This window comes from Drosophila willistoni, chromosome 3R, assembly GCF_018902025.1.
Source record: "Drosophila willistoni isolate 14030-0811.24 chromosome 3R, UCI_dwil_1.1, whole genome shotgun sequence".
NCBI classification, from domain to species: Eukaryota; Metazoa; Arthropoda; class Insecta; order Diptera; family Drosophilidae; genus Drosophila; species Drosophila willistoni.
In genome coordinates this window covers 2,310,606-2,442,172 of record NC_061086.1, presented here as the reverse complement: position 1 = coordinate 2,442,172, position 131,567 = coordinate 2,310,606, and the positions used below count along the sequence as shown (strand labels likewise).

The following is a 131,567-nucleotide window of genomic DNA, read 5'->3' as shown; positions in this document are numbered from 1 at the left end:
ATTCAGCATGGTAGAAAAATAATAGAAGTAAGCCCAGCAGAAACAGAAATTGAAATCGAAATCAAAATGCAAAATAATATAAATAAAGGAACAGTAGGAATTTTTTCAGAAGTTCCAGACTCAGAATATTATAAGATACAATGTATCTTAATGAACATTTTTTCACACTGTAATAATATAAAATTTTTTAAATGTACTAAGAGAGCTCAGGAAATTTCAAGCGAGGAAGAGTTACACAAACAAATAGCTATTTACCACACCAAAGATTCATTACATAGCGGAATAAATGAAGCTTTTAATTCGTTAAAGAACAAAATATATTTTCCAAAGCTAAGCGACCATATTCAGTTGATAATTTCAAATTGTAAAAAATGTAAGGACATTAAATATGACAGAAAACCAATCAAACCTAAGTTTCAATTCACAGAAACACCGGATCTCAAAAATCAAATTAACATTTGGACATATTTCATATAAAACACAAATCGTTTGTTACAATTATAGACAAGCTCACAAAATTCGCAGTCGCTTATAATATAACAGATAGAAACTGGAAAACTAAAATGGAAATTATGATTGAACACTTTGCCAAATTCAATAAGCCACATAAAATAATAATGGATAATGAATTTAGATCAGAACAGATAAAACAATACTTAAACCAAGAACAAATAGAAATCCATTATACAAAGCCAAATTCACATACAGGAAATGCAGACATAGAAAGACTACATTCTACTCTCATTGAAATAATAGCAGGAATAGATGATGATTTATCAATTTCATCCAAAATGCAATTAGCAATAACAGCTTATAATAACCGTTATCACTCTACAATAAAATGTACACCAAATTATGCAAAAAACATAGAAGATGAGGAAAAACTAAAAAACACTATTATCAAACACAAAGAAAAAATTTTAAGCAAACAAAATAAAACAAGAGAAGATTATGAGGAGGAAAGACAGGAAGGACCAATTAAAAACTATAAACGAGTTAGGCATAAGGATGAACCATATTTTAGAATTACAACATTAAATAATATTCATCCATGTAATATAAAAAGACCGTCAAAGCAGGAAAAAATTAATTTCCAACAAAAGACAGATTGACATCTTTGAAACAAAAATTTTTTTTTTCTCTTATCCTCAGATTTTCATAATTTTTTATGTTATAATGTGTGTTCAAGGCAGATTACAAATTGAACCAATTCAATCAAATGCAGGATATGCACCTATACAAACTTATTCCACGGAAATAGTTAATGAAACAGTAATTATACTACACATTATTAATATCGACCCTTTAAATAATATAATAAATCAAATGGAGACAAACATTAAAAATTTTAACATCACAGGAAAAAAGGAGCTATTAGCCGAAATAAATCTAATTAGAGCTAAAATAAAATCCATAACCCCAAACAACAGAATAAAAAGAGGAATGTTAAATATTGTAGGAACAACATACAAATGGCTTTTTGGAATTATGGACGATGAAGATAGAACAGATATTTTAGACCACCTTAACAATATTGACCAAAACAACCATAATATTATACAAGACATGAACCAACAAATTGTTATAAATACACATTTTAATAAAACAATACACAACTTAGCAGAAACAATTAAACAAGACAGAACAATAATCAAGGACATACTTACAAGCATGGACAATCAAAATCAAGAAATAGAAATGAAAATACTTCATAATGACCAAATGGGAAAATTAAAAAATATAGAATTCAAAATAAATTATATTCAGGAAAACATAGCTCAGCAAAAAATAATATAATCGTACCAGAAATTTTATCAGAAGAGGAAATAAATAAATTTGACATTGATTTTTATAAATTAAAGCTAATCCGTATGGGCATTTTAAAATATAAGAATAATTGCATCATAATCGCAATTAAAATCCCAAAATCATTTATAACCATAGATGTTAAGTTAATTATTCCTATACCAAATATAGATTATATACAAATAGACCAAGAAAATCAGTTAATTGCAGAAATAAATAGTAAAACATTTACATATGAACCCAACAAAATTTTAAAAGAATTAAAATTAAGTAAAAGTTGTACCATTAATAATAATTGCAAATTTATATTCAACAATATAACGAGTATTGAAGAAATTGACGATGATACAATTATAATCAAAAATGCCAAGAATACAAAAATATATCAAAATTGCGATAAAAGAAATATTATACTTAATGGAAGTAACTTAATTCAATTCGGTAACTGTAAAATTCAAATTCTAAATGAAATATTTTTTAACGAAAAAACAGAATTTCACGAAAAATTTTTTTATCCAACAGAACTATTGAATCAAACCTATAAAAACACAATAAACTTTGATCATGTAACAATAGATAATTTTGACAATTTAAAAGAAATCACAGAACTTAAATACGAAAAGAAAATGACAAATGGCATATTTTTAACACTTTTTATTATTATTATTATATGTTTATCCATTTATATACATATATACTGTAAAAAGAAAAATATAAACATTAATGTAAATAGAATTCAGGAGAATTCATACTCTCAGAGGGGAGGAGTTATGCCATTAGCAACACTTCCCATAACAGCCGACCCAAGAGGTCTACACTCCACATTAATGTAAACATAAACAATACCATTCCATTAAACATAGAGTGTCACAAGATAAGTGACAGAGTCCCTAAACATAGAGTGTCACAAGATAAGTGACAGTTTCCCTAAACATAGAGTGTCACAAGAAAAGTGACCAGAAGAAAACATTATAAACACTTAGATGTAAGCCAAACCAGAATATGATTTGATTCAATAAAGCAGTCTTGATTTAACACTCAACCAGAACAGACTCAATCTTAATTCGCGTAACAGGCTTTGTCCTGGTGTCGTAGGGGCCACTTGAACGTACTGTGCATAGTATCGTCAACGTCCGCTAAAGTTTACAAACACCGCGGCTCGTGCTTGTGAAAAAAAAAATATGATTGCAACTAAGTTCATGAATACACGAACAAAACATTATTTCTCTTTTTACTACAATTTTTCCTTCTTCTTCCATCATTCCCTAAGCACCTTCCATCATTCTCTGAACATACAGTTCATGTAGCGTTGTGTCTGTGTGTGTATGCATGCGCTCTGTTGATTTGATGATGACGTAGGCAGCGCTTGAGACGATTTATATTGACTGTAACTTGTGTTCTATTTATCCGATCAGATTTGAGATTTTACATCCAATACTATCATATTGGTAAATTTCATGGGGATACTCCAATTTCTGCAAAAATGGTTCTTCTAGAACTATATAATATAGTAGTCCGATCCTGATTAATACACGATATTACAGGCGATTCATTAAATTGAGTCAGTCGTTAATTTATTTAAGTGGTAATGAAGTAAGGTATTTGATATAGACGACCGATTGTGATCAAAGATATTAATGAATAAGTATAAAAGAGAGATGTTATTGACCAAGTATATACCAACAAATAGTCACTGATATAATCGCCCGGACTTGATGAAATTTGCAACAATTATTAATAAGTAAATTAAACCGACAAATAATAGTTCTTATAAGAATTGCTATGTTGGCATAATCATTTAATCAAATCATCATTTAATCATTTAATTATAGTTTTATAATGCGTAAGTTCCGAACCTCGGAAATTTGATTGGTTTGATTAAATGATTCCTAACTTGTAAGGGTGCAAAAATTTTACAAATTTGTAACTAGATGAATTCATTTGACTGACACTATTTCTACGGTGAATTGATCTCGATCTTTATTGTAACAGAGCTTACACGATCCACTTTCGAAGAAAAGCTCATACAACATAAATCCCAAAAAATTATCCTTGAATAGAGGAGCAGGGTCTAAATTGGCCTAAGCTAGAGTACAGTTGTGCGAATAAGAGGAGGGAGAAAGCGAAAAAAACCCTTGTGCATGTAATGCACGTGGAGTGACGTCATACTCCTGAAACCTCGTGGTCATTACATAAGTCCAAGCCTCTTATCGCAAGTTCCGACTATTATTAGGGAACACCTCTTCTCTTGTGTGGAGGTGCCTTGAGTAAAACTTGCAACTCAAAGAAAAAACCAGAGGGCCGGGGCTAACTTCGACCGCGTCAAAGTTTGTATACCCTTGCAACTTTTTTGGTAACTTTTTTCTTACCTATAGCCATCAAAGTGGAAAAACGGTTACTCTAAAAAGGCTAATGTTTCCGAAAGAACGGCCTACATAGGAAATAACGAAGATATTGATCAAAGTCACTGTTTTCCACCGATTGTTCCTATGGGAGCTATATGATATAGTTACCCGATCCTTATCAAATTTGGCACAGTCATTAACAGATATATTAAACTAACAAATGTTTAATTTGAAAGCAATCGCGGCAAAAGTAACGAAGTTATTGACAAAAGTCGCTGTTTTCGAAAGATCGTTCCTATGGGAGCTATATGAAATAGTCACCCGATCTTGATCAAATTTGCGTAGTCGTTTATATGTGAAATTAACTCACCAATATTAAATTTCACGACAATAGCTCAGAAAATAACGAAGTTATTAAGAAAAGTCACTGTTCGTGACTTTGCCATTTGTATGGGAGCTATATGATATAGTGATCCGATCCGGCTGAATCCGAGATATACAACGCCTGCAGTATATACAAGCTTACATGCAAAATTTCAGCTCTGTAGCTTTAACGGTCTAGGAGGAGTTTGCGTTGATCCAGACGGACGGACGGACGGACGGACGGACATGGCTATTTGAACTCGTCTCGTCGTGCTGATCAAGAATATATATACTTTATATGGTCGGAGATGCTTCCTTCTATGCGTTGCACACTTTTGACCAAAATTAATATACCCTTTTTGCAAGGGTATAAAAAGCAAGAAAAAGGAAAGGAAGGCCGAATTTAAAAGACCCCGAATGCACTGCTTGATTGCAGAAAGAAAGTTCTCCACAGTGCAAACTAGAGTCCCTAAATAGGAAAAATCGATGATCGCTTTTACCAAACATGCAACCCTGTCATTCTGATCAAGCTTGAAAGTCAGGTGATTAGTCAGCTGATGCCTGCGACAAAATTGGCGGGAAATTTTTATTCACTTTGAGCGCTTGACAAATTTACACAAAAGAAAAATAAGATACTGTAAAAAATGGATTTTGGAGGCCAAGGTATGTAGAATGGATAAAACAAAACAATTTGGTGTTCAAATTTATTATATTTTATATATGTGTACTGTTTTGTATTGTTTAAAAAGATAGAAAACTAAACATATGTGTTCGTCTTCTGTGGAGTAAAAACTAACCTTCTGCGTGTTTCTGCCATATGTAATGTATGTGAAAATAAAGTAGAGAGTGTGTATAAAAAGTTAGTAATAATCTTGTTTGCGGCTTTTTGCGGCTCTGCCGGCATTTTGAACTTGTAGATCATGTTGAGTTCTGTCATTCAACGCTGCTGGACTTATGAATGGACAGCGGCCGAAACTCTGCCGTTGTTGCAAACTGGATATTTGGCCAATTGACGGAAATAAATAATAACAATATATATATAAAATTATATTACTATCACTAATACATAAAAAATATTAAAATTGTTGTACTTTATATGTAGTTCTCACACTTTACTTTGTGATCACGTATACGCACTTTTGCCTTATATGGGCTATTGGGGTAGGCGTGGTCAACTGAACTTCAAACTTTGTTTCAATATTTAGAGTGATATTCTTATCAAAGATACCAAGTTTCAGCTCGATTTCTGCGTTATTCGACTTTATGCCACTTATTTGCTAATTCAGCCCAGTGTGCAGTGGTACATTTCTTTTTTTCCCATTATGCCAATAGCTGATAATGTCACTTTGACAATTGACTTTGGGTCTAAACGACGATCAAAGCGAGGCCTAGAGCATAGGCGAACCAACTTGATAAATTCTTTTGAAATCTTTTGAACCGAGCGGAACAGTCCTTTGCAGGAAGTGAATAAATTAATATTTCGTTTTTTCGTTTTTGAAGTAACACAAGTAAATTTAAATCCGAATAAATACAAGCCATCCTTGATGGGCTTGAATCGGCGATGAAAAGAAACTAAGTATAATGGTGTTCTCTATGTCGAGATATAGTTCTTGTGTGAGTGCAAAATTTTCTTTGGTTGATTAAAGTTTGGTAATTTCGCAAATAAAATTTTTGCACATAGATTTTCAAAGTCTCGGTAAGTTCTAACATAATGCCAAAAAGGACACTAAATTGTATTGGTTTGATTGAGCAGAAGGATGATTCAGCTCTCTAGAAAAAAAAGCATTAACGACTTTTTTATTTATCCCATATACATGTATGTGAGATGGGATAAGGTAGTTGCAGCGTGGTGGCAACTCCCTTATGCAGATTGGCAACGCAGCAGCAGTCGTGAGGTATCGTGAGCAGTCAATGTTCAGCAGTCAGCGGTCGAGGATCAGCAGTCAACAGTCGAGGTTCAGCAGTCAGCAGTCAGAGGTATCAGCAGTCAGAAGTATCAGCAGTCAGCAGTAAGGAGCCGATAAATCAGCAGTACACAGAACCCGAGACTTAAGTTGCACATTATAATCATTATTCGCCCGTCCACGATTTATAATACTAATAAACTATAATATAAGACATTTGGGGACTCAATTGAGGACTCCATCTCACATTTGGGGGCTCAACCGATCGCGGACTCTGGAAATACATGATTGGAAAGTTGACAGTGGAAAGAGTGTGACAGCGAAAGTTTTCGGCAGCAGAGGAAACGAGAGAGAAAAAGCGAGAGAGCGAATACATTCAGACGAAAAAACGAATTCCAAGTTCGCAAGAAGACGCGATGCCCTGGCGCCACACGAAATAACCAAAACGAAAAAAGAGACAGCAAGCGGACGCGAAATTTTGGCGGCAAACAACACGAAGAAAGAGACAGCAAGCGGACGCGAAATTCTGGTGGCAAACGAAGCGAAGAAGGAGACAGCAAGCAGACGCGAAATTCTGGCGGCAAACAAAACGAAAAAAGAGACAGCAAGCAGACGCGAAATTCTGGCGGCAAACAAAACGAAAAAAGAGACAGCAAGCAGACGCGAAATTCTGGCGGCAAACGAAACGAAGGCAGCAATCGGAAAAAACGAGACGAATACAGCAAGCGAAAAACGAAGAGGAAAAGTCGCGAGCGAGATTCCAATAAGAGATGGTAAGCGTCCAATAAGAGTGTTACGAAATCGCATCATTATGTCGGACCAAGAGGACCAATTAGCCCCGATGTCGCACCCAGGTGAAATGGTTAATGAATTAGAGGCACTTGATAACAACCATGGAAATGATGAAAATCAGGCCGAATCAGCAATGCTGGTGGAGAACACCGCGACTCTTCAACAGCTGGTCCAACTATTTTCTCTGAAAGTGCATGCCGACGAAATGGACAAAAAGAATGACACCAAGTTGGTGGTGGAGAACTTTTCTAAAATCATCCCAGAATTCTGCGGGGAAGGAATGTCTGTACAACAGTGGTTTCAAAACTTCGAACTCAACGCCGATGCATATGGATTAAACAATAAACAGAAGTACGTTCAAGCCCGCCGAAAATGACTGGTACCGCTGCTCTATTTCTCGAGTCTACGGCTGTCTACGAATATGAACAACTTCGCCAGCAAGTCCTGGAGGAATTTGATTGCGATCAGCCGTGCAGTGCCGAAATTCACAACCAATTATCTCTACGTATGAAGTCCGATGATGAAAGTTTTCATGCGTACATTTTACAAATGAAACGGATCGCTCCCCGTGGGATTATTGATATGGAGTCAGTTATCAAGCACATCGTTAATGGATTGAACCTAAAGAGTGACTACAAATACACGTTGTACGGCTGCAAGTCACTGAAGGAGCTGAAAGACAAATATGACATTTACGAAAAAATCGCCAGTACCAAGGTTAAGCCAGAAGCAGCAAAACGAGCTCCGCAGCAGTTTACGCCGAAATCAAACTTCAATAGGAAAGGAAGCAACATTGCTTCAAATGCGGATCAATGGCGCATCTGCGCAAGGACTGTAAGGAGGAAGTCAAGTGTTTCCGCTGCAACCAAACTGGACACATGGCCAAAAATTGTCCTACTTCCTCTGTAAACATGGTGTATGAAGAAAACCGACTCAAATCATTGCAGATAGGCGAGGTGAAGGTAAAGGGATTGATAGACACCGGAGCTGACGTGTCTCTACTTAGAAAGTCTGTGTTCAGCCGAATGCGAGGAGTCCAGCTGTTAGCAAGTACGTCTTGTCTGAGAGGACTAGGACAGAACACCAAACGTCCTGTAGGTCAGTTCAAGGCAGAGGTGCAGATCGATGGTATTTGCCTCACACACACATTCCTGGTAGTGGATAACTGCACAATAGGAATTGAATTACTGTTGGGATACGATTTCATATCAAAGTTCCAAATGACATTAACTCCCGTTGGATATACGTTCGCACAGCTATTTGAGGAAGAAGCTGCCAACCAAAATCAGATAAGTATTTACAATGTAGTCGAAACAAACACTGACCCTGATGTGCCTTCGCAGTATACTCATGTGGCTCAATCGATAATTGAGGATTTTGGCAAAAGAAAGAAGACAGCTGACTGCCCGATCACGTTGAAGATCGTGCCTGACGACATCATCAAGCCATTTAGGCACGCACCAAGCCGAATAGCCATTACCGAAGCAGATGTGGTCAAGCAGCAGATCGACGAATGGCTGAAGGATGACACAATACGAAGTTCATCATCTAACTTCGCCAGTCGTACAGTTGTCATAAAAAAGAAGGATGGCAATAATCGAGTGGGCATTGACTACTGGCAATTAAAGAAGAACAAGGAGAAGCCTGAGAGATGGTATAAGTTCGCACCGAGAGTTCAAAAAGCGATTAATTCTTCTGTCCATAAGTCCACAAAGCGGTCTCCATTTGAGTTGATGCTCGGCGTGAAAATGAGGAGCGGAACCGAAAGCGATATCTTACAGTTGCTCGAGGAAGAAATGCTTGACACCTTTGACTCAGAAAGGCAGGAGATGCGTGACAAAGCAAAAGAAAATATACAGATGGCTCAGAAATGTTATAAAGAACAGTTTGATAAAAACCGAAAGAACGAGGTCGGATACAATGTTGGAGATCTGGTGGCCATTCGTAGAACCCAATTTGTAGCAGGCAAAAGGTTGGCATCCGAGTTTTTAGGACCGTACGAGATAGTGAAGCTGAAACGTGCAGGACGCTATGATGTTCGAAAAGCAGCAACATACACCGAGGGACCAAAATATACGACCACTAGCAATGACAACATGAAATTGTGGAGTTTTGTAGCAGAGAACGAGGATGCATGGTCATCAGAGGCTGATGACTAATCAGGAAGGCCGAATGTGAGATGGGATAAGGTATTTGCAGCGTGGTGGCAACTCCCTTATGCAGATTGGCAACGCAGCAGCAGTCGTGAGGTATCGTGAGCAGTCAATGTTCAGCAGTCAGCGGTCGAGGATCAGCAGTCAACAATCGAGGTTCAGCAGTCGGTGTTCAGCAGTCAGAGGTATCAGCAGTCAGTAAGGAGCCGATAAATCAGCAGTACACAGAACCCGAGATTTAAGTTGCACATTATAATCATTATTCGCCCGTCCACGATTTATAATACTAATAAACTATAATATGGGGACTTAATTGAGGACTCCATCTTACATGTATGTATGTATGTATGTATGTATATAATTTTTTTGTTGTCAGACAATGTAAAGCCCGAAATTTGGTATCAGTGATTTGCAAAGCCAGAAAACCAAGATATTGATGTTGGATAGTGCAAGCGAAGAAGTTATTAACCAAAGGGGACGAAGCAATTGCATTAGCGACCCACTGATCAGTTAAATTTCGCTACGACACCGGCAAATGCTAGGGCAAGCGGTGAGAAGTACAAGAACAACGAAAAAAACACGCAGCCCAAAGAAAATAAATACGAGTTAAAAACAAGTGATTGAAACAAGAATGAAAAGCAAAAAAAAAAAAAACAAGAAAAAAAATTAAGTCAGATGAAAAATTTTGAGAATAAGTGAAAATAAAAAATTTGTTAACTTCCATGTTTTTATACCCTTGCAGAGGGTATTATAAAATTGGTCCGATGTTTGTAACGCACAGAAGGAGACGTTTCCGACCCAATAAAGTATATATATTCTTGATCAGCATGAGAAGCTGAGTCGATATAGCCATGTCCGTGTGTCCGTCGATGCGTATGCGTTTTACTCAGCCATCTGAAGAGCTACCCGGGTAAGATAAAGTATGAAAATCATCAGGATCGGACTACTATATCATAGAGTTCTAGAAGAAACATTTTTCCAGGAAGTGGAGTATCCCCATGAAATTTACCAATATGATAGTATTGGATATAAAACCTCAGATCCCAAATTAAATCTCTGTAGTACTGGAGGTGGCGATTGACCATAGTTGAAATACCTTCCCCACTAGTCCTTACTTGGTACTTACTTGACTGACCCTATGGTAAGCGAACGTAGAACCACCGAGCAACAAAGTATATGCACGAAACGGCAGAAAACATAAACGAAAAAAAAACGGTAGTATCATCACATATGTACATATATTTTTGGTGTTTTGCGAATAGCGCATAGGTAAAGGAAAAAAACAATCTTTGCTTTCTGTCGTTGTTTCTTTCCTAGCTGAACAAGTTCGTTCGTCACGTGGTAAGTGTGTCACGATATTTTATTTACAATGATGTAATAAATTTATTTATTTCTTTTTCAGACGAGACGAAAGTGGCCCAGGAAAAATTGAATATTCTCATGGAAGAAATTCATTCTTTAAGAGGTATAAGTATTTTTATGAAGTATTACTTGGTAGGTATTATTTAATTCATTGCCGATTTAATTACAAAATTTAATCTTCACATTTTTTCCCTAAATGCAATAAATTTGGTTGATGGCAGTGGATCACCCGAAGAACAACTGCGAAAGGCCATGCAGCTGCAGAAGAAGCGTTTCTTTAAAAACAGTAGCGTTAACAAAAAAAAAAATGAAAATGAAACGGATTCAAAGTCAAAAAATGTATTTTTAAATAAAAAACAAAATTTCATTAAAACTATTTTAACTTTTTTTCATTTCTTTTCACCACCCCTGGATTGAGTACCCATTTCAGCACCCCTGGCATGGGTACCCATGTGATTAGCCCTTTCATGGTGACCCAATTCGATAGTTCGCGGTAAACAATGTGGTGGAAAGAAGCGAAATGATGAAATGCATTGCCTAGGGTCAGCAAAGTAAGTAATGGTGGTACCCTAGTAAGTAGTGATTTCACCAGCTACGAGCTAGTTACCAGTACTAGAGGGATAGAACACAAGTTACAAGTTACAGTCAATATAAATCGTCTCAAGCGCTGCCTACGTCATCATCAAATCAACAGAGCGCATGCATACACACACAGACGCAACACTACATGAACTGTATGTGTATGCGTGCGTTGCTTTGCTTAGGGAATGATGGAGGAACAAGACAAAATGTAGTAAAAAGAGTAATAATTTAAATGTTTTGTTGTGTATTGATGAATTGAGTTGCAGGGAAAGAAACTTCAAAAAGTAATAATATTATTGCCAAGAACTGCAAGGGTATATAAACTTCGGCATAGCCGAAGTTAGCTTCTTTGATATTTTTTTAGCAACCTTCTGATGAATTTCTTGGTTGATCAGTCAAATCTACATATATGCACTCCAAGTTGATATAAATAAAATTCTTTATTCTTTCTTTGGTCATTGTATTAGCCCTCTTTAATAATAATAATTTTAATTGCATTTCGGAAAGAATATTTTCTTTTGTTTGTTTGCAAGAATAAATGAATAACCCCCCTTGAGTACTACGCACATGTCTTCACTTGGTACGGTTCTTACTCTCATTTCGCACAGCGAACGCAAAGCGTAAGCAAAGAAGAGAGCATGGAAAAGATCCGTTAGAATTCGTTCGCATGCATTGCATTTGCTTAGAAACAGAATTTTTGGTACAGGCTTTTTCATTTAATTTGATACTTGGATTGCGAAAAGACGTGGATACTAATATTCACATAAATATATGTATATACATATATATTTGTGAAACACGTGCATATTACATAATTTTTAAAAAGTACAGTGACTGCACAAGGCAGTAATATATAGATATTTGGCTAAAGTGAATAAAAATATTAGTGAATATTCGAAGAATAAGGTGATATAAAATTAAATTTAGTGAAAATATTAGAATTTAAACCCCGATATATTTCAGTTAAAATTTATATTTCGGTCGCGTGGCGTCGACCAAGAAACTTTTGGCTTTCAAGCAGCCTTGGATTTTTCAATTTCGTTGGGACAATTTGGTTGATTGTACCCCAGCCCAATCGCTGATATTTTCTTCGTTGGAACAAAAAAGGAACATCGTTAAATAACCAAGACACCAGCGAGCCTCGGAGTTTCTTTATCAACCCTTCCATTTCATCAATAATCATCGCCATGGGCCAGACTAAATTAGTCTGGTGATGAAATGATGCAGTCCCCGGCTAATATGTATATATTAAATACCAACATTATACACCCAATATGAGCGAGATCTACTACTTTTCGATTTCTTCTTGGTGCATATGCATACTTAGTAGTAGTTCTGCTACCTTTTCTTGTTTCATCTTTACGCAAAGTATGGAGTAGCAGCCCTTTAGTTTGGATCCTACTTTTTCTTGTTGCACCACGGCAACACCTTTTCATACTTCTCTTTTTTATACCCTTGCAAAAAGGGTATATTAATTTTGGTCAGAAGTGTGCAACGCATAGAAGGAAGCATCTCCGACCATATAAAGTATATATATTCTTGATCAGCATGACGAGACGAGTTCATATAGCCATGTCCGTCCGTCCGCTCGTCTGGATCAACGCAAACTCCTCCTAGACCGTTAGAGCTACAGAGTTGAAATTTTGCATGTAGGCTTGTATATACTGCAGGCGTTGTATATCTCGGATTCAGCCGGATCGGATCTCTATATCATATAGCTCTCATACAAATGACAAAGTCACGAACAGTGACTTTGCTTAATAACTTCGTTATTTTCTGAGCTATTGTCGTGAAATTTAATATTGGTGAGTTAATTACACATATAAACGAGTACGGCAAATTTGATCAAGATCGGGTGACTATATCATATAGCTCCCATAGGAACGATCGGTCGAAAACAGTGACTTTTGTCAATAACTTCGTTACTTTTAACGCGATTGCTCTCAAATTAAATATTTGTTAGTTTAATAAATATGTGTATGACTGTGCCGAATTTGATAAAGATCGGGTTACTATATCATATAGCTCCCATAGGAACGATCGGTGGAAAACAGTGACTTTGATCAATATCGTCGTTATTTGCTATGCTAAGATTGTAGGCCGTTCTTTCGGAAACAGCTTTTTTAGATAAAACGTTTTTCCACTTTGATTGGCTATAGGTAAGGAAAAAGTTACCAAAAAAGTTGCAAGGGTATACAAACTTTGACGCGGTCGAAGTTAGCCCCGGCCCTCTGGTTTTCTCCTCTCTTTGATTAATGTAAAATTTTTGCTTAACTAAAAGAAATTTAAATGAATTATTAGTTTAAGTAACGTAACGAAATTTTAAATATTAATAAGATTAAGTCCCTATTTGGTTAAGTAAAATCAGTTTTCCTTAGTAGAAAACCTAATGGGTATGTAATGCGTTGAGATTGGCTTTGTGGCATTTCATTTTTCTAATAACTAAATTATACAGCAAATCCCTGCAGCATCGATGAGCCCAGAGATCGCACCGTTGGATAAATCGTGAGTTAACACACACATGTATATACTATATATTTTGTTTCATTGCCAACTGGCACACGCGGCCACATAACCCAAATCTCTTTTGAATTACTATGAATTTTTTTTTGAATCTATATTTGCTCTAATTATCGTATTTAAATTTATTTTGCTATATCTTTTTGCATATCTTTATATTGTAATTTCTTAGAATATTAAGTCATGAAAACCCTTTTGTTTGGAATTAAACCCGTAACTTGAAATTTCGTCATGTTTGTGTAAACTAATTCTTTGAGGGGTCCGTCACCTGAATCCATGACTATGCTGCCGTTACAAATCGTCTAAGATCATTTAAGAGTCTGTTAAGGGGCAATCAATCAAACCCAATAGGTTGCCAAGGTAGGGTGGGTACAGAAAGGGTTAGCGAACAACACCTTTAGCTAATCTGCAGAGAAGTCGTCCGCACAATTAATAGTATCCCGATCTGGTCCAATATTTTGCTTTTTACATCCTTTTAGTTTCTGATAGTGCACTTATATTTTTTCTGTATGATCCGTGCGTATGCCTAGAGTAGGAAAGAACCCCCCCTCATCCGACGAGCTTAGCAAGAGCAACGCTAGAAGTGCACGACCCCGATCTTTAGCATACACTTGTGTTATCGTTAGCAAGGTAGAAAAATTAGGCAGCTAACAACTACACGTGCACATGTACATCACTACATCATGCAGTAGAGGGTTAAGCAAAAGTATTCAATGCAAAAACAAAAGCGAAAACAATTGTCGTTTCCACTCCACTCCGTTTGCCCCGCCATATGTTTTATATTCTTCTAATGTTGTTTCAAATAAAATCATGCGTAAGGAAAAGAAAATAAGAATAAAAATAAAAAAAAAAAGAAAAGAGGAAAAGAATTGAACACTTGATTTTTATACGCTGCATATGTAGGTGTTACGGTTTGCTTTTGCACAGTGGGTCAAAGTTTGAAAAAAGAAGTTAACGTTCATGAAATTATGCCGAGTGGTTAGAACATTTCTTTTTGATGTTGATTTATTAAACTTTGAATATAAATCGTTATGCGTTAAAGTTTTGAGTTATATTTTTGTATAATAATTACAACTCGATTTTCTTTGTCGGTCATGAGATTGTAAATTAACTTATATATTTTATAGAATGGTTTTGTTTTTTTTTTAATATGTGTTAACTTTGCTCTCTGAGATACCTAGTGGAATAAAATACTACATTTTAAGAAATGAATGATTGTAGAAAAACATTCATTTTAAGTGAATAATAATGATATTTATAATGAGGTAATTTTCTGATTTTTCTTTTTGGGCAATCTAATGTAAATAAGGATGTTTGTTATGGGATTTTCCACTAGCGCTGAAAGAAAATCATGGTACGGTGAGTAGAGAGCGAGGCTGTAAAAACACCTACATATACAGCCAACACTATGACTATTTTCTTCTTTTCTCTCTATTCTATCTCGAGTTTCAGCACAGGGACTTTATTTAAAGTAGCTGACGTGTGAGTGGGTAAAACACATTCATTAAAGAACCACCCCAGCCGATTGTTTTGCTAGCCGCATTAAGAGTCCCGCAGATGAATCGTGATAACATCGAGATAGGCCTCACACAATAACGTATAGTTTGCCGATTGGAATGCACATAGGGGTGCGGAGCCGTTTTTTGAGCACTTAATTTCAGTCTCATTGCATTGCGTGAGGTAACCTCCACGGTTAAAAACCAGTATTTTGAACAGAAAAATTTGCTAAGTATCTCATTCAATGTAATACTTTTCGTACAACCGTTGTGATTTTAATATTTTCTTAAAATTTAGGGCCAAGATTCATAAAAAAATCTAGAAATTGTTCTTAAAGTTGATTAATGGAATTAGAGAAATGCTTTTTTTCTAGGTTTAAAGCGAAAATCAAAGGATCTGAACATCCACTTTTATACGGAAAGTGTTTTTAAAATATGCGATTCTGTTGTTCTTATTGACGTGACGATTCGCCTTATATGTATAGCAACCAGGAACTGTGTTGTACTACTTACCGCTTTAGGTAGCTAACCTTATTTTCTAATTCGTTCTCCTCTTTGTGTGTCCATAAATGAGACATTAAAGTCGCGCAAACAATTTTTGTGTTGTTATTGGAGCTACTCCCTATTATTCAAAAGGTCGTTTGCATCTGCCATCTAAAAAAATAAACTTAAAAACATTCGAATTGGTCCTAAATGTTTTGGTACAAAAAAAAAAAAAACCAGAGGGCCGGGGCTAACTTCGACCGCGTCAAAGTTTGTATACCCTTGCAATTTTTTTGGTAACTCTTTCCTTACCTATAGCCATCAAAGTGGAAAAACGTTTTATCTAAAAAAGCTGTTTCCGAAAGAACGGCCTACAATCTTAGCATAGCAAATAACGAAGATATTGGTCAAAGTCACTGTTTTCCACCGATCGTTCCTATGGGAGCTATATGATATAGATACCCGATCTTTATAAAATTCGGCACAGACATTAATAGATATATAAAACTAACAAATATTTAATTTAAAAGCAATCACTTTAAAAATAACGAAGTTATTGACAAAAGTCACTGTTTTCGAAAGATCGTTCCTATGGGAGCTATATGATATAGTCACCCGATCTTGATCAAATTTGGCATAGTCGTTTATATGTGTAATTAACTCACCAATATTAAATTTCACGATAATAGCTCAGAAAATAACGAAGATATTGAGAAAAGTCACTGTTCGTGACTTTGCCATTTGTATGGGAGCTATATGATATAGTGGTCCGATCCGGCTGAATCCGAGATATACAACGCCTGCAGTATATACAAGCCTTCATGCAACATTTCAACTCTGTAGCTCTAACGGTCTAGGAGGAGTTTGCGTTGATCCAGACGGACGGACAGACGGACGGACGGACGGACGGACGGACGGACGGACGGACGGACATGGCTATATGAACTCGTCTCGTCATGCTGATCAAGAATATATATACTTTATATGGTCGGAGATGCTTCCTTCTATGCGTTGCACACTTCTGACCAAAATTAATATACCCTTTTTGCAAGGGTATAAAAAAAACCAGAGGGCCGGGGCTAACTTTGACCGCGTCAAAGTTTGTATACCCTTGCAAGTTTTTTGTGTAAAAGGTCTAATGTTTGCGAAAGAACGGCTTAGGAAATAACGAACATATTGATCAAAGTCACTGTTCACCACCGATTGTTCCTATGGGAGCTATATGATATAGTCGCCCGATCTTAATCAAATTTGGCACAGTCATTAATAGTTATGCTAAACTGAGAAATATAAATTTTTATGACAATTGCTTCAAAAGTAACGAAGTAATTGACAAAAGTCACTGTTTTCGAAAGATCGTTCCTATGGGAGCTATATGATATAGTCACCCGATCTTGATCAAATTTGGCATAGTCGTTTATATGTGTAATTTACTCATTAATATTAAATTTCACGACAATAGCTCAAAAAATAACGAAGTTATTAAGAAAAGTCACTGTTCGTGACTTTGGCGTTTGTATGGGAGCTATATGATATAGTGATCCGATCCGGCTGAATCCGAGATATACAACGCCTGCAGTATATACAAGCCTACATGCAAAATTTCAGCTCTGTAGCTCTTACGGTCTAGGAGGAGTTTGCGTTGATCCAGACGGACGGACGGACGGACGGACGGACGGACGGACGGACGGACGGACGGACATGGCTATTTGAACTCGTCTCGTCGTGCTGATCAAGAATATATATACTTTATATGGTCGGAGATGCTTCCTTCTATGCGTTGCACACTTCTGACCAAAATTAATATACCCTTTTTGCAAGGGTATAATAACGCCCACGATTCACTTATAATTTCGCATCTAGTACACCTGGAGCACTGTAATTAACTCCATATACTTAATTCCTAATTCGTTGTTTCCTGCTATATTAAAATCTCGTCCATATGCAGGAATATGAGGTTATGCGCTAAAAAGTTAAATTGCAAAAAAACCAGGCCGGGCCTAACTTCGACCGCGTCAAAATTTGTATACCCTTGCAACTTTTTTGGTAAGTTTTTCCTTACATATAGCCATCAAAGTGGAAAAACGTTTAAGCTAAAAGGGCTAATGTGTCCGAAAGAACGGCCTACAATCTTAGCATAGGAAATAACGAAGATATTGATCAAAGTCACTGTTTTCCACCGATCGTTCCTATGGGAGCTATATGATATAGTAACCCGATCCTTATCAAATTTGGCACAGTCATTAACAGATATATTAAACTAACAAATGTTTAATTTGAAAGCAATCGCGTCAAAAGTAACGAAGTTACTGACAAAAGTCACTGTTTTCGAAAGATCGTTCCTATGGGAGCTATATGATATAGTCACCCGATCTTGATCAAATTTGGCATAGTCGTTTATATGTGTAATTAACTCAACAATATTAAATTTCATGATCATAGCTCAGAAAATAACGAAGTTATTAAGAAAAGTCACTGTTCGTGACTTTGCCATTTGTATGGGAGCTATATGATATACTGATCCGATCCGGCTGAATTCGAGATATACAACGCCTGCAGTATATACAAGCCTGCAAAATCAACTCTGTAGCTTCAACGGTCTAGGAGGAGTTTGCGTTGATCCAAACGGACGGACGGACGGACGGACATGGCTATTTGAACTCGTCTCGTCGTGCTGATCAAGAATATATATACTTTATATGGTCGGAGATGCTTCCTTCTATGCGTTGCACACTTTTGACCAAAATTAATATACCCTTTTTGCAAGGGTATAAAAAGTGGTTATTTGTGGATATTAAGACTTTCGTATTTTACAAAGTGAATAGGGATTCCCGGAGAGAAGGAAAATAACCCAATCTTCATTCGTTGAATTCAAAATATGAACTGATTTTATTTAAAGAATTGTGTATATAAATGAATTCTTAGACTCTAGGCAACAATTGTTCTTAAAAATACTTATTCTAATGAGTGTGGATGCATGTTTTGTTTGTTTTTAAGCAATAATTGTCATATGAATCTTTATGACTTATTTTTGTGTTATGTTTTTATTTCGTTTTGTATATTCTGTAAGCACGGCATAGCCGTTGACTTAAAATCTATTGGCGAAATATAACCGCTTGCCGTGACCGCAGAGTTAGTTAGTTTTGTTTTATACTATTTGAAAATGCCATGAATACTTAACGTTAAATTTAGTTGAGATCAAATCTTTTACTTATAAAGTTACTCAAATATTTTTGTACGCTCATTTATGGCCCAATTAGTAAGGAGTTATATACTTACAATTATTGTTAATATTTTTATACCCTTGCAAAAAGGGTATATTAATTTTGGTCAGAAGTGTGCAACGCATAGAAGGAAGCATCTCTGACCATATAAAGTATATATATTCTTGATCAGCACGACGAGACGAGTTCAAATCGCCATGTCCGTTCGTCCGTCCGTCCGTCCGTCTGGATCAACGCAAACTCCTCCTAGACCGTTGAAGCTACAGAGTTGATTTTGCATGTAGGCTTGTATATACTGCAGGCGTTGTATATCTCGAATTCAGCCGGATCGGATCAGTATATCATATAGCTCCCATACAAATGGCAAAGTCACGAACAGTGACTTTTCTTAATAACTTCGTTATTTTCTGAGCTATGATCATGAAATTTAATATTGTTGAGTTAATTACACATATAAACGACTATGCCAAATTTGATCAAGATCGGGTGACTATATCATATAGCTCCCATAGGAACGATCTTTCGAAAACAGTGACTTTTGTCAATAACTTCGTTAATTTGACGCGATTGCTTTCAAATTAAACATTTGTTAGTTTAATATCTCTATTAATGACTGTGCCAAATTTGATAAGGATCGGGTAACTATATCATATAGCTCCCATTGGAACAATCGGTGGAAAACAGTGACTTTGATCAATATCTTCGTTATTTCCTATGCTAAGATTGTAGGCCGTTCTTTCGGACACATTAGCCCTTTTAGCTTAAACGTTTTTCCACTTTGATGGCTATAAAGGTAAGGAAAGAGTTACCAAAAAAATTGCAAGGGTATACAAACTTTGACGCGGTCGAAGTTAGCCCCGGCCCTCTGGTTCTTATATCAGTGGGATGCGAAATCCGAGAAGGCAATGACATTTAGGTTCTTCGACTAACACCTATTACCTCTTCACCGAGATGCCTATTTAGTTGTATTACTCTATTCCTCATCTTTGTCTTTGTTTTACTTATGTAGCGCTTGTTTGTGTTAACCTCTTGTTAGAAAGACAGAGACACCCGCGTGTTCGTTACAAACTGCATAGTCAATCAATGCTGTATTTTGCTGCCCTTTAGATGCCATACAAATGATGCCCCAAGACGGTTAAAATCAATGTGGACGCAAAAACTTATAATAAACAGCATCGATATACATAGTTATGTCCGTCTGTAGGAAGCAACACGAGCTAAATATTGTGATTCTTAAGTGGACTCATTGTTAATAGTTGATTAAATTCAGCCTGGAGGAGATTGGCATATAAACATGTCGATTGCGTGAAGCTTTTCTACTGGTGTTCACTAATTTGAGTGTGCTGGTCCCGAATCAGAAAAAATCAAAGATGAAAGTTTTTATTAATAAAAAATTAAACAAAGTATGTAAAAAAATCAAAATTGAATGGGTTTATCCAATCTGCCAAAATTTGCATTCTTAAAATTCTTCTGATTCCTTAGAGCTTGCAAAGATATTCACAAAGAGTAAGGGTTTCAAATACATTTTCACTTTCGTTGTCATTGCAATTGTTAAACTCAATACATTTGTTTTGAGAGCTATCATAGGTATAATACGGATTATACTTTCTACAGATGCCGTCTTTATTAGTTGGCGAATTGCACACATCTTGACATGAATAGAAAAACTTATTAGGTTAAGAGCTATCTTAATAGGTATAATACGGATAACTTACGGGCATTGACATTCAAACCCAAGAGAGCGCAGATAAGAAAAATAATAGCAAACTTCATGTTTCCTTTTCGACTTAGTAGTAAAAACTAGTTCCTGTAATTTCTAGCCGTTCTTTTTTGAAGAGTTCATCGTGAAATTTTTAATTTTTTGCATATTTCTCACGGTTTCAATCAACTAAAATTGAAACCCTAGTTTCTTTTAATTTTCTCATTTATTATAAGTTTATACTACTTCGCATACATGGCATGTTTATTTTTTAATTGCAAGTGTCAATTGACAACTTTAGACTACAATTGTTCATAGATCACATAAAGATCAGAGCAAAAAAAATTGCAAGGTGTTAGATATTGGCCGTCAAAGTACAACTTTCAGTGGCCCCTACATTCCTAGAACATATGATGGTATATGAGATTGTAAGGCAAATTAACATTGCGATTCCAGTTGAATCCATGAGAAGCATAAAAGGGTAGAGAAGCGTTTTTTGCAAGGGTATAAAAATGCTTAGATCGCCTGCTCTCCAAATGCTTGTGGATCTTTTGAATATAATTCTTATCTAAATTTAAAGTGAAACCAGAGGGCCGGGGCTAACTTCGACCGCGTCAAAGTTGGTATACCCTTGCAACTTTTTTGGTAACTTTTTCCTTACCTATCATCAAAGTGGAAAAACGTTTAAGCTAAAAGGGCTAATGTGTCCGAAAGAACGGCCTACAATCTTAGCATAGGAAATAACGAAGCTGTTGATCAAGTCACTGTTTTCCACCGATCGTTCCTATTGGAGCTATATGATATAGCTAGCTGATCCTTATCAAATTCGGCACAGTCATTAACAGATATATTAAACTAACAAATGTTTAATTTGAAAGCAATCGCGTCAAAAGTAACGAAGTTATTCACAAAAGTCACTGTTTTCGAAAGATCGTTCCTATGGGAGCTATATGATATAGTGTCCGATCCGGCTGAATCCGAGATATACAACATCTGAAGTATATACAAGCCTACATGCAAAATTAGCTCTGTAGCTCTTTCCGTCTAGGAGGAGTTCGCGTTGATCCAGACGGACGGACGGACAGACGGACGGACGGACATGGCGATTTGAACTCGTCTCGTCGTGCTGATCAAGAATATATATACTTTATATGGTCGGAGATGCATCCTTCGATGCGTTGCACACTTTTGACCAAAATTAATATACCCTTTTTGCAAGGGTATCAAAAAGGATGTGAACAGAATTTTTAAAAAATACGTAAATGCATTTGTTATTATAAATTTTAAATATTTGTTTTACTGGTGTATGGTATACCTAAATCGGCGAGACGAATTACTCACTTCATTTTTCATTACTTATCAGCCTTCCCTTCCCATAGCTAAGAGCTTGTTAGTGACTATTTCAGTTTGGTTGTAACTGTCTTTCCGAAAATGGAAAGAAAAATGTTCTTAAATATATTTGGTATTTTTTGCCTATTTATGGCAAACGGACTTTGTGAAAAAGATGTTAAGGAGTACATTCAGAATATCAGACACGATTACTGTATCGATTATTGTGCAAATAAGTGTAAATATGCTAACGTCAGTGAAATCGATAAAAAATGCACCAACTTCAAAAACATAGTAATTACCGACAAGTACACGATCGAACTTTTGGATAAAAATGTAACATTAACTTGGAAAATATACCCTGTGAACTTGAACTATCTGAACAAACTAACAAATAGATCAGATTGTACTGCCAAGAAACTAGAAATTAATGTTGATGTGCCACGGACTGAAACTAATTCTGCACAAGTGTTCAATCATATAATAATTCCATCCATTCGCTATATGGAAGTTCTTAATTTAAAGGAATTGAGTGAATTTCAGAGTGAAAGTATACTTCTAGAAAAGGATATCGATGTTAAAAGCGGAGCATCGGCTGCGCATTTACAATTAGAAACACCTTTGAAAATGAACGTTTCCGCCTTATTAAACAATTACTTTTCGCTGCGGATGGAAAAATTGAGAGAGGTATATATCTCCAATTCTTCACCTGAAGAATGTACGCTATATAGTAACGTATTTGACAATGCTACTCAGCTAGAGAGGATTGAGTTTAACAATATAAATTTGGCTAAATTTAGTAAAGCGACGGTCAAGAATTTGACGAAAATAAAAATTTTAAAATTCATCCATTGCAACCTTACATCACATGAATTTCTTAGGTTGGTATCAGAAGTAATAAAGTATGATATTTGGTTATTATACCCTTGCAAAAAGGGTATATTAAATTTGGTGAGAAGTATGCAATGCATAGAAGAAAGTATCTTCGACTATATAAAGTATACATATTCTTGATCGGCACGACAAGACGAGTTCAAACAGGCACGTCCGTTCGTCTGTCCATCCTTCCGTCCGGTCGTCTAGATCAGCATAAACTCCTCCTAGACCGTAAGAGCTACAGATTTTGCATGTAGGCTTGTCTAGGCTTGTCACGAACTGTGACTTTTCTTAATAGCTTCGTTATTAAATATTAAATATTGTTGAGTTTTTATACCCTTGCAAAAGGTATTATGAATTTGGTCAGATGTTTGTAACGCACAGAAGGAGACGTTGTCGACCCCATAAAGTATATATATTCTTAATCAGCATGAGAAGCTGAGTCGATATAGCCATGTCATTCTGTCCGTCCGTTTGAAACGACTTGATTAAGATCGGTTGACTATACGTAGGACATTCTTTCGCAAACATTATTCTTTCTAGATTAAACGTTTTCCACTTTGACGGCTATAGGTAAGGAAAAATTAACACAATCAACTTGCAAGGGTATACAAAATTCGGCGCGGTCGAAGAAAGCCCCGGCCCTCTGGTTTTTTACTTATAATGTATCAAATTTGAATTCCTAGGTCCAACATTCTTCAAAATAATCTGGAAGTTATAAAGTACGATTCTCTGACGGAAATTGAATACAACTTTTTTAAGAATTACAAAAATCTTCACAAAATTGACGTATCTTTTGGAATGCCGGACTCTTTTTCTAAAGTATCCAGCACCAATATAACAGCTTTTGTTTGTATTAATAGAATTTGTCTTTTCAATTTGGGTACAAATGGCAAGCGATGTCCGAAAAATTGCATATGTCAACTGTCACCACTTTTCAATTCATTTGGCATAAACTGCGATAATCAAGGGATTCGAAAAGTGTCAGACCTTCCTACACCCATCACAGGTATGACAAATTTACATTTCGAAAACAATGCTTTAACAGAATTGCCTAAGCTGCCGTCCCATGGATACGATATTATACGGGAGCTCCATTTGGCTAATAACAAAATAAGCAATTTAAGCATAGAACAAATGCCTCAAAATCTCACTTAACTAGATATAAGTAATAATAATATAACATCTCTCGAATCAAAGGCAGTCGAATTTTTGCAACAACGAAACATTACATTTGTCCAATCTGGAGTGTATTGGAAATGCAATTGCGAGAATGAAAAGCTTGTAAGATATCTTTCCACTCTACAGAAGAGAGTAGAAAAGGTTTCTTATGAAAATTTTCTAATAACCCAATATACTAGTAAGCCATACTATAATATTATTGACAATACTGTGCACCACCACCATCTGAAGGGTCCCTGCCCAGGGAACTGTACTTGTTGTGTGAATGGCTCCCAGTTTTTGGTTAACTGCACAAATAGAGGGTTGACTGAGATCCCACCAATACCTGAAGTCCATAGTGCGATCCTTGATATAAGCAACAACAATATTACTACACTAAGTGACTTTCTGAGTAACAAAATATCTTCATTCAATCTCAGTCTGTTCATATCGGGAAATCCATGGAATTGCACATGTAATGAGATTCATTTTCAAGGACTTTTTCACAACATCAAGGATCTTTCGATAGCAAAATGCAGTGATTCTGAATTACTTACCAACGTGATGGATCAATGTTCTGCTGCAACTTCATCGTTTATCATCATTATTGTGTCACTCACACTGGTGGCAGGTCTTCTTGTTTTACTGTATTGCTATTGGAATCCCATTTGGCAGTGGTTGTGGAATGATAGATTGAAAACAATACAATCGCCCAGAGGTGTCGAAAATGATGATTATCATCCTATTACGGATTCAGAAAATTTAGATTAATAGTAAAATTTACTTAGAATTTGGTTTATATTATTTTAATATCTTCTCAGATATTCACGTAAGTGTTTTGATACAAAAATCACAACTCTTGATCTGTTAATCGTATGAAGATCGTATTGCCACGGCTGCTAAGGGAGTAACCGGATCTCAAACTATCAATAGGAATATTAATGATGTTGCAGTTTATTTTTTTTTTATTAAAAGAATACCAAATTTTGAAGAATTTTGTTTTAATAAATATTTAACAACATTAAAGTTTAGACTTTTCCTAAGTATTTTCAGAGCTTAAAGATATATTCAAAACAATATAGATTTTTACTAGGGATAACTTTACACTGAGGTCTTGTATTAACTTTCCATTTATCCGTGAGAACTTCTCTGAAAAAAGAGAAGTTTGTATTATATTCGAAAAGTCAAAAAACACAATTTTCATTCAAGCACCTTGTGGTAAACGACATTCTTTGTTTTTTGGTCAGGCGCAAGAACAAATAAAGCAGATGGTTTGCCAACACGTGAGCATGCCACGTACAACTGACCATAAAAAAACGTGAATTTTCTAGATTGAGGCCACAATAAGTCAAGGAATGGCTCTGTGATTTGTTGATCGTCATGGCGAAGGCAAGACTAATCGGAAATTGAATTCGTTTAAACTCAAACGGCATATCCGTTGGGATCATCAGAGTCCTTGGAATAAGAGCTTCCTCATCTTTAATTTTTTCTTCAACTATTGACGCGTCAATCACATTGGTTCCACTGCACAGTTTTGGTTGGTTTAAATTTCTAAGCATTATTACCACCGTAACGTGTCATATTAACAGTGTGTTTCATATATTCGTTGTAGTTTGCTGCAAATCTTGAAGAATTGTTTTTTTCGTAGCTGACGCCGATCAAGTTGTTTTCCCATATTGTCCATGAAGTATAAGTATTTGCAAGAACTTATGCTGTGCATCTTCAATAGTAAGGAATACAATGCTTCAATGCTTCAATAAAGCAGGGAATACAATGGCTCTGGTGGTGGGACCAATAATGGCAATTTACCACTAAGGCTGCACAAACCAGGCGTTTTTTCGTCAAGTACTAACGCGGCACTCTACTTGAACAATGTCTCGTTGTTCTTCAGATAATTGACTCCGCTGGGAGAGATTGGATATTCTAGGAAGTGGCATGATGATCAGATTGCTAATTGGTTTGGTTTGATAATATGGGTTACTAAACACTACACAAAACACATTACTCGAATTTCTCCGATAGTTTTCACAAAATAAATGGTATATTACAACGACATTAAAACAACAATTGACTTTATTTAAATTGACTGTTAGAAAACGATTGTATAGGGAAAAGAAATTGGCTGTTTTAAGGGGTTTTCCGGCAATTATTTATTATTTTTAAGATGTATTCTCCTATTCGGGGTGGAGACAAATACAACAAATCAAAAACCATGAAAATTGGTTCAGCAGATCTCGAGTTATAAGTGTTGTAACTAACACGACTTTCTTTTATATATATAGATAAATATAATATATATATATAAATATATATATTAATATATATTATATATACATATGTATATATATATATATAATACATATAAATATATAGATTTGTTTTGTTTTTTAAAATTTTTTTTCAGATTTAGAAAACCAAAAAGTTTTTTAACATAAGTAAGCCGAACTGAATACTTCTTAATCTATATAAATCAATTTTTCTTGTTCATCTTAGACAACTTGAAAAACAATTTTAAATCTTGCAATTTTAAAAGTATAAAATTTCTTGATGTGGATTTGGAACAAGAGTATGGACTATTTGGACCAAATGGAGATCTGGTCGAATACCGCTATTCATTTTATTCAAAATCATTTGGCTAAGATTGAAAAGAATGGCATTATTTCAATATTTCTGGCTTTCTGGCTAATTCTCGTCGTCTGGGCTTTTATAAGACATAGGGACTATTCCAAGCGAAAACGACAAACCCGAGTCGTTAGGAATTTGCAGTTGGAAATCAGACGAAATTTGCAAAAAGCTCATTCCGCGCTGGAGATCCTAAAACCAAAACTGCGGAATGACGTGGAGAATGCAGGAAGTAATGTGCCAGGATTGAATGATATCCGTCAGTTAGTGCTGCTTATTAATAAACAGATATCCAAACTAGATGCGCTGTTAACTGCCTTTGAAGAAGAATCTTTCTAAAGAGGGGGAAGGAAAATTGTAAATGTTTCAAATGCCTAAATATGCCTAACATGCATAAATAAATGAATTTGGCCGTCGATCTATGTACCTTTTAGTTTCTGTTCATACTCTTGAAAAAGGGTATATTAATTTTGGTTAGAAGTGTGCAACGGATAGAAGGAAGCATCTCCGACCTTGTAAAGTATATATATTCTTGATCAGCACGACGAGACGAGCTCAAATAGCCATGTCCGTCAGTCCGTCCGTCTGGATCAGCGCAAAATCCTAGACCGTAAGAGCTAAAATTTTTGCATGCGTGTACATACTGCACATGTTCGGATTCAGCCGGATCGGACCACTATATCATATAGCTCCCACACAACCGGCAAAGTCACGAACAGTGATTTTTCTCAATACCTTTGGTTTTTTAAGGTATTGTCGTGAAATCTAACATTGGTGAGTTTCTTACACCTATAAACGACTGTGCCAAATTTGATTAAGATCGGGTGACTAGCTCGCATAGGAACGATCTGTGGAAAACAGTGACTTCGATCAAAAACTTCGTTATTTCCATTGATAAGACTGTAGGCCGTTCTATCGCAAACATTAGCCTTTTTAGATAAAACTTTTTCCCACTTTTACGCCTATGGGTAAGGAAAGAGTTAAAAAAGAAAAGAAAAAGTTGCAAGTGTATACGAAATTTGACGCGGTCAAAGATAGCCCCTCGCCCTCCGGTTTATATTTATGCAAGCATTGATAGATCTTGGTGTAGGTGTCTATACGTAGTTTTTACTCATTTGTAATATTGATAAATCATAAGAGCTTTTTATACCATACACCCATAGGGTAATATCACTAACCATAGAACACATAGATAGGACAAACTCATGATTTTTTGATTGCAAACGCTGTGCCGATAGAGTGCTCGCTTCGTGATGTGACTTGGGGAATGTCCCTGGTTCGATTCCCCACTCGAAATCATTGGCTTATATAATGTTTTTTTCTATTTTATAATTTTGTTTTTTATTGTGGATTTTTTGTTTCTTTATTTTTTGTTTATTTTTCTTTTTTATTCATTTATTATTTATTTATTTTTTATTTATTAAAAAATAGAAAAAAAAACCATATTGGTCGGTTCCGAAGTGGGAATCGAACCAGCGACATTCAGTTCGCCAAGCGAACACTCTATCGGCACAGCCACCGGGATACATACGAAGAAGATGGCAATATTTCTTGATATTCTTTCCACAGGGGCATTTCTTATTCGCATTGTCGCTGTTTTGTCGAAAATTAAAAATTTTGGTCGAGCGAGCTATTGAAATGCGATGTTGTACAACTTCACGTCACACACACACTACGAAGCCTGAGCATGTACCGACGAGTGTACACATACATAGACAGAACGAAATCACAAGCGACGTAGGCCTGCCTTCGTCGTTCTGTAGTCTGTGCTAGACTGAAATTTTTTCGTAGCTGCTTTGCCCTCTCCCCATTTTACGCTCTCATTGAGAGTGAGAGCGTTCGGGTTTTCCCGAAGTTCTCTGGGGTTCCATGACTAGGCTAGCGTTTGCAATCAAAAAATCATGAGTTTGTCCTATCTATGTGTTCTATGGTTAGTGGTAATATGGTATATTAAAGTCGCCAAAATGTATGTAACAGGCAGAAGGAAGCATCTCCGACCCCACAAAGTATATATATTCTTGATCGGGATCAACAACCGAGTCGATCCAGCCATGTCCGTCTGTCCGTCCGTCCGTCCGTCTGTCCGTATGAGCACCTAGATTTCGGAGACTGTAAAAGCTAGAGCCACCAAATTTGGTATGTAGACTCGTGTAGTATGTAGAGTGATCAAGTTTATTTCAAATTTTTGCCACGCCCCTTTCCGCCCCCGAAATTTAAAAAAAGTGTTTATCTCAAAAACTATTCCAGCTAGAGACACCATATTTGGTATGTATATTCGCTTAGTAAATGCACACATTTTGTATGTATAAAAATTTTGCCACGCCCTTTTCCGCCCCCGTAATTTGAAAAACTTGATTATCTCCCGTATTTTTTTACCTCATGCAATCAAATTTGGCACACTTAAATTTAATACTAATATCTATCAAAATACCAAATTTGATCAAAATCGGATAAAAAACAGTCGAGTTATGCATATAAAGGTTTTTCCATAAGGCCGGAGTTGGCCGTTGGCTGGTGGGGGCGCTAGGGTGCTCGTATGATTGAGTGAGCGAGATACTAAGATATGCTTGTAGAAGCATGTGAAAATGCTTGAAATATTTGCTTTACTGGTGTATGGTATACCAAAGTCGGCGAGATGACTTACTTACTTCATTTACTTTATGCAATCAATCAATTTGGCACACTTAAATTTAATACTAATATCTAGCAAAATACAAAATTTGATCAAAATCGGACAAAAAACAGTCGAGTTATGCATATAAACATTTTTCCATAAGGCCGGAGTTGGCCGTTGGCTGGTGGGGGCGCTAGGGTGCTCGTATGACTGAGTGAGCGAGATACTAAGATATGCTTAATATTTGCTTTACTGGTGTATGGTCTACCTAAGTCGGCGAGACGACTTACTTACTTCATTTAATTAAGGGATACCGACAAACTGAAGAATACATAATCATAATCAAGTGACAGCGAAAATATACCTCTAGATAATCATTTGGAATCGAAAATTAAATATAATGTAAGCCATCAAAATATGAGAAACAGAATCGCGAAAATAGACCGTCAATGCGGCATTAAAGCAACCCAAGATGAAGTTCAAGGGATCCTAAGGCATCCTTAAGGCAACCAATCTCAAGCGAACTTAAGTCAAGCTTAAGGCGTCTTTAAAGCGAACTTAAGTCGCAAAAACCGTGGTGAAAACAGTGTAAAATAAAAAAAGGGTAACAATAACCTTTTTTAAGCCATTTATTTAACTCTAAATATGTATATCTTCCGCCGTGGGATGGTTACTTTTTTCATAGTAACAACCGACCATCAAAACTACGGTGATTAAATTTTGCCTGTGGGCAAAAGCGGTGACAGTGACTGGTGACGTCTACAAAAGTGAAAGGAACCTCAAAGTTTTGTTTGAACCCGAAAATCCAAAACCACACTCCCATCTCTATTTTTTTACGATTTCATTTTTACATGGTTGGCATTTCGGTAAAAATATTTTTATACCATGCACCCATAGGGTGAAATGGTATATTAAAGTCGCCAAAATGTATGTAACAGACAGAAAGAAGCTTCTCCGATCCCATAAAGTATATATATTCTTGATCAGGATCAACAGCCGAGTCGATTTAGCCATGTCCGTCTGGCCGTGTATAGAGTTAATTGGAATTTGGGCCACGCCTCCAAAATTTACATAAAACTGTTTTTCTTAAAAAGTATAACAGCTAGAGGCATCCAATTTGGTTTATATGCTTAGTTATTATTACTAATTGCCCCCGAAAATTAAATAAAAGTGATTTTTTCGAAAACTAACGAAGCTAAAGTCACCAAATTTAGTATGCAGATTTTTTTAGTATGCGCGCAGAATATATATATTTTAGTGTTTTGCAACGCCCACTTCCGCCTTCATAATTTATAAAAAATCGATTGCCAACTGCAATTCAAATTCGGCAGACTAATTAATTTTATCTATTTTATTGAAATCGGACTAGAAACGTGCAAAATATGCGTATAAACGTATTTTACTACGTAATCCATAAGTGGAGAATTGACCGTTGGCTAGGTGCGGCGCTAGAGTGCTCGTGTGTTTGTAGTTTGAGCGAGATAGCATATGGTATAAGGCATGGTATACCCAAGTCGGTAAACTTAGTTCATTGTATATTGTTTTCACAAAAATTGCAATTAACACAGTGTTCCGAAAACCTATTAATCGATTTATACGGTATATAATATTATATAATCTAGCATCAATAACACACTTTTCTTCAATACTTTTTTGAACATTTGTGGAAAGCTGGTGAACATAACATTAAAATATTTTTTTAATTTTTAAATATTTTGGATTAAATTTAAAATGAACAAACAAATGGTCACCCGATTTTGTTTCATCTTTTTCCTACTCGGATTTCTACAAGTAATTTCAAAAGCCCCTCAAATACAGCAAAATGAAAACTTACCTAAAATTATATATCACAGAATCCGGGATATTCAGTTGCCGAAAACAGTCTCTGTTTAGCGACATGCTTCAAGTCCGGGAAGCTTATACACGAATATATATCCGATTTAAAAGAAGAAATCAGAGCGAAAAATGTTGAACTTCGAAAAGCTCAAGACTATGCGAAGGATAATTTAATTGATAGGTTGCGTACAGAAAATGAAGACTTGAGAAGAATTCTCTGGGAATTTTCGCAGCAACGGAATACAATTTCAAGAGTCGAAAGTAATATGATTGATTTTATGATCATGCAGAAGAATGCGATCCAAGAAGGGAAACTTAAGGCTGCCAAGAATCAGAAAGATTTAAAAAAAGAAATGGAAGAATTGCGTAAAATAGCCTTAAATGTTAAATATCAAGTGGATAAGAAACCAACACCTAAAATTAAAATAAAGATTAACAATCAAAATCAAATGGAGAGGAAACCCAGATCTCAATCTGAAATCGAGATGAATTTAAAAAAAGAAATTGAAAATTTGAAAAAGAATTTAGAAAAGGAAAAGGCGAATGGAAATAAAACTTTGAAAACTGTTACATCGAAAAAGAAAGAGTAAATGGAATTTGTGTTATCCAATTAAAAGTGTAACTATGCGTAATTAATAATTAATAATAATTCATTATTGTTATTATCATTTGTATAATTATATTTTTGTACGTTATATTATAAAAGTAAAGTCACTGAAATCAACAATCGAGTCTCTCAAATTTGTCCATATGCTCCATCGACAAAATTCAAAGTGTAACAGTATCTTTACCTGCTTAAAAATCTTGTACACTCTAATTAAGCCAATATTTTACGGAGTATAATACATAACATATATTTCCGACACCATAGCACAGTGAGATGGGCTCCACATGAACATCAATCCCAACAAATATCTTTATTTTTATTTCTTTTTTTTATACCCTTGCAAAAAGAGTATATTAATTTTGGTCAGAAGTGTGCAACGCATAGAAGGAAGCATCTTCGACCATATAAGGTATATATATTCTTGATCAGCATGACGAGACGAGTTCATATAGCCATGTCCGTCCGTCCGTCCGTCTGGATCAACGCAAACTCCTATACCGTAAGAGCTACAGAGAAATTTTGCATATAGGCTTGTATATACTGCAGGGGTTGTATATCTCGGATTCAGCCGGATCGGACCACTATATCATATAGCTCCCATACAAGCCGCAAAGTCACGAACAGTGACTTTTCTTAATAACTTCGTTATTTTCTGAGCTATTGAAATTTAATATTGGTGAGTTCATTGTACATATGACTATGCCAAATTTGATGAAGATCGGGTGACTATATCATATAGCTCCCATAGGAACGATCGGTCGAAAACAGTGACTTTCTTCAATAACTTCGTTACTTTTGACGCGATTGCTTTCAAATAAAATATTTGTTAGTTTAGTATATCTGTTAATGACTGTGCCGAATTTGATAAATATCGGGTTACTATATCATATTGCTCCCATAGGAACGATCGGTGGAAAACAGTGACTTTGATCAATATCTTCGTTTTTTCCTATGCTAAGATTGTTGGCCGTTCTTTCGCAAACATTAGCCTTTTGTAGGTAAAACGTTTTTCCACTTTGAAAAGGAAAGAGTTACCAAAAAAGTTGCAAGGGTATACAAACTTTGACGCGGTCGAAGTTAGCCCCGGCCCTCTGGTTTACTAAACATTTTTATCCCATGCACCCATAACACCCACCCATGCATGCATAACGCAGTTCTTCAACGGTACAGAAGTGCAGGTAATATAATAGCGGTAGAATTTTTGTGTTGGAATTTCATAAAAAACAAACTTGGGTTGGACAATAACATGCTGCGTCTTTTGGCAATTACCCTGGTCTTATGTGCCTCAATGTGTGCGGCACGTGCTACCCCAATGGAGGCCATTGCCTATGTGATTGGACCTGTGCAAGAGGATAATAGTCAAGTCAAGGGCAATGTTACCTTCATTCAGAATGATTGTGGGCAAAATGTTCATGTGCGCATTCTATTGACTCTCCTGAAGGAGGGCAAACATGGTTTCCATATACACGAGAAGGGATATCTGACCAATGGCTGCACCAGCATGGGAGCTCACTACAATCCACAAAAGGTGGATCATGGTGGCCCTGACCATGAAGTGCGTCATGTTGGCGATTTGGGTAATGTGGCAGTGAACTCCACCGGCATCTTGAATGTAACTATTACCGATTCCGTGTTGAGTTTAACTGGCAAACACATCATCATTGGACGCGGTGTGGTTGTCCATGAAGATGAAGATGATTTGGGTCTTGGTAATCATCATATCAAAAGCCAAGCAAATCAACACAACACAAATGAAACTTACCTACATATATTCGACACTCTCTACTTTTAAATAATTTTTTTTGTGCTAAGGAAATGTTTTTTCCATTCTCACCCTCTATCTTTGTGTACTGTTTACCTTATGACAATTAACAAACAAGTTGAATTCTCGAATCCTAAAGCTCCTCTATCTATTTACCCTTCACTATTCTGTGTATGTGTCTGTGCGCGTATGTATGTGTCTCTAATAAAAAGGAAAATAATAATGGAAAAAATAGAGTAGGGGAGTTATGACCTGGGTTTGGAAAACCTCGAAATTTTTTCTTCAGTTCCGGCAAATTAAAAATTAAGAAGTTTAACATTTAAATATTAACCAAACGCAACGTTTTCCAAAGAATGTATGTTTATTTGAGTTACTCAAAAAATTTTGGAACAGATTTAATTTGGATAACTTTTTTTAGGCCGAAGGCCCAGTTATGACTTAAGAAATTCACTGAAAATACGAAAATATGAAAGGAATGTCACACCAATTGTTGTAATTTTATGGTTTATTTATTATGTAGGCCTTCAATGGCAAAAACAATGAAAAAAAAACAAAAGAAAATGGCTTCCAATGGCCATAAATGACAACGATTTTTATTCCTTGTCGTCCATGTCACTTTCGCAGTTTTTGCAAGTAAAATAACTTGCTTGCATATTAGCGCACTTCGAATGAACATTCCCGATCGAGATCATCCAGAATATTCTTGGACAAACTGGTCTCAATATGTAAATTTCCTTTCCTTGTTGTTAAACAACAACAAAAATGTTGGAATTTGACAATTTTACATAATCCGAGTGCAAAAAAAATGGGACATAACTGGGCACCCCAGCTGAGTCATAACCGGGCCTTTTTATAGTTTAAAGTTTATATCTATATTTTTTATAGACACTACATAATCACATAAATTTTTATAGAATCACAAAATATACGGCAAATACAATACTTTGATGCATTGCACTCACCTTTTCACTGTTGATTTCACAAAATTTTGGTACTTTGAAAAAAATGGAAAAAACTTTTTCGCACGATTTTCAACACGATGTTTGGTACGCGTATGTACACAATACGATTATTAACGTTGGGGTCTGTCCAAAAACTGCAGAACGTCTAACAAATATGATTTGCAGGGCTCAAACTGCCATTCAATACCGCATTTCAAAAATATTTGAGAATGTCACAACTAGGCCTTCTCCCCTACATATGTATATTTTTGCTTAGGATCAACAGCCGAGTCGATCTAGCCATGCCCGTCTGTCCGTCCGTATGAACACGCAGATCTCGGAGACTATGAAAGCTACAGCCACCAAATTTGGTATATACATATGTATACTCGTGTAGCATGTAAAGTGATTTAGATTATTTTTAATTTTTGCAACGCCCCTTTCCGCCCCGCAATTTGAAAAATTCGGCATAGCCGAAGTTAACATCTTTGATATATTTATACCATACACCCATAGGGTGAAATGGTATATTAAAGTCGCCAAAATGTATGTAACAGGCAGAAGAAGGCATCTCCGACCCCACAAAGTATATATATTCTTGATCAGGATCAACCACCGAGTCGATCTAGCCATGTCCGTCTGTCCGTCCGTCCATCCGTCTGTCCGTATGAACACCTAAATCTCGGAGACTGTAAGAGCTAAAGCCACCAAATTTGGTATGTAGACTCGTGTAGTATGTCGAGTAATCAAGTTTAAATTTTTGCCACGCCCCTTTCCGCCCCCGCAATTTAAAAAAAGCGTTTGTCTCAAAAACTATTCCAGCTAGAGACACCATATTTGGTATGTATAAGTTAACAAGTAACACTTAACATAGGATATTTTATAAGTTCATAATCTACCCTCGCTATCGCGTGCTCCATAAGTTAAGTAGCAGCCCTCGCAATTGCGACATTGCATAAATTGTATCAGCGCGCTATAGCTGCAATGGTCAGCGACGGTAACCGGACACTTTTGTTTTGTTGCAAGAGTTTCCGTTATCGCCGAAGATTTGCTGAGTCGGCTTGCCGACCATGACATTGTGGCGTGATGCGAATTTTGGGCTTAGCTTAAGTGAAATATTCTATGTATTAAAAAATCAGTTTGAATACAGCGCTCTTCCAGTAAGTCGCTTAAATAAATATTCACTCCGGCACTTAGCCGTAAAATAATTTGTTTTATTGTCTGAGCCCAAGGCCAGCAATAAGAGGCTCAGTTTGCCTCTCAACCTAATCTTCACCCTTAACAGGACTGGAGCCTTGTAATTGGCGCCCAACTAGTGGTCGGACTCCACATCCACTAATAACCAAACAGCAGCACAGGAGCTGCAACAAGCAACAACAAATAAGACAGCAGCGAGGGAGCTGCCAGTGACCAACAAAAAATTAAGACAGCAGCGAGGGAGCTGCGAGTGACCAACATAATAAAGAAATATTTTTTTTGTGTTAGTGGAATCATGTAAGTGGATACTCTAGCCAAAATTTTTTCTTATACAAAAGTCTTAATTTTTTGTAAAAATTAGTTTAGTAGTTGTGAGTGTTTAATATTGCAACAGATCATAATTAATAACAGTAATCTGAACTAGGTTTCTAAAACTTGTGAGAGTGACTGCCTTGAGAATTCTAGGTAAAACAATTTGTCATCCAGTTCGTTAATAAAATTAATTTGTGTTACTTTCTGTGTCTAAAATTGTGCTATATCAATACATACAGTTCTCGTGGTTCAGAGCTACAACGTAATTCGACCCGTTTTGCTTTTCGCGGCCACTGGCCTGCGCATGTTCAGCCAATACAGAACACCTCGCAAGCACTTTAGCGACTCAGATTCCGACTGTGACATTCGCATCGAAGCCTCGGCTACAAATCCTCTCCCTGCAGTTTCTCCCCATTAGGTAAAATGGATCCAGATCAGCTTAGGGAAATAATAAGGTCAGCTGTCAGCGATGCTTTAGCTGAACAGGCCGCTGCAAACGAGCAGAGGGATCGAGCATTGACTCAAAGAATTAATGAGTTGGCTCAACAAATAGCAGCAGCAAACGCTGCCGCCCCACAAATAGCAGCTGCTAACGTTGCCGCCCCACAAGTAGTACCATATGCTACTATAGGAATTAGAAACGACATTCGCTGTGACGAGCCACTAGATGCCGTCAAATGTTTACCTGAGTTTCCACAGGAAAATATTAAGCAGGTACTCTCGGAGTACTACTTTCCAAAGATGGCAAGAATGGCCAATAAAATAGTACAAAATTGCAAAACATGTGCTAGGGCTAAATATGATAGACACCCCAAAAAACAAGAAAAGATCAGAAACGCTCAGACCATGCTCAGAGCTAGGGAGAACGCAAAGCGGCAGAATAGGGTCTTCGACGTTGGTGACAGAGTTTTGGTCAAGTCCAACCGACGGCTCGGAAACAAACTCACCCCCTTATGATGAGAAGGCAGTGGAAGCAGACCTGGGGACCGAGGTCCTCATTAGAGGGAGGGTGGTCCACAAGGACAACCTAAGGTGACTTGTTTTTCTTTTACACCTTTTTTTAAGCCACTAGGCAAACTCGTATAAGTTAGATATAGTTATTCAACTTACCTCTAGCCACTTGGCATAGTTTAGAGCACGCTAGGTTTACTGAAATGCAATTAATAAATGCCAATAATAAACAAGTAGAAATAAATACTAGAGTTCAGGACCAGCTTAATCAGTTAACAATTACTGTCAACAAAATTCTCAAGATAGCCAAAGACTCACAGGTTGACACTGGCCATTTATATGAAACACTTCTGTCTAGAAACAGAATGCTAATGATGGAGTTGCAAAATTTAATGCTTGCTATTACTCTGGCAAAGGCCAACATTGTTAGCCCAAACATTTTGGACCATTCAGATTTGAAATCAATTTGGCTAGAGGAACTCACCAACACTCCCATAGGAGATCTTATGTCCGTTGCGTCCGTAAAAGTTCTTCAATCCATTAACACGATACACTTTATAATTAAATTCCCCAAGATTAAAAGAGCTTGCAGAAAGATCACGATTTATCCTGTTATCCACAAGAACTTCATAGTGCGATTGTTTGACAACGTCATAGCCGAATGCGATGGAGAAACCCACACACTGCAGAGTTGCGCCGCTTCACCTGGAGCCACATTTTGTCGTCTGGCTTTGGAAAGTTCATGTGCCAAAGAGCTCCATGCAGGTGTCACGGCACACTGCGAGATCCAGCCGAGCAACCTGGAAATAATCACCCATGTAGATGACGGAATCATAATCCTCAACGACGGGTTCGCAAGGATTCAGGTGGACAACGGCACTGAGATCCAGGTACAAGGCACGCATCTCATCACATTCGGAGACCGAGTCGCAATTAACGGGACTCTGTTTTACAATCACAACAACGTGCGCAATAGAGTCCCGGGTATTGCCAATTCTCCCTTGCTGAACATCACTGCCACCCAAGATGTCCTCAGCCTCCCTTACCTTCATCGTTTGAATGAACGTAATCTGGAGGTGATACAGCAATTCCAAAAAAACGCCGGAACTGATCAGGCCTATCGTGTGGCATTCATCATCGGAGCCATATGCTGTGCTTTGATCTGCATTGGCCTCACTCTTTGTCGACTCATCGGTGCAAAGAAGTCTGCAATGCAGTTACGAGAAGTCGTCGCCGGGATTGGGTCGGCCGAGGACGGCCTTACACTTGAAGGGGGAGTAGTTAACAAGTAACACTTAACATAGGATATTTTATAAGTTCATAATCTACCCTCGCTATCGCGTGCTCCATAAGTTAAGTAGCAGCCCTCGCAATTGCGACATTGCATAAATTGTATCAGCGCGCTATAGCTGCAATGGTCAGCGACGGTAACCGGACACTTTTGTTTTGTTGCAAGAGTTTCCGTTATCGCCGAAGATTTGCTGAGTCGGCTTGCCGACCATGACATTGTGGCGTGATGCGAATTTTGGGCTTAGCTTAAGTGAAATATTCTATGTATTAAAAAATCAGTTTGAATACAGCGCTCTTCCAGTAAGTCGCTTAAATAAATATTCACTCCGGCACTTAGCCGTAAAATAATTTGTTTTATTGTCTGAGCCCAAGGCCAGCAATAAGAGGCTCAGTTTGCCTCTCAACCTAATCTTCACCCTTAACAGGACTGGAGCTTTGTAATTTATATTCGCTTAGTAAATGCACACATTTCGTATGTATAAAAATTTTGCCAAATTTGATCAAAATCGGACAAAAAACAGTCGAGTTATGCATATAAACATTTTTCCATAAGGCCGGAGTTGGCCGTTGGCTGGTGGGGGCGCTAGGGTGCTCGTATGACTGAGTGAGCGAGATACTAAGATATGCTTGTAAAAAGCATGTGAAAAAGCATTTGTTTAATAAAGTTGAAATATTTGCTTTACTGGTGTATGGTATACCTAAGTCGGCGAGACGACTTACTTACTTCATTATACCATACACCCATAGGGTGAAATGGTATATTAAAGTCGCCAAAATGTATGTAACAGGCAGAAGAAGGCATCTCCGACCCCACAAAGTATATATATTCTTGATCAGGATCGAAAACCGAGTCGATCTAGCCATGTCCGTCTGTCCGTCCGTCCGTCTGTCCGTCTGTCCGTATGAACACCTAGATCTCGGAGACTGTAAGAGCTAGAGCCACCAAATTTGGTATGTAGACTCGTGTAGTATATAAAGTGATCAAGTTTATTTCAAATTTTTGCCACGCCATTTTTCGCCCCCGAAATTTAAAAAAAGCGTTTATCTCAAAAACTATTCCAGCTAGAGACACCATATTTGGTATGTATATTCGCTTAGTAAATGCACACATTTTGTATGTATAAAAATTTTGCCACGCCCTTTTCCGCCCCCGTAATTTGAAAAACTTGATTATCTCCCGTATTTTTTTACCTTATGCAATCAAGTTTTGCACACTTAAATTTAATACTAATATCTAGCAAAACACCAAATTTGATCAAAATCGGACAGAAAACAGTCGAGTTATGCATATAAACGTTTTTCCATAAGGCCGGAGTTGGCCGTTGGCTGGTGGGGGCGCTAGGGTGCTCGTATGATTGAGTGAGCGAGATACTAAGATATGCTTGTAAAAAGCATGTGAAAATGCATTTGTTTAATAAAGTTGAAATATTTGCTTTACTGGTGTATGGTATACCTAAGTCGGCGAGACGACTTACTTACTTAATTTTTTTTTGTGTTTAGAAAATAAATCTTAAAGCTCGCTTTATATGCAGCGTAAACTTGCAATACGTCGCTCCACACAACACTAAAAGCTTGTCATACATACAGTGAGTTCTATATTAAAATAGATGAATTAATGGTCAGAAAAAATTGTTTTTCCATAAAACCAGTGAGATTTTTTAAGAAAAATTATATTGAAATTGCCAAATTCGCTTTTGTCAAATCACTTGAATAAAACGCAAAATCTTAAAAAAAAAACAAAGTTAACGCAAGAACGTCGCCTCGCTGACTTAGGTATACCATACACCAGTAAAGCAAATATTTCAAATTTATTAAACAAATGCATTTTCTCATGCTTTTTAAAAGTATATCTTAGTATCTCACTCACTCAAGCATACGAGCACCCTAGCGCCCCCACCAGCCAACGGCCAACTCCGGCCTTATGGAAAAACGTTTATATGCATAACTTGGCTATTTGTTGTCCGATTTTGATCAAATTTGGTATTTCGCTGGATATTAGTATCAAATTTAAGTGTGCCAAATTGCATGCATAGAGTAGAAAAATACGGGAGATAATCGAATTTTTTCAAATTACGGGGGCGAAAAGAGGCGGGGCAAAATCTGTACACATACATAATGTGCGAATTTACTAGGCAAATATACATACCAAATATCGTGTCTCTATCTGGATTAGTTTTTGAGATAAACGTTTTTTTTAAATTTCGGGGGCGAAAAATGGCGTGGCAAAAATTTGAAATAAACTTGATCACTTTATATACTACACGAGTCTACATACCAAATTTGGTGGCTCTAGCTCTTACAGTCTCCGAGATCTAGGTGTTCATACGGACAGACGGATGGACGGACGGACAGACGGACAAGGCTAGATCGACTCGGCTGTTGATCCTGATAAAGAATATATATACTTTATGGGGTCGGAGAAGCTTCCTTCTGCCTGTTACATACATTTTTGTGACTTTAATATACCATTTCACTCTATATCTAGCAAAATACCAAATTTGATCAAAATCGGACAAAAAACAGTCGAGTTATGCATATAAACGTTTTTCCATAAGGCCGGAGTTGGCAGTTGGCTGGTGGGGGCGCTAGGGTGCTCGTATGATTGAGTGAGTGAGATACTAAGATATGCTTGTAAAAAGCATGTGAAAATGCATTTGTTTAATAAAGTTGAAATATTTACTTTACTGGTGTATGGTATACCTAAGTCGGCGAGACGACTTACTTACTTCATTTTTGATTGTATGCGTGCCTACCCCTGCCATCAGAAAAGATCCTATCAACGATATCAACGGAACAATGTGTAAAGATAACTCGGCGCGTTTGAAAATTTATTTTAAATAAATTTGTAATTTCAATTTTTACGGTTTTCCATCGTGTAAATCAAGAAATGGTTTTATAATTTACCGTAAATAATAATATTTTCGTAGGATTTCTTTTAACACTCTTAAGTGTTTAAGAGTTCTTAAACTGTGCTTCTTTGAAACATTCCCGTAGTTGAACTTGTCAAGTGGACACAAAATACAAAATAACTCATATATTTTAGATATTTTGGAATATTTCCCAGAATGATTCTACAAGTTATCATTCAACTTTGTTTCCTACTTGGATTCCAAAAGGTATTTTCTTCAGACATAGCAAAATGAAAACGGACATAAAACTATTTTTGTTAGAATTGGGGATTTTCAGTTGCGGAAGACAATCTCTCCAAATGCTTCAAGTCCGGGAAACCTATCCTCGAATATATATCCAACTTAAAAGATGAAATCAGAGCAACCAAACAAAAGCGCCTGGAGTTTGAACAGGATAACAATAAACTTAGAGAGAGATTATTGAAAATAAGCTATTTAAAAGCCCAAGACGATGCGAAGAGTGATCAGATTAATAGATTGCGCACAGCGAATGAAGACTTGAGAACAGTACTCTGGCAATTCGCGGAGCAACAGAATAATATTGGACGAATCGAAGGGTACATCATTGACATGTTGAACAAGCAGAAGAACGAGATTGAAGAAGGGAAACATAATGAAGCCAAGGTTCAGGAAGAGTTAAAAAAAGAAATAGAAGAATTACGAAAAGGTGAAACGAAATCTAAATCTCAAACTGAAATAGAGATGAATTTGAAGAGCATCATAGAAAGTTTAAATAGGAGTTTAGCAACCGAAAAGGCGAATCGAATTGAAGCATTTAAAAAGCTTGCATCTAAAAGTAAAGAATTAGGAAACTGTAAGGCTAAAGTAAAGAATTGTAGCAATGAAATAAAAGAATTAAATTCTCAGGTAAATTCTTATAAAAAGAACATAACAACAACTAGACTAGACTTGTGTAAGGAAAGAATACCGAACACCGGTTGTAAGGGCCACGCATCTGGAATTCATATGATCGCAGTTAACAAACTTGATCCTTTTTCTGCCTTCTGCAACGGGGATATAGAAGGTGGTGGATGGATAGTAATTCAGAAACAATTTGATGGTAGCGTAGACTTTAACAGAACTTGGACGGAGTATCGTCAAGGTTTCGGGAACGTTGGGGGAGAATTCTTTATTGGGCTCGAAAAACTGCATAGCATAACGAATTCCGGATCCTCTGAACTGTATATGCAATTAGGTTTTTTTAACGGAAGCTTCAACTTTGCTGCCTATGATAATTTTAGCATTGGTAGTGAAGACGAGAAATATGAATTAAAATCGCTGGGTCGATTTAGAGGAACAGCTCCAAATAATATGAACTATCACTTAAATCAGAAGTTCTCGACCTTTGATCAGGACAATGATCCATGGGTTGAGGGAAATTGTGCTTTCGCGGTTGGTGGCGGTTGGTGGTACAAATACTGTCTTCGTGTGTAAGTATTTAATGAATTATTGTTTTACACAAATGAAAACTAACAATTTTAATATATTTTTGTACGTATTTATTAGCCATTTTAACGGCAGATATTATAAAAGTAAAGTCAACAAAATCAACAGTATAAACTGGGGAGCTGATTTCGAATCTCTTAAATCTGCCCAGATGCTCATCCGATTAAAATAACGTCTAAGGGTATCTTAACATCTACGAAAATCTTCCAAAACTGTCAATGAATGTGTAACTTATCATCAAATAATATTCTTGTTATATGCACTTTATATCTAGTCTTGTCCGTTTGAGTGTCCCATAGTGAGCGATTGTAAAAGAGATTTCATCTTGATGAAATTTGGCACAGTCAATAATTGGTATTTTAAACATTGTGAAATGCCACTGTTGACGACCGATCGTTCCTATGGGGGCTAAATGATTTGATTCGGCTGAAATCTGTATCTTTAATGGAGTACAAAGGATCACATGCGAAATTTCATTGCTTTATTCAATCCTTTTTTTGCACAAAAAAAAATTAATTAATTCAAAGTCGAATTAAAATACGTAAGTTATTTTTACGTAATATTATTAGGTACTTATTCTCGATAAAACCTTTTCATATAATGGATAATACAAAATGAAATAGTAATGTTGGTAAATGTAGGAAAATTCATTAGTTAAACTTCGACCTTTACAGTAAAACATGGAGACGGAAATCAAAATTGACGTCGAGAAACACATATAAGAGGTGCGAACTTTTGGATTAGTTCTGGATGGAAAGAATTACTGATCAATTTGCTGCCTTCTAAGGTGTCTAAAATAAAAATTATTTTTGCCCTTTCGTGAAATATAGCAAAGCCTCATACCCATACGTTTCATTTATATTGGACTCACTCACTCCGTGACTCAGAAACTAACCGACTCATTAAATCAAGGACGCAGTAACTCACTAACTCAAGGAATTTTTCCCTGTGTTTTTCTGAAAATGTTTCACATAAATATAGCATACGTTTCCGAACCGATAAAGTACATATGTACTGCGTCAATATATAGAGTAAAGCTATAATTAAGCTATTTATAACCTCGGTGAGATGAAATATGTAAGTAACTATCATCCGGATTGGACCACTATATCATTTATTGATATGTATACGAAAAATAAGCGAAGGTGAAGTACTAATGTTCGAATAAAACAACATATCCCCCCAATTTTAAAAATATCGGATATATACATACATAGAAGAAGTTACAGTTACAGTAAATATAAATGGTCTCTGCTGAAACGCTGCCAGCATACTAATGCGTCATTGCCATCAGAACAAGAAATGAAGTAAGTAAGTCGTCTCGCCGACTTAGGTATACCATACACCAGTAAACCAAATATTTGACATTTATTAAACAAATGCATTTTCACATACTTTTTACAAGCATATCTTAGTATCTCGCTCACTCAAGCATACGAGCACCCCACCAGCCAACAGACAACAGACTGGAAAAACGTTTATATGCATAACTTGGATATTTTTAATCCGATTTTGATCAAATTTGGTATTCTGCTGGATATTTGTATCAAATTTATTTTTGATTGGACAAGGAAATTACGGGAGATAATCGAGTTTTTTCAAATTACGTGGGGGGGAAAAAGGCGTGGCGAAATCTTTACACAAACAAAATGTGCAAACAAAATCAGCAAATATACCTACCAAATTTGGTGTGTCTAGTTAGTATAGTATTTGAGAAAATCGGTTTTACTTAATTTCCGGGGGCGGTAGGTAAAAAATTTGAAACAGCCTCGATAACTGTACATACTACACGAGACTACATACCAAATTTGGTGGCTCTAGCTCTTATAGTCTCCGAGATCTACTGGTTCATACTGACGGTTAGATGTTTGTAACGCAGAGAAGGAGACGTTTCCGACCCCATACAGTATATATATTCTTGATCAGCATGAGAAGCTGAGTTGATGTAGCCATGTCCGTCCGTCTGTGCGAATGCGTTTTAGTCAACCGTCTTAATAGCTATCGGGCTGAAATTATTTTTCGGGGTTTTTTATTACCCTGGAAAAATAAAGTATGAAAACCATCAGGATCGGACCACTATATCATATAGCTCTAGAAGAAACATTTTCATAAAAATTGGAGTATCGCTATAAAATTTACATATGTGATAATATTGGATATAAAACCCCAGATCCCAAAATTTGAATGTGATCAGAAAAATATAACACAAGTTACAGTCAATATAATAATAATCCCAGCTCTGCCGGCAGCGCTGCTTGCTGTCTACTACGTCTTTCGTCATCAACAGAGTACATGCATACACATACAGACGCAACGCTACATAAACTGTATGTGTATGCGTGCGTTGCTTTGCTTTGGGAATGAGGGAAAAAGAAGAACAAATTGTAAAATAGAGAGTAAAATTGTTTTGTTTGTATATTGATGAATTGAGTTGCAGAAAACAAACATGTAAAATTATTATTACCAAGGACTGCAAGGGTATATAAACTTCGGCATAGCCGATGTTAGCTTCATTGATATTTTTATACCATACACCCATAGGGTGAAATGGTATATTAAAGTCGCCAAAATGTATGTAACAGGCAGAAGGAAGCATCTCCGACCCCACAAAGTATATATATTCTTGATCAGGATCAAAAACTGAGTCGATCTAGCCATGTCCGTCTGTCCGTCCGTCCGTCCGTCCGACCGTCCGTCCGTCCGTCCGTCCGTCCGTCCGTATGAACACCTAGATCTCGGAGACTATAAGAGCTAGAGCCACCAAATTTGGTATGCAGTCTCGTGTAGTATGTACGCTTATCGAGTTTGTTTCAAATTTTTGCCACGCCCCCTTCCGCCCCCAGAATTTACGTAAAACTGTTTTTCTTAAAAAGTATAGCAGATAGAAACATGAAATTTGGTTTATATACTCGTTTAGTTAGCGCGCAGAAAATAATTGTTCCAACTTTTTGCCACGCCCCCTTCCGCCCCCGGAATTTACATAACTCTGATTTTCTTAAAAACTATGAAAGCTACCGACATTAAATTTGGTATGTAAGCTAGCTTAATAGACGCGCAGATATTGACTACTTAAAAATTTTGCCACGCCCATTTCCGCCCCCGAAAATTAAACAAAACTGATTTTCTCGAAAACTAACAAAGCTAAAGTCACCAAATTTAGTATGTATATTGGCTTAGTATGCGCGCAAAATACATATATTTTAATATGTTACCACGCCCACTTCCGCCTCCATAATTTAGAAAAAACCGATTGGCTCTTGCAATTTTTTGACCATCGCGATCAAATTTGGCAGACTAATAAATCTTATATATTTCTATCAGACTACCAAATTTGATTAAAATCGGACTAGAAACATACAAAATATACGTATGAACGTATTTTGCTACGCGATCCATAAGGGCAGAATTGGCCGTAGGCTAGTGGCGGCGCTAGAGTGCTCGTGTGTTTGTAGAGTGAGCGAGATAGCATATGGTATGAGGCATGTTAAAACAATTTAATAGACATACATTTGGTTTTCAAAATTTTAAATATTTGTTTCACCTGGTGTATGGTATACCCAAGTCGGCGAGACGACTTACTTACTTCATTTTTTACTAGAACCTTAAACGTGTCACGTTGTCACTATCACAAGGTGATTGATAGAGACCCTTCGACGGTTTCCCTATGACGATTGGCCATCCTTCAGTGCAACAAGAGCTAAATCCATGGATCACTTTCGAAGGACTGTCAGGGACAATGTTGCGCAATTATGAACTGGCCGACTTCTCAATGGCAGCCGAAATCGCCATCGTCGGCAGCGACATCACCCCTAAAATATTTGTAAACGGCTTTCCGACGTCCCTTTTCAGTGAACTCATGGCCCAATGCACGATCAGTATGGTAAATCCCTATCGCTGCTCTTATCGAATACAATCAGTTAATTCGCAATCGGCAAGTATCAACGAAAAACTCCCTTCGTTCGTTAAATTCATTCTTAGATGCTGCTGAAAAAATCAACCAGCTGTGAAAACTTTAAAAAACATCTCCGACGCGTGGCAGGACATCAAATCTTCACTTTCGAAGAATTCTCCACCCTCCTCTCTAAAATTGAAACAGTCCTTAACTCACGTCGACTATACGCTCAAGAGACTGGATCCCACTTAACTAAACACTACACCACTTTTCGAAGGGCACCCCTAACCGCTTTCTACGAGAATCGATCTCAGAAAACTAAAGTAGTGCAACGAGAACTGAGGAGACGATGGAGGGAGGAATATGTTCGATTCTGCGACAAGCAGGCCCGGGCAACCGGGCAAATGCCCGGTGGGCCCTCAAGGTAGGGTAGCAGTTTTTAGTCACTAGGGCCCTTCGTACGGGGTACCCACTAAGAATCATTTTTGTAGCATAACAAATCGATGGGCGCTGGGGCCCCTGTCGTTCACAGGCTCTGTAAGACATTCGATTTTCAGGCATTGTTTTCCAAAGCGAAGAAGTATTATGTAGCAGAGGACTTAATTTATTTTTACTATGTTTTAATACACAAGGTTCCTAGTAAAATACGCCGCACAAAAAGAAAAGGTTACCGGGTGAGAAAAACCATGAAAAACAGATTTAGAAGCTGTTTGACGCAAAAGCATTTAGAAACTTTCTTGCTTATGACAGTTGAAAAAAAAAACTTGAATCAAATTAAAGATGAAAAAATTATAAACGCCTTATCCTTACGGAGCAATTTACTTGAAAAGCTTTTGACTGTTTGATGAGTGTTAAAATCTAGTAAAATTACGCCTTACGTAGAAGCGCATTGTTGAAAAAAAAATAGCCAAAGAATCGTAGTGAATTTAAAAACTCTTTAAGCTTCCTACTGATAAGTTCAGTGAAATAATTACAAAAAGAACCAAACAGTTTCTCATCGTTTGCATACAAAAAGGTGAAGGTTAAATAGAAAGAACATTGTGTTATCCGCGCCTGGCGTCCAATATCTACCCTGAGTTTTATCTACATCCAAATGGGTTTAACCAGAGGCTGTAGCAGCAGTTGCTGCAAAAAAATTGTTGGATGCAATAAAAAGCCAAGCCGATATAGGATATTATCAACAAATCGTCTATGAGCTGTGATGCGACAGACACGAATACAAAAACTAAGATACCAGAAACTTTTCTTAGAAGTCGACCAAAAAAATGGCTTTACACTAATGTCGGATACGCCGTAGTCGAGTACAAAGGCGGTTTGCTTCGTAACTATTTATACCTTAGTTTTTTAGAGGCAATTAAAATCCTAAATGGTGAAAACACCATAATCGCAGAAATTTAAAACGAAAGAAAAGTTTCCACAAAGGAAAAAGAGAATCAAAAACACAGACCAATCCGAACTGGTCCTATTTCCCACATCGATAATAAAACACATAATCTGGCAATGCCACGCTGCCCAGCCTACTTCGAACGATCATTTTTTGGGGACTAAATAATTCGACCTCTTTAAAATCTGTGTCTTGAACTGTCAGGACTGTATACTCAGCATTTGCTTTGAGCCTCGTGCAAATACCGAAAAAGCGAAAGGGATAATTTTGGTAAAAACCATGGACCATATAATAAATGAAGTAAGTAAGTCGTCTCGCCGACTTGGGTATACCATACACCAGGTGAAAGAAATATTTAGAATTTCGAAAACCAAATGTATGTCTACTAAATTGTTTTAACATGCCTCATACCATTTGCTATCTCGCTCACTCTACAAACACACAAGCACTCTAGCGCCGCCACTAGCCAACGGCCAATTCTGCCCTTATGGATCGCGTAGCAAAATACGTTCATACGTATATTTTGTATGTTTCTAGTCCGATTTCAATCAATTTGGTAGTTTGATAGAAATAGATAAGATTTATTTTTCTGCCAAATTTGATCGCGATGGTCAAAAAATTGCAAGAGTTAATCGGTTTTTTCTAAATTATGGAGGCGGAAGTGGGCGTGGCAACATATTAAAATATATGTATTTTGCGCACATACTAAGCCAATATACATACTAAATTTGGTGACTTCAGCTTTGTTAGTTTTCGAGAAAATCAGTTTTGTTTAATTTTCGGGGGCGGAAATGGGCGTGGCAAAATTTTTAAATAGTCAATATCTGCGCGTCTATTAGGCTAACTTACATACCAAATTTAATGTCGGTAGCTTTCATAGTTTTTAAGAAAAACAGTTTTATGTAAATTCCGGGGGCCCCCTTCCGCCTCGATAAGCGTACATACTACACGAGACTGCATACCAAATTTGGTGGCTCTAGCTCTTATAGTCTCCGAGATCTAGGTGTTCATACGGACGGACGGACAGACGGACATGGCTAGATCGACTCGGTTTTTGATCCTGATCAAGAATATATATACTTTGTGGGGTCGGAGATGCTTCCTTCTGCCTGTTACATACATTTTGGCGACTTTAATATACCATTTCACCCTATGGGTGTATGGTATAAAAATGTCAAGTGATGTCTCTTTTGACTCACTCGCTTGCTCACTCATTGACTGACTGACTGCAGACTCACTCAACGCAAACTTTGCACGCAGAATTTGATATCCCGTAGGCATCGGACACCTCGGATTCAGACTCACCCAAAAAAAAAAAAAATGTAACCCACAAGATTTTAATTTACACGGTTTTATCGGGTTTGCTCCATGTACATAGAGTAATGGTTGTATAACTTTTTATAATTTAGCGTTAATTTAACTTACATTTGGTCGGATGTTTGCTGAATGTCTTTATTGACATTCTCGTTATAGACATTGTGAGGTGAACAACTTAAGATTTAAATAATTCATAAATCTTGAATATTTTGGGATAATTTCCAAAATGAATATACGATTTATTTGCGTGCTGTTTATTCTACGTGGATTCCAAAACGTAATTTCAAAAGCAGTGAATGAAATAGCGAAATAAAAATTGTTCTAAAGTCATAAAATCTGTTTATAGAATCGTGGGATCTCAGTTGCTCGAGAAAATTCCTCTTCACCCCATTGCTTGGAGTCCGGGGCACCTATTCTCGAATACATAACCGTGTTAAAAAAAGAAATCAATGCAGCCGAGCAGAAACATTCAGAGGTTGAAAATGAAAATGCTGAACTTAAAAAAAAAATATTAGAAATAAGCTATTTAAAAGCTGAAAACAAGGCAAAGATTGATAACATTGAAAGGTTGCGTTCAGCAAATGAAAACTTGAGAAAACTTCTCAGTAAATTTGCCCAGCAACAAAGTAATATTGGACGAATCGAGGGGTTTATAATAGATTTAATGCAGAGGCAAAAGAGAGAGATTGAAGAAGCGAAACTTAACGAAGCCAAGGTTCGGGAAGACTTAAAAGATGAAATAAAAAAATTACGATATCCTATGGAGACAAAACCCTCTGAAATTGAGATGAGTTTGAAGAAAGACCTTAAATCAAAAATAAGAGAATTAGAAACCTATAAGGCTAAAGGAAACACTTGTAGCAATCAAATGAAAGAATTAAATTCCCAGGTAGTTTCTTATAAAAAGGATTTAACAACAACCCATACTAAATTAACTGCGAAAACTTGTTTACTCGAAAGCAATTCTAAACAACTGAACCGAACTAAGCAAAGACTAGACTTGTGTAAGGAAAGAATACCGAAGACCGGTTGTAAGGGCCTCGCATCTGGAATTTATATGATCGCAGTTAATAAACTTGATCCTTTTTCTGCCTTCTGCAACGGGGATATAGAAGGTGGTGGATGGATAGTAATTCAGAAACAATTTGATGGTAGCGTAGACTTTAACAGAACTTGGACGGAGTATCGTGAAGGTTTCGGGAACGTTGGGGGAGAATTCTTTATTGGGCTCGAAAAACTGCATAGCATAACCAATTCCGGATCCTTTGAACTGTATATGCAATTAGGTTTCTTTAACAGAAGCTTCAACTTTGCTGCCTATGATAATTTTAGCATTGGTAGTGAAGACGAGAAATATGAATTAAAATCGCTGGGTCGATTTAGAGGAACAGCTCCAAATAATATGAACTATCACTTAAATCAGAAGTTCTCGACCTTTGATCAGGACAATGATCCATGGGTTGAGGGAAATTGTGCGATCACGGTCGGTGGCGGTTGGTGGTATCAAACATGTAGTCTCGTGTAAGTAAAGAATAATAATTATATAGAAATTGATAATTGAGATATCGTTTTTCCACACTTATTAGCCACTTCAACGGGAAATACCATAATACTGAAGTGTATAAAAAAGAGAGTATAAACTGGGGCGCTGCTTTCAAATCTCTCAAATCTGCCCAGATGCTGATTCGACCAAAATCTAAAGTGTGCTAGTATTTTAACTTCTAAAAAAAAACTGTAAAGCAATATTTAAAATTTGTATACTATGTGCACATTAAATGAAATAAGTTAAAGTTTTTCCATTTGTATCGATTATAGTAATGGCACTATGTCATGTAGGTGTTTTCAAACCTTAATTCTGATTTCATGCCATTTTAAAATAGTGGTATGACCCAGTTTTAATAAAATGTAAGATGTTGCAATTCAACTGTAACCGTCTGAATTTGATGGTGCATTTAATTGCACAGCCGTCAATTCAGTATCGACACTGTATGTATTTGGGGTACAACATTGAAAATTCCAACAATTAGTAATATTCAACACGATCCTGAGTCTTACATCTCTTTTCTATCCTACAGAATTACCTTCCCTTACAGAATTCATTTTTTAAACATATGTACCTCCTGAATTTGCAATTACTAACCGTGATCGGAAGTTGCGTCAATGTCTCGTTTGTTCATTTTAGGTTGCAAAAATCCTAACTTTTACTCTACAAAAGATATGGGCTTTATTGTGTAGTAGGCTACATATAAATTCCCTTGTCTAAATAACCCTATTGTATAAGCGATAACCGGTATTACATAGCGATTAAGTGATATTGATATCAACACTGTGATATTGATGACTTCTAAAAAGATACAACTCTGATACGTTCTTCCATCTGAAAAGCTCGCAGCTAACGGATGTGTAATAAAAGCGAAAGATAATTAAGCCTTCCATTGTTATTTGAGAGTAAAACCAATAAAATAATAAACTATTGTACCTATTGAGTTTACAATTGTTTTTTGTAATATTTATACAGGTCGTAAGTATATTTTCTAGTTTATTAAATTACAGAAAACGAAAAAACTTACGTTTCACTATTATCGACCCCAAACATTGTTTAAATTTATCTGTTTGAGGATTAAAACCGATTTATTTCTCAATGAAGAAGGCATTTCGATCGAAGGTTTCTATGGCAGATAAATATTATATTGGTTCGATTCGACGAATTAATTAGACAATAAAGAATACTCAAAAGGTTTCAAAGATCTTTCTTCGGATTATAAAGAATTATAATTTTGACAGTTTCATATTTAATCACATTTAGATAAAAAAATATACAGGGTTATCGCTTAAACATAAAGAGATATTATAGGTATTAATAATAACATATTTTTGGTTGATTATAATTAGTTTTATACATTTTGAAATTACGTATCTCGATTCGGATTTTCGTGTGGGATTAAGTATGTCTACTATACAGCAGTGGTTGAATTTTGGTAAGAAAGTTCTAGTTGGATGTTAGCCCTCGTCGATTTATTTTAGTTGTAGTAATATTAAACTTGCATAACTAACTAAAACTACAGTAACATACACAGACACACACACGCACCTACACACTTACACACACACACACCTGAATTAAATTTATGATCTGGACACAATCCAGATGACTGGCATAGAAGTAATAATCGTTAGGGCATAGTTTTGATAGCTTTGTGTCCTGTGGCTTGCTCCTCCAGTGGCTGCACGATACTCATCCTCCGGCAAATATTCCCGTATGTGTCGCGTCTTGTTCATCATCCAGTAGAAGGCTTTCATGTTACCCAACCGCTTCAGTTCGTCGCCGACCTCATTTCTAATCTTAGCATTATAGTCGTTCAGCAGACGCTTCTCTACAGCACTTAGAAGTGTGCTGTCTATCAGTTTAGGCTCATATGGCACTAACGTGACATCTTGGAATGCTAGAAAGTGAGCCCCACTGGGATGTGTGTGCCCCGTATCGATCGCCTCAAGAACGTTCTTCAAGCGCACGCCAAAGTCATCGCGTTTGTAATAGCCGGACTCTAGACGTAAAAGATAATGTATAATAAATTCGATAAATGTGAAAAATAATTTACCACTCGAGAAGAAGTAACCGCGCTTAAAGTGGAAACTGCTGTTCTTTCCGTAAGCCACCGAGATGGGAGCTACATTGATGTAAAAATAAACTATGTTATTGGAGAATCGATTGTCATGAGTAAAGTGCACTTACGTTCCTCCACCGAGCCATAGGCGCCAATGCCATGTCCTGTGGCCTGTGGATAATCTGTCATATCCTTCCACACCATGCTGCGGACGAGAGCATCCACCTCGGAGGGTTTTAAGTCGGCTGGAAACTTCAGTTGAGCCAAATGCAAAATGCCCGCCAGTACATTTGTGTAGGCTTTCTTCATCTCGTTAGTGGGTTGGCCGAAGATAAACGTGCGTGACACATCCGTCGTGCCCTCCAGATACTGGCCACCCGATTCAATGACCAACAAACTCTGGTCCGACACCTCAATATTGGTCACATTGCTGGATATATAATAGGGCAGAGCCGAGTGCTCGCCATAAGCGACCACAGTGCGTAGCGATAGTCCTTTGGCATGCTTTTGAGAAAGTCGCCACAGCTCGATTTCGTATTTGATTTTCTCCTCGGTCCACTGTTCCGTGTTGAATCTGGTCTCCAGGTTACTCATGGCCTCGCAAATGGCTGCCCCATCCTTAACGTGTGCCCTCCTCATGCCAGCCTGCTCATCGGAGTTCTTTTGGGCGCGCATAAATATGATAGGAGAGATGTGCTCCACAATTGTATCTCCCACAGCAACGTGAATGGCTTCGGTGGCTCCCAGCTCTTGGACACAAGGAGCTGGTACGAGCACACGTTTCCATTTTTGAACATAAGTGCGAATATCGCTCCAGATTTGATGGTACTCCTTTATCCTATAAAAAAAGAAAAAACGTTAGTTAAGGGGAACGCCTTCATCTCAACAAAATCTCACTTGACGCAATCCTCATTGAAGCAATCCGTGCGTAAATGTAAGTCAATGCCCAGGCTAATCTTGTCATGATCCACATAAAAGAAAATATCATTCGGAGTCACGATGGCATACGACTGGAAAGAAAGAGCCCATTAAATATCCAATTGTTAGGTAATAATTGTCGTTGCACTGCACCTTCACCACGGGCGTATAGGGTATGTCTGTACCGCGTATGTTTAAGAGATATGAAATCTCCGTTAGAGATGTGACCACCATGGCATCGCAGCCCAGATGCGCCAGCCGTCTACGCAGCTCCTTCACCTTATCTTGCCAATGCTCACCAGCAAAGTCTTGCACTTGCACCTGGATTACATGATTCTTGGGTGGCGCGGGGCGATCCACACCCCATATCAGATCCACCAAATTGTTGTTGACTTTAACGAGCTTTAAGAATCTATCCTCGAGCTCGCGTTCCCAGGTCACCCACAAATGGTGCGCAACAAGCTGCGGATCAGCACCAACCCGCTTGTCCAGGTGCAGCTGACTGCCGAGCCAGTCGGCTATGCTGACCGTGCTATTTGCCAAATATATCTCCCAGTCGCAATCGAGTTCGCCATCTGCCTGCTGGGCATAACGGTTCTCCAACCAAATAGCTGCCCCCCGATGAGTGATCGCCGCAAAAGCTCGCACTCCCGTATATCCACTGAGATACCGCAAACGCTGATCGCGGGCAGCCACCTCCTGGTTGAGATGGTCATCCGTCGAGGGCAATATGTAGCCATAGATTTCGGGACCCACAAGTGAGGCTCGAATTTGCATTTGTTCGCGCAGTGCCAGTAAGCGGCTTCGATACGCGCTGTTTGGCTGAATCTACATTGTGGAACCAATTTTAGATTAACTTTTATTTAGTAGGGGGAGGCAACTACTCACCAGTTTTCCTTTGCGGGATTCACAAACTTGTCGATAATACCCGCTGGGCTTCTCGGCGTGGACCCCGCATAATGCTGCAAATGAGAATGCGATAAATATCAATAAAAACAATTCGTAAAAGTTGTTGATAAATAGAATTCAAAACTGTTGCCATTAGTTTTACTCTATGCATATTTATTAATGGCCCATACTAAATGTCTGAAAATAGCAGCAAGTGCGTCACGGTGACAAAAACGAAGCAAGTTCCCACGCTCGTTAAATGGCCATGCGACTTGCCTTGCGGATCGTCAGTGGTTTGGTTTATTTTTGGTTCAAGCGATTATTTGAATTTCACTTTCAACGGAACTTGCCCTCAATTTATCGCCTGGGACACCTGCTCCAGGGTATCTACAGTAGCCGCCAACAGCTTGAGTCACACTCTGCGTATGCGTAACAAGAGTCTCAATGGGTGGCAACTGGACCACAGCTGAGAGTTGGCCGGTTGATTGAGTTGTCAAAATACTAGGAAAGGAAATCGACTGACAAGTGACAAGTGAGAGGTAGCCAAAATTCATTGCCAAAAATTTTGCCATCTGTGCGATAGGCGGCGATTTGTCAAAAAAAAAAGGCAATGGAAGCATACGAGTATATAGAATTGATTTATTTTTATGATTCGTGGACACTTGGGACGGCAGATACCAATTCATATACTCTTCCAGAGAAAATTAAATACTTACTTAATGAAAAATCTAAAGCAATAGACGCTACTCAAATTGTTTTTAAGATGATTCAATTTTTTTAAACTGGAAATTGATCTTCTTTACTTTTCTTTTTAATTATATAGAGCAGACGAAACTCTCAAAAAAAGAAACGTGTTTAATAAAGTTATGCTATGATAATCCGTTTTGCTACGATTTGGTTAACAAGAAGTTTAAAAATATTGAAATTAAGAGTATTCCAGTTTCGTTATGGCAAATGTTATTGAATTCATGTCTCTTTTGTGTTTAAATGAAAATGTTTTTTGAATTAATTTGTTTGTTAATAGGCTCATATAATCATCTGTTCTGAATTAGTTTATATGATTTAAAAAGAATTTACGATAAGAAAAAAGACCATTAAGAAAATTTAAACAAAAACTAGAAAAAGAGGAAAATACAGCTGTGTTTGTATTTCCAAAAATAAGACTCATGTCATCACTTGGCCGCATAATTCTATGACGCACTGTCTCTGCCAAATTTTCAAAAGGCAATATTCTTCATAATCGAAGGCCGTGCAATTATTTCAAGTATTTCAAATTGAAACAAGCATTGGTTGCTAAAAATATCGTAAATCGATCAAAAGTTAATAAATATAAACTTGGCCGAAATCGCTGCCTTTGGCATATCTGATTCATCCTTACTATGTACAACTAGCTTAGTATGTGTACGTACCCAACAAGATGATGTTTAGCGCCAAGCGCCAAATCCATTTGGCTGTCGTCATTGTTTGTATATGCACTTAAAATTCCAACACTACAGTATCCACTCCTCTCTTTGGGCCCGATAGAATCGGATGGAATTGTTTATTTTTCTGTTCTTGCACTCTTCAGCACTCTAAAACATAAAACAAAATTCTCTTTTATTGGTGTAAACAAATCAAACATTTTTGCAATTAATGAACTAGGCAATGGAAATAGAAGGAAGCCATCGTCTTCGCCGTCTTCGTCTCCGAAACCATCAACGCCCGAGTATCTGTATCTAGTCGTTTTGCACTTTTGCGGTTAATGACCGTACCGGAACGTGAACGTAAAACCAAACGATTCTGCCTGTTGCTTACTTTTTCGCTTTCGTTTCGTTTCGGTTCGTCTTAGCACATGGCACATGTTGCACCCAGGTGAATTTAAATGTGGGCGTGTCCACCTAAAGACTAGGGTGTTGGCGCTTTCTACTAATTGATATTCTGCTCGGTAACTTCTATTCCCCAATTGCAATGTATGACATCTAGTCGAGACATTGAGAACTATATAGAAATAACTATGATATCAGCCCATTTAGAAATTTATAACTTCCGTTCCTTCTGCCTTTTGTGTGGTTGATTTGCTCATGCTACCAATTTGGCAACTATTTAAATAGTTCATCGGTTTGCTTTTTGTCCATTGTTGTTTTCTTTGGACTCTTTCAAATTATTTAATTGCTGCCTTAATTAATCATGCGTAAAGCCAAGCGACAAACTATGAAACATGCCAACCATCATGCTGGAAATGAGCCAAGCTCAGCTCCAAGTTTACCAAACATGCAAGATATGTACATATCAATATATGGCGTGTGGGTGGCTGACATTAAGATTTGCTTTTATTTTGAATTCGCCTTAAATGGCAAAACAAAAGGGAAGCGCCTACCAAATTAATTGATAGTGATTGTGGACCTTCAGTTTCTGAAGTGCTCCGTTTCTACAGCATATTTTTTCTGTCAGAATTTGATTGAAAAATTGTTTTAATTGCTAAACAGTATAACTAATTCATTTGGATGTCATTATCCAATAACTAAACCAAATTAAGCTATTCAATGTTTTTAAAGTATTAAATTATTTGCCAGCTGGGGCTTTATATATGTATCTATAATAGTAGCTATTTGTTGTCATTCTCCCATTATTGTCTTATACAATTGGCGTCAGAAATGGCAACTCGCACGCCTCACATGCTTACAACGACAACACAAAGCCACCGCAGCCCACAAAATTGTATTGAAATGCCATTGAAGGCATTGGAAAACTGCTATTAAACATGAATAAAAAGCAAAAACAACATCACAGATGAATTGTGGGCGCTTGTCATAGTCACAGTCATAGTCATGGTTGTAGAAAGTCACCCAACAAGCGCGTCCCTGTGGTTCGCCTCTGGCTCGTCGTCCTCCACTGGCGCCCACGCCTCTGGCTGACTTTGGCAAAGAAATCAAGATGATGCTCTAGTTATTGTTGGTATTGGGATTTACATATGCAACTTTTTACATAGTTATACCAGTTGCAAGTGCCAAGTGAAATAAACAAACAACAATTCATTCTTTGATAAATAACCCTGGTAATTGTGTCTCAGCGTGCCAAATGTGGTTCTCTTAGTTCTGTACTCTTGCCAGCTCCCCTCCCAGCATGCCGCCCCAATGAGCATCATCATCAAAGTCTCTGTCATAATGATCGTGTGGATTGCAACACCTGGCAGAGGCCACTAAAGTTGGGCATTTTGTTTATATTTTTTATTTAATCCAAAGAAGGATGGTAGAGGGGGAACGGGCTGAATTTGCTTATTTGTTTTCCTTCTTTTCATGTTGTTTATCAAATGCATTTTTCTTTCAATTCGTTACCGAATTCACTGCCGTGACCGCGACCGCGACGGGGCAGGTGTGATTCACGTACACACGTACAAACACAAACACACACACGCATGCAGAGATCAAAATAGAATTGATTTAATTTCGAGTTTTCTATTTTTCAATCCTTAAAATTCACAAATTTCATGCTAGAGCGGCAACTGCAAAAATCAGCAAAATACGAAATCCTTCATGTTTCTTTCGGCAGCAATTGCAATAATCTTGATGACGTTACGTATACGACACGTTTATCATCAGGTTTGCACAGCTGTCGAAAATAGACGCTGAATTTCAAAATTTTTGTATTCTACCTTTGGCACGACGATGAGTGAGTGAAAACAGAACCGAACTGGAACATTCAAAGCGAACCGCACGCGTCTACAGCAACAAGCAAACTGAGAAACATTTTCATGTTGCTAGTTTGTTTTCAAAAAAATGTTGGAAGATGGAAAACAAAAAACAGCTATCTAGCCGCGCGCTCACTCACTCACAGCACACGCACAGTGGGACTGTGGGACTGTGGGAGTGAGAGATGGCATGCATGGCATAGACTATTTAATTCATTTCAAAAACTATTTCAAACAGAGAATAAGTAACACACTGCTGAGAGGGAGCGGCAGAGGGTACGCACGTACGTATATAAATGGGAGCGAGTGCTCTGGCAAGCCTTTCAGCAATAGAAAATGGGTTTGGAAGACAATGAAAAAAAGAGACTGCAGTGCAATTTAATCTTTGGCATTATTGCAAACTTTTCATCTTTAACCACGCTATCATATAATTTTTAAAAGCGGTTTCCATTTCACATAAATGTGCGTTTATATATATTTTCATGGGATTAGCGTCTTCTTCAGTATTTGTTTCCAATTGAAATAGAAATTTGACAATTGATTTTTTGGAAAAACTTTGCTTTCAATTGATATTTTATTGCTTTTAAATTGATTTGGGACGCAGAAGAGAAGATGGGGAAACATACAATTCGCAACCACTGTGCGGGCGATTACATAACCTCACAAGTAAACAAAAAAAACAGCTCTTAATCTCGAAAATTGACATTCAGTCTTCATCGAAGAACTGATGATGTGCGATCGCCTTTTCATTATGCCCATTCAACTCATTTGGAACGAATGTTTTTAATGGGGAGGAACGCAGGAAGGCAACTCAATTTAGGCATCATTCGAAGTTATATGGCGCTCTTTATGATCTAAAATTATGGTGTCTCGATGGGTGGAGAGGTTGGGGGCCGCAAAGGTTAAATATGTATTGAATATGTTGCAAGCTCTCTTGCTGCATTCCCTGCTCCTCATTTCCCTCTCATTCTCCCGCTACTCTTAATCATTGAGAACTAATTAATGAAAAAAACATCCTTTGATTCACGCCCCTTTCAATTTTAAGAGTTTCATGCAATTAGTGAGAAACCCTTAATCTATGAGTGACCTGTGAGTGTGTTTTGTTCTGAAAACACTTACATGTCGCAGTTAATTTTTTCTCGGAAATCGGAAAAAAAAACTTTGTATGAATGGCAAGAAAGGTTTGAGTTTGGCGCTTTGACTTTAGTGTTGCAAAATTCTCACTGTCCGCGGTTATCGGCGATATATTATCGATATGTTATATTCTATCGTTGATAGTTGTTGGCGGTAGAGTTTAACAATTTCAAATATTTCTGAATTTTTCGGTGAATTGAATATGTTTATTCTGATTTCTTATCAGAGACTCAATAATTATAAGTGCTAAATGCTTAAATATAAATATAAGTATATATATTAAATTACGTTTACTTGCTTGTGAAAAAACTAAAAGTAGATGTAGTTAAAAATTAACGAATATGGCAAATGTTTGCTTCGATTTCGCATTCGATTTGATAACCATTCTGAAAACCAGAAATGTAACAACCAATTGGAGGAGCTAATTGAAGCTCAAGTCTTCTCAACTTTTGTTTTAAAGAATATCTCAAAATTTTTAAGGTTTAGGTATATTTACAATGCACTATGCTGCAGTTCAGTCCATTCTGTTCGATTCAGTTTCGATTTTTAAAGACATTCATCGGTTTCTTCATTCCCCATGGAGACCAGGATCGCAGGCGCCGACAGATCCACGTCGAGCAGCTTCAATTGAGCATCTTCCTCGTCCAACGAATCCTTGCCAAGTCGTTGCTCCTGCATTTCAATATCCAGTGTGCCATGCTGTCGTTGAAACGATACCACAAATATAACCAACGAGATAATGATGAATATGACAGCTGTGCCAGAGCACAGAGCGATGATCAGGGTGGACCGACTGGTGGAGGATAGCGAGAGATGGGCAGTGCGCTCATCCGCCAAATTGCTATCAAAAGTCTGATCGGCGTCGTGAGGAGGATACGACACCAGTGGAGTGGCGGTGCCTGTGCTGTCGTCTGCGCGATCAATACTCTCAACCTTAATTGGCTCCTCTTCCGCTTCCACCAACTTTGTAGTAGTTTCGTTATCAAAAACGACATCTGTGCTTGCTTCGGCAACATAATTCAGCTCCGTGGTAGTTTTTACGGGTCTATCGACAGAAATGGTTGTTTCTTCAGCCCCTTCGACGTCTTCATCTGCGTGAACAACTCTTTTATTATCACTTTCAACTGCATTTTCCGGCACCTTGTCTTTTCCTTCTGATGTTGCCTCCGTCTCCGCCGTCTCCTGCTCCACCTTTGGCTCTGCATCGGCCTCTTCTGCTTCCACCGTAACCAAAGGCTTGGGAGAGCTAGAAGTTTCTTGTTGTGGATTCGGATCCTTGACATTTATATTCTCCTCTATATCCGGCAAGTGAGTGACTGCGATTGGCTCCAATAATGCATTTGTCTCCGGCTTTAGTTTCCGGTCTTCCCGGATAAAATCGTCTTCGGCCTCTGGTACAACCGGCGGCTCAATTGGCAGGAGATCTTCAACTCCCTGCTTCTTAGTCACCTGATGCTTTGGCGGATCATAGACATAAGGAGCGGGCGTGGTATCCCTTAATTCTAAGTCCTTGTGCTGGTGCTCTAAGGCCAATAAGTTTATTTTAGTGATGGGCTGCTCAGTTATAGCGCGATCCTCATTGAAAATCACCGATACCAGGTCGCTGGTTATATTAGGCAACGGCCTGTGGCGACTCTCCGCAGTCTGACTATCCGAGGGAGTTTCTAATTTCGACTCTGATTCGGCTTCCGCTGCTGGTTCGGGACTCTCAGTCGATTCCTCCTTGGCTACAGCAACGCTTTCCAATGTTTTGGCTTCACGTGAATTTGCAACTGCTGAATATAAAATGTGATTAATTTTGGCCTGAATTTTGTTTTGCAAACCTTACCCTCATTCCCGTCATCCGTGTCATCTCTATGGGTAACAATAACGCGATCGGGAGTCATGGAATGCTCATCACGCCTTGCCAGTACAAAATCAAAGGCGCCTGCTTCGATTTCCGATTCCACTTCACTCTTTACAGCATCCCGTATGTCCTGCTCTAGTCCGCCTTCACTCAATGATCCGAAATTATCGTCCTCGAGGTCATCAGCAGCAGTTTTGAACTGGAAATTCGTTATATCCTGTTTTATAACCTCGGTGTAGGGACCTTCTAGCTCCGCAGTGATAGTTGTGGACTCGTCTAGAAGAAAGAAATTCACAGGTAATTAGGTAATTGCAATATGACACAAATGACAGAAATAGTCATGCTAATGGCCTAATGATTTCATTAATAAATTTGCCATTTAACCAAAAATTTAACTAATTTTACGACTACTGTTTGTCCACGTTGCTAGCCATTAGACTTTTTTCAACACTTTTTCTTTATGGCTAGAGTTAGACGAGGCGGAAATATGTATCGTGTCGTGGTTCATTCATAGCCACTAGCATTCGCTTTGGCTATCATCACTGTCATCACTTTGGGTACATTTTCTCACACATTCATTTACTAGCCAAGCCGTTTGGCTCCATGTCCCAGGTCCATAGACTGAGCAACCCAAATTCTCGCCCGCGCCTCATAATTCAAAATGCGTCCGAGTGGCCAGTGATTAAAATTCCAAACACACAATATGACAAAAACAACAACAACAACGAATCGAGGAAACCCAAATTAGTAAACACAATAAACAAACCAACGAGACCAGGCAACCCGCCCAGAAAAGTAGCTCCCAGTCCCGCACACGCAGCAAGATGCAACTGCATTCGTAGAAAAATATTAGAATTAGATGCTCTGCGTGAGATACATGTGTATCTTTCAGATATTAATGGGCGTCTGCCCCTGGCTCTGCCTCTTCCCGTCCCTTTCCATCCCATGTCAATCCCTTGGGAACAATGGCAAGAAGCGTCCAAGTGTCTAAAGGTCTTAAAATGGGACAAAGCATGCCGCACAAATGAAAACAAAGGCACACAGCCACAGACGAATGAAAATGGCATTTAAAGAAAATAAAAGATCCATTTTCCCTTCATTTTATATACATACATACATATGTACATATGTATGTATGTTGTGTGCGTATAGCTGCTGCATTTCCAATTCCCTCCATCTCCCAAATCCAGAGCAGTGTCATCTGTCAGTCCCTTTAAAATGTGTGTGTGTATGCGTATTTTCGGTTGTGCGTGTGTAGAATTTATATTTTGTTTTTTAATCTATGTGGACTGATGATATGAAACAAATCCCACTTTTCGTCAACAGTGTGCCAGCCCGGACACCCTGTATTCCCCAAAAGGGTGCTTCGAAAATGTCATGTCATTTTATGCAATAACTTCTCGGCAACCAAAAGACAATAGTGCAACAGCTGACAGTTTTGGGTCGAGTCCTTAAAAGTCTTTATGTTAACTAGGAATTCATTCATGTATTTAAGTTAGTAATTTAACAAAGTTACACTTTGTTTTATAATTTGAAGACCTTTGTGAATGACTTTCGCTCTCGAAAAAATTTAAACGGGTGTTTTGCAGTTTGGATACTTCCATTTGAGATGATCATAATAACAACATATAAGTCATGCAACAATTTATAATCAATTAGGTCGCTAGAGATATGCGTAATGGCTATTATAAATTATGGAAAGATAAACACATTAGACAAATGATCAATTTAAAAAAAAAATAATAATAAAAACAAAACTTCAAAAACAAATATTTCCCCTGTAAGACAAGTTTCTGTTAATTGCTGTTGCAAAGGATCATAAAAATCTTTAAAGCTGATTTCTATAATTCCATGTTTAGTCTATTTTATCTTACTTAATGACAATTCTCCAATTTTCCGCCATAATTATCAATTGGACTACAATGACTAATGAAATTAAAGTATGCGGTTTTCAATTAAATTACAAAATATATCAACCTTATATGACTTTATCAGCGGGTCAATCACCCTTATGTAGTGGCCAAATGGATGCGCTCCTGCTATCTGACTCTTATCGCACAACTTGAACCCAGAGACCCATCCCAAGCCCGACTCCAACCCTGGCGACCGCATCAATTGCCATGTTACTAAACATTATTGAACTTTCGCACGCTTCTTGCTGCGAGTTGAGTAGCAGTTAGGGGAGCGGTTAAGAGGGCATTAATGTGACACCAAAATGCCCCACAAAAATATATCTATCTGTGGTTATTGCCCATGTCTTTTCCTCATTGTGGCAGTGGCATAATTACGCCTGTTTTGAATTATGCCAACAAAAAGGCATGCAAGCAAAGAGAAGAAGCACCAGCAACGGGGCCGATAAATAAGTCAAAGGCCTGATGCGACCGCAACAACAGACTCTGCAAGTGATTACGACGACCACAACGAAGAAAACGACAATCATGATGATGGAGATGGAGATGCTGTTGCTGGTGCAGTTGCAGTTGCAATTGATGAAGTAGAGTTGTCGTGTCTGATACTTACAAGGCTCAGCTAAGCCAGTTGCCAGCATGAAGATTACAGCCAACAACACGAAAAGCATTGACGACGACGACGGCAAAGCCAACACTTTGTTGTTCCTGTTCCTGCTGCTGCTGCTGCTGCTTGGGTTGGTGTTGCAGCTGCCCAACGACGATGAACAAGGCTGGCTCTTAGAAATGGCCATGACTGAATGACTGATCGATTGGGTTGCCTCTTTTTGTTTGACGATAAAAAAATAAGCAACAATCTAGAAAACTGGCCGGAAGGCACAAATACACACACAGAGAAGAAGAGCGGCTGCTGTTGCCACTGACACCGACACTGCCCCTGGTTGTTCTTCGTCTTTCACATCAACTTCCACTTGCACTTTGGTGCAACAAAATGTAAACCGAACCGAACGCGTTGGCCACTCGCAAAGAACTAAAGTTGAGAACGCGTGCGCTCTGGAATTTTGTTGTCAGCCGGCTTTGGTTTCTGTCTCTGTCACTCTCTCACACGCAGTCTCTATCTCCCTCTTATTCTCATTCTCTGTCCCTATCCCTGTCCCTGTTGCTGCCTGGTAGATCCATCAAACGCCTGCATTTTATTTGCTTTTGGGTAATAATAGGGCATGGGCAGGCAGGCATACGGCTTCTGCGTCTCCTTCTTCGGCTGCCGCCGTGGGGTTTATTTTCTAGATATAGAAATACAACTATAGACATAAACACAAATATAGATATGTGTGTATGTGTGTCTTTGTCTGATAAGTGTAATAGACTAGCGCCAACTCTGATTCCAATATTTTTGCTTGGCTGTATGACGGGGAACTTCAGTTCCCATCCACATCCACATCATCATCATCATCATCATCGTCAAGCTTCTCATTGTAGGTAGCTACTTCGCTTGCAGGCAAAACTTCTCTCGACCGGCTACTTCTACCTCTGCACTCGTAATTCTTGTATTGTTTATTAAGTACAATACAAAACAGCAAAGAAAATAATAATAATGAAGTAAGTAAGTCGTCTCGCCGACTTAGGTATACCATACACCAGTAAAGCAAACATTTCAACTTTATTAAACAAAAGCATTTTCACATGCTTTTTACAAGCATATCTTAGTATCTCGCTCACTCAATCATACGAGCACCCTAGCGCCCCCACCAGCCAACGGCCAACTCCGGCCTTATGGAAAAACGTTTATATGCATAACTCGACTGTTTTTTGTCCGATTTTGATCAAATTTGGTATTTTGCTAGATATTAGTATTAAATTTAAGTGTGCCAAATTGCAAAAGGTAAAAAAATACGGTAGATAATCAAGTTTTTCAAATTACGGGGGCGGAAGAGGGCGTGGCAAAATTTTTATACATACAAAATGTGTGCATTTACTAAGCGAATATACATACCAAATATGGTGTCTCTAGCTGGAATAGTTTTTGAGATAAACGCTTTTTTTAAATTGCGGGGGCGGAAAGGGGCGTGGCAAAAATTTGAAATAAACTTGATCACTCTACATGCTACACGAGTCTACATTACAAATTTGGTGGCTCTAGCTCTTACAGTCTCCGAGATCTAGGTGTTCATACGGACAGACGGACAGACGGACGGACGGACGGACAGACGGACATGGCTAGATCGACTCGGTTGTTGATCCTAATCAAGAATATATATACTTTGTGCGGTCGGAGATGCTTCCTTCTGCCTGTTACATACATTTTGGCGACCTTAATATACCATTTCACCCTATGGGTGTATGGTATAAAAAGCTCCTCCAATACAAAGGAGAGCAGAAACAATGAGATCAAACGAGTTGGACGAGCGTCATATGACAAATCATGAACAGGTCTATGAAATAAAAAATGATATACCTTTAGATAGCTATACATGGGTGGTAGTCAACTAGCAGATCGTTGATTATTATTATTAGAAGTTTCTAAATTATCAACATGTCAATGATATGCCTAGTCATTGTGCCTGATCCAGTCAGAAGGTTCAAAATGTCGCATACTTGGGACTCGTTCGTAATCAGACTCTGCATCTGTCTACGGGGGTCGCTCGGTCTTGCGATCGGTCTGACAGAATGGCCAAGTAAAATTGTTTTCGACGACAACAATCCATCCATCCATTGACTTCGTCTACTTGTACCTTACATATACATATACATATATATATATTTTTTTTTTATGTATGTATGTATATACATATGTACATACGTACTCTTAGTTGTTATTGTTGTATTGATGCGGCTGCTGTAGGTATTCCCCTGCAGCATTTTCCATTACGTGAGTATGGCAAGTTGTCGGTCCACTGTGTTTATCTTTTATTGATTATGCCAGCAGGTACACATTGTTTCAGATTCAGCGTCAGCTCCAGCCCCATACACCAGCTCCAGCCGAATCCACATCCTAAATCGTGGCTAGCAAATTTGACTAATGTAAGCGCGCCTTTAAATTCAATTTAGTTGTTAAATATTTAGATTTTGCTTGCTGCAACAGGAAGGAATCAATTGGTTTCCCTTTGAGTAATAACGCTTAGTCATGACGAACGACTACAACGACGTTGGCCACTTCCTCTTCAGGGCGTCGCGACGGCACACAACGTTCCTTTTGTTGTCAACGTCTAGGTGGGTGTGCGGATGTGTGTGTGTGTTTTCGCTTTTTGCTTTTCAGCACCGTGAATTGGCATGCTTAGAGCAATCTAAGTCGTGGCCTATGACTCAGGCAGTCATAGGCGGGCAATACCTGGACCCTATCTCAATTGGTGTAATTAAAGCCACACCAGACAGGTAGACGGGTCTCTGGTCATGTCTGGCTAAGCTGACTTAGCTTGAGTTATAAACACATCAAGAAACAATTAGCGGCTGATTACTCTAACCCATCAGCCCAGCTGCAATCTGGTTGACAATCTGGGTGTGTGTGTGTTTTTCTTCTGTATCGGATTTTTCTATTTTCCCAGAGCTGCGTCAATCACTTTCGTTTTATGACCCCCCAACTGACTGGGAGAGCTGATAAGCAACTTCGATAAACAAGACGACGACGAGGCCGCCTGACCGGAAATCATATGCAAAGAGCCGCAGTGCTTCCAAAAAAAATATTCATACACTTTATCAAACAAAGAGAGCCCTTAAAGTGAAAAGTAAAATGTCAACTCATTGTTGAGGAGGATAAGTTTGAACGGCCTTTGATTTGTGGCCGACATATCGACCTAAAAATCTTGTATTCACATTATAAGCCACTGCATTATGCAGAATCCGCTGCAGGCGACTTCAAGTTCAAGCGAACTTCATCCACAATAAGGGAGAGCATGTCGAAAGAGTCTATTGATTTACCCAAAAACATCGAAAGTCATTCAAACTATGATCCAAATACAGAAGTTCTTTTTGTGTTTAAAATGATTTTTTACCTTTTGTAATTAAATCTAACAATAAGTAACTGTTGACTTAGCATCAAACAGGAAGAGAGAGAGGTATAATAAAAATTCATCATACAAATATGTACGATGGATTGCATTAGTCAATATACATATATGTAGAGTATTAAATGAACCTTAAATTTCACTTTAATTTCAAGTTGTAATAGCTTTGTGATCGATAAGTACACATTTTTTATACCAAACACCCATAGGGTGTTTTTTTTACAATGGTATATTAAAGTTGCCAAAATGTATGTAACAGGTAGAAGAAAGTTTTTCCGATCACATAAAGTATATATATTATTCATCAGGATCAAAAGCCGAGTCGATCTAGCCTTGTCCGTCAGTCCGTCCGTCCGCCTGTCCGTATGAACACCTAGATTTCGGAGACTGTAAAAGCTAGAGCCACCAAATTTGGTATGTAGACTCGTGTAGTATGTAAAGTGATCAAGTTTATTTCAAATTTTTTAAAAAAAGCGTTTATCTCAAAAACTATTCTAGCTAGAGACACCATATTAGGTATTTATATTTGCTTAGTAAATGCGCACATTATATTTGGGTTAAGATTTTACAACGCCCCTTTTCGCCCCCGTAATTTGAAATCGATTATCTCTTGTATTTTTCTACCTTATGCAATCAAATTTGGCGCACATAAATTTGATACTAATATCCAACGAAATTGATCAAAATCGGACAAAATCGAGTTATGCATATAAACGTTTTTCCATAAGGCCGGAGTTGGCCGTTGGCTGGTGGGGGCGCTAGGGTGGTCGTATGCTTAAGTGAGCGAGATACTAAGATATGCTTGTAAAAAGCATGTGAAAGTGCATTTGTTTGTTTTTACTGGTGTATCGTATACCTAAGTCGGCGAGACGACTAGAATCAGAACAGAATCAGAATATATTAATTTGAATCGCTCTTATTGTTAGTGTTTTGAAACCAAAAGTGATTAGTTTGAATTCGTTTGAGCTTGATAGAGCATTTGGAAGTACGTCGAAGAAACTTACATAACAAGACCTTAACATATGTGTATATACACATCGGTGGATATTGTTAAACAGAAAGACCAAAACAAACAAAACAAAAAAATAATTTGGCAATAGAGTGCGAGCTGAACTGTGGTTTATGAAGTGCTTGGGCCCATATTACATAGAATCCATTAGCCGAAAAGAAAAGAAAGTTAAGCCGAGCGATCGGCCTCCCCACCTCAGTCAAGTCGAGCCAATTGGGTCGGGGGGTGCACAAAACTATTTTGGGCAACAAGGCAAACAAGCCGCGAAAGATGCCCGTGGCCCCAATCCCGTTTAATTACTAGCTCTCGTCTGTTTAATTGTCAAGGCTTGTAATCTGTTTACCCGACACTTTGTCGCACACGTCAAACACTTTGCGGATCTTTCACAATTAGCGTAAACTGATTTAACGCTAAAATTGCATATGTGGATATAGAAATTTATACCTGGCAAACCCGGCAAATGGTACCGACTCACTTATTATGCGTAATGTATATATGTATGTACATACATATGTCTGGGCATTTACAACCCTTCTTGCGCCAGTTGGAGTTATTAAAATGCCATATAAAGAAATACACCGACTGCTCGACAGGTCGACAGACCGTCGGAGTGTCGGACTACGTCAGCTTTGAAAGCTCAGCTAACTGTATTTGAGACTAGCCGCTTCACTGAATGAATTGCCAGCTGGTGGACTTGGAACGGTGAGGAGTGGGCGGGCAGCTGTACTTAGGCAGCGGGGGACGGTGTCGATTGTCTTTCAAGTACGTAAACATAAACACTAATAAACCTACAGGCACGAGTGTGTGCCATAGCATGGTGTGTGTTGTCTGTTGTGTGTGTGGCGCATGGAGCACTTCGGCAGCGGTTTTTGGGCCAGGCCATATCCTAAATAAGCAGCGTGCTGCCAACAGCGAGCGTCGCGACGTTTACGTTTACATTAGGCAACGACTACGGCAGCGGCGACGGCAACAGGTTATTGCAATTCAGCGAAAAGGTAGACAACTACGACGACAATGCGACGAAAACGAACGCCGACGCCGAAGCACTATGGTCAACATTGCCAATTAAAAACAACAATTAAAAACAAATAAATTTAATGATACCCATGAGAATAGGAAAAGGAAATATCTTAAGGAACCCCAATTTCGACTTTCTATAGTTGTAGTTCGCAACTTGTTTTACCAAAGTCTGTTCTAAACACACCAAACCTCAAATCTCTTAAATTAAAAGGATTGAAACCCAATTCAGATTAAATTGATTCGTCAAAAAATTTGAGGAAGTCTCTAAACTTGTATTTCAAGTAAAAATTATACTGAATCAAATTATTAAATGTTTTTCAACATTGCCAAAATTGTATTTTAAGAAATCTTTAAGAAACAGAGAATTTAATGGGAATTGATAATAATTGCCACTGCTGTCTTTTTTGTTCATCAGATTGACAAAATCAACCACTGTGCGACGCCGACGCCAAAAATGTGTAAGCTACTCCCCAAAATACAAAAAAAAAAATAATAATAAAAAAAAACAATACAAAAATTACCTATGTACATCTTTATATAGAAACTGTATAGTATACACTGTCCAAAAAAAAAATAAATTGTACAATTTTAATCGAAAGTGTTCTTGTTCGTTTCTTCTTTCTCTCTCTCTCTCTCTCTTTGTCTCTAGAGAACTGTGTACACTGTTCCGATTTTATTGTTAATCTTACCAGATAAAACTATAAATATTTTTAAACTTTTAAATATAAGTTAGAATCAGTGTTCAGTTAACATTTCTTGTGATAATTGTAAAAGGTTTGGAAAAGAGAATGTTGCAAGAGCAAGAAATGGATTTAGCCCACAACTATTTCGAATTCTCTCCTTTGGGTTCTAAATTATGATTAATATTTGTCATTTGTCAGATAAGTTGATCAACGGTTATTCACAAATTTTCCACTCTACGAGTATAGTGTGCGATAATTTGCTTTAATTGACGACAACAATTTTGTTGCTCACTGTACACACGGGTAAAATGACAATTTTCGGGGTTTGTGTGTGCGTTTTAATTGTTGAAATCGGCATGGCATGATGCCAACTCATACACATTGGCAGATGGGGCTATCATTCAATTTCAATTGTGTTATTATATTATGCCCAGTGTACGATTTGACGCTTTCTTAAAGCCAGCTCGCTGGATGCGCCATGGCAACGGCATGCAGGTGGCAGCAGCAGCAGCAGCCCAAGCAGCAACAACAGCAGCAGCAGCTTGAGCGGCTGGAGCGTTTCTGGGATGGGGCATTGGGGCCGAGTTGAGCCGAGCCGGTTGAAGCGTGAGTAACAGCAGAAAGCCCTGCACAGTCGATAAAACACATTCGAAACGAACAGCAGCGGTAGCGGTATAATAATCAACGTAACGCTTACGATACGATACGCCGGCAATTGCAATGCCAATTTCATTCCATTCATATTCATTCATGCGACTGTGAGACGGTGAAAAACGGTGTGCTGGGCCTCGGCGGCCGATTTGTTTAGTCTGTGCCTGTGTCTGTTGTCTGCCTTTTGGCTTTCGGAAAGCTCTGCTGTCTGGCAGCACTTTCTTTTCGTGCTCACCCGATCCTTTCTTCTGACTTCACTTGGCACTGGTGGCTTTCATTTTCGATCGGTACCCCGACTCCCGACCCTGCATCGACCGGTTCAGCTTCTTCGATTGTCTGAGGCATTACTTAATCCATTCCAACACTGATGTAATCGTAGTCCTGGTTAGCATGAGATTTCTGGGCCTGGATTTCGTCATGTTGACATCGCTGCTGCTGCTGCAGGTGATGGCCATTCGACAGTCGCGCGAAATCATCATTACAGATGCGGTAGGTGGTTGCGGTGGTTTGTGATACTGGGGGATAGTGATGGGAGAGGCCCAAACTCGAGGTGGGGTGTCTGATGAATTCCTAATGACTTGAATGTCACAACGCACGCGTCGCATGGCCTCCAAATGTCAAGCGATAAATGTGCCAACATTGTTTGGCGTGCGTCTGATGTGGTTTTTGTAGTTGTCTTATTTCTTGTTTGTTTAATGTTTGCCAACACGAACTTCCTGCAGGTGCGACGTATTCAGCACGACGGCTACAATGTGGAGGAACACAGGGTGGCTACAAAGGATGGCTACGTGTTGACTCTGCATCGTATACCGCAGGTGGATCCGATCCACGGTCAGGTGCTTCGACGACCCGTTGTCTTTCTGCTCTCCGGCCTGTATGCCTCTTCGGATGTGTACGTAGTATTAATCAGAGATACTTCCGCTTGCTGATTACATTCATCTCTTTCTCTCTCTTTGTCGCTTTCTTTCTCTCTATCTTCGCAGTTGGTTGTTAAATGGACGAGAAGATTCGCTAGCTTATCTATTATGGCGCGCCGGCTATGACGTTTGGCTGGGAAACAACAGGGGCAATATTTACTGCCGTCACAATCTCTGGATGAACACCACGGAGCGTGAGTTCTGGAATTTCAGTTGGCACGAAATGAGTGTCTACGACATGCCTGCCCAGATAGATTACATTCTGCGATCGAGCAGTGTGCCGAAAATGCATTTTGTGGGCATCTCACAGGGTGGCACCGTGTTCCTGGTGCTAAACTCTATACTGCCGCAGTACAACGCAGTTTTCAAGACTGCCACACTCTTGGCCCCGGTGGCCTATGTGAGTAACACAAAGAGCGGATTGGCCAAGGTCATAGGGCCGATTCTGGGTACTCGCAATTATGTATCCAAAATGCTCGAGGGCGTCGAGATGTTCTCGACCAATAAGTTCTTTAAGAAATTTCTCTCCATGACCTGTCTGGAGAACGAGAAGCCCTTGGTGTGCATCACTCGGCTTTGGCCAGCCGTAGGCTACGACACCCGTTTCCTCAACAAGACTCTGCTGCCTGATCTAATGGCCAATTTTCCGGCGGGGGGCTCGGTAAAGCAATTGATGCACTACTTCCAGGGTTATGTGTCGACCAAGTTTCGACAGTATGACTATGGGCCGGAGCGTAACTGGCTGCACTATCAGCAGCTGGAGCCCCCCGAATATGCTCTGGAGAATGTGACCACGCCCATTACGATATTCTTCTCGGAGAATGATTATATTGTTGCCCCGGCTGACATTTGGCGGTTGGTGTCACGTCTGCCAAACGTGGAGGCCGTATACAAAGTTCCCTGGAAGCGGTGGAATCACTTTGACTTCATCTGTGGACTGGGAGTGCGAGAATATATTTTCGACAACATCGTTATCTCCATGAATCGCTATGAGCGACGCCGTCGCTGACCGTCTCTTAGCAGGAGCACAACTAGAACGACTTACCAAGAGTGCCAAAAACAGAACAATTTGAGAAACTGAATCTGCAGTTGTACCGACTGATTAAGTAATATAGACTATAGTCCCTTTTTTTATTACAACTTAGATCTAAGGCTCCAAAAACGATTCATTAAAAAAAAAGTTATTATTTCAATTGGTTGAGTAGACGTTTAAAATAATTAAAATAATTTATCCAATTCCGTTTTTTGTGCCCATCTTCCCAGTGTAAGTAGCTCGTTTTTCGATGCCTGCTGTAGTCCACTGCTGTTACTGGTTTTAAGTGCTGACGAAAAATTGGAGAATAAATTCTGAAATATTTTAATTGTGCGCATTAGAACACTCAACAATCAACACAAATTGAGGCTCATATTAAATAATATGGGGATAGGACTAAATGACAAAGATTATTAAGACTTCTATTTCGGCATCCTCGGTCCTAAGTATCCAGTCCCCGAGTTTGCCATTTGGCTAAATACTTCATACATTGAAGAATTCGGAACCCATTAAAGCATTCAATTTTTCTCACCCAATAAACCAATCTTCTCAACTTTACTGTCATTACTTCCATAAAATGGTTTTTGAATAGCTTCATATTTTATATCTCAGTTGCAGAATGGAAACCAAAACCAGATCTGCAAACCAATGGGTTTCTTCTTGATATAACGTTTCTCGTCCAATAGGCTTTATCATTAATTTCAATTAATCGTAAATATTTATTTTTATTAAACCTTCCTAGTCCACGAATGCCTTCAATTCAATGATTTCAATTTGCAATTATTTATTTTAATCACTTGCTTTTGTCTAACATTAATTTGTTTAAGTTGATCCAGAAAACATATGCTAAAAAGTTAGTTGTCAATAAGAAAGCATCTTTGTTATTTATTTTAGTATAAGGTCGATTTATTGCGCTGTTTCCAACTTTGATGATACATTTGTTTGTAATGTTTTGACCAGAGGATGATTTCTGGACTCGTACCTCATCCTTTAATTGGGTTTTATCGAGGAAGCTAATAAGCTTCCATCACCATCGAAACCTTAAATTTATAAATGACTTCCGAATGTGACAGAAGTTTAAGCGAAAACGACTGTTATTTATAGATCTTACCCAAGATAATGCATTGGCTCTTAAACAGCATTCTGACTAGACGTCTGAAATGAAGTCACCCACTTGACCTGCCATTTAGACTAGAAAGTTGAATGGTGATTCCACCCCCATTTAATGATTACCTTTGACAATACTTGCTTAAGGTCCATTTAGGATAGATCGCAAATAAAATAAGATCGCGAATCTCTACCACTCTGGTGTTTTGGATCAACTTTATAGTAGATTTATCGATTCGTATTCGGATGGGTAATTTTTGTGTTTAGTAATTATTTCCCTTTTTTTTGACACATCCTGGTCCCTTTATTATTTTTTGGTTTTTCATATTTATTATTACATTTATTTGTTTTTCATTAAAAAACCACGTGTATTTGTATAATTTTTTCCCCACATGCTGTACAGAAAGCATAGTATGTACATATATTGCTACATATTTCCATTTGATTCACAAAATTTGAATATTTTTCTCAGATTTTTACTAAATTTGGTTTACATTTAGATCTTTGTGGTGTTTTTCTTTTAAATGGAATGTCCAAAAAAAATTTAACTTGACTTACAATTAAATCTACCTGCCCCATTCAGTATGCTATATTTTTTTCTTTTTTGCTTAAAAGCAAAAAATGTTGATATCGCTGCTTCTTCACGCGAGTTGAGATTAGGTAAAGGTTAAAGGCTTTAATATGTTAATAACTAATTCCAGACTTCAAGAGAGAAATACCAAAGCTTAGTAATAGGTCATAAAAGACTGAAGAGCATGTCGAGTTCGAGATATCAACTCACAAAAGAAGATTGCAAATCTGCACTATATGTATTATATTCGATGAATTTACATAATAAAATAAATAAAATTACTTTATTTCTTCATGCTCTGTGCAACAGGTGGAAATGTTAAATGGAATGGGAGAGAAAGCGATGGTGGGCGATAGAATATTTGAATGGTAATGTAATATTCTCTATAAGACGCATTCGTGGGAGAAATTCTAATTGTAATTGTACAAGAGCTATGCCTTAAATAACCTGATTAATATTAAATAGTAAGTGCCAACGAACGAGGATACAATATTTCGAAATCATGGTAAGTGCTTTAGGGTCTTTAAACTTTAAACACAAAATTCAAAGTGAATCGAATTGCAGGGAAACCATTTCCCATCATTATGGTTTATGGTGATTGTTTTATTGAATATATATATATATAGCCCATAAAAATTACAAGGGGATCCCCTGTTTATTTCGTAATTTGCCTTGTTTTATAATTACTGTTTTATTGGCGTATTAATGTAAACTAAGCAGAGAAATTGTATCTTCTTGATAAGTATTTTCAGTCTCCTCTATCTTAAGAAACGCTCAATACACAAACATACCCAAGTCGCTAAGTAGCACAACTTTAATTTCAACTATGTAAAACTATTTCAACTATTAAAAACCGACAATTGTACATGTATTTTTAACTGATTGGTTTTGCTTTTGAGAAAGTGTAATGACCAATAACAGATATTTGTAATCTTTGTAATCATGTAAGTTTGCCATCTAATTTATGACCAGCAAATGACATAAAAATTTAGAACACAAATGTTGTTGACCGGCGCTTAGATGTGGAAAGAATAAGTCACTGTTCGATATACATGTGTCAAGAATTTCTTTATATTTACATTCGGTTTTCAGTTTTGTTATTTATCAGATGAAATCCGTCTACAATATTTACACAATTTGTTGTCTAATTGGGTGCAGGATAGGCAGAATATGTGTCTATGTGGCGACGTAAAGTCAGTGCCTTCGGGCTGACCACTGCATGGGTCAGAGTGGACAAAAGTGTTTTGGCCTTTGGATAGTCCTTCTGCATGGCCATTACAACGGCCAGATTGTAGCGCACCACATTCTGAGCTGCGTCGAGAGACTTGAGCTGCCAATCACGAGTCTCTAGATCAAAGGCATTTAGTGTTCCGACGAATGATGGGTCCAGGTGATCGCGAGCTTCAGTAGGCTTGTGCATCCGCATTAACGCTTCGGCGGCGTACATGTGAGCCAGCAATCTGAGAAAGATTATCAATTTAAGTGAGAATTGGGGCCCACTAGAAATGGAAATGGGACTAACTTGTGGGCATCCGACAACCGTTCGCAGTGGAGCATTTGTTGGGCCATTTCCAAAGCCGTCACATAATCCTCAAGGCGCAGTGAGACATAACTATGCGCAGCATAAATGGCGGCAAGCATATTCTCTAATGATTCTATACTAATTGGCTTTGATGGGTTGCAAAAATTATTGTCCTGCAAATGTCGCCACGATTGCTGGTCCAGATCACTTTTCTGCTCTGGTGAGTCCTCCGACAAAACGACAACATGAAAATTTGCCTTATAATGGAGAGTAAGCGACAGGGCGTTTCGTAAGCACAGGGCAGCAAATTCTAATGTAAGCTCAGGCACAGCTGCCGACTGAGGACTGTAGAGGAAAATCCAATTCATTAATTTCCAGGAAGATGCTAGAGAAAACATCATCTAGACATTTGTACTTACGCATATTGCTTTTTCCTGGCATTGTGTTCGTTGGCAGGCAGAAATTGTCGCTCTTCCTCTTGCACTTTCTGTCCAAATAAGCGAAAAATAAATTGAAATTTCATTCGGGTGCCCCAAAGCGGCAACTTACCGCCTCATGTTGCATAATGCAGGCCTCCGCCATGCGCAGCCATAGTCGGGGATTGCTGTGATATTGCTTGATTGGCACAAGAAAACATTGGAACGCCTCCTTGGCACGCCGTAGATGAAGCATGGCAATTCCCAGATTGTACAGAATCTCGCAGGAGTGGGCCGAGCTCATGGTCTGCAGCGTTCTCTGCCTCAAATTGAAAGCCAACTGCTTATCAAAGTTGAGGGCATTCTGAAAGAACTTTGCCGCAATAGCATAGTGACGCACTCTTAAATGGATGACGCCCATGTTGTTGGCAATGCAAGTACTGAGGTGTGGAGTAATGGTACTGAAACGGATTCTCGATTAGCGATTCTTTGAAATCCCTGAAAACTGATAGTTCTTACCCAGACTGAGTGCATTCATTGTTAATGCGCATCAATTGCTTTGCGGCCATTTGAAAGTCCTTCATAATGTAGTACTGCTGCGCTTTAAGAGCTGCATATTCCGGACTGCCATCCTCGGTTATAAGCACGGGCTTTCGATTGAGGACGTGCGTCAGCAGCTGCAGTAGTTGCAAGCTAGTACCTTTGCTTCCCTCGTTACCCACACGAGCTACGACTGGATCAGAAGATCCCACAGTGGCGGCTGCAGCAGTGGCCTCCTCTGGGTTGCTGGCACTCGTGTTGTTGCTGCTGCTGCTGCTGGTGTTGGTGGTGTTTGTGGTAGGGACGATGGTTGGAGCACTGGATACTAAATTGAGTTTGTATTGTAAGTGGTCCAGAAACGCCTCGGCGCGATTCAACTGATTGGTAGCTAGGAGCAGCTGCAGTTGCAGTGTGGCCACCAGGGCCAAAATGGTCTTCTCTAAAGCCTCCATACGACCGACTAATGGAGCCAACTTTTCCAAGGCGGTTGCATACATGTGCCGATGGTAGTAGATGACCGCCTTGTTATAGCGTGCTACAGTCGCAGCACTACCCCCTCCCCCATGTTTCAGCGACAGGCCAACAGTTACTCCCTCGGTGCCACTGGCCACGGAGCCAGAGCCAGGTATGGGCTTGACGTCTAGAACCAATTCTTCTAAGTCCTGCAATAACGTAGCGTGCTGGGTGCAGCCGCTTTTGTAATAGTTAACTACAGCCGTGTTGTGCCGTAAAATGGGTCTGCTGTTTTCTCCCTTGGACTCCAGCTGCTGCAGAAGCTCCAGACAGCGGTCGTACTCGTTGCTGTAAGAATAGGGGCAACAGAATAAACTTAGACGGATGGACTTACTATATGGAGCTTGTCTTACTTGTTGAATTGCTCATGGGCTTTGCACAGCAAGCTGTAGTTTTCATCTTCGTTTTGGGTTCTTGTTGTCTCCGCAAAATCCATGCGAACCAGGGGCTGCTTTTAAAAAACTAGGCTGTTAGACGTGTAAATATGGAAAAATTTGCGATATAAATATATATATATGCCGTATGTATGTTCTGTACACTCAACTCGACTGGGAATAGTAATTTGATTTACACAATTTATTTTAAATTATTTAGTTTATATTATTTAGCTTATATTTCTCAGTGCAGACACTTTGCCTCGACTTTAGAGCTGGGAAATCCATCGATGGCTCCATCGATAGTATCGATGGAATTTATAAAGTGCGATAGTATCGAACTTGATTTGTGCGTGGTCACGTGTTCAGTAAAGTGCAGAATAATAATTTGTTACAAATTGTTCTAGTTAATTAAACATAATCTTCTGCATATAATACAACACATTGGTGACAAAGTATTCGGGACGTTTGTGATAGGAGGCATAAAGATCACCGGTATAGTGTATACTTTTAGGGTATCTATCACTAGATTGAAATATATAAATGAAGTTATTCTTTTTGTTTCATAGCACAATAAGTGTATCACCATGAAGTTTTAGTTTTTTGTTTAAGAAGTTAATTAAATGGACTTAAAAAAGATAATTAACCATTTTGTATTTCATTTGCGTGGTGTAACCATTCTTGCACCGAATAACCCTTTCAAATGAAACCATCGATACTGTCGACTTTTTTCCTTCGCTGCAAAATCCATCGAGGGGGGAGACTATCGATGGACTCCCAGCTCTAGTGACATGAATCTAACACAGTGAGCCAGTTCGAAGGGGAGCCTGAAATATAGTGGGAGCCGAGCTCCGAGTACTTTTTTCCACCTATTTTTGTTTTTGATGTTTATGTAGGGTATCGCCGAGACGTTTGACTTTTTGAAGAAATTTAGCACTTATTACAAAAATTCAATTTTTTTCTGGAAAGAAATCAACGAGAAATTTGAATAAAAAATTACACAAAAATCAACTATACATTGGAATTATTTTAATTTGATTCGAAGTACAATATTATTCACTAAATTGATTCAAAATATTCAATAATTGTTAGGTTTTTTTTTGTTTTATACAATATTATGTAGGTATGTATATGATGATGGAGGGGAATTTACTGCTGCAATTTGAAAAACAATAATAATTCAAATTTTACACAGAACAACTAATGGTAATGAGTGGGGATAACAGGGGCAGGGGAAGGGGGCAGAGGCAGGCCGTGAGCGTTAGGGGCCACGCGTCAAATGCGGCACGCTCCAAAATTTTAAGTAATGAGCAGGGGAGAAGCCTGCCACGAAATATTTGACAATTTTATGTATTATTATGTACACTATTCGGTATATATATATATATGTATACATTTGTCGTGTATATAATAAATGTATATGTATGTATATATACATATATTTCATATTTTATGTATACTATTGCATATAAACTTGAATTTAGCATTTGCATAAAAATTCCCAACACTTCAACTAGAGGCTCAACATTAACTGAGCAGTTCCCATCATCATCATTATCATTTTCAGATTCCACTTCCATTGTCCTCTCTTCCTCCCTAAATTGTTCGTTCGAGTCATTGCATTGATGTGGTTGGTTTTGGCCCTCACAATTGATCACTTATGTGTTGCGTATCTTGCCGGGTACGTAGTTCTTATCGATGACATTCTCCTGCAGGAACATATGCAGGCACCTTTCATTTTGCGCCAGTGGATGGCCAGCTATTTTGTTAATGAACGCCTCCAAACCCTTGCGCCGCTCCTCGATAAAATTTTCATCGAAGATGCCCTCATCTCCCCTAAATGGCATTTGTCGTTTCCAAGCTTTGCCCGGCAGCGGGGGCACAACAATCTGTAAAGAATGTTTATGTCACTATCGATTCAGAAGATGATCACTCTGCCTACTCACTTTGCTGTCCCGTTCCAGCTCATTTCTCAGCCATTCAAAATCGCTGTATCGTCGTCTTACACTGGACTCCTTCACTTTAAAAACCGGCAAGTTGGTCTGGAAAAGTTTAAAAATATGGAAATGGGAAAATGAAAACACTTAGTGACCCGCATGACTCAATCACAGCAATGGATGCCGTTGCTGCAATTGTGACTAATAGTTATCGCTCCGATTCGTTTTATAGGCGTATCACACACACACACAGATACACATATGCATATGTATGTACATATATGCGCAGTCATTCACCGCAATCACTTATCAACGCTTTTTTTTTGGTACCATTCGTTTGGCTGTTACTTGGATATCAATTTGGACTTACTCTCATACGAACTTCATAGTCCGTGTACCGTTTCTTGCCCGCCGCCATCGTGGTCAGTGGATTGACCACGTCGATTTCAAGGAAATTGGCCGGCACCGCGTACGCATCGTCCAGTGTTTGTTTTTTCACATTCAAACGGCGAGTCGCATCGGCGGTCCCATCCTCAACCATCATTCTGATGCTGCAGTAGAAGCTCTAATTGCAATTGTGGTAGACGCCCCCCTTTGTACAAACGGGTTTCTTGTGGTGTAGTGCTGGTCTTTCCCTTCTTTTATTTATTGTTGTTGTTGTGTTGTGGCTGGTGCTGCTACTGCTGTTGCTTCTCTCTTCTCACTCTATTGGAATGCCGCAATTTTCGAGAACTTTGTTGTCCTTTGTGCTACCCTTTGTTTGGGTTACACTGTCTGTATTAACTAATATAATTTAATTAATGTTTAACTACAACAACACAAACTTTCCAATAAATTGTAGTGTGACCGGTCTACATCCGCTATCGATTAATTTTAGGGTTGCTCCACGGTAGCTACAATATATCGATATTTTAACGAAATTAATGGCAACCCTACGGTCATGTGATGGCACGTGACGTCAGAGCAAATTTTACACTTCCAGAGTAATTTTTCTTCGTACTCCGCAACGACTCGCAGGCCTGGAATTTTGCGTGTGTCGCTCAGTATTAATTCGAAACTGAAAAATTGTATGTCAAGAACAATACGACCAAGTGAATTTTATCTAAAAATTGAACTAATTTATTGATTTGAGCAATTAAATTCACCAACGCCGTTTGTGATTTGTTCTATTTTTCCAGCTCGAAATTTGCTGTGCACTTTTCAAAATAAAAAGAGAACAAAATGAATGCCCAACAAGCACAACGGGAGCATGTCCTGGCCGTCTCCAGGGACTTTATCTCGCAACCACGCCTGAGTGAGTACCATTGTAATAAAAAATTACTTAAAAATTGTGACAATTGACAAGAAAAGACAAGGCGAACAACCGAAAGCGCTTCACGGGTCCGCCATGACAGTTTGCACGAATCTGGGTGTAAGGCAAAAAGCATAAGAATCAATAAGGTATTTTGCGCCACCACTGGCGCAAGGGGCTTCTCAATCTTTTGTAATTGTGAAATATAGGCAAATAATAATGAATCTGTAATTAATTAGTGTTTTAGCAACCGACAAAGTGTTGTAAATTCAATTTTACGAAAAATTTTCACTGTCACATGACTTTTGTGTTGTGACAGAGCAGTAGCAGCAGCTCAGCTGTTTGCTCTCTTGTCAGTAAGCGGGCACCTGACTACGAATGGGGTGGAGAGGCGAGAGTTAAAAATCCAATTGGAAACTGAAGTTGAGTTATTAAGTTGAGTTGAGTTGATTAACGATTTATGTAACGGGATGCAGTTAAAACTCTAAAACAATTTTAATTCATGTTATATTATGGAAAAAGAGTGGCTTTGCTTTTCGATTTTCGATTCTCTGTGATTTTGCATTATCAATTCCTTAAAAATTGGCTGCAGCTCGTGGATAGTCAGCTGACATAATTTACCCCGTTACTCCCCCTCCCACGATCACAACTTTTTTCGGTTGACAGTTGAGTTTCTTATCAGTTAAATTTTCTACTGGTTGTGTTTCATGTGAGCGGTAGAATCCAACAAAATAAATACGTATTTATTTTTTACTATTTTCTTTTCCCTTTCACACATCTTTCCGTCCGTAGCCTACAAGACTGTGTCTGGTGTGAACGGTCCTCTGGTTATTCTCGATGAGGTCAAGTTCCCCAAATTCGCTGAGATTGTGCAGCTCCGTCTGGCTGATGGCACCGTCCGGTCTGGTCAAGTGCTGGAGGTGAGTGGTTCCAAGGCTGTCGTTCAGGTGTTCGAGGGTACCTCGGGTATTGATGCCAAGAACACTCTGTGCGAGTTCACCGGCGATATTCTGCGCACTCCCGTGTCCGAGGACATGTTGGGCCGTGTCTTCAACGGCTCTGGCAAGCCCATCGACAAGGGACCCCCAATTTTGGCTGAGGACTTCTTGGATATTCAGGGCCAGCCCATTAATCCCTGGTCACGTATCTATCCAGAGGAAATGATTCAAACCGGTATTTCGGCCATCGATGTGATGAACTCGATTGCCCGTGGCCAGAAGATTCCTATTTTCTCAGCTGCTGGTTTACCGCACAATGAAATTGCTGCTCAGATCTGTCGTCAGGCTGGTCTGGTCAAGCTGCCAGGCAAGTCCGTGCTGGACGACCATACCGATAACTTTGCCATCGTGTTCGCTGCCATGGGTGTCAATATGGAAACTGCCCGATTCTTTAAGCAGGATTTCGAAGAGAACGGCTCTATGGAGAATGTGTGTCTGTTCCTTAACTTGGCCAACGATCCAACTATTGAACGTATCATCACTCCCCGTTTGGCTCTGACAGCTGCCGAATTCTTGGCCTACCAGTGCGAGAAGCACGTGCTGGTTATCTTGACCGACATGTCTTCATACGCTGAAGCTTTGCGTGAGGTGTCCGCTGCCCGTGAGGAGGTGCCCGGTCGTCGTGGTTTCCCAGGTTACATGTACACCGATTTGGCCACCATTTACGAACGCGCCGGTCGTGTGGAAGGTCGCAATGGCTCTATTACCCAGATTCCCATTCTGACTATGCCCAACGATGATATTACCCATCCCATTCCCGATTTGACTGGTTACATTACTGAGGGACAGATCTACGTTGATCGTCAGTTGCACAACAGACAAATCTACCCACCAGTCAATGTGTTGCCATCCCTGTCGCGTCTGATGAAGTCTGCTATTGGTGAGGGCATGACCCGCAAGGATCACTCAGATGTCTCTAATCAGCTTTACGCTTGTTACGCCATCGGCAAGGATGTCCAGGCCATGAAGGCTGTGGTCGGTGAGGAGGCCTTGACGCCCGACGATTTGCTCTACTTGGAATTCTTGACCAAGTTCGAGAAGAATTTCATCTCTCAGGTGAGCTTAGACGTACAGTTAGGTCAATGACCATGTTTAATTTCTCTTGATTTACAGGGCAACTACGAGAACCGCACTGTCTTTGAATCCTTGGATATTGGCTGGCAGCTGCTGCGTATCTTCCCCAAGGAGATGTTGAAACGTATTCCAGCCTCCATTTTGGCTGAATTCTATCCTAGGGACTCCCGCCATTAGATTCTGATTCTTGATTGTTTTTTTGTTTTTGATTTTTGTCCAAAATTTTGTTTCATTCATAATTTAAGCCGGCGGAGCTATCCGCTTTTGCAATATCCCGCTGTGTATGTGTTTATCTTGATATATCCACATACATAAAGCCACAATATATATATATTTATATATAATATCGTATCTATTTGTTCAACCTTTGCGATAGCCGATCTAGTTAAATAATATTCAACGGAGCAAAAACAAAAAAAAAAAAAAGAATAGAAAGAACAACTATTTTAATGCGTGTCGTAGTCGTCGCCGTCGTTATCGTTGTCGTCCTCCTATCGTTGTACATAAATAATTGAATTGTTTAATCGTCGCAAATTACTTTGTACACTCAATGTTTTTTTTCCCTATTTCGCGCGTTCATTTTGTTAAAGTTTACAACATTTTCTTTGTTAGGTTTTAAGTTTGTGCTCTATAAATTATCATTTCTTTATTTGAATCGACGTTGCATTCCAAACCAAAATTCAGTTTCTTGTTGCTTTTATTTTGATTTGTCGCGCTTCGATATCAGTTCGCACAAGTATTAGACACTTTTTCCCCGTAACCGTACCCCGTCCCTTACCATAATTTCCTGTCCCCGCACTGCGCACGGATCTTTGTAAACACTTTGTACAGCAACTCAAATAATAAAAAAAAAAATAAATAAATGAAATACTAAGTTCAAAAATAAAAAGAAAAAAAAAAATGCCAGAAATGTCTTAAACGTAGGCAATGTAGACAACTAATCGGAATCATTTTTTTCAATTTTTTGATTAATCAATTGTTAATGAAATCTGCATTAATGCCATCCAAATCTGTTTGTTGCGTGGTAATAGTCACGGGTGAACAAATCACTTGATCAACAGCATAAACAACAAAAATATGTTCAACTAATCGTATGTTTAAAGAATAATTAATGATTCATATATATGTATAAATTATAGAACATTTAAATGATGAGTTAATAAATTACACACCAAATCATGTTAAATCCAACAAAAACCAATCTCTTCCAAAGAAGATACGAAAACCAATGTGCAATCGAATTCAATAGTGCATGTGTTCTGAATAATCTGAAGCAACTGACAAAGGGGTATCTGTCAGTTATGTCAAAGGATTGCAATCATATGGATGGCATATTTTGATTTACTTAGTCTCGAATCTTAAAGCTGTGAATCACATTTTCTGTGGTTTAAATAGGGTAATCTTTTTGCGCCTTTAGTTGCATTTCGATGCATTAAGTTTTTAAAATATAGGTACTGTATATACGATCGAGAGTACTAAGCTCAGATAATTCATATTAATATTAAATCAAAGAAGCTAACTTCGGCTATGCCGAAATTTATATACCCTTGCAGTCCTTGGCACTAATTTTTACATTTTGAAATTTCTATCCCTGCAACTCGGTTCATTAATAACAACACAAACAAAACATTATTACTCTTTCTACTAAAATTTTTTTCCTTCTTTCATCATTCCCTAAGCAAAGCACGTCACGCGACACATACAGTTTATGTAGCATTGCTCTGTTGATTTGATGATGACGTAGTAGGCAGCAAGCAGCGCTGCCGGCAGAATTTGAACCGATTTTTATTGACCGTAACTTATGTTCTATTTATCCAATCGGATTGAAATTTTGGGATCTGATGTTTTATATTCAATACTATTATCAGGCCCGGACTGGCCCACCGGGCAACCGGGCAAATGACCGGTGGGCCCTCAAGGTAGGGGGTGATGTGGGGGTGTTTTGATGAAATTTCATGTAGTAGAGTAGCAGTTTTTAGTCACTAGGGCCCTTCGTACGAGGTTCCCACTAAGAATCATTTTTGTACCATAACAAATCGATGGGCGCTGGGGCCCCTGTCGTTCACAGGCTCTGTAAGACATTCGATTTTCAGGCATTGTTTTCCAAAGCGAAGAAGTATTATGTAGCAGAGGACTTAATTTATTTTTACTATGTTTTAATATACAAGGTTCCCAGTAAAATACGCCGCACAAAAAGAAAAGGTTACTGGGTGAGAAAACCCGTGATGAACCAATCGATGAACCTCAATAAAAATTTATGGTAGAAGTTCACAATGTCATTATTGATAAAACCATTTGTGCAATCAAATCACGGTTTACGGAACATGGAAAACTAGCAGCAGATTTCTCATGCCTCGACCCGAATAATTTTCCTCATATCGTAGCTGTTTCTTGCTGTTTCTTGCATTGAAAGATCATTTTCCAAGTTAAAATATGTCAAAAACAGATTGAGAAGCTGTTTGACGCAAAAGCATTTAGAAACTTTCTTGCTTATGGCAGTTGAAAAAAAAACTTGAATCAAATTGAAGATGAACGAATTCTTAACGCCTTATCCTTACGGAGCAATTTATTTGAAAAGCTTTTGACTGTTTGATGAGTGTTAAAATCTAGTAAAATTACGCCTTACGTAGAAGCGCATTGGTAAAGAAAAAAATAGGCAAATAAAAATGTTTGTTTATTTGTAAGAAGTCGTTTTTGTTTTATTCACATAAACGATCATACTTGATGTAAAACCCAAAAAAGCATATAATATAGGGGGCCCTTCAACTTGTGCCCGGTGGACCCTTAGGGTCCCAGTCCGGGCCTGACTATCATGGTAGTAAATTTCATGGGGATACTCCAATTTTTATGAAAATGTTTTTTCTAGAGCTATATGATATAGTGGTCCGATCCTGATAATTTACTTGCCGCTCCAGATAATAAAAAGCACAAAAAAATTTCAGCTTGATAGCTCTTAAGATGGCTGAGTAAATGGCTATATCGACTCAGCTTCTCATGCTGATTAAGAAAATATATACTTTATGGGGTCGGAAACGTCTCCTTCTGTGCGTTAGAAACATCTGACCAATTTTATAATACCCTCTGCAAGGGTATAAAAAGGCAAGGATTTAATTTTTGTAATATGATTTTGTAATAATTTCTTCCTCTTTACTAGAAGGATTCAAAATTAGGAATTTAAGAATTTTTTTTTTAACAAATGCAAGTTTTTTTATTTCTCGTAAATATATTGGGAACATTTTTTGGGTAAATTTAAATTCCGCAATTATTAGGGACTCCTCAATAAATGTTTATTGTTTCGTAGAGTATGACACGTCCAATGCTAAGACAATTTTTTTTTGGGGAAAGAAATACTAACTACTGAGTAATAAACATTTGTATCTAAGTTGAGACAATTTAACTTGTTGAATCATCGAAAGTGTGTGAGTGTCGGCCAAACTGGTTTATTTGTCGTCATCAATGAATCGAAGAGAAATCGTGGCTTTAGAAATATTAAATCAATTGAGGCACCATTTAGAGACCTCATAGATCTGGTGGGATTTTAGAATGGGGCATTATATATAAACCCTCCGCGTATTGAAGTTTCCAGGACGAAGGGGTCCATCATTGATGGTAGATGTATCTGCTCCTTGAGGAAACCTGTGAGTACCGTTTGAGTACTATCGCCGAGTTTGATGTATATCTGATATCGTAAATCAGACCAATCAATTTGTTCAAGTTTCAGCTAATTAAGTTATCCAAATTATTTTGTTATTATTGCAATAAAATTGTCTTTTGATTTAAAATTGATCATTATTTTATATAAAAACGAAGGTTAAAAACTGCCAGCAAATATGAACTTTTCTTTTCAGAACAAATTTTGACTAAATATTTTGCTCGAAAAATAATATTTATCTGTTGCATTATTTAACTTAAGAACAAAAGGGATAAATCTTATATTCAGAACAAAATGTGGGTTAAATTGATCATAAACAATGGCTTATTTATAATCGAATTGCTTAAATGCATCTCAAAAAAATTTCCAGTGACTTCATTGTTAAATCTATTTGCTCAGCCGATATGGGAATTCCGGGTTTGGGGCAACTCTTGATCCTATATAAGCGGCAGATCAAATCCAAGCAAGCAATATATTTCAGTAAAGATGAAGTTAACAGTTACTTTATTAGTTCTCGCAATTGTCCTTTATATGACCAGCTTGGGTGCTGCTCAAAGGTGTCGTGACGATTGTAATCGTTATCCTAATGTAGAAGTTTGTGGACATTACAAGCGACGTGGAAGGGATTTGCAATGTTCTTTTAAAAAACAATGTAAACTAGAATTCTATGCTTGCAAAAAGAGGGAACGTAAGTATTGCAAAAACGTATTTAATCAAATTTACAATTTACAAATTTAATTACTCTCTTAGATTGGAAATCAGAACGAGGACGTTGTCCACGCCCTTCAAACCCTCGGGATTGTAAATAGGAAAACAGGAGCATATAGGACTACCGACAACGTTTATTCACATATATGTATTACGATTCTAAAACTGACTGCTCAAAATGTGTTTTCAAAGTCGGTGACAAAAATTTCTCGAAAATGGCTGATCCGATGTCTGAAATTTTTAGACAGTCTTTCTAACTACATTTTTTTAAAACTTAAACAAAACTCTCTTAATTTTCAATAATTATTTATTATTTGTCCAAAAAATATTTAAATAAATTTTACTTCAAAACCGAAAAGAGTATCTGGAGTTCTGCTTAAAGTACTGTTTTTTTATATCCTTGTAGTGGTATTACTATATTGTGTATAATATATATTATCATCAGCTATATATAAATTACTAAGCTCCAGTCCTGTTAAGGGTGAAGATTAGGTTGAGAGGCAAACTGAGCCTCTTATTGATTACAATACTCCAGTCCTGTTAAGGGTGAAGATTAGGTTGAGAGGCAAACTGAGCCTCTTATTGCTGAACTTGGGTTCAGACAATAAAACAAATTATTTTACGGCTAAGTGCCGGAGTGAATATTTATTTAAGCGACTTACTGGAAGAGCGCTGTATTCAAACTGATTTTTTAATACATAGAATATTTCACTTAAGCTAAGCCCAAAATTCGCATCATGCCACAATGTCATGGTCGGCAAGCCGACTCAGCAAATCTTCGGCGATAACGGAAACTCTTGCAGCAAAACAAAAGTGTCCGGTTACCGTCGCTGACCATTGCAGCTATAGCGCGCTGATATGCAATGTCGCAATTGCGAGGGCTGCTACTTAACTTATGGAGCACGCGATAGCGAGGGTAGATTATGAACTTATAAAATATCCTATGTTAAGTGTTAATTGTTAACTACTCCCCCTTCAAGTGTAAGGCCGTCCTCGGCCGACCCAATGCCGGCGACGACTTCTCGTAACTGCATTGCAGACTTCTTTGCACCGATGAGTCGACAAAGAGTGAGGCCAATGCAGATCAAAGCACAGCATATGGCTCCGATGATGAATGCCACACGATAGGCCTGATCAGTTCCGGCGTTTTTTTTTGGAATTGCTGTATAACCTCCAGATTACGTTCATTCAAACGATGAAGGTAAGGGAGGCTGAGGACATCTTGGGTGGCAGTGATGTTCAGCAAGGGAGAATTGGCAATACCCGGGACTCTATTGCGCACGTTGTTGTGATTATAAAACAGAGTCCCGATAATTGCGACTCGGTCTCCGAACGTGATGAGATGCATGCCTTGTACCTGGATCTCAGTGCCGTTGTCCACCTGAATCCTTGCGGACCCGTCGTTGAGGATTATGATTCCGTCATCTACATGGGTGATTATTTCCAGGTTGCTCGGCTGGATCTCGCAGTGTGCCGTGACACCTGCATGGAGCTCTTTGGCACATGAACTCTCCAAAGCCAGACGACAAAATGTGGCTCCAGGTGAAGCGGCGCAACTCTGCAGTGTGTGGGTTTCTCCATCGCATTCGGCTATGACGTTGTCAAACAATCGCACTATGAAGTTCTTGTGGATAACAGGATAAATTGTGATCTTTCTGCAAGCTCTTTTAATCTTGGGGAATTTAATTATAAAGTGTATCGTGTTAATGGATTGAAGAACTTTTACGGACGCAACGGACATAAGATCTCCTATGGGAGTGTTGGTGGGTTCCTCTAGCCAAATTGATTTCAAATCTGAATGGTCCAAAATGTTTGGGCTAACAATGTTGGCCTTTGCCAGAGTAATAGCAAGCATTAAATTTTGCAACTCCATCATTAGCATTCTGTTTCAAGACAGAAGTGTTTCATATAAATGGCCAGTGTCAACCTGTGAGTCTTTGGCTATCTTGAGAATTTTGTTGACAGTAATTGTTAACTGATTAAGCTGGTCCTGAACTCTAGTGTTTATTTCTATCTGTCTATTATTGGCGTTTATCAATTGCATTTCAGTAAACCTAGCGTGCTCTAAACTATGCCAAGTGGCTAGAGGTAAGTTGAATAACTATATCTAACTTATACGAGTTTGCCTAGTGGCGTAAAAAAAGGTGTACAAAAAAGACAAGGGAGTCACTTTAGGTTGTCCTTGTGGACCACCCTCCCTTTAATGAGGACCTCGGTCCCCAGGTCTGCTTCCACTGTCTTCTCATCACATAAAGGTGTGAGTTTGTTTCCGAGCCGTCGGTTGGACTTGACCAAAACTCTGTCACCAACGTCGAAGACCCTATTCTGACGATTTGCGTTCTCCCTAGCTCTGAGCATCGTCTGAGCGTTTCTGATCTTTTCTTGTATTTTTCCTTGTGGCTCATCTGGGTGAGCCTGAACCACATCGACTGGTCTCTGGTCGGTGACCGAATGGATCGACTTATTGTACTCAGTTGTAGCCAGTAAAATGACTTCTACAGTGTCATTTATGCCTCTATCGATTTTTAGGCATCTGGCTAGCTCTAACAGGGTGCTGTGAAAGCGCTCAACCTGTCCATTCGAGATGCTATGCAATGGCGGTGCATTTGAAATGCTGACCCCATAGTTGTTTGCGAGCATAGTCACTATGGACTCTGAATTCAATGACGGTTCATTGTCGCAGTAAATGGATTTGGCTTTAGGAAAAAAATTCATGATTTGCATTAGAGCTGGCTTCAGATCCACAATGGTTCTTGAGGGGATCGGTTGGACAATAGCAAACTTAGAGAACTTGTCGATGCAAGTTAGAAAGTATTTCTTGTCAGTGGAGAAAATGTCTATGTGTAACATCTCTCCTACATGTGAGGGGATCGGTGTCTCTCCAAGCTCTTGTTTTTTGGGGTGTCTATCATATTTAGCCCTAGCACATGTTTTGCAATTTTGTACTATTTCATTGGCAATTCTTGCCATCTTTGGAAAGTAGTACTCCGAGAGTACCTGCTTAATATTTTCCTGTGCAGACCTATGGGCCCTATTATGCTCAGGTATTTTTCCTGTGACGGCATCTAGTGGCTCGTCACAGCGAATGTCGTTTCTAATTCCTATAGTAGCATATGCTACTACTTGTGGGGCGGCAACGTTAGCTGCTGCTATTTGTGGGGCGGCAGCGTTTGCTGCTGCTATTTGTTGAGCCAACTCATTAATTCTTTGAGTCAATGCTCGATCCCTCTGCTCGTTTGCAGCGGCCTGTTCAGCTAAAGCATCGCTGACAGCTGACCTTATTATTTCCCTAAGCTGATCTGGATCCATTTTACCTAATGGGGAGAAAATGCAGGGAGAGGATTTGTAGCCGAGGCTTCGATGCGAATGTCACAGTCGGAATCTGAGTCGCTAAAGTGCTTGCGAGGTGTTCTGTATTGGCTGAACATGCGCAGGCCAGTGGCCGCGAAAAGCAAAACGGGTCGAATTACGTTGTAGCTCTGAACCACGAGAACTGTATGTATTGATACAGCACAATTTTAGACACAGAAAGTAACACAAATTAATTTTATTAACGAACTGGATGACAAATTGTTTTACCTAGAATTCTCAAGGCAGTCACTCTCACAAGTTCACCTAGTTCAGATTACTGTTATTAATTATGATTTGTTGCAATATTAAACACTCACAAGTACTAAACTAATTTTTACAAAAAATTAAGACTTTTGTATAAGAAAAAATTTTGGCTAGAGTATCCACTTACATGATTCCACTAACACAAAAAAAAATATTTCTTTATTATGTTGGTCACTTGCAGCTCCCTCGCTGCTGTCTTAATTTTTTGTTGGTCACTGGCAGCTCCCTCGCTGCTGTCTTATTTGTTGTTGCTTGTTGCAGCTCCTGTGCTGCTGTTTGGTTATTAGTGGATGTGGAGTCCGACCACTAGTTGGGCGCCAATTACTAATCTCCAGTCCTGTTAAGGGTGAAGATTAGGTTGAGAGGCAAACTGAGCCTCTTATTGCCAATTACAAAGCTCCAGTCCTGTTAAGGGTGAAGATTAGGTTGAGAGGCAAACTGAGCCTCTTATTGCTGGCCTTGGGCTCAGACAATAAAACAAATTATTTTACGGCTAAGTGCCGGAGTGAATATTTATTTAAGCGACTTACTGGAAGAGCGCTGTATTCAAACTGATTTTTTAATACATAGAATATTTCACTTAAGCTAAGCCCAAAATTCGCATCATGCCACAATGTCATGGTCGGCAAGCCGACTCAGCAAATCTTCGGCGATAACGGAAACTCTTGCAGCAAAACAAAAGTGTCCGGTTACCGTCGCTGACCATTGCAGCTATAGCGCGCTGATACAATTTATGCAATGTCGCAATCGCGAGGGCTGCTACTTAACTTATAGAGCACGCGATAGCGAGGGTAGATTATGAACTTATAAAATATCCTATGTTAAGTGTTACTTGTTAACTTATATATTTTTTATATGGTCATGACCGTCTGCCCTTAATTAGAAAGCGATAGGAATTAAACTTGATATTTGAGCTTTTTATTAAAAACCCTAAAGGAAATGTATTTGTATTTTTATTTAATTTCCATGAGAAAGTACAAGTGAAAGTCTTTTTTACAATTAATACATCAATAATTGTCCGAAAGTATGAAGTATAAGCGTGAATATTATTACAAGAAAAATAATAATAAAATGCACCGGTTTTCGGGCAGAGGCCCCACTCTGCGGCACAGTCGCTCTCTCTTCTTTTTCTAACGGAAAAAATCCTAAGGTCTAAGTAAAAAGTGAGCCTGAAGTCATAAGGTCTGAGCCGAAGTGCTCATTTTGTCCGGGGCTAACTTCGACCGCGTCAAAGTTTGAATACCCTTGCAACTTTTATGGTAACTCTTTCCTTACCTATACCCATCAAAGTGAAAAAACGTTCAAGCTAAAAAGGCTAATGTTTGCGAAAGAACGGCCTACAATATTAGCATAGGAAATAACGAAGTTATTTACAAAAGTCACTGTTTTCGAAAGATCGTTCCTATGGGAGGTATATGATATAGTCACCCGATCTTGATCAAATTTGGCATAGTCGTTTATATGTGTAATTAACTCACCAATATTAAATTTCATGACAATAGCTCAGAAAATAACGAAGTTGTTAAGAAAAGTCACTGTTCGTGACTTTGCCATTTGTATGGGAGCTATATGATGTAGTGATCCGATCCGGCTGAATCCGAGATATACAATGCCTGCAGTATATACAAGCCTACATGCAAAATTTCAGCTCTGTAGCTCCAACGGACTAGGAGGAGTTTGCGTTGATCCAGACGGACGTACAGACGGACGGACGGACACGGCTATTTCAACTCGTCTCGTCTTGCTGATCAAGAATATATATACTTTATATGGTCGGAAATGCTTCCTTCTATGCGTATAAAAATGAAGTAAGTAAGTCGACTCGCCGACTTGGGTATACCACAAATATTTAAATAAAATACAGGTGAAACAAATATTTAAAATTTCGCAAACCAAATGTATGTCTATTAAATACCATATGCTATCTCGCTCACTCTATACATTTACATACAACAATAGTCTACATACCAAATTTGGTGGCTCTGGCTCTTATAGTCTCCGAGTTCTGCGTGTTCATACAGACGGACGGACATGGCTAAATCGACTCGGTTGATCCTGAATATATATACTTTATGGGGTCGGAGAAGCTTCCTTCTGCCTGTTACATACATTTTGGCGACTTTAATATACCATTTCACCATGGGTGTATGGTATAAAAAATAAATAAACTTGCATAATGAATGAAATATAGTTTTTGTTGCCTAGGGAATGCAACAGGAGTAAAATCTTAAAACATTGAGATTATATACTATTTTTATACCCTTGCAAAAAGGGTATATTAATTTTGGTCAGAAGTGTGCAACGCATAGAAGGAAGCATTTCCGACCATATAAAGTATATATATTCTTGATCATCATGACGAGACGAATTCAAATAGCCATGTCCGTCCGTCCGTCTGTCCGTCTGTCCGTCCGTCTGGATCAACGCAAACTCCTCCTAGACCGTTGGAGCTACAGAGCTGAAATTTTGTATGTGGTCTTGTATATACTGCAGGGGTTGTATATCTCGGATTCAGCCGGATCGGACAACTATATCATATAGCTCCCATACAAACCGCAAAGTCACGAACAGTGACTTTTCTCAATAACTTCGTTAGTTTCTGAGCTATTATCTTAAAATTTAATATTGGTGAGTTTATTACACATATAAATAAGTGTGCCAAATTTGACCAAGATCGGGTGACTATAACACATAGCTCCCATGGGAACGATTTTTCGAAAACAGTGACTTTTGTCAATAACTTCGTCACTTTTAACGCGATTGCTTTCAAATTAAACATTTTTTAGTTTAATATATCTGTTAATGACTGTGCCAAATTTGATAAAGATCGGGTAACTATATCATATAGCTCCCATAGGAACGATCGGTCGAAAACAGTGACTTTTGTAAATAACTTCGTTAATTCCTATGCTAAGATTGTAGGCCGTTCTTTTGCAAACTTTAACCTTTTTAGCTTAAACGTTTTTCCACTTTGATGGCTATAGGTAGGGATAGAGTTACCAAAAAAGTTGCAAGGGTATACAAACTTTGACGCGGTCGAAGTTAGCCCCGGCCCTCTGGTTTATTACTGCAATACTAATAATTTTGTTTTGTTATTTTCGTCTGACATGTTTCGGATTATTTCAGAAATTTAAATAGTTGGTGGAGAAAGGCACAGCCATTTAAACATGCAATTTTAAATGACAAATGTGATTAGCACTATAATATCACAATGGAATTAAATTAAACATAGGTATGTCAGGTCAGAGGGGAAATTATTACTTTAAAAAATTTGAGTTTTTTGGTCACTAAATGGTCAATGGACATAGAGTTGCCGCAGCCTCTTGAGCCAAGCCCAAGTCACTCAAATCATTACAATTACATCCACCCTCTGCAGCGGATGGTCAGCAAGACGCGATACTGGAGGGATGTGGGCGGGCCAGCTGCTCCTTTACAGCTCTCTGGCTTGCTTTTTCCTGGACAAGTTTTCCATTGACTTTGCAAATTTATGCAATTATGCCAAAGTTTTTAATGAGTTCTAAATGAAGTTAAAAAATTTGGTTGGCGATGGTTGAGCTTGGTGGTTTATGTAGATGGTGGTGTACAAAACACCACCCATCCCCATTCTCATTCCCATTCTCCGCCCCACCAACACCCCTAATGAAACTTTTCTTGCATCACAAAACTTTAACCAATTGTTCCAGTCTTGATTCTGTAAACAACGCTTCAGAGAGTTCGGACCATAACACGCCTGGCAAATGGAATTATCCACCTGAAATTTCTCACGTTCAGATGGATGAGATTAAGCGACTTAATCGAAAGTATAATAGAATCTAATGTCACTACATTCCCACTTCTTTAAATATACTTTAAACCGGTCAGATAAGGATAGGTAATTTTCTTAAATTTGTTTTACAATTAGATATTGGTTAATTTTGGGTCATTGCGCATCATCGAAATACTCGTTTTCGTAGATTATCTAAATGTTGCAGATATTTTATTTTCTGAATTGCTGCGGCTTAAAATCTTTCTAACCGCTCCTACAGAATAGGGGCGAGTAGGGCCAGTGCGCAAAAGATTTGTATCTTTTTGTTGTCTGCTGGTCCCTGACAAGGCAATGTCAAGTGGGTTGGGACAAGGGTGGGCGAGGCCGGACAAGATGGGAAATCTAGAGGCTGGTGGCTCATTCCGAGACGTTTGTCTGGCATCATTAAGAAATCCAACAAAAGTTCATGGTCATGGTCAATGCAAGTGGCTCTTCACTTGGCATTCACTCGCTGGTTCTCGTTATGCGCTCTGCTTCCGCTCGATTTATGCGCCGCACAGGCACATAAACAGCATCTGGCAAGTGTCCCAAAACGATGCTGATCCGGCGTCCCATAAACCGACCCAAAGCACCCAATCCCCAATTCCCCTAAGCCGCCGTTGGAAGGTTGAATATGTATGTGCCTACAATATTTGGTGCCATAAATAAGTTCGCGTAAAAAGGTTTGTTAATAAGTATTTTGCAAAATGTTTGAATGTGAATTTTAATGAGCCAAAAGGCAGTGTGAAAATCAACACAAGCAGACTGGAAGCGGAGAGACAGAGGGGAGATAGAAGCAGGTGAATGGATACCACAATCAACGATGCTTCATCCATTTCTCACTTCGTGTGTGTAAGGGTATGGGGCTTATTATCATGTGTGAGAAATTTACAAAGGAGAGAAAGTCTTTAGATGGAGAATTTTATATATATGTAAGTAATTAAGGCTCTTGTGGCGTCAAGTAAATCACCTTATTAACTCATTAGTAGTCAAGTTTGAATGCCATGTTCAGTTCGAACAGTTGCCAAGGACGGTTGCTCGTGCGTCTCGCTCTGACACCATTCCCAAATTTATCCACCGTGGACCGTCCATTGCCAATGAAGCTAAAGTAGTTTGTCCTTTTCCCTGAGACTTACACTAGCTTCCATAATTTGTGGGCTGGATTTTTCGGGCCTTGCTTGGATTTGGGACAGCTTAACCAAATAAATCACAAGAATAACCAAAACCGTGGATGGAGAAATGCGAAAAAGCAAAAAAAAATGAAGTAAGTAAGTCGTCTCGCCGATTTGGGTATACCATACACCAGGTGAAACAAATATTTAAAATTTCGAAAACCAAATGTATGTATGTCTATTAAATTGTTTTAACATGCCTCATATGCTATCTCGCTCACTCTACAAACACACGAGCACTCTAGCGCCGCCACTAGCCAACGGCCAATTCTGCCATTATGGATCGCGTAGCAAAATACGTTCATACGTATATTTTGCATGTTTCTAGTTCGATTTCAATCAAATTTGGTAGTTTGATAGAAATAGATAAGATTAATTAGTCTGCCAAATTTGATCGCGATGGTCAAAAATTGGCAAAATTTTTAAATAGTCAATATCTGTAAGTTCCGGGGGCGTGGCAAAAGTTGGAATAATTTTTTTCTGCGCGCTAACTAAACGAGTATATAAACCAAATTTGATGTCTCTATCTGCTATACTTTTTAAGAAAAACGGTTTTTTGTAAATTCTGGAGGCGTAAGAGGGCGTGGCCAAAATTCCAATTAACTCTATATATTTACATACCACACGAGTCTACATATCAAATTTGGTGGCTCTAGCTCTTATTGTCTCCGAGATCTGCGTGTTCATACAGACGGACGGACGGACGGACAGACGGACATGGCTAGATCGACTCGGTTGTTGATCCTGATCAAGAATATATATACTTTTTGGGGTCGGAGAAGCTTCCTTCTGCCTGTTACATACATTTTGGCGACTTTAATATACCATTTCACCCTATTGGTGTATGGTATAAAAAAAAAGAAAAGGAATATAACCCAAAAGGTCCGGCTTTGGGCAATGTTTTTGAAATCGTCTGGCTTTCGGCTTTAGTTGTTGATGCTATTGTATGTATGTATGTATGTATATTCAAGATTAAGCAAATTGACGCCGCCTGCCGCCAACAGTTTAGATTGAGCTAATGCCACGGCCCTGGCTTCAGGATATTTATCCTGCTTTTAGTTAAGCTGCAAATATATTGCGTCAGAAGGCATTTCGTTGACTAAAGAAGGGAGGAGTATCAATTGTGCAGCATAAGCATAAAAGCAAATACATACATGCCACGTCCCAGAGTGTGTGTTCTGTGTGTGCGTCTATGTGTATCTGACATTTAATGCCCCAATGGTTAGCCCGAGGCAACTAGGCATCAGCAGCAATGGGCTCTGTTTTTCGATTTCGACTTTGCCACTGACTGTTGCCCTTTCTCTCTCTATCTATCTTCTCTCCCTTTCTCCTTCTGACTGTGCCTAATTGTAGTTTGATTTTCATGCGTATCGAATGGACAAACGTTTTTGCCTCGCATGTTGTTTGACTGCCTTCTTTCATTGATGTCTCCCGTGCTCCTTTCTATCCACTGTCCCTGGGAGTTGAGCGACAAGCCAAGATTACGTGTCTCAATATCAAAGAGCTTTCCTTTTCATGAACTTGTTCCAATATTAACAACAACAGCAGCAACCAAACGACCTGGATACCAAACTAATTGTGACCCTTTTTTCATCATCATGTTAAAATGTGCCATAAAAAAAGGTTCTAGAGGAAGGACTTTAAGCTTTATTTGCCTGGGCTTTTTTTGTACAGATTTAAAGCCGGAAATTTATTCCGATCATTTTTTTGTTTTACCCTCTCAGCTTCCCTTTGTGTGTATGTGTTTGCTTTAGCAGGAAAGAGGGTCTGGGCAGGATGTTAATTTAATTACCATTGCTCCAGTTGAGAATAAAGTCGAAAAAGTCAACGCAAACATAATATTTGCAATGGGTTTAAATAAAAGAAAAAAAAAATAATATCAAAGAAGCTAACATCGGCTATGCCGAAGTTTATATACCCTTGCAGTCCTTGGTAATAATAATTTTACATGTTTGTTTTCTGCAACTCAATTCATCAATATACAAACAAAACAATTTTACTCTCTATTTTACAATTTGTTCTTCTTCTCTCATTCGCAAAGCAACGCAACGCACGCATACACATACAGTTTATGTAGCGTTGCGTCTGTGTGTGTATGCATGTACTCTGTTGATGACGAAAGACGTAGTAGACAGCAAGCAGCGCTGCCGGCAGAGCTGGGAGCAGAGCCGATTATTATATTGTAATGTAAATTGTAAATTTCATAGCATACTCCAATTTTTATGAAAATGTTTCTTCTAGTTCTTCTAGAGCTATATGATATAGTGGTCCGATCCTGATGGTTTTTATACTTTATTTTTCCCGAGTAATAAAAAACCCCGAAAAAAAATCAGCCCGATAGCTCTTAAGACGGCTGAGTAAAACGCATACGCACAGACGGACGGACGGACGGACGGACAGACGGACATGGCTATATGAGCTCAGCTTCTCATGCTGATCAAGAATATATATACCTTATGGGGTCGGAAACGTCTTTTTCTGTGCGTTACAAACATCGGACCATTTTTATAATACCCTCTGCAAGGGTATAAAAAACCAAAAAAGTACAACCTTACACTGGTATACCCTGTAGCTTAAAGTGGAATGGGTGTTGTATATGGACCAGTTAAATATTATTCACTATATATCTATAGTTTTAGCTTAAATACATTCATAGTTTTACGGCCGCATTTGTTTCATTAATCTAATTATAGAATTATAGTATTATAGAAACTATTTAACAAAATCTAGTTTGTCTTATTCAGAAGCGAACTCCAAATTTTATGCGTGCCGAGGATGTGCCGTGATGTAAAGGGAACTCTAATTATATATGAATAGGTTACCCAAAGGGAAGGAAATTAACCCAATCTTCATTCGTTGAATTCAAAATAAAAACTGATTTTATTTACACAAGTATTTATATAGGGAATCTAAGAAGTTCTTAGAAGATCTTATTCTAGTGAGACTCAAACCCACGTTTTCGGGGGTTGAAATGTTATTATTATTTTGGGCACGGCGTCGGCCACTTGACATCCTGCCGTTGTGATCTTTTGGGTTAGTTTTCAATGACAAGGGTTTTTCCACAACGTTTGTGGCAGATTGTATTTCTAGTCATATGCTAGGTTAGTTGTTTGTGACAAAAGTACAGTTGTATTATATTTTCTTTACTCCATCTGATTAATGAAACCAATTGCCTGATTTTCCCATCCATCACCAGGGATGTACTAAAGAAGTGGTGCAAATTCAAGACTGGTGAAGTGATTACACTACATAAATAGAAAATCTATTGGAACCACAGATCTCGGATGTCGCTGATCATCATGAAGCTAAGTCTGCAAGTCCTTAATGAAGTAAGTAAGTAAATAAGTCGCCGACTTAGGTATACCATACACCAGTAAAGCAAATATTTTAAATTTATTAAACAAATGCACTTTCACATGCTTTTTTCAAGCATATCTTAGTATCTCGCTCACTCAATCATACGAGCTCCCTAGCGCCCCCACCAGCCAACGGCCAACTCCGGCCTTATGGAAAAACGTTTATATGCATAACTCGACTGTTTTTTATCCGATTTTGATCAAATTTGGTATTTTGATAGATATTAGTATTAAATTTAAGTGTGCCAAATTTGATTGCATGAGGTAAAAAAATACGGGAGATAATCAAGTTTTTCAAATTACGGGAGCGGAAGAGGGCGGGCAAAATTTTTATACATACAAAATGTGTGCATTTACTAAGCGAATATACATACCAAATATGGTGTCTCTAGCTGGAATAGTTTTTGAGATAAACGCTTTTTTTAAATTGCGGGGGCGGAAAGGCGCGTGGCAAAAAATGAAAATAAACTTGATCACTTTACAAACTACACGAGTCTATATACCAAATTTGGTGGCTCGAGCTTTACAGTCTCCGAGATCTAGGTGTTTATACGGAATAAGTTTGAAATATTTGCTTTACTGGTGTATGGTATACCTACATAAGTCGGCGAGACGACTTACTTACTTCATTGTACTTAACTTTAACTTATTATTGGATACCTATAATACACCGGTAAATATAAGTCGTTTCTTTTAGTTTTCAAAACTAAATTGCAGTTGCTAAATATTGCTTCCATATAGGAATGATGTGTCTATATTCCATAGTGTAGTCCATTTGCCGAATGTCGCTAAGCTCTCATTTAAAATATTAGAATTTACGGGTACAGAAAATGTGGAATATTTATGCAGTAACCGAAAAAACAAGACACACAAAAACATACTAACAAAGTATTTGAACTGCCTTAAATTATAAAGTCGAAATTTATCAATGTGGTTCGTCCTTTGAACGACAAACAGAAATTGAATTAGGCACTTCATTTAGAATTTAAAAATAGTTCCGAAAAATACCATTTTTCAAAAGGCATTTCCAAGTTCAGCAAACTTTATTTGAAACCAAATCGTTTTTATATTTTGTACTCTTTGGGTTTTGGGAAATTTTGCATATTTTTTGGGAGATATTATTATTTCTTGTTATTGTTGTTACATACGAAAGAGTTGTGATGTCAGACGCGTTTCCTTCAGCCCCCCCCCCAAAAAAAAAAAAGGAAATTTTGCAACAATTTGAAATTATGAAATTTTTGTCTTTTGTTGCAGTTGTACTAGTTATGGTGGCTAATTTGACTGGCTCACTGTTTGAATTTTGTTTATAACGTCCATCAGCATATTCGTGAGCATATAATGGTTTTTATGTCACACATGGCGTATACGTGATACACTATTGTATGTTAGTCTGTGGCTTTAAGTGCCTTTCGAGCTTTGCCAGACTGTAACAGTTAAACTTTATGATTTGGTTAGACTGGCTTATTTGAGCATTATTAATTGAGTTTAGATTTCTATTCAACTAAAAAAATTTGAGTAGTTCTCAACTATTGTTCTAAGATGAGCATGCTAAAAATATGGCTAATCGAAATATGGATCACTTGCACTCTTAAGATTCCCGTCCTCCCTTGTTCTTTGCACTTGGCAATAAAATAGATTAAGTGTGCGCTCAAAGCCACGCAGTCGAGCTTGCCAAATTACCATAATTTGGATTGCCGAGTTACTTTGCACAGACTCGCATACATACATATATGTACGCAAACATGAGATTCAGAAGAACTGAGGAACTCGAGAGGCAGACTCGTGAGGCAGATGCGAGGGCACATCAAATTGCAAATTGCGCGCACTAACTTGCAACATAAACTCGTTTATGCGACAGTTGGCAGTAGGGGATTGCGGTTGGGGGCTATGACGGGGAAGTCCTAGATATATGTATGAATATGCTGTCAGAGTGTGTGAAGAGACACCGGTGGAGGAGCTTGTGGGGAAAGGGCAAGTATTTTCATGTATGTATGTATGTGTGGAAGAAACAATATTTTATGTTGCCCTTATAAGTATGCTATGCTTTTGCTTAACTTTCTTCGGCTTTTCAGGCATACGTGTGTGTGTGTGTGGGCACTTGTATATTGGCAAGCGGCAAGAATGTATGGAAATTGCAGTTACATGTGCAAAATTTGCATTCGCCGCGCACCGTTATGAATAAATCACGTTCCTAATGCATTTGATACACAGGAGAAATCGATGCTGTCAAGGCATTCACTCATCCGCATCCACATCCACATCGAACTGAAAATGAAACAGCCCTTGGCCAGGAGCCTCGAGCTTGGAGCAACGAAGTTTGCCATTAAACATATTAAACCAGAAATTTGCGTGCCATCAAATTACTTCCGCGCCATGAAGGAAACGGAAGCTACCAAGAGTTAAATAAAGAAGCTAAAGCAAAGTATTTCTTATACATATTTGTTATTTAATTTTGTTCTCTTTAACTTGCTAGACGAACGTTCAATAAAATTTCAATAGCTTAATATAAATTGCAAATTACATTAAACAGATTATGGAACGTACTCTAGCATTCTGTCCCAACTCAGATTCTCGTTTCGCACCCTTGGTGTCCTCAGGTCTCTATGCTGTCTTTGTCTCTCCATTTGGCCTCTTGCTTCTCGACACAAGTGTTGTTAATTATTTGTCACTTAAGAGCTTGACACATGCAGCAACAGCAATAACAGAAGCAGCAGCAGCAGCAACAACAACCAGAACAACGTGCTCACATTAATAAAACATTAAATTCATTAAGTATGCACATAAATACGCATAAATGGAAAACCAAGAGAAAAGTGAAAATGAAAAAGTTGAAATGGAACAGCCTCAGGAGGAGCCATCTGAGTAGGATGGCGCACCCTAAAATCCTCTCACAGAGGGGGACATACATAAAAACCGGCGAAGGCTTTAATGGCCACCTATTGGCATATTTATGCATCTACTTCAATTTATTGTTTTATGTTTTATACTTTACTTTTTAACGTCCAGCAAATAATCCCTTTTTTGCTCTTCTACTGTTTTTATTCTTTCTTTCTTTTTTGGTTTGTTTGTGTGTGCGGGTTTTTTTGACTGAGCTAAACAATAAAGAAGTTTTTTTTGCGTTGTCTGCTCGGGCGCATAAATGTCCAACTTAGTCAAACATCACGTGGCTGGACCCGTGGGAAACCCTTTCATTCTTTTCCCACTGTGATTGTTGCCCCATGGAGGTGGGCCGCGTGCTTCATGAAATATGTCGCCACTCAGCGTCGGCGGCCTTTTTATTTCTCTCTTTAGATTGTGCCATTTGAGGATGACGTCCTTTATTTGGTTGCCTTCATTGGGTCATTGGTATATCCAAAATATTTGTTGTTGATCATTCATATTTTAAAAACAGATGCGATTTCAACAATTAGTATTCTTTTAATTTCTTTTTGGTATAATATATGTGTTCTTTGTATTCCATCTGTTAGCTAACTATTGACCTAAATCTAAATAGTGAGCAACAAAGAAGAGTCGTTACTTAACACAGCCCTAAAATATTGGGCCTTAATTATATTGGCATATTTGAACGAGGGACCGAAGATAATTTTTAAGTTTGTGAATACATTTTTAATGACTGTCTTGTCAATTCTGAGAAATACAATGATGCCACCCTCGGAGTGAACGAAATCTTTGTTGGAGTGGCATCGCAAGGTTTAGTTATTTTCAGCTACAGCACACACATCTTTTGTTAATGATGTCGGCAATTGGGGCACGCCGCATGCCTTTTCCACTTCCGTCATCCATCTGCCTTCGTCACTCCACTCCACCGTTCCACTCTTTTGATGTTGGTCGGTCGATGTAGATGTGGAGGATATGGAGCAAGGAACTGATTTATTATTGGCATGCTGTGCCACGGCCGCCCGTTCTCACATTGCCGCAAATTTTATTTCATTTCGTTTTGTTCCCACTCTAGACCTGGTTGTTGGTCAAAAGGAAGGCAAGTGGGAATGTGGAAATGTCGAAGTGCTACTTTCCCTTTTAGGGAGCAACATTTTTATTTATAAATTTTGTTTTATTTTTCGCTTTGTCTTTGCTTTGCCAACTTTTTTTCGGTTTCTGTTTTCCTTTCGCATTTTACTTTGGCACTGCTTTCCGACTTGAACAATTTTGGACTCAGTCGGACCCCCCAATCGGATCCCTTGGCAGTTAGAGTTTTCCGAATTTTGCCCAGTTTCGAGTGTGCGCTTATTTGGAGAAAAGCGGTTTATTTATTTATTTATGTTTCGGAAAAAGGGCCACAAAGTAAAGGTACTTTTATTTCTTTCGTCTCCTCCGCAGTTTTTTGTTTTTGTTTTTTTCTCTCGTCCGGGGTTTGGTACACAACTTTGAAAACTTAACTCTTTGGTATCTTTGTCAGGGTAGGGGAAGCAGACTGCCAGTAAAATTAAGATAAATATCTTGACGCTCAGTTTAATTTATTTCGCCGAAATTCGGTAAAAATCACAAACTTTTTAGACCATAACTTTTATCATTATGACAATAGACGTTCTCTTCTTACCTTGGCCGATTTGGACGTCGTTTTTGCCAATGGTATGGAGTACGAAACAAACTTCCTGTAGGCTAACCCACACCCGAGGCATGGCAACTAAAGCAATTAGCCCAATTGTCATTTTGGCACCAAGCGAAAAATATATAGAGGGCGTAACTACGCCTTCATAGCCACCTGCACACCCTTTCGCCACAATGTCTATAATAGTTGCCAACCGGGGAAAACTTTTGCCAACAAGCAAAAATGACAAAAGGCACGAAAAAAGACTCTGAACAAAATATATTAAAGGAACTATTAATTGACATAAAAAGTGACTTAAATATTGAACATTGGAAAATAAGACTCCAGACTCTCTACATATATGTATATATATGTACATACACAGCATTGCATAAGACCAAATGGTCTATAATCAATGTGTACCAATTTAATTGAAATTCAATTTTGATCACAAATGAGTATTTAATTGAAATGTTAGACAAATGGACCGATGGAATCCCTATCTTATCTATGATAAGATAGAGACCTTTAGGCCTCGGGCAGACCAACAATCAGTCCGATTGATGAGGTAATCGTATTAGTATCATATTCTCCTCACAGCAGCACCAATGAAGCATATTAAAAATTATAATTCGACTTTCATTTTGTTCTATCTTCGAAGCGAGAAAATTGCCTGGCAACCCAATTAATACCAAGTTCTCATTGGTTAAATTAAAGGTTTTTTGTAATCAAAATGCCACAAGCGACTTAGATGCCAATTAATATTTAAAGCTCGAGGAATTACATAGACACCAAGAAATATTTTAAACAATTAAATTGTATGTGGGGATGTAGGCTGAGAACCCATACAACTTTCTTAACTTGAACTCAAGATTAGAGACAAAACCTTAAAATATATAGTAGGACCATAACGGGCGAAAGAACCTCGTTTAGATAGCAGATTAACCGCAATAGAAACAAATTAATTACTTTTTTAAGCTCATTAGCTCTCCTTTTAGCTTTTCCACGCAAGTGTGTACACTCATAATTCGTATGAATATTTATTAACTATTTAATTGTTATTACTTATTTAAGCAAATCCTTATACGTGTCTACATAAATTAATAAATACGTTTCTGCCATTTATTTTATTATGACGGATTCTGGAGTATACTTATACATATGTAAAAACTTAATAAAAAATTTCAAGAATAAAACTATTTTAGTTCAAGTAGTTCAAGTTGCATATTTAATAATAATAATACATACTTTGCCAAGAAAAATGAAATTGCCAAACATATAAAAATATAATCTCCAACCAGATTGATTGCAAAAAGAATTGCTGCATATTGTTTCGATTCTCGACAATATTCATAAATTTTACTATGAAGTGCCCTCAATGCCTGAAATCTATATAAAATGTCAAAGAAGCTAACTTCGGCAATGCCGAAGTTTTTATACCCTTGCAGTTTTTGGCAATAATATTTTTACATTTTGAAATTTCATTCCCTGCAACTCAATTCATTAATACACAAAAAAACATTATTTCTCTATTTACTATAAGTTTTTCTTCTTCTTCCATCATTCTCTAAGCGTGCACGGCACGCATACATATACAGTTCATGTAGCGTTGTGTCTGTGTGTGTATGCATGTGCTCTGTTGATTTGATGATGACGTACTAGGCAGCGCTTGAGCCGATTCATATTGACTGTAACTTGTGTTCTATTTATCCGATCAGCTTCAAATTTTGGGATCTGAGGTTTTATATCCAATACTATGATATTGGTATTTCATGGGGATACTCCAATTTCTGCAAAAAATGTTTCTTTTAGAACTATATAATAAAGTAGTCCGATCCTGATGATTTTCATACTTTATCTTACCCTTATAAGACGCAAAAAAAAAAATTCATCCCGATTGCTCTTAAGATGGCTGCGACTTAGCTTCTGCAAGGGTATAAAAAGTTATGAGCTGCAAGTATCTAGCTAAACCATTTTTTCAATTTAAGGGATAAATCATGTGAATATCCTGGATGAACATACTTACACATATTTTCTCCATAGATATTATACATATATTGCATGAAGATTCGTAACAGTATTGAAGCAGCTGGTTTCATTTGCTACTGGTCGTCGTGGCTGGGTTGGCTAAACCATTTATCAAATTTTCGTTCACTTTGACTGTCTGGCACACTTCCTAACCAATTTAAGAATAGCATTTTCCGTTTTTCCAGCTTTTTGCTACATGCAAGTGAATATTCTTTTGTCATGTTCCATGTCGGTTTCTGCCATTTCTTTTCTGGCTAGTGCCGCATGCATTCCATATGAACGCAGATCCTGGCAACTAACAAGCAGCAGCCGAGCATCGAGTACTGAGCATGACTAGCAATTAGCGATACCAACCTATTAGGACACATGACCCATTGTTTTATTCAAGTGGCGCATCCGTGACGCTTGGCTAAAACTGTCGGCCAACAGTTTGCCGCAGAGACAGACCTTGTGGGCGGTAATGAGATGCAATTAAAGTCAGTGGTGCTCGGTGAAAGTTGCATGATAAAGTTTAGTTTACCTTGAATCCAGACTCAGGCGAAAAAGGATTATAGTGCCAAAGTCGAAAACTTTAAGCCTTAAGTTCGCAGCTCTTTCTCCGATTTCAGTAGGAGCAAATGATTTAAAGACAACACGCCAAGGGGGCAATTCGACCTGGTTCTGGCGTGTCATCCCTTTGTGTGCTGGTTCGTTTGTTCGCTGGTGCGATTGTGCCCAAATGCATTTCAATTAAAACATATTTAAGGGGCTTAAGGATTGAATCGGCAACGCTTGGGGCCCATTCATCAGTGGTCAACCCGGTCAGTGCGGGTCAGTATATAGCCATCGATTAAATTGCAGCCTCTCTTTATTATAGCTCATGCACTTGATAGTGCTGCTGCAAGTGCAGCTGTTCAATGTGTTGCCCAGAGTATCCTTACAATGGATGGACTGGCCCATCCTTTTGCATTTTTCAATAGCTCTTAATATGAGGGACCCAGGGGAAAGAGAGAGAAAGAAAAATAGCACAACAGGATCACCTTGTCGATGCCCAAGTTATTTAATGGAATGGACACTGTTTTCTCGCACATACACATGCACAGGTGCATGGTCCATCTTCATAATGGCTTCGTTCTTTGGTATTATTTGCATATTAAGTTCACGACCACTTTACGCGCTGCCATGTCAAAGGATCTATTGTTGCTGGCGACCATAGTGGGTCATCTTTGGCACTTACAAGGCAATTGTACGATAGTCGCTGTGTTCAAGTTTCATCAATTAAATTTATACACCTGCCAAAGTGAAGAGACCACTTCTATGGCGAATGCAGTCGATTAAAATGATTCCTCAATGACCGTGCCTAAGGACTAGCCACGGACGAAAACTTTGAAAGGCCAAATCAGTAAGTATAGGCAAATTAGTTCGGTTTCCATCGTATACCCTGTATTTTTGGGACAAAAGGGTTTATTATTATAACTAAAATCTACGTAGGTGAGGAGGTGTCGAGGTCTGCATGGTTATGTCCATCCCTGGTATATGAAAGATTGTTGTATCAAAGAATCATGAAAAGAAAAAGGACTCGAAAAACGGGAGTCGAACATGCAAGTCCAGAGTAGTCAGTTGTCAGTTGTAGTGTGAAATTCGTACATCAGTTGTAATTGTCTTAAGTCTAAAAAACCGTGTTAGATTGTGTAATTCCACCACATACAAGGTATCAAAACGTCGTTGGATCATTCCAATAGATATTTTGCTTTTTCTTTTTCAAAGAAGTGATATATATTGGCGAAATGAATTTTCTGTGGTTTGGTTTGGTTTCGGCATTGGCATGCTATACTCGTGATGGCGTTGAAATTTAATTTACACCTTTGCACGTACACAAACACCAAAACTCAGACTCCCTTCACACACACACCCATGCAGAGTGATGGTATAGCAAACATCGGCATCAGCAATCTGCTCATTGCCCCCGAATCTGTAGCCCAACTTCTGTTCCTGTTCCTAGTTCCAAGTTCATACTAAAACCACGCAGCTCGCGGCCGCAGTGCACAAAAAAGTTTTCTTTTGCAATTTAGCTTGTAACTGTATGTATGTGTTGTTGATGTTGTTGTTGTTGCTCCAGCTCTAGCTCCAGCTCCAGCTTGTTGTTGTAGTTATTGTAATTGCCGTTGTTGTACATGCATTGAACATGGCATCGTTTCGTGGGAGGGAAAGCTTTGTGTGTGCGAGGTTATACTTGACTTTTGCCTGTGTATGTATCTGTAGGTATTTGATATTTGTGGTGCTGCTAATGCACGTCAATACCCCGACCACCGACCCCTGACCCCACCTACACCTACTCCTCCACCTGGGCATCACTCTTGCTGTTTATATTGCTGTTCACACCTGCAAAACTTATCGATGCTATACAAGTTTCTGTTATTTTTCTTGGTCTTACCACTCCTACAGTATCCTCCTCAATCTTTTCCTCGCTTCTCTCGCCAAGTTTTTCCTTTACAAATTCGTGTAAATTGAATTTATTGAGGCGTGCGTGTGCGTAGCTGATGACTTTGCTTGCTGCCAAATTGGCTTTGGGGCAATTTCGTTTATGCGGCAACAGTTGCAGCTGCCCTAATTTGCTGACCAGCAAATGGAGTGGGGCAGTTGGATGGGCGAATCCATGTCGCTAATAGGCAACTTGTTACGCCCTGCTCGTTGCAGAAGTTATGCTATGAAATTTATATTAAATGTAACTCTGGCTAATGGTGGACAATGGTGGAAACAGAGCGCGCTTCTGCCTCTAGCAGATTGCATTGAATTTGGAGCACAAAAACGTCCGGCAAGTGACAGAATGAAGCAGAGCGGACAGAGGATTGCTTGCCAAGAGATGGAGTCCAGGAAGGAAGTCATCTTTTATAGTGCACAGAAGCTTACAATTTTGTCCCTCTTCTTGTTTCTTGTGCTTGCTTTGCTTCTGTGCAGCAACAGCAATAGCAAGAGCAACAGGAGCAGGAGCAGCAGTTGTGCAAAAGTTCCGAGACAAAGTTGGCCTTGTGACTTTCTCCCAGCTTGCTTGCGAAGAAACTTGTTAAAGTGCAAAATGCTCTCGCGCTCTGTGTGTAAGCGTTCCTTTTCGTCCTTCTACTTTTTTCTTCTTCTTCTTCTGATTAACATAATCCCTTGCAGCACAGCGCAGCGGCATGCGACAGCTGCAAATGCAGCTGAAAAACTTGCAAAAGGTTAGTTAAGCATTTTAATAAGAGCCAAATGAATTGTAAGCACTTGGAAAATGTTTGTATTACATCCCACCCCACCAACCACCCCCACCTAATCCATTTTCATTTACATTTACATTTTCCGCCTCTCTCTCGCCGTCAGGGCTTTAAATCGCTTCTGTGTATGCTTAGGTGTGGGTGCGTTGTGTATGTGTGTTTTATGCCGCACGAAAATTTAATTTCCTGTACACACCGCACAGCAAAAACGGAAAAAAAATGAGGAGATGCGAAAAATAAACGAAGACAAAAATGCCAGCAACGTGGGACATTGTAATGAAGTTTTGCGCTCAATCAAGTTTAATAAGAATTATGCCAACGGCGAATACAACTGCTGTAAGAAACACTGGGACGAATGTGTGGGCAGACTGAAAGCGTCAAAAAGCATGTTAACAACATGTCCTCAAATGTCCACCTGAAGGATGCCAAAGTCAATGGCAGACGGTTTCCGTCGGAGGTGTATAATATTTCCGCTGGCAAATGATGGATGGAAATAAGACATGAGTCCTTGGCCATGCAACTAAATACGACGAGATCGGCGGGCGAAAGGACAAACCATTTACCTTTAACCATTAACCATTAACATTTTAATGGGCGGAAAATGGACAAAATGGACTGTCAGTTTATTGTTTTAGACTTACAACTGATATCAGCATACGAGCTCTGTAGCGCACCTGGCGGTCAACTCTGCGTTGATGGTAATTACAGTTCAGAAAATTTCTACAACTTTTATTCCAATGCTAAAGTTGCGTCAATTTACGATTATTAAGTTTAGACGACTTTTGAGTTTTTCATCGCATTTGAGTTTTTATTGTTCAGTGATTTCTTTTAATTTATTTGTTTTAAGAGAGAGCAATAAGAAGTACAATGTAGGAATTGTAGACTGAACTCTCTTTGAGCTTGGAACTAGTAAATTGATTGTTCCAATGGGAGCTGTACGACGTCGTTCACCAAGCATCTAACACGAAAAATGTTTTATCAAGTGTTTTAGAGAAAATTGAGTTTTTTCTGACGGACACGCTAAATAATATCGTCTCGTGCTGACAAAGAATATATTCGCATTATATGATCGCAGACGTTCTGTATCTGTTCTGGATCATTCTTTTGGGGTAAGAAAAACCGAAATGGTAAAACCGATTTGGTATACATGCTATACCAATCCGATTCCGAATTTAGTAGCTCCAGTTTACTTGTTGCATATATGTATATGTATGTTAGTATATTTATTGTGCGATTCTAATGCTAAAGCAAATAAGAAACTTAATTTTGAACATTTGGAATAAAGATTTAAAGTAGTATAAATTTGGATATTCTTGCTTTTAAAAAGTTTCATATGAACTTTTCATATGGATACATTTTTCTATGCCCTCTGCAAGAGTACAAAAACAGTCCACCAGTCGAAAGTTATCCCATGAAAAATCGAGTTTTTGTAAACAACAATTATTAGTTTTTTTGATGGTAAAAGTGAAAGTCTTATTCTTTTCGTTCGGATGATATGCCATAATATGGTTGGCCAAGGTTTGCGATTTTCAAAGCCTCAATTATTCAAGTATAACAAGTCTACATAAATGATAAAGAATATTGTCAAAAAATCACTTGATGAACAATAAAAATGTCTCTAATATATTCAGTTGGATATCTTGAAGTATTTATAGATCAAAGAAGAACTAGCAGGCAATTCTCAAAGAGACAATTCCATGAAATCCTTAACATTCCTCTGATTGATTGTGCAAATGAAAATGAGAAATTGGAAATTCTGTTAGGTACTTAATACATCTAAATATAATATTTAATGGTGAGTTTTAATGAATTCCTTTCTCTTAAAGAAAAAGATTCCTTCTTTTCTAGGAAAGATGCAGAGAAATCTTAACATAATTGAGCAATGTTGATATACATATGCACAACAAATGAATGAATGATTATCTGTAGTTCTATGGCAATAATTGATTTTACTGTATTTAATTCAAAAAAATACTCATTCAACCTTTGCTCTGTAATCTATGAGCTACAGCAGATAGAATTTCTCACTCATCATTGGGCTGCAAGCATTCGCACTCAGTCGGATATGAAGTAACTCACTCGAGCCTCACTCAAGCCTCACTCAAGCCTCACTCAACAGCCAGCGAGTGGGATTCAAGGTCGTCCTTTGACACATTTACAGTTGCAAGTTGCTAACATTGGCTGTTGCTTCATGTGATTATGGCTGCTGTTGTGCTCCTCCGCTGTTGTGTGTGTGAGTGTGTCCGTGTGGCTGTGTTTGTATCTGGGGATGTGGGTGCGGTTGAGTGAGTTGCGTTCTATGTTTGAGTTTGAGCATGTTTGCAGCAGCTTACTTTGATAACCTATTCTCCCCTTTTTCTTCTATGTTGGCCACATCTTCACTTGTTTGGCGTCAAGTATGAAAAATTCCTTTTATTTCTGTATTGTCTTTTATTTTTTAGGGAGGGGCGGTAGTTGGGTTTTGCGTGGGCCTCCAGCTGTTTTTGTTTGGGCCTATTTCATATTTCGGCCATGTCATGAATATGTTGGGGATATACAAACAACCACACATACATACACACTCACTTACACTCTCTGACATATGTATGTATGTATGAGTGTATAACATACATTGAGGCCTTCATACACAGTGTGGCATCGATTCCCTGTAATAGGCAGCGCGCATGAAAAACATTTTTCATCAACATGAATTTCCCGACAGACATTTGCTTTGTTCTTTCTAGTTGCTGCTGCTGTTGGGAGTGTTTTTGTTGCTCTTGTTGTTGTATTTTGTTGTTATTTTGTGACAACCTTCTCAAAAGTTTTGGCAGTCTTTATTATCCTTATTATCGCTTCAGACTTTGGCTTAAATTGAGAAATTTCTTTCTCTTCTATGTTCTTCTTTCGCATTTCCTTTGTTATTTGCGTGCGGCAGCTGACAGCATTTTTGTGTTTTTCTGTGTGGGTTTCGTGCCTTAGCCAGTGAGTGAGTGTGTGTTGTCTACTTTCTACCTTAAGTGGAGGGAATATAAAAGCAAATTGATGAATTTGCAATGTCAAAGTTATGTCTTGAAACTTTTCCATATCATCGTGATGGCTGATGATGATGATGCTGTAAATTTTCGTTGTTTTTAAATTGTCTAAAACATGCCAAACGGTTAATGCAATTTATACAAATATCGAACCGTATATTGATCCTATCTCCTTTTAAAATTTGAAAAGTGAATACATTTTTTAAAGTATTTTTATGTATAAATACATACATATAGGTGTACATATGTATACGTATCTAAGGTCCAAAAAGTTAATAGCAATTATATAAGTAGTTTATATGCCCTTACTTACTTTCAAATAGAAAGTCTACGAACCATTCTAGAATTTTAATGCCATATTAGTACTTGTATATTAGTTGGGGAATCACAACTTGATAAAGCAAATGTAGGAACCCGTATATAGAGTGCGATAAAAAATTAATAGTTTTACTCACTTTCACACTTAATTTATAATCATTTCAGCTGGAATATTTTGATTAACTGTTGAATCAGCTGAAATGGCTATTGCAGTCTTTAAATTCGTTTCCGTTTGTGCTCATGCATATATCGATATTAATTTGAATTCACAGAAAGTCAATTAAAATATTACACACTGAGATAAATTTTTGGGTTACATTTAAACAACGTTTGAAATAATTAGAGAACAATTTAAATTATATAATTCTTGATGTATTTCAAACTTTTCATATAATGTGAAACAACGATTTTATTTATCTTTTATGTGTGGAATATATTTTGAATGAACTTTTCTTAGTAATTTGTTTGTTACAAACTCCCAAGGAGAAATTATTAAGTCTTTAATTGTAACTGTCTGTTTAAGAACTAGAAAAATAAACTTTGCCAACTATGTTGAAGGAAAAACTAGATTTGAATACGAGTAGTAGGAGCGCTTGGAATAGCGTGGAGCCTACATGAATGAAGGAGGATGGAGGCAATGGCCAGAAACATTGCAGTCAAAGTTGGCTTGAATGTTTGGCTGCCTGCATGACTGCCTGCTCTGTGTTATATAATCCTCATTGTATTATTTTAATTTAGAAAACTAAGTTTATAGCTAAAGGCAATAGGAACAAGAGTAAAAGTGGGAGGTGATGTCGGTGTGTCAGGTAACCACCAATTCCAGCAAGCACACCCAACTTCGTATGAAAGTTTGCCAGGCTATGAGATTGTAGTTTCTATTCAATCAAAAGTTTCAATTTTCCCGTAGCTCTCATAAAATCTTAAGCTACCCAGCCAGCAGCCAGCACCCACCAAGAGCATCGCTTGGCTGACCTCTTCGTCTGCCGTTGGACTTTGCCATGGACTTGGCTTCAGTTTGCCAAACTATGCGTAGCATTGCTTTAATGACGTTACAGTTGCCATCGACTTTGGTCCAGGGGTTGGCCAGACCTACAAACCTACACACATACCTAAAGATACATGATATATAAAAGATATTTTGCCCCAAGTTTAATTTGAAAACGAAAACTATTCGAAGGATTCACATTGTCCACCCTTTCATTTATAGTACTTCTCTTACGTTTATTTGTCTTTAGTTGGCTGGAATTTAATTTGTTTTTAATTTTTGACTGTGTTTGTCCTGCTCTTCACAGAAATTGATGGCAGAATGCAGATACCAAAAAAATAAAAAGCAGTAAAAAAGTAAAACACAAATACAACGTCAACATTTTTTTTTTTTTTTTTTTTTTTTTTACCAATTCTTTTTATTTACAATCTGTCCTTGGACAATCAGTAAATTTGGAGATACATAAAAACATAACAGGAATAGTCGGCTCCACTGAGTCAACTCTTTTATATATAAACTCTAAGTTGTACAGACGAGTAATTAAATCTACTTAAGTATTTATACATGTGTATTATATTTATAGGTATATATATTTATATTTATGTATATGTACATATATAAAACAAAAGTTAAATCCTATTTGGAAGATCTAATATATGTAATCTTTTTAGTCTTCTTGTTGTTATATTATTAAGTAGACTTAGAGCTAATGAGTTTGGGTGGTTGTGCAGTCTGTCAATATATCTAACACTAAACTCTGCTATTTCATCCTTTACAAATGGTATATTAAGGTCCTTATGTATTTCAGCATTGGAAACATACCAAGGTGCGTTAACGATTGTGCGTAGGGTTTTCGATTGATAGCGTTGCATAATTTCAATATTTGATTGGCTCGCGGTTCCCCAAAGTTGTAGCGCATAAGTCCAAACAGGCTTTAATATTGCTTTGTAAAGTCTTACTTTGTTTTCAATGTTAAGCTGAGACTTTTGTCCTAATAGCCAGTACATTTTTTTGGTTTTAATATTCAACTGCTTCTGTTTTTCTTTGATATGTGCCTTCCAGGTTAACCTTCGATCAATATGAATTCCAAGATATTTAACTGAATCTCTTTGGGGGATTTCACAATTGTTTAGTAAGACTTTTGGACAATTTCCTCGTCTTAAGGAGTATGTTGCTTGTACAGACTTTTGCGAGTTAACTTTGATTTTCCATTTGTGTAACCATTTTTCTATTAGGCAAATTTCTCTTTGTAGGTATTCTGTTGTCCTGTTAGGAATGCTGCTTGATGCGATTATCGCCGTATCATCTGCATATGTAGCCACGTTGACATTAGATGCGATAGGCAAGTCAGATGTAAATAATGTATAAAGTACAGGGCCTAAAACACTTCCTTGGGGAACTCCTGCATTTATAGTACATAGGTTAGAGATTTCTCCTTGTTGTCGAACATAGAAATGTCTATTGCCAAGATAAGACTTTAATAACAGATAGTAAGGAGCAGGAAGCCATTTCTTTATTTTATACAGAATGCCATCGTGCCATACTCGGTCAAACGCTTGCTGTACATCAAGGAAAACTACGGAGCAGTATTCCTTATTTTCAAGAGCATTAGTGATTACATTAATTAAACGATGGCATTGCTCATGTGTTCCATGCTGCTTTCTGAACCCAAACTGATGTTCGGGTATGATGGAAAGATCGTCCAACACTGGCAACATTCTTCTCAGCAGTATTTTTTCAAATACTTTGGAAAAAGTAGCCAGCAGACTAATGGGACGGTATGATGAAACGCAGTTTTCTGGTTTATTCGGCTTGGCTATCATTATTATTTCAGCACATTTCCACTGGCTAGGGTAGTGTTCAAGACGAAGAATGGCGTTATAAATAAGTGTCAGGAATTCAATCGACTTACGAGACAAGTTCTTTGCAGTGATACCATCAATCTGATCATACCCGGGAGACTTTTTAGTATTAATTATTTTGAATTCTCCGCAGACTTCTTCGAAGCTGGTTTTTCGAATTGGTAGACTCATTTGATTTGGAGAGTCAAGGAATAATTTTATTTCATCTTCTATACCAGCGTCATGAATATCGTTTGGCTGGAAGACTGTATATAGATGTTGAGCAAAAGCGTTTACTTTTTCTTTTTCAGATTTACACCATGTTCCGTTGATATCCTTGATAGGAACTTTCCTGATTGTTGGGCGTTTCAGATACTTCGTAGCTCTCCAGAGATTGTGTTCTTGATTCGGCGAATGTGGATCTAAGCTCTTTAGATACTCTGTTAGAGATTCTTGCTTTAACTCCAGTAATTTCTTTTTAAGATCTGACGCGGCTTTATTAAACAACGCTTTATCTATTGGACTTCTTGTCTCTTGCCATTTTTTCCTAAGCTTTCTTTTTTGTTTTATTTGACGTCTTACTTCATTTGGTACAGTAAAGTTGTTATTTTGAGTCTCATCGCTTGGGGGTGTACTCCAATAGCTGGCCTCATGAATCGCGTTTGTAAAATTTTCTACAGCAGTATCTATCTCTGATCCAGTTTTTAAAGAAATGTTTAGATCAATTTTTTGATCTAACAAGTATCTGAACTCAGCCACATCAGTTTTGCTTGTTATAATCTTGTATGGGCTTCTCGGATTTTTTTTGATTCGCGTACTATAAGCCATAATTATAGGCGAGTGATCAGAATTTAGGTCCAAACTCTCTGAGATAGCAAGATTTTGCTGTGGGATTCCATTATAAACGACAAAATCCATTAGGTCAGGAATTTTACTGGGATCAGTGGGCCAATATGTAGGTTTACCGGTTGATAAGACACTGAGGCCATTATTTCTCAAGCATTTATAGAGCTCCTTGCCTTTAGGGTTTGCCAGTCTCGAGCCCCACCAAGGGTGCTTCGCATTATAGTCTCCACCAGCAATAAACTTTGTTCCAAGTTTTATGAAGAACTGCTTGTAATCTATCTCTTTAACAATAAACCTTGGAGGGAAATATATAGCAGTAACAATTAAGTCAGCATGCATACAATTGACTTTGATACTGGCAGCTTGCAATGAGATCTCTCTTATGGGATCTAGAGTTTCATATATTATTCCATTTTTAACAATTAGTGCCGCCCCGCCTTGTGCTCTTCCAGATGGATGATTTGCACAGTAAATCTCATATCCTCTCAGTTTAAAAAAGGATTTGTTTGTAAAGTGAGTCTCAGATATCAACATTATATCAATATCATTTGACTTAATGAATAAGTTTATTTCATGAACGTGATTTAACAGCCCGTTGGCATTCCATATAGCAATGTGGAGGTCTATTTGCATAATTTAATAATCAATAGGTTTATTGTTTTAAGAAGGTCACAAATTTGCTCTGATTGCTTTTCTAATAGTTTTTCAATCCGTTCCAAAGAACCACTTTTAGTAACATCAGGTTGATTGTTAACAATTTGACCATATGTTGGTTGTCTACTGTGTTCATTGGATGGATTCTGATGGGTCGGGAATAGGGAATTAATTAAAGAATTGAGAAAAGACGGTGTCTTGTTTCATACGTACCAGCTTAAGCAGGACCGAGCATTTAGAGTGGTAGTTAAAAACTTACACTTCTCTACACCAATAGAAATAATCAAAAACTGTGTTGAGGCAACTGGTCAAACTGTGCGAAACGTTGCTAATATAAAAAGCCGTATCACCAAAGCCCCTTTAAACATGTTTTATGTAGATCTAGAGCCAACTAACAAAAACTCCGAAATCTACAAGATAAATAATATTGGCAACGCGATAGTTACAATAGAACCTCCAAGAAAGACAAGCGATATCCTCCAATGCCACAGATGTCAGAGATACGGTCACACGCAGACATACTGCGGCAAGGCGTATAGATGTGTCAAATGTGGCAAAAAACATGAGTCCAAAAAATGTCCCAAGGATAAGGAAACCCCTCCAAAATGTGTACACTGTCATGAAAATCATACTGCCAATTATAAAGGCTGTAAGGTATACCAGGAACTTCTTAAAAATAAAGTAACAACACGCGTTAACGAGTCACGAATAAACATAAATGCCAATAGTTATGGTGTCATGAATTTCTCTCCCCCGACCCACAACGTCAACATGAACGCGAAAATTGAAATTAAGCTGAAATGAAATCAAGCGTTTTAAAGCAATAAAATGAAAAGTTTTTTTTACCGCACCAAATGAATAAACTCATCGGCCAGTTGTCTATGGCAAAAGTATTTAACAGAGCAGTGTGAATCAAATGCAATTCGTTTAATCAAATCAATTAAAAGTTCACTGATTGCGCGCAACAGCTGCAGTTTAAGATTCGAATTCCTTTCGAATAGTTGATGGCATTATGACTTAATTGTTGATATGAAATAACTTATTTTAAGTCATTAAGTGCCAAAAGCAGCAATAGTTTTGTCGTCTCAATTGTTCTGCCAGAGGAAAAGCTGATGGCGGAAATTGTTTTGAGTAATTGTGTAATTGCCGCCTTTTGTTGCGGCATCTCTTTAAATTGAATTCGCTAGACTCAATTACAATTATTGATGTCTGTGCAACGATCATTCATATAGAGATAAACAAATGGAGATAAACCTGCAAGAAGTTATGCAAATTATCAAGAAGAATGCACATTGCATTCAACAGCAGGATATTGAATTGCATTTGCCATGGGCTTTCATTATTAAATACTGGGAATGTGCATAAAAGAGACAATAAGAAATACAATATGGCTCACCATAGCACAACCAATTAATAGAGTTTGTTAGAAGCAGAGAACAGCCAGTCTAAGCTGCATCTGACCAGGTCGCGACCCATCGTTTGTTGCATTAGAGCTTAATGAACTGAACCGGGTCCAAGCCGGGGCACACAATGTCATAAAGGAAGCCCAGAAACAGAAGTTGCGACTCCAACAACATTATTTGCTATGATTCTTCACCGTGTGTGGTGGTAACATGGCAACGACTGTAGCATAAAAGGATGGAGCCAAAACCTCTCTTTCACTCTGTGTGTGTGTGTGTGTACCGTATATATAAATCCATTAGCAGTTAGTAGCTAAACGCGTTGAACCATTGCCTTCGTTCTTCACTAAGGCACGACGGGGCGTATGAGCAATGTGCGGAGCAACTGAAAAGCGAAACGTATTTTAAGTAGCTTTTCAACAACGAAAACACCAAAAACAACAACAAAAACAACGGCAATACGGACAGCATGCCCACTTTTGCCTAACTGGGCGACAATTGCAGTGTAATTAAATTTAATTGCAGCTAAGCTTCCTTAAACCAATCATCCCTCCCATACAGTTCCGCAACCAAGTACCCACAGACGTCCGTTGGGACGACTCCGACTCTAAGAAACTCATTAACGTTGTAAATGAGCATAGCTTAAGTGCAATTAATTTTGCCGCAGCACCTAAAAATATGCTATAAAAATAGTTGCCATCACATGAATCGAGTGAGTGGCCAACTTTAAGGGGCGATAAAAGTTCTTTGAATGGAATGACAGCTTCAAAATGCAAAATACATCTACATACATTATCTGACATTCACTATTTCCATACTTTAGATACTACAGGAAAGTGGATTAGTGAGTTGATTTTGATATCATTTCTATTCTACCAACTTCTTAAAGTAACTGACGAAAAGAAATAATTTTATATTGTAATTTTATATTCATTCATCAAGCAACGGAGAAGCAACGCTACATTGTATTTAACTACCCTGTGTTTTCTGTAAGAGATCAAGCGATCTCTTACCAACACTCGTTACAGCAGGTTGTTGATGATTATCAAGAATATATGTACATCTTATATTGTCGGAAAAGATTTCTTCTGCGTGCCATGTACATGTACGCCGTCAGAAACTACATTTATATTAAAACTTAAAAGTTGTAAGAATCCATATGAATTAAGAAACTTGTTAAAGAGTTAGATGTTGTTTTTATGTCTGTTCGTATGTCTAGTGTATTTATTTACACTTTGGTGTTACAAAGCTCACAGATACTTACATATACACATGCAAGTGGCACATAAAGGATTTAGTTGGATTGTTGCTGGGCGAGCTCCAAATCATTTGCCCAGTGCGCAGTCAGCAGCTCAGCTGATAAATAGGATTCACTGATTGCTTGGCGCTGATTGACATTGTGGGTATGCCAACATTCCCCAACAAGCACTTACTTTCACTCCGACAAATGCTGCAATGGAGTTGCAATCATAGCCAACTTTCTGGTCTTCTATACGTTGTTTACAAAAAAAAGACGACTAAATGAAGATGCTTTTTGAGCTTCAACACAAATAATTCATTATCTATTATATTGTTAGCTATATAGCTGTGTTTCGAATATATTTCCAGCATAAACTTAATGAACCATTTGGTTCATTTACAATTTACTAAAATAATCCTGTGTTTTGAATTGTAACAACGAAAAAAAAGTTATAAATTTCGATTTTTGAACTTATAACAAACACAGGCGGGACCACCCATTGGTATTAATGGTATTAATTTGTTATAAATATTAAGAATGTTGTTATTTATAAGCAAAAGAAAAATGTCCTACGTTTCACTAAGATTTATATATTTTGACCTATCTCTGATGGCGCTTACCTGATGAATAATAAATTAATCTCATGACTTACAGTATTAAAAGTTCAAAGGAGAATTTACTGAATTGTATTGTACAAAAAAATTTGGGTCAAATATTCCAAACGGTCTGGAAAGCATTAATGGTAAATGTTAAGGAGGCACTAACCTGATGACCCGCAGTATATATAAGTATAAGATATAATATATCCTTTTTTTTTGTTCTTTAAGTATAAGATATAATATATCCTTATAAGATATAATATATCCTTAAAGAACAAAAATCCTTACAAAATCATAATGTTGAAAATAAAGATTGATAGATCTGATTGGCCCTTGGTGCAACATACAGATCATCGACCATCGACAGATCATTATCATCTTCTACTTCGGCGTGGGAATGTTGGAAGATGATTAAAATAAAATTGTTTAGGCTTTGATTTAAAATAAGTAATAATTATCTCGGTTAATATAACCCAACTGAAAACCGTAGGGCCGGGGTTAACTTTGACCGCGTCAAAGTTTGTATACCTTTGCAACTTTTTTGGTAACTCTTTCCTTACCTATAGCCATCAAAGTGGAAAAACGTTTTATCTAAAAAGGCTAAAGTTTGCGAAAGATAAATAAATAATAAATAAATAAATATTAAATGTTTATTTTGAAAGCAATCGCGTTAAAAGTAACGAAGTTATTGACAAAAGTCTCTGTTTTCGACCGATCGTTCCTATGGGAGCTTTATGATATAGTCACTCGATCCTTAACAAATTCGGCACAGTCATTAATAGATATATTAAACTAACAACTCAACGTCAAACTCGCGTCAAAAGTAACGAAGTTATTGAGGAAAGTCACTGTTTTCGAACGATCGTTCCTATGGGAGTTATATGATATAGTCACCCGATCTTGATCAAATTTGGCACAGTTTAAAGGTGTAATAAACTCACCAATATTAAATTTCACGACAATAGCTCAGAAAATAATGAAGTTATTGAGAAAAGTCACTGTTCGTGACTTTGCCGTTTGTCACTGTTCGTGACTTTGCCGTTTGTATGGGAGCTATATGATATAGTGGTCCGATCCGGCTAAATCCGAGATACACAACCCCTGCAGTATATACAAGCCTACATGCAACATTCAAGTTTGTAGCTCTATCGGTCTAGTAGGAGTTTGCGTTGATCCAGACGGACGAACATGGCTATATGAACTCGTGTCGTCATGCTGATCAATAATATATATACATTATATGGTCGGAGATGCTTCATTCTATGCGTTGCACACTTCTGACCAAAATTAATAAACCTTTTTTGCAAGGGTATAAAAAAGGTTTGATGTTGTATAAATAACTTCATGCCTTTAGCATGCCGTAGCAAGTGCATAGTATGTAAATTCAAAGAAAAAATTCTTCAGGTAAAAAGTCTAAAATTGGCCTATAAAGCTAATCCGTTAAGGAAATGTTTGTGTCCTTGATTTATGAACTCGTCATGTCGTGCTGTGTAAATCGACAAGGGGATAATTATGAATTAGCTTGACGAAATACAATTTGTGTGTTGGATTGGGTTTTTAGCAAAAAACATGAAAAAACATTGCCGCAAAACCCCAGGCGGATGTTCTTAGATTGCGAAGTTTTCTCGACTCTCATTAAAGTGTAATAAAACAGGATTCTATTCGCTTTAAAAAGAAGAGAGCAGGAAGTGGGAAACCCGTAAAAAAGCGAAACAAAATGAGAAATGGCAAAAACAAAATGCAGACCCCGACTCAAGCATGTGGGAACATGTGGTGCTCATCGTGGCTGGGAGCGGAAGCGGAAGTTAAGTAAGCCAGCAACAAGCTCCCAATTGATTTAACACCCCGCCTCTCTGTTGGCTAGCCACCCACAACTGCTTGTGAGATGAACAATGAAAACTGCCACGAGGCAGCAAGCGGCCCAAGTAAAAGGAGCAGCAGCTGCAAGTGCAACATGTGCTGCCTGTAAAATTTGCGCAAAAATTTCACACACAACTTGTGCAAAATGCAATGCCACTCAAGCAGCAAGATGTTATTTATGAGCTAGCCAGTAGGACGCAGCGGGATGAATAATGAAACTTGAAATAGAAATACTTTATCATCTCTACAACGAATGTATATGTAAGTATAAATACAGACACTTTCTTTCTCCGACAAACTGTTAAGCTAATTGCAAGTGCAGTTGACATGCATTGCCTTCAAGTTGTTAGGCTACTGCCAACTACTTACCCAATCTAGCTCATGCTGATGAATCCCTCTCACTTATAGGTGAGTGTTTTGAGCTCCACTACAAAGTTTCGGATGTTGTGAAATTTGTAACGGACTGTCGTCTGCTGTCGCATTGCCATATGCCACTTGGACCCACCAATCTTGCGTCAACTTTAGTATCTAGCTTTTAGCTTCTTTATCGAAAACAAAGATTCAAAGATCAATGTTCTTTATCAAGAATGGTTTCCTTGTTTCGCCATTTAATCCCATAAAATGCTTGAATCAATCCATTCTCGGTTTTCGAAGATTCTTGCATGTGTGGCTCTTGAGTTTTAAAGTGCATGATTGAATGCCCTTCTCACTTTGGCAAAAACATGAGAATGAATTTCCTTTATTGGGATGCGGTATGACTACAGGACCATCTGACTCGTTAAGGAAATTTTCTCTGGATCCGATATTCCTGAATTCCATGTGTGAAATCTTTGACTTGCATTATAAAAAACGCTGGCTGCACTGATCGAACCCAATGGAGCTGAATTCAATTTTATCAGCTCATTTGAAAAACTGCTGTTATTGACATGACTCTCCCAGTGATGATAAACTAAGAATTTCGCACCCATGTAGGTAAGCGGGGTGGCATAATGGGTTCACTGAATTCAACTTAAGAATCAACTTGAATATTGCAGTATTGTATAGTATGTATTCGGTTTGTATTTTTTTCAAATCACTTCGAATTCGACTCCTTCAGAACAATAATTAAGCATTAGACTTGGAATAATATTCAAAGAACGCAGTCAAGAGATATAACATACAATGATGAGAATAATCCTTGTCATCTTCCTATGCAGTGTGATGGGCCAGCGGAAAATTCACAAATTTGTGTCCTATTGCCTAAAAGGTTAATGTTTCTTCTTTGCAAGGATTGTCTGAACATATTTAAGAAGCTATGTATGTATTAGCCAAATGATTAAACTAAGTGTATATATAACTTGGCTTCACGATTGTGGGTTAACCTCTTGCAGCAATATAAAAGCTGGTTCTTGGAGAATCGATGTACGTCTTGCGGCAGACAAAGGAGGGACAGACTGCTACAATAATCAATGCGATTGGAATTTTGCTTGTCTATTGGGTCCGTTTTTGGTCCAAGGTTATTTTCAATACAGCCATGATCCGTTTATAAACATCTGTGTATGAATATGAAATACTCTTTCATTATGTGCATGATACAGAATTTGACACAGTAGCTTACTTATTTGAAATGTACAATTCATGCGACTGAGTTGATATATTTATTTGAACACGAAATTCTTTTCACTGCTCGTTTGGATATTTGTATTCTTTTTTTCTAAGTTTGATGGTCAGATGTTGATTACAGAGTATAAGTGTGCCAAATTTTCGGTTTATGGTGTCGGAAGTGAGCGTGGCAAAGATAAACCAGAGGGCCGGGTCTAACTTCGACCGCGTCAAAGTTTGTATACCGTTTCAAGTTCTTAGTTACTCTTTTCTTACCTATAGCCGTCAAAGTGAAAAAACGTTTAATCTTAAATGTCTAGTGTTTGCGAAAGATCGACTGACTAATATTAAATTTCACGACAGAAGTTCAGAAAATAACGAAGTTATTAATAAAAGTCACTGTTAGTAACTTTGCTGTTTGTATGGGAGCTATGTGATCTAGTGGTTCGATCCGGCTGAATCCGAGATATACAAACTACAAGCAAATTTTCAACATTGTAGCTCTAACGGTCTAGGAGGAGTTCGCATTGATCCAGACGGACGGACATGGCTATTTGCACTCGTCTCGTCGTGCTGATCAAGAATACATATACTTTATATGGTCGGAGATGCTTCCTTCTATGCGTTGCACACTTTTGACTAAAATTAATATAACCTTTTTGCGAGGGTATAAAATACATCAGTTTGATAAATACTCTTAGTTTAACACGGAGAAAGCTATCACAATTAATAATAATACATATTTATTTTCAAATTTTATATAATTAATTAATGCAAAGTATTAATTTTAGCAGTGCATGATTTGACCTACTAATATTCCGAATTTCATATACTTTTTTAAAAAATCCAATCAAATCTTTTAAAATATGAACTTAATTTATTCCATGCATTAGATAAGATAAATGAAGTATTCTTTAACGGCCACGCAGTATCTTTAATCCGTGGATTCGATAAAATAAGTGAAGTATTCTTTGTCGGCCACACAATATCTTCGATCCATTTTAGATGCCTAAAAATTCTAGTATGTACAGATTTTGCAATTGGAGCGTTGCATATATTCCCATGTCCAACAACGCCAAAAACTTGTGCCAAGCAATTTCCATAAAGAGGATGGGGTAGAGCCAAAGGGCCCCCTGAATCACCTTTGCAAGCATCGCCGACCTCTTCTAGATTTGATTTGCCACCGCAAATTTGAAATGAGTTGTTTAGTTTAACGAAATGGCGAATGCAGGAACTGATATTTAGCTGATTAGTATCAATTTTCATCAACTGATCTGATGAATCGCCCCAGCCGGCAATTGTGAAATAAGGATGTTTAAACCCATAATCACTAGGTAAGCAGGCTGGCATGATCTTCTTATTGAACTCCACCGAATCCACTAATTCCAATATGCCAATGTCGTTTCGAACTCCGCCATCGTACAATGGGTGTTCTCTACTGGCTTTCACCGCAATTCGCACTCCTTCAGATCGATTAGATGAGCCCACTCGAACATACATTGTCCTAACCAATAAATTTTAGAATTAGTCTTGAACTTACATTAATATGTAAGGCTATTTTTGATGACATACTCTTTATCTTTATCTTCTTCGCCTGTAATACAATGGGCAGCAGTTAAAACGAACTTGTGATCTATTAAAGTACCTCCGCAATCGAATTCCACTTTTTTAATTTTCGGATGCTTACGTCCTACAGCAACAACATAGGGAAATTCATTTTTCTTTGCTCTCTTACCATTAAAAATCAATTGTTTTCCTGGACAATAGTTAATCGAGAAGTTATGACAAGCTATGGAAAAAAATGTATAAAATTTGATATATGTACTTAAGGTTTTTACAAATCTGGGACATGTAATTGTGGCCTAACCTTGTGCAGATGGGCTCATGCTCTGAATTTGTGGATCTTTATAAGTCATACAGCAGACAGTTGGGAAATCGCGACTGCAATATTTTGGCTCCGATTGTGGACATTCAGTGGCTGGAACGCATTTACCGTTTATACACTTTGTAGTCTTTCTTTTATTGAAATTGTGCGCCTTGGAAATCCTCAATAAAACCAATAGCATTGTGAGAACTGGAAGCAAATAATAGACTAATGAGCAAACTACAAACATTTCTCGATGAAATTTGCAACAATAAAGCTAAAAGAAGCTGATGTCAAATTTTATCATGTCCAAGATTTACTTAAATAGTAGTTCTATTCGGCTGAACCCGACATAAAATACCCGAACTTTTATAAATTGTACACTTCCTCTTAGCAAGCGACTGAAATTAGAATTTGCAAGAGTATACAAACGGAAAAGCAAAAAAGAGTTTTGAATGGATGACATCTTTGTATTGAGTCATAAAAAAATACAGTAAAGTACAGTATTATATTCTTATTTACACCTTATTTTTGTTTCTTTTTTAAAACTTACCTTTAAGCGTTAGTGCCTTTTGATTCATATTAAGGTTTAACACTATTTAAAAAGCACACCCAACTCTGTACAGATTCGCAATGAAACTAATTATAAAGAGAACATTATTTTATTTGGAAAGTCGAAATTATTAATGCTTACGAGCTTATGAGTAAATCCAGTGGTATGACGTCTGATTCACCCACGTCTTATTGACCACAAATCTGGGATATCCCCATTTATGTGCCGAAATTTGCATACCCTTGCGAGTTGTTTTGTTACCCAATATAACTTATGTTTTATCTAAAAAGCCGATTTTTCGCAAAAGAATGTGCTACAATCTTAGGCTGGAGCAATGCGGCGCATATAACATGCTATTTTATTGTATGTTTATTTCACAGCTATATAATATAGTCATCTAATCATGATGATCATAAATATTAAATTTAATTATTATTGTTAAAAGGCAGTATTTTCGACCGATCGTTATATAATTATACAAATTATTATACAAATTATACAAATATATTTAACTGACAAATATTAACTTTCATGTAAATTTCTTACAAAATAAGGAAGGTGTTGAGAAAAGTCGCTCTTCTTGACTTTCGTCGTTTGTATGGGAGCTGTATGATATAGTAATCTGATCCGGCTAAATCCGAGATATACATCCCCTGCAATATATATGTAGAAGCTCAGATGCAAAATTTAAGCACTGTAGCCTAAACGGTTTAGGAGGAGTTTTCAGACGGATGGATGGACAGAAGAATGGGCATGGGTATATGAACTCGTCTCGTCGTGGTGGCTGAATACCCTCTTTGAAAGGGTATAGTATATATGCAAACATGACGTATGAGATTATGTACACACCGTGTTCGTATTGATTATACTTATAGTAATGATAATTTTAATGAATTAATTATTTCTTATTATAAAGAGCTTCTTAGCGGAAATATGTCGAGAAACGGGAAATCCCAGGTAATCGAATTGTGGTCATGTATATGACAAGTATCGGTACACTATGTATGTATGTATGTAAGGTACGATGGAGAGTTACAGAGGCTTAACAGCAGCAAGCGGACAGATGATCGTTAACAGCAGAGTTTAGCAGCAGAGCAACAGAGAGTACAGCAGACAGCAGAAGAGAAGAACACGAGAGAGAGACAGTTGAAGTTGCAGGGTACAGCAGACAGCAGTGAGAGAAAAAGCGAGCGAACCGAAGCAGCCGATTAAGACTTAATTATTTGTAACTTTTCGAAACTACTTTAAATCAAATTAATAAATAAACTTAGTTGAGTAAGCCCACTCAACTCACATTTGGGGGCTCGTCCTAATTTGGAAAGTGCAAGTTATTTGGAGTTGTCCGGAGGTGTCTCAAATTTGGCCAGAGGAGTCTCAAAAATTTTGCCGCGAATTTGCTCAGTGACGCTGCTGAGAGGGACGGCACTACAAACACAGCGCTCTGGAGAGAGGGAGACAACAGAACTACCAATAAAGTTTTGCCGCGAATTTGCTGAGTGACGCTGATGAGAGGGACGAAAGTACAAACAAAGCGTTCTAGAATACCAATAGTGGCAGTGAGGCAACCATACTACACCAGATCGAAAGCAAAGGAGGCAGTTCAGAGAATGGCAGACGAAGCGGGTGGCGTGTTGAAGCTGGATGAAGTTGCATCTGGAGGCGAAGTTAGTGCTACTGGAATTCAGGCCATGGCTGATAACACCAAAATTCTGCAGGAACTGGTGCAGTTGCTCGCTTTGAAAGTGGGAGCAGACGAGCAGAATAGAAACAGTGGTACAATCGCAGCGGAAAGCTTTGAGAAAATCATCCCTGATTTTGATGGCGAAACGATTCCGGTAAAACATTGGTTTCGGAATTTCGAATTAAATGCTGAGGCATATGGCCTAAATATAAAGCAGATGTATGTACAAGCACGTGCCAAAATGACCAAAACGGCAAAGCTGTTTTTGGAGGCCATACAGGTGTGCCAATATTCGGAGCTACGGATGACGCTGGAGAATGAATTTGGTCAACGAAGCAAATGCAGCGCCGAGATTCACGCAGAGCTACGGGATCGGAAAAAGCACAATCAGGAGTCATTTCACGAGTATCTTCTTCAGATGAGAAAGCTGGCAGCGGTTGGTGACGTTGATGTGCAGTCCGTAATCCGCTACATTGTCGACGGCTTGCAGTTGAGCGGCACTCTTGCAATGGTCAGAAGGCAAACTGCATCCAGTTCACTTCTGGAGCCAAAAATCGTCTGAATCAGAGTCACGGCAACACAGTTATATTCTTGAAGCGAAGGCCGTATATTTAGCAGTAAAGAAATTCAGGCACTACCTGCTGGGCTTGCCATTTAAGTTGGTAACGGATTGCTCTGCATTCAAACAAACGCTGAAGAAGGTGGATGTACCGAGATCAGTAACACAGTGGATAATATATCTTCAAGACTTTGACTACGAAGTAGAACATCGACCAGGGGAAAGGCTAAAGCATGTTGACTGCCTAAGTCGCAATCCTTGTATAATGGTGGCTTCTCTGGAGATTACAGCACGTATAAAAGCAGCACAAGCTAAAGATGATACTATTAAAGCCATTGTGGAGATTTTACAGGGATACAAGATGAAAGGTGGACTTCTTTACAGGGAAGAAAACGGTAACGATCTCCTTGTTGTTCCGAAGCAAATGGAAAAGGAGGTGATTATGGACGCTTATAATGTTGGTCACTTCGCCGTGCAAAAAACCCTTCATGCTGTGTATCAATCTTATTGGATTTCCCATCTCGAACAAAAGGTTCAGCAGATTGTAAATAACTGTGTAAAATGTATAATTTTTAACAAAAAACTAGGCAAGAAAGAGGGTTTCCTAAATTATGTTGATAAAGGAGACCAACCACTTCATACGTTGCATATTGACCACTTAGGCCCCATGGACGCCACTACGAAGCAGTATAAATACATCTTGGCGATGGTTGATGCTTTTACAAAGTTTATTTGGCTGTTTCCGACCAAAACTACAAGCTGCGAGGAAGCGCTAAAAAAATAGATATATGGTCACAAATCTTCGGAAATCCTGTGCGTATAGTTTCCGACAGAGGCTCAGCATTTACGGCCAACTTGTTTGCGGAGCATATGAAAACGAATGGCATAGAGCATGTATGGAGCACAACGGGAGTTCCTCGTGGAAATGGACAGGTGGAAAGAGTAAATCGAACAATTTTGTCGATTATTGCAAAGATTTCCGAAAGCGATCCAACCAAGTGGTTTAAGGCAGTTCCAGAAGTACAGAGAGCTGTAAATTCTCAGACGCATACAACGACAAAAAAATCGCCGTTCGAGCTCATGTTTGGTGTGAAGGATGAACAATAAACCAGCAGACCGTTTAATACAGCTACTTGAAGAAGAGATGTACCAACGCTTTGATGAAGAACGCCAACTAATGAGGCAGAACGCGAAAGCTGAAATTATACAAGCGCAGAAGTCTTATAAGAAGCACTTTGACAGTAAAAGAAAGCCAGAGGCCGGATATCAGGTTGGAGACTTAGTCGCCATACGCAGGACGCAGTTTGTCGCAGGAAAAAAACTGTCCAGCGAATATTTAGGGCCTTATGAGGTGACGCAAGTAAAGAGGAATGGTAGATACGACGTAAGGAAAGCAGCGGATGTCGAAGGGCCTACAAATACTTCTACCAGTTGCGACTATATGAAAATGTGGCGCTATATTAAGGACAACGAAGACGATTTATCATCTGGGACACATGAATGATCAGGAATGGCCGAATGTAAGGTACGATGGAGAGTTACAGAGGCTTAACAGCAGCAAGCGGACAGATGATCGTTAACAGCAGAGTTTAGCAGCAGAGCAACAGAGAGTACAGCAGACAGCAGTGAGAGAAAAAGCGAGCGAACCGAAGCAGCCGATTAAGACTTAATTATTTGTAACTTTTCCAAACTACTTTAAATCAAATTAATAAATAAACTTAGTTGAGTAAGCCCACTCAACTCACATGTATATACTATAGGAACTATGGGTTTATGGCTGAGTTATAAATTACGCGATCTGTACATTCAAATATGTATGTATATACATATATAATGAGTTTATCATAAGTTATCATATTGAGTCCGCGGCACACCGAAAAACTTTGTTTAGCTGTAGTGTCTAAACCGCTACCGCAATCACAATAATTTGATTGCCATAATTTGTGCCACAAAATAAAGCTGGTTTATACTTTTAGCTTTGAATATTTGAATAAACTAAGTTATCCAAAACTTAAATATGATTTTTCAACATTAATATACCTTAAATAGTTTTCTATATTTATTATGATAACTTAACATGGTCTGACCATCGAAACTGACTATTCCGTATTCAACTGCAACTTTGACGTGTTATTTACCGTCTTTCTTTTCCCGAACCTTATCACTTGCGGGTGTCGGAGTGCTCACTCTCTGTCTTTCTAACAAGTGGCTCGGCTGAGCTCAGGGAAAATGGGGTGGTTTTTGTGCTCTCCCAAAACATGCGCTACATAACTAAAATGAAGACAGAGATAAGGAATAAAGGACTACACCTAAATAGGGATTTTTGTGCAGAGGTAATGGGTGTTATTCGAATGACTTAGATGTCATTGCCTTCTCTTTACCCATCCAACCTTGTAAAACCGAAAGAATCTCGGTATTACCCATATTTTGGCTGTTAAATCTCTTACGTCAGGTGCCCAAATAAACTAACTCAGCAATTCATCATTTCATACATACATATATTCAATTCAAAGAGAAAAAGGGCATATGCCTTTAAGATAAGAAGATAACATCGGATTTCGTATCCCACTTACATATATAATAGAAGCATTAACAATAATTTCAAATATACATATATAATTCTTAACTAATTCGGTGAGAGTAATCGTACAAAAATGTGTGGGTTGTTTTATAAGTATAAATTTGATCTAAACTAAATTTTATGTTAAGCATTTATTTCAATTTGAAAAAGTAAAAAATCCAACTAAATCTGCAATAGATTTTATGCGGCTATGCCGTACTTACAGTTTGTAGAGTCCAATCCAGTCAGCAGGCCTGACGATGGCTCCATGGCTGGGTTTTAAATCTGCAGCAACGTCTTCCCACCAGAAATCTCCAGTCTTTTTTGCGAGGGGCTATCCCGTGCCCTAAGGTGAAACATCCAATCCAACGAGGGTTCACCTAGGAATTAGGCTGGCTGGGTACGCTCCGCACAACGATATGTGTGCGCACTCATGGCCAAATCGCTCTCCAACAATTTATCCTATGGTCAGTTCATGGACCGGGTCGACATTTATTTGGTCGTAGTCCCAAAAGTCCGACATGAAACCATGGATGGGGTCGTCTTCGGGCCTATAGTTGCTAACACAATAGGTACGCGCTTGCATTTTACGGAGGCAAGACAGCGCTGGCAGTGGCGTATTATTTTCGTGGATGTTCCTTAGTTATAATTGGAACTCGAAAATAAAGAAGCGTGGACTTATGTAATGTCCACGAGGGTACCGAAGTTTTACGTCACTCCACGTGCATTGCTTGCACTTGCCGTTTTTTTCCGCGTTCTCCCTCCTCTTATTCGCACGACTGCCAGTAGCTCAGCCCATTCTAGACTCCCCGCACACTATTCAAGCTCAATTTTTGGGCACTTATCTTGTATGAGTTTTTCTATGAAAGTGGATCGTGTAGCTCGGTTCAAAAAAAAAAAAGCTCAAGGTCAATTCGCCGTAGAAATAGTGCATAGCAAATATATTTGCTAGCTAGCAGATTTATAAAATTTAAAGTTTGAAACAGCGCACCCTTACACACTGTAGCGAATTTACCTGCAGGTCATAAAAGACCCTGGCCTAGAGCGGCCTATATTTATATATTATAAACCCTTGCATAAAATTGGTAAAATGTCTGTAGTACAGAAGTGTCCAGTTCCAGTGTCCAGTTCCAGTCCGTCTGAATCAT

The 131,567-nt window shown here is 38.1% G+C and overlaps 11 protein-coding genes, 3 long non-coding RNA genes and 1 pseudogene across 18 annotated transcripts; 9 read left to right on the top strand and 6 right to left on the bottom strand.

Moving 5' to 3' along the window:
• Positions 1–20,377: 20,377 nt before the first annotated feature.
• On the bottom strand, positions 20,378–21,128 carry LOC124459707. Its single transcript, XR_006953745.1, has 2 exons — positions 20,746–21,128; positions 20,378–20,678 (listed from the first exon to the last, which is right to left on the bottom strand). It is a non-coding gene; the product is annotated as an uncharacterized LOC124459707 (long non-coding RNA).
• An 884-nt stretch (positions 21,129–22,012) lies between these two features.
• LOC124459704 lies at positions 22,013–24,143 on the top strand. Of its 3 annotated transcripts, XM_047009253.1 has the most exons (3): positions 22,032–22,939; positions 23,621–23,943; positions 23,994–24,143. In XM_047009253.1, exons 1-3 carry the CDS (start codon positions 22,161–22,163, stop codon positions 24,038–24,040), a joined length of 1,149 nt encoding a protein of 382 aa, XP_046865209.1. In that variant the 5' UTR covers positions 22,032–22,160; the 3' UTR covers positions 24,041–24,143. The 3 variants fall into 3 exon arrangements, 2 of the variants coding, with proteins under 2 accessions (XP_046865209.1, XP_046865206.1); XR_006953742.1 differs by having other exon boundaries at positions 22,013–22,745; positions 23,621–24,143; XM_047009250.1 differs by having other exon boundaries at positions 23,621–24,143.
• A 1,449-nt stretch (positions 24,144–25,592) lies between these two features.
• On the top strand, positions 25,593–26,162 carry LOC124459705. The gene is made up of 2 exons (XR_006953743.1): positions 25,593–25,632; positions 25,708–26,162. It is a non-coding gene; the product is annotated as an uncharacterized LOC124459705 (long non-coding RNA).
• A 4,815-nt stretch (positions 26,163–30,977) lies between these two features.
• On the top strand, positions 30,978–31,898 carry LOC111519477. The gene is made up of 2 exons (XM_023180584.2): positions 30,978–31,122; positions 31,185–31,898. Exons 1-2 carry the CDS (start codon positions 31,063–31,065, stop codon positions 31,755–31,757), a joined length of 633 nt encoding a protein of 210 aa, XP_023036352.1. The 5' UTR covers positions 30,978–31,062; the 3' UTR covers positions 31,758–31,898.
• A 1,108-nt stretch (positions 31,899–33,006) lies between these two features.
• LOC6651481 (extracellular superoxide dismutase [Cu-Zn]) lies at positions 33,007–33,566 on the top strand. Its single transcript, XM_002072630.4, has one exon. The coding sequence runs from the start codon at positions 33,021–33,023 to the stop codon at positions 33,564–33,566; it is 546 nt and encodes a 181-aa protein (XP_002072666.4). The 5' UTR covers positions 33,007–33,020.
• A 7,641-nt stretch (positions 33,567–41,207) lies between these two features.
• Positions 41,208–42,849, top strand: LOC111519456 (fibrinogen-like protein 1). The gene is made up of 3 exons (XM_023180464.2): positions 41,208–41,343; positions 41,398–42,566; positions 42,643–42,849. Exons 1-3 carry the CDS (start codon positions 41,293–41,295, stop codon positions 42,752–42,754), a joined length of 1,332 nt encoding a protein of 443 aa, XP_023036232.2. The 5' UTR covers positions 41,208–41,292; the 3' UTR covers positions 42,755–42,849.
• A 76-nt stretch (positions 42,850–42,925) lies between these two features.
• Positions 42,926–47,994, top strand: LOC124459702. Its single transcript, XR_006953740.1, has 2 exons — positions 42,926–43,889; positions 46,181–47,994. It is a non-coding gene; the product is annotated as an uncharacterized LOC124459702 (long non-coding RNA).
• Positions 47,995–49,315: 1,321 nt separating this feature from the next.
• LOC26530209 (fibrinogen-like protein 1) lies at positions 49,316–50,942 on the top strand. Its single transcript, XM_015177011.3, has 3 exons — positions 49,316–49,452; positions 49,522–50,696; positions 50,762–50,942. The coding sequence occupies exons 1-3, from the start codon at positions 49,402–49,404 to the stop codon at positions 50,883–50,885; spliced, it is 1,350 nt and encodes a 449-aa protein (XP_015032497.3). The 5' UTR covers positions 49,316–49,401; the 3' UTR covers positions 50,886–50,942.
• A 1,006-nt stretch (positions 50,943–51,948) lies between these two features.
• On the bottom strand, positions 51,949–58,290 carry LOC6651480 (probable Xaa-Pro aminopeptidase P). The gene is made up of 8 exons (XM_002072629.4): positions 58,218–58,290; positions 55,996–56,157; positions 54,587–54,660; positions 53,852–54,526; positions 53,678–53,790; positions 52,909–53,618; positions 52,775–52,843; positions 51,949–52,720 (listed from the first exon to the last, which is right to left on the bottom strand). The coding sequence occupies exons 2-8, from the start codon at positions 56,045–56,047 to the stop codon at positions 52,302–52,304; spliced, it is 2,112 nt and encodes a 703-aa protein (XP_002072665.1). The 5' UTR covers positions 56,048–56,157; positions 58,218–58,290; the 3' UTR covers positions 51,949–52,301.
• A 1,381-nt stretch (positions 58,291–59,671) lies between these two features.
• On the bottom strand, positions 59,672–64,186 carry LOC6651479 (histone transcription regulator 3 homolog). Of its 2 annotated transcripts, none has more exons than XM_023180348.2 (3): positions 63,754–64,186; positions 61,216–61,509; positions 59,672–61,162 (listed from the first exon to the last, which is right to left on the bottom strand). In XM_023180348.2, exons 1-3 carry the CDS (start codon positions 63,932–63,934, stop codon positions 59,934–59,936), a joined length of 1,704 nt encoding a protein of 567 aa, XP_023036116.1. In that variant the 5' UTR covers positions 63,935–64,186; the 3' UTR covers positions 59,672–59,933. The 2 variants fall into 2 exon arrangements, with proteins under 2 accessions (XP_023036116.1, XP_023036117.1); XM_023180349.2 differs by having other exon boundaries at positions 59,672–61,159.
• Positions 64,187–70,415: 6,229 nt separating this feature from the next.
• Positions 70,416–72,614, top strand: LOC6651506 (lipase 3). Its single transcript, XM_002072627.4, has 3 exons — positions 70,416–70,993; positions 71,227–71,396; positions 71,488–72,614. Exons 1-3 carry the CDS (start codon positions 70,895–70,897, stop codon positions 72,428–72,430), a joined length of 1,212 nt encoding a protein of 403 aa, XP_002072663.1. The 5' UTR covers positions 70,416–70,894; the 3' UTR covers positions 72,431–72,614.
• A 2,567-nt stretch (positions 72,615–75,181) lies between these two features.
• On the bottom strand, positions 75,182–77,842 carry LOC6651505 (CCR4-NOT transcription complex subunit 10). 2 transcript variants are annotated; one of them, XM_023180318.2, is made up of 7 exons: positions 77,668–77,842; positions 77,477–77,590; positions 76,590–77,411; positions 76,204–76,531; positions 76,074–76,141; positions 75,655–75,999; positions 75,182–75,592 (listed from the first exon to the last, which is right to left on the bottom strand). In XM_023180318.2, the coding sequence occupies exons 2-7, from the start codon at positions 77,557–77,559 to the stop codon at positions 75,277–75,279; spliced, it is 1,962 nt and encodes a 653-aa protein (XP_023036086.1). In that variant the 5' UTR covers positions 77,560–77,590; positions 77,668–77,842; the 3' UTR covers positions 75,182–75,276. The 2 variants fall into 2 exon arrangements, with proteins under 2 accessions (XP_023036086.1, XP_046865191.1); XM_047009235.1 differs by lacking the exon at positions 77,668–77,842 and having other exon boundaries at positions 77,477–77,629.
• Positions 77,843–78,511: 669 nt separating this feature from the next.
• Positions 78,512–80,277, bottom strand: LOC6651504 (sorting nexin-12). Its single transcript, XM_002072625.4, has 3 exons — positions 79,805–80,277; positions 79,444–79,539; positions 78,512–79,386 (listed from the first exon to the last, which is right to left on the bottom strand). The coding sequence occupies exons 1-3, from the start codon at positions 79,976–79,978 to the stop codon at positions 79,156–79,158; spliced, it is 501 nt and encodes a 166-aa protein (XP_002072661.1). The 5' UTR covers positions 79,979–80,277; the 3' UTR covers positions 78,512–79,155.
• Positions 80,278–80,418: 141 nt separating this feature from the next.
• LOC6651503 (V-type proton ATPase subunit B) lies at positions 80,419–83,983 on the top strand. Its single transcript, XM_002072624.4, has 4 exons — positions 80,419–80,501; positions 80,613–80,728; positions 81,518–82,779; positions 82,837–83,983. The coding sequence occupies exons 2-4, from the start codon at positions 80,656–80,658 to the stop codon at positions 82,972–82,974; spliced, it is 1,473 nt and encodes a 490-aa protein (XP_002072660.1). The 5' UTR covers positions 80,419–80,501; positions 80,613–80,655; the 3' UTR covers positions 82,975–83,983.
• Positions 83,984–89,323: 5,340 nt separating this feature from the next.
• On the bottom strand, positions 89,324–124,896 carry LOC124459726 (annotated as a pseudogene).
• Between the last annotated feature and the right edge of the window lie 6,671 nt (positions 124,897–131,567).

Excerpts from the sequence above, each read along its gene's own strand:
- LOC26530209 (XM_015177011.3), top strand. The coding sequence starts at position 49,402 with ATGAATATACGATTTATTTGCGTGCTGTTTATTCTACGTGGATTCCAA. Across the intron at positions 49,453-49,521 it reads TTCTACGTGGATTCCAAAAC|AATCGTGGGATCTCAGTTGC; the intron begins GTAATTTCAAAA and ends ATCTGTTTATAG. Across the intron at positions 50,697-50,761 it reads TATCAAACATGTAGTCTCGT|CCACTTCAACGGGAAATACC; the intron begins GTAAGTAAAGAA and ends CACACTTATTAG.
- LOC124459704 (XM_047009250.1), top strand. The coding sequence starts at position 22,161 with ATGGAAAGAAAAATGTTCTTAAATATATTTGGTATTTTTTGCCTATTT. Across the intron at positions 22,940-23,620 it reads ACATCACATGAATTTCTTAG|GTCCAACATTCTTCAAAATA; the intron begins GTTGGTATCAGA and ends TTGAATTCCTAG.
- LOC6651504 (XM_002072625.4), bottom strand. The coding sequence starts at position 79,978 with ATGATGGTTGAGGATGGGACCGCCGATGCGACTCGCCGTTTGAATGTG. Across the intron at positions 79,540-79,804 it reads ACTATGAAGTTCGTATGAGA|ACCAACTTGCCGGTTTTTAA; the intron begins GTAAGTCCAAAT and ends AAACTTTTCCAG. Across the intron at positions 79,387-79,443 it reads AGCTGGAACGGGACAGCAAA|ATTGTTGTGCCCCCGCTGCC; the intron begins GTGAGTAGGCAG and ends CATTCTTTACAG.
- LOC6651479 (XM_023180348.2), bottom strand. The coding sequence starts at position 63,934 with ATGGCCATTTCTAAGAGCCAGCCTTGTTCATCGTCGTTGGGCAGCTGC. Across the intron at positions 61,510-63,753 it reads AACTGGCTTAGCTGAGCCTT|ACGAGTCCACAACTATCACT; the intron begins GTAAGTATCAGA and ends TCTTTCTTCTAG. Across the intron at positions 61,163-61,215 it reads CACGGATGACGGGAATGAGG|CAGTTGCAAATTCACGTGAA; the intron begins GTAAGGTTTGCA and ends TTTTATATTCAG.
- LOC111519477 (XM_023180584.2), top strand. The coding sequence starts at position 31,063 with ATGAACAAACAAATGGTCACCCGATTTTGTTTCATCTTTTTCCTACTC. Across the intron at positions 31,123-31,184 it reads TCCTACTCGGATTTCTACAA|AATCCGGGATATTCAGTTGC; the intron begins GTAATTTCAAAA and ends TATATATCACAG.
- LOC6651481 (XM_002072630.4), top strand. The coding sequence starts at position 33,021 with ATGCTGCGTCTTTTGGCAATTACCCTGGTCTTATGTGCCTCAATGTGT.
- LOC6651503 (XM_002072624.4), top strand. The coding sequence starts at position 80,656 with ATGAATGCCCAACAAGCACAACGGGAGCATGTCCTGGCCGTCTCCAGG. Across the intron at positions 80,729-81,517 it reads TATCTCGCAACCACGCCTGA|CCTACAAGACTGTGTCTGGT; the intron begins GTGAGTACCATT and ends TTCCGTCCGTAG. Across the intron at positions 82,780-82,836 it reads AGAAGAATTTCATCTCTCAG|GGCAACTACGAGAACCGCAC; the intron begins GTGAGCTTAGAC and ends CTTGATTTACAG.
- LOC111519456 (XM_023180464.2), top strand. The coding sequence starts at position 41,293 with ATGATTCTACAAGTTATCATTCAACTTTGTTTCCTACTTGGATTCCAA. Across the intron at positions 41,344-41,397 it reads TCCTACTTGGATTCCAAAAG|AATTGGGGATTTTCAGTTGC; the intron begins GTATTTTCTTCA and ends TATTTTTGTTAG. Across the intron at positions 42,567-42,642 it reads TACAAATACTGTCTTCGTGT|CCATTTTAACGGCAGATATT; the intron begins GTAAGTATTTAA and ends CGTATTTATTAG.
- LOC6651480 (XM_002072629.4), bottom strand. The coding sequence starts at position 56,047 with ATGACGACAGCCAAATGGATTTGGCGCTTGGCGCTAAACATCATCTTG. Across the intron at positions 53,791-53,851 it reads CCTATACGCCCGTGGTGAAG|TCGTATGCCATCGTGACTCC; the intron begins GTGCAGTGCAAC and ends CTTTCTTTCCAG. Across the intron at positions 53,619-53,677 it reads TTCAATGAGGATTGCGTCAA|GATAAAGGAGTACCATCAAA; the intron begins GTGAGATTTTGT and ends CTTTTTTTATAG.
- LOC6651505 (XM_023180318.2), bottom strand. The coding sequence starts at position 77,559 with ATGGATTTTGCGGAGACAACAAGAACCCAAAACGAAGATGAAAACTAC. Across the intron at positions 77,412-77,476 it reads GCCCATGAGCAATTCAACAA|CAACGAGTACGACCGCTGTC; the intron begins GTAAGACAAGCT and ends CTATTCTTACAG. Across the intron at positions 75,593-75,654 it reads CGGTTGTCGGATGCCCACAA|ATTGCTGGCTCACATGTACG; the intron begins GTTAGTCCCATT and ends AATCTTTCTCAG.
- LOC6651506 (XM_002072627.4), top strand. The coding sequence starts at position 70,895 with ATGAGATTTCTGGGCCTGGATTTCGTCATGTTGACATCGCTGCTGCTG. Across the intron at positions 70,994-71,226 it reads AAATCATCATTACAGATGCG|GTGCGACGTATTCAGCACGA; the intron begins GTAGGTGGTTGC and ends AACTTCCTGCAG. Across the intron at positions 71,397-71,487 it reads CTGTATGCCTCTTCGGATGT|TTGGTTGTTAAATGGACGAG; the intron begins GTACGTAGTATT and ends CTATCTTCGCAG.